The sequence below is a fragment of the Salvelinus fontinalis genome, chromosome 36, assembly GCF_029448725.1.
Source record: "Salvelinus fontinalis isolate EN_2023a chromosome 36, ASM2944872v1, whole genome shotgun sequence".
Lineage (NCBI taxonomy): Eukaryota > Metazoa > Chordata > Actinopteri > Salmoniformes > Salmonidae > Salvelinus > Salvelinus fontinalis.
Genome location: NC_074700.1, coordinates 21,108,297 through 21,233,228, shown reverse-complemented (window position 1 = coordinate 21,233,228; position 124,932 = coordinate 21,108,297). Strand labels below are relative to the sequence as shown.

The window sequence follows — 124,932 nt, the reverse complement described above, 5'->3', positions numbered from 1 at the left end:
GATATTTGACCTGGCAAAATGGTTTATTTTAGTTGGCGTCACGCATGTCTTTGGAGCTAGTCTTTGACGTACAACTATGTGAGGAAATACATTTAGATATTTGACTATTATTTAAGCGGTGGTTTCGCTCATTATATACACTGCTTTAATTTCAAGTCAAATTTAATAAATATCCCATAAGGGCATTTTTTTTTTCAATTACAATTTCCATTTACCTTATGTCAATTTTATTAAGGAGGTTCTTTACACTTTACAGGCAAATGTGGGTGTGTACTTCGACGGGCGGGAGTAACTGGTTTCATTCTACAACATTCATCTCAGTCATCCCCTCTACATGTACGACCACGTGCCAACCGATGAAAGACTCTTCCCTGTCTTCAGCCCTGACTTCTTCCGTCCTGCATTCAACCCGCCAACCACGCCATGATTGTTAGAACCCACACTGCAGCAAGCCACTTATGTGGATGATGACACTCATTGCCAGTTCAAGCCTTTTGGGGCAGAGTTCTGGTCAGCATCACTTGACTAGTTTTTGTTAAATGTCTTATCCAGTTTTAAAAAGGAATAATTATTGTTCCTATTGTTTGTCTGTAAAAGTTTCACAAAATAAAAGCTTTTTTTTTATTTTTTATTTGCCTCCAGCTCCTTATTCTTGCATGTAGAAAACGCACGTCTGTCCCCTCATCTAACAGGATTGTATATTACTATTGTGTCATCGCCTTATTTTCATTTCACGTGGGATGAGTCTGAATCCATGACTAGCTTTTCAAACTTTGCTTCCCTGTCCTTAATGTCTACCTTTCTCATGTCATTGGAGGCGATCTGAAGGGACCTTGGATCCTCTAATGGAGTTGAGACCTGGGAAAGAGCTCAATTGCATCCTCTGCTTCCATTGGATGAGAACGTCAGAGGTCCCTCCCCTCTGACCTCCACCACTGGATTTTAAAAAGGAGAGGTGACTCAGGCTATGCACTCGAGATCCTATTTCAGTCCAAGTCAAACTGGGCAGTATCGACTACTGTAGACTCTTGCCAGTCTTCAAAAATAATTGGTTATCCATTCAGAATTTTGCAGATAATGTTTCTTAGTTGCAGCCCACGTCTCCACATTTCTGTGTGCACTTGCACACCATGTCATGGATGTGTAAGCATTGGTGGAACAGAATTTCCACTGAAATCATTACTGGGAGTGTGCAGTGCATACTTCATGAGAAAGGAGATATTTATTGGGATGCAGTCCGTCTGTGAATCCCAAACCTCTCTATCAACTCACACGCAGGGCCCTCTATTTGCATATGCTGCTGATGAAACTGAGGGTGGCTTCCAGTGACAAGGTGATCAATAAACCCTTCAACTTTGGGATATACTTGTGACTAGAATTAGTTGATTAATGTTCCATATTAAAATAGAAAAAGCGTGACATTCAAACAAATTCAGTTTTTTACAAGCTCTAAGTAAAATATTATTTTGGGAAGTATTTCATTCAATTATGTGCACCTCTCCATTTTGTGTTAAAGGGCTATTCTGCCACTTTCAGCCTTCATCTCCAGCACCAAAACAGCAAGTTTCTATGGTTACGATTATTTATCATAGTCCAAAATGTGTGCACAGCAGTGTTCTAGTGTTCTATAGCACTGTTGGCTACCTATTTTTTGAAATCTCAGTGCAGCTCAAGCAACTTCTCCAACTGTCAACATATTCAGAGGATTAGACTCATACCGGAGCCGCATTGGTTGAGAATTGTGGGGAGGTGCTTCCTCCATGGATGGTGTTCTGAGCGTGTCACAATGAGACACCGGACTCTCGTGTCTATGGACTATGATTTACTCAACTCCTGCTTCCTCTACCGGCTCCTTTCAAAAAAGGACAAAGGTAATCAAGGAGAGGTGGTGAAAGGGATTGTGGGAGAAAATGCATTTGTATTAGGCAACTTGCCTACACTCACGTCATCAGGCTTTTACAGGGGTAGATACCAAAATGTGTAAAGTGATAAAACAAATGAAGTTGTGCAATACATTTGATAAAATTGTAAATAGTATTTTAAGACGTGTGCATGTTTTTCTCTTCCGACAAAAGAAAATCTGATTCAAGGGGGTGTGGCAGATTTCTGTGTTTGGTTTTCACCAGGCATTATGGGACTCATGTCGCTCAAAAGGTTATACTTTTGACTCGTCTCTCAATTTTGGACTGTTTCATTCCGGAACATATTTCCCTGGATCCAGTACCTCTTGTGGCATGAAAAGTACTTTTAACTGTAATGTAAAAATTCAAACAAACGCAATCAGCGTTTGGCAAATTCAAGTTCACTCCTCCGTAATTCTTCTGGTTGCCCCCTTCAAAACGTAATGTGAAAATGTGCCTGATAATTGATTCGTGCTGGGCCAGACGGGATTTATGATTTGTCAACATAGACCAACGCGTGGCCATTTCTGTGATGAGTGAGAGAAACGCGCCTGTGTCACACAGAACAAAAATTTGATTTAAAAAGAGAAGACTAATCTGTCTATAGGCTATCAACTTCCAAATAGGGCTGTTGAGCGAACAGCGTTTTACCAAGTAAAACTCAATACTATTTTGGTATGTCAGTGACACTGGAATGCTTTTTTAGGACTACAATTTCCTCCTCATATTGTACAATGTGCCTCCACACACCTGCAGTAAGTCCAGGCTATTGATGGATTGAAGACGAGGTCATTTTTATTGATCTCAGATTCTCAGTTTGTCAGTTATGGTAGAAAAAATACAAGATTGTTATATTGTTTATGCATCGAATAGCTTTGATGTGTACTCTCATCTGTGTGAGTGTGACTGAGTTGGGCATCTGGGGCTTGGCGCTAGCAATTGATTTGTGATGGTTTGGTGATAAAACCTACAGCTTGCATTCCACCGATGGGGTGGTCATTGACTAGCTTTATTATTGCAATTCTTAATCGATAATAAATATTGAATGTTTGAGGAAATAAGTCTCTCTCACTTAATAAAGCATTTTCCACGACAGTGTCAAAGTAGCCTGTCATTTTGATAATTTGTGAGCTATTAAAATATATTCTGCTAAAGTCTTTAGTCATCTAAAATGATATAGAATTGCATGAAATGCGTCTAAAAAGGCCACCTTTTTCCTGAACTCTAGGCTACAAAAAATGTTCCCCATGTGTGCAATTTCTACCTACGCCTCTACTGATCTATGCCGGTATGCAAAAGTGATGATAATGCATGCAATGCTTTATTATAAAGGAGATTTTTTTTCATGGAATCTGGTACTGCAGAGCACCCCTGGTCACCCCCTTCTCTGGCCCACTTTTTGTTCCAGCACCTCCCAATTCACAAATTAAGCACTGACTAACAGTCAAGCATGGTGGTGGTAGTGTGATGTTTTGGGGATGCTTTTCTGCCTCAGGACCTGGACGTCTTACCTTAATAGAAGGAACCATGAATTCTGCTCTGGGTCAGAGAATTCTACAGGAGAATGTCAGGCTGGGTCATACAGCAAGACAATGATCCAAAATACACAATCAAGTCAGTGAAAATGGTTAAAAAGCAACAAATTTGAAGTTTGGGGATGGCCTAGTCAAAATCCAGACCTAATCCCAATAGAGGAGATGTGGCATTACTTGAAATGAGGAGTTCATGCTTGAAAACTCACAAATGTCGCTGAGTTAAAGCAGTTCTGCATGCAATAGTGGCCTAAAATTCCTCCACAGTGAGAACCTGATCAACATCTACAGGAAGCATTTGGTTGCAGATTTTGCAGCTGAAGGTGGCACAACCAGTTATTGAGTGTAATGGGGCAATAACTTTTTCACACATTGGAATTGGGTGTTGCACAACTTTGTTAATTAAATAAATTAAATAATTATATTTTGAAAAGTTATTTGTAAACTCTTTGATCTAATATTAGGTTTTGGTTGGAGATCTGATAACATTCAGTATCACAAATATGCAAAAATAGAGAATCTGATATGGGCCTTATACTTTTTCAGGTAGGGAGCATTACCATAGGTGAGGGAGCACCTACAGTAATGTTTAGGCTCCATGTGTTCCCAATGCCCAAGTTTTATTCAACATACGGTATATGAAGCCGCTCTCTCTCCTGTTTGTGTTCTATTCCATAAACCTCCTCAGGTTTATAAATAGCTGCTATAACCCCACTCTCTCCCTCTCTTCCTGTTCTTCTCTCCTCCCCCACACTCTAGCACTTAGCAGCGCTGCTGGAAGCACTGCTGCACTGTTTGTCCTGTCTTCATCCCCCCCTTCTCTCTCACCTTCCTTTTTGTCTCTCAATCTCTCTCTTTCTGTCTATTGATCCCTCTCGCTTTCTCCCCCTTTCTCTCTTTCTATCTCTCACACACATACTCATCTGAGCTCTACCCATAGAGCGGATCTCTGCTTTCCCATGACAATCGCATAGCCGATTTCCCCAAACACACACACAGTCTGTTCCTCACTGCTCTGTGCAGCCCACGTATGCATGCTGTCAAGTGTGTGGGTCTCTCCCCATAGACACACTATAAACAATACTTCTGCTTGCTGTGGGTCCCTCTCCATCCACTAAGTAGGGATATGTTGTGCCCTTGAGCTAGTTAGCTTTGCCATAGATATTGATGATGGTAACCATACGTTGCGTATGTGTACCCACCCTTTATGTTACTGATAACATAAACTGGGATTACCGTTACGATATGGGACTTCAGATGATAGTACTAAGTGGTTTGAGAAAGGAGCGCATCTGTGATACACCAAGCATGTCTCTAGCCCTTAGTCAATTGTAAGAAAATTTGTATTTTGACTATTAATGAGTGCACATTGGAAAAGTTCATACTGTTTAAATACAAATTGGATTTGGCCTTTACTGCTTTTTTCCATAGAAACTCATTGAATAACACATTCATAGATGGCAAAAAAGACTGTAATAAATAAAGGTGTCTGTCTGTCCTATATCTGAGAGCTGTAATAACATTTATCAGGGGAAATATATTTTTTAGACCCATGTTTCGTAATGTTGATTTTGGCACATTTGGCCCCCTATTCACTTTTTGCCATTTTTACAGCTCAGTACTGGGTTACCTTCAGACAACTCCCCAGAACTTTGGGTGTGTAGAGCAGAACAAACAACACCTTAGTGCTCATGAGTGTTTACCCTTCAATATCTTTTTAATTTTAATTTTATTGGTAACATATTAGATTGGAGCTGCAAAAGTTCGGTCTGGATAGTTGGCTTTGTGAGAAGACCTTTCTAAATGAGGAACTGCCGCGAAGCTTGTGGATGTCTACAGCCCGGTACTGTGTTACCTTCAGATGACTCTCCTGAAGCTTGTGTGCGTCATAGAGCAGAAAAACTGACTCTGTTGTGTTTGTGAGTCTCCCCTTTCGATTTTGTGACACTTTTCTTGTCCGTACCCTCTCGTGTAAACAAAACAAGGCCGCTTTCACAAGCCCCACGTTGTGGAATAAGCACAAACTTTATATTGGCAGACAGGGGGGATTGAGGCATTAGAAGAAGACTAAAAGGATTCATCAAACGAATTTGTTGTTTCATCATAGTGGTCTCTGACTCTTAGGTCAGACTCGCTCAGGTGGAACAAACTGAAACGTGTGCCTTTTTTAAATTCTGAATTGAATGTGATTGAGAAAACAGAAAAGTGTCAATGTATTTTTTTAACAAACATACTTTATAAATGTTAAAGTAATCCAAGAAGTGATCATCCAGCTTTTCAGAAAGTATCTGTAATCTGACTGACCAGTTAAACCAGGAGGGAGACCCCTGGAGTGGGACCGACCAGTTAAACCAGGATGGAGACCACTGGAGTGGGACCGACCAGTTAAACCAGGAGGTTAACCCCTAGAGAGGGACCGACCAGTTAAACCAGGAGGGAGACCCCTAGAGAGGGACCGTAATGGATCCATGACCCTTAGAGAGGGCCCGCAATGCAACCACAACCCCTAGAGAGGGACCACAATGGAATTGTGACCCCTAAAGAAAGACCACAATGGAACCACAACCCCTACAGAGGGACTGCAATGGAATAGTGACTCCTAGAGAGGGACCGCAATGGAATCATGAGTCTAGAGAGTGACAGCAATAGAGAGAGGCAACATTGGCATCTCAACCCCTAGAAAAGGACCGCAACGGAACCATAACCTAGGAGAGGGGCCGCATTGGAGGCAAGTGTGTATTCCCGTGTGTGAGCGTGTGCAGGGTTAGGCAGGTTACTTCTAAATGTAATCTGTTACAGTTACTAGTTACCTGTCCAAAATTGTAATCAGTAATCTAACTTTTGCATTACCCAAACTCAGTAATGTCATTTAATTACTTTCAGTTAGAAGAATACAAAAAGGATCCATCAAACGTATTTGGTGTGTCTTCGGGGAGTTCCCGGGCGCCGAGCGAGATGGCTGCCTCGCTTCGCGTTCCTTGGAAAATATGCAGTATTCTGTTTTTTTATGTGTTATTTCTTACATTGGTACCCCATGTGATCTTAGATGTCATTACATACAGTCGGGAGGAACTACTGAATATACGATTAACGTCAACTAACCACCGTTCCTACCAGGAATATGACTTACCCGAAACGGATCCAGTGTTTTGCCTTCCACCCAATACAATGGACCTGATCCCAGCCGGCGAAGCTACTCGACGCCGTAAAAGGGGAAAACGTAGCGGTCTCCTGGTCAGGCTTCGGAGACGGGCACATCGCGCTCCACTCCCTAGCATACTACTCGCCAATGTCCAGTCTCTTGACAATAAGGTCGATGAAATTCGAGCACGGGTAACTTTCCAGAGAGACATCAGGGATTGCAACGTGCTCTGCTTCACGGAAACATGGCTAACTCAAAAGACGCTAACGGAGTCGGTGCAGCCAGCTGGTTTCTTCACGCATCGCGCAGACAGAAACAAACATCTTTCTGGTAAGAAGAGGGGCGGGGGGGTATGCCTCATGATTAACGAGACGTGGTGTGACCATCATAACAACACTCAGGAACTCAAGTCATTCTGTTCACCTGATCTAGAACTCCTCACAATCAAATGTCGACCGCATTATCTACCAAGGGAATTCTCTTCGGTCATAATCACAGCCGTATATATTCCCCCCCAAGCAGACACATCGATGGCCCTGAACGAACTCTATCTGACTCTCTGTAAACTGGAAACCACACACCCTGAGGCTGCATTCATCGTAGCTGGGGATTTTAACAAGGCTAATCTAAAAACAAAACTCCCTAAATTCTATCAGCACATCGATTGTCCTACCAGGGCTGGCAAAACTCTGGACCATTGTTATACTAACTTCCGCGAAGCATATAAGGCCCTCCCCCGCCCTCCTTTCGGAAAAGCTGACCACGACTCCATTTTGTTGATTCCAGCCTACAAACAGAAATTAAAACTACAAGCTCCCGCGCTCAGGTCTGTTCAACGCTGGTCCGACCAATCTGATTCCACGCTTCAAGACTGCTTCGATCACGCGGATTGGAATATGTTCCGCACCGCGTCCAACAACAACATTGAAGAATATGCTGATTCGGTGAGCGAGTTCATTAGGAAGTGCATTGACGATGTCGTACCCACAGCAACGATTAAAACATTCCCAAACCAGAAACCGTGGATTGACGGCAGCATTCGCGTGAAACTGAAAGCGCGAACCACTGCTTTTAACCAGGGCAAGGTGACCGGAAACATGACCGAATACACACAGTGTAGCTATTCTCTCCGCAAGGCTATCAAACAGGCTAAGTCCCAGTACAGAGACAAAATTGAATCGCAATTCAACAGCTCAGACACAAGAGGTATGTGGCAGGGTCTACAGTCTATCACGGATTACAAAAAGAAAACCAGCCCCGTCGCGGACCAGGATGTCTTGCTCCCAGACAGGCTAAATACCTTTTTTGCCCGCTTTGAGGACAATACAGTGCCACTGACACGGCCCGCTACCAAAACCTGCGGGCTCTCCTTCACTGCAGCCGAGGTGAGTAAAACATTTAAACGTGTTAACCCTCGCAAGGCTGCAGGCCCAGACGGCATTCCCAGCCGCGTCCTCAGAGCATGCGCAGACCAGCTGGCTGGTGTGTTTACGGACATATTCAATCAATCCTTATCCCAGTCTGCTGTTCCCACATGCTTCAAGAGGGCCACCATTGTTCCTGTTCCCAAGAAAGCTAAGGTAACTGAGCTAAACGACTACCGCCCCGTAGCACTCACTTCCGTCATCATGAAGTGCTTTGAGAGACTAGTCAAGGACCATATCACCTCCACCCTACCGGACACCCTAGACCCACTCCAATTTGCTTACCGACCCAATAGGTCCACAGACGACGCAATCGCAACCACACTGCACACTGCCCTAACCCATCTGGACAAGAGGAATACCTATGTGAGAATGCTGTTCATCGACTACAGCTCAGCATTTAACACCATAGTACCCTCCAAACTCGTCATCAAGCTCGAGACCCTGGGTCTCGACCCCGCCCTGTGCAACTGGGTCCTGGACTTCCTGACGGGCCGCCCCCAGGTGGTGAGGGTAGGTAACAACATCTCCACCCCGCTGATCCTCAACACTGGGGCCCCACAAGGGTGCGTTCTGAGCCCTCTCCTGTACTCCCTGTTCACCCACGACTGCGTGGCCATGCACGCCTCCAACTCAATCATCAAGTTTGCGGACGACACTACAGTGGTAGGCTTGATTACCAACAACGACGAGACGGCCTACAGGGAGGAGGTGAGGGGCCTCGGAGTGTGGTGTCAGGAAAATAACCTCACACTCAACGTCAACAAAACAAAGGAGATGATTGTGGACTTCAGGAAACAGCAGAGGGAGCACCCCCCTATCCACATCGACGGGTCAGTAGTGGAGAAGGTGGAAAGTTTTAAGTTCCTCGGTGTACACATCACGGACAAACTGAATTGGTCCACCCACACAGACAGCGTTGTGAAGAAGGCGCAGCAGCGCCTCTTCAACCTCAGGAGGCTGAAGAAATTCGGCTTGTCACTAAAAGCACTCACAAACTTTTACAGATGCACAATCGAGAGCATCCTGTCGGGCTGTATCACCGCCTGGTACGGCAACTGCTCCGCACACAACCGTAAGGCTCTCCAGAGGGTAGTGAGGTCGGCAGAACACATCACCCGGGGCAAACTACCTGCCCTCCAGGACACCTACACCACCCGATGTCACAGGAAGGCCATAAAGATCAAGGACAACAACCACCCAAGCCACTGCCTGTTCACCCCGCTATCATCCAGAAGGCGAGGTCAGTACAGGTGCATCCAAGCAGGGACCGAGAGACTGAAAAACAGCTTCTATCTCAAGGCCATCAGACTGTTAAACAGCCACCACTAACATTTAGCGGCCGCTGCCAACATACTGACTCAACTCCAGCCACTTTAAAAATGGGAATTGATGGAAATTATGTAAAAATGTACCACCAGCCACTTTAAACAATGCCACCTAATATAATGTTTACATACCCTACATTACACATCTCTTATGTATATGTATATACTGTACTCTATATCATCTACTGCATCTTGCCATCTTATGTAATACATGGACCACTAGCCACTTTAAACTATGTCACTTTATGTTTACATACCCTACAGTACTCATCTCATAGGTATATACCGTACTCTATACCATGTACTGCACCATTGCCTATGCCGTTCTGTACCATCACTCATTCATATATCTCTATGTACATATTCTTTATCCCTTTACACTTGCGTGTATAAGGTAGTAGTTGCGGAATTGTTAGGTTAGATTACTTGTTGTTATTACTGCATTGTCGGAACTAGAAGCACAAGCATTTCGCTACACTCGCATTAACATCTGCTAACCATGTGTATGTGACTAATAAAATTTGATTTGATTTGATTTGATTTTCATAGTGGTCTCTGACTTGTGTACAGACTTTCTCAGGTGGAACAAACTTAAATGTGTGCCTTTCTTCAATTCTGAATTGAATGCCATTGAGAAAACAGAAAGGTGTCTGAATGTATTTTTTCACAAACATCCTTTCTGAATTTTTATTTGATGACTGGCTTGCTAGCTAACATTTAACCTGTTTAGTTAACTTTAGCTAGCTATGACAATCGGTTTGTTTTGCTAGTAACATTACTTTATGGATTGGGATTATAGTACATTTTTTAGCTAGCTAGATAATGTTAATGTTACATGTCTAAACAAAATACCCCAAGTTCAAGCTGCTGTTAGCTAACTAACGTTAGCTGAGGTTAGATGACTGGCTTGCTAGCTAACATTAACTTACGTGTATGACGTATGTGTAATGTTAGTGATGTTTTCTCAGAATGCCATTTCTAGCAAACTAACTAACATTGGACCTATTTGGTTAACTTTAGCTAGCTATGACAATCGGTTTGTATTGCTAGTAAGAGCTGGCTGTTAGCTAGCTATGACAATCGGTTTGTATTGCTTGTAAGAGCTGGCTGTTAGCTAGCTATGAAAATCGGTTTGTATTGCTAGTAAGAGCTGGCTGTTAGCTAGCTATGACAATCGGTTTGTATTGCTAGTAAGAGCTGACTGTTAGCTAGCTATGACAATCGGTTTGTATTGCTAGTAAGAGCTGGCTGTTAGCTAGCTATGACAATCGGTTTGTATTGCTAGTAAGAGCTGGCTGTTAGCTAGCTATGACAATCGGTTTGTATTGCTAGTAAGAGCTGGCTGTTAGCTAGCTATGAAAATGGGTTTGTATTGCTAGTAAGAGCTGGCTGTTAGCTAGCTATGACAATCGGTTTGTATTGCTAGTAAGAGCTGGCTGTTAGCTAGCCGGCTGACGTTAGATGGGTATCATGTGTATGAATTGTGTGTAGTGATATCTCAGAATGCCATTTTCGCATCTATTGTATAATAATGCTAAAATATTTGTATCTGGAATGTGTCTTTCAGCATCAGTAGAACTCGCCTGACTCTCCTCCACCAGTCATACAAGGAGAATGTTCTAATGCCTCCCATCAAAAAGAGAGCTGGCCCAAGCAAGCAAAGGCAGCAGCGCAGTCATCAACCACATGCACCATTTCTTCACCAACTACGGAGTTGGGGAAACATGTGTGGTACTGAATTGTGATAACTGGCAATAACAAGAACAAGTTTGTGCTCTGGTATTGTGCCTGGTGAACCATGCACAAGCTCCACCAGTCTGGACCTTCACCTCCCGATCACAGGCCACAACAAGTTTGCCCCTGACTGGTGCTTCGGCCTCATCAAGCAGCGCTTCAGAAAGACCAGAGTGAAGGACAGCACTGTGATAGGGGTCAACATCTCACAGTTGGTTGGACTGGAGGATGGTACGGTGCTCGTGGAAAGTTATGGCTGGCAACAACACCTGAATCCTTACTTCATGCCGCTGCCACAGATCAAGCAGTACCAGCACTTCAGGTGAAAATAATTTGCAATGCATTGTATGAGGTTATTCTTATCTAAACTTGGAGGTGAATTAATGTTGTGCAGGGTTGTAATGTCTTCCGATTTATTTTTGGTTGTTCCGTGTTTAACAGCTTCGATGCTCTGGAGGCTGCTGTTGTTGTTGCCAAGGAGCGTTTGGACTGTTGGGACCAGGTTTCAGCTGCTGCGCAACGCAGACATCCTCCTCCCATAGATGGTATGCCTGTACAAGCACCACCTGGACTGGACACGGCTAGACAAACATATCTTTTTGAGAAGATCAGGGAGTTTTGCGACGAGGAGGCTATGGACATCACATGCTGTGCACCAAAGTCAAGGGCAGGACAGAAACAGGCACTCCAAATATAGATTCCCTTGTTAATGTGTGGTTTGTGTAACAGGGTTTTATTGGTGATTCCCCTTGCCACTTTATTGTTAAGCCAATGGGTTTTTGGTGTTAGTTTTGTCTTGCCTTCACCTACTCAACATGGCATCTTATTGGCTGGTTTGCGTAGCTTGCTTACGAGGGAGGATGTTTCAGTTAGAATCGTCCCAGTGAACAAGCACCAAACCAGCGGTAAGTTGTTGGTTGCAAAGCACTGTACATCAAAAGTGATTTTTATACTCCCAAGTGATGATTTAAATGTACAATTTATATACATTTGTTTGTAAATGTTATTCGAACATCACACATAAGATGCAGTGTTTTTTGGAGAATATTTGTTGTGCATTTTGGTTGTAAAGAATTCCCGCCAGTACTAGCTAGCAACTTACTGTGTCTGGTGGGAGGGGTTCATATATTTTGTACAGTGCGTGAGTGCAGAGTTGGATGGTGAGCCGTGCATTGCATGACGTGCAATTTTGTGCTGTTCCTACCAGAATAAATCTCCATGACTGGTGCTACACGTTGGAATTCGTGTCGAGGATTGATTGTACACAACGCAAGAAGAGTACTGTTACATTTGGAAGGACCAGTCATCAGCACTATCTGCAGTGCCTCTATTCAAATGACTCTCTCCTAACACACACGCCATACGTTGCTGCTACTATAATTTTTATATCCTGCTGCTCAGCCACTTTACCCCTGATTGTATGCATATAACTACCTCGTCTATCACTATCGTTATTGATATTGTTTGTGTACATACTGTATATTATTTTATTTATAGTGACACTATCTATTTCTGATATTGCTACTATGCAAGTATACATTTTTTTGGGCTGTACCGTTTACACCTTTTGTAGAGACCCATCCACTTACCAAAACTTAGCAAAATATTGATGTATAGAAGGTACTTTAAGGTACTACTTAAGTATTTTTGGGGGTATCTGTACTTTACTAATTATATTTGTGGATCTTTTACTTTTACTTCACTACATTCCTAAATCAAATAATGTACTTTTTACTCCATACATTTTCCCTGACATCCAAAAGTACTCGTTACATTTTAACAGGAAAATTGTCCAATTCTCACACTTATCCAATTCTCACATTTCCTGTATCATCCCTACTGCATTTGATCTGGCAGACTCACTAAACACAAATGCTTCGTTTGTAAATTATTTCTGAGTGTTGGAGTGTGCCCCTGGCTATCCGTCAATTAAATTGTTTTAATAAAATTGGACCGTCAGGTTTAATATAAGGAATTTGAAATGAAATGATTTATACATTTTACTTTTGATACTTAAGTATTTTTAAAACCAAATACTTTTAGACTTTTACTCAAGTAGAATTTCACTGGGTGACTTTTACTTTTAATTCAGTCATTTTCTACTGAGGTATCTTTAAAAGGTAAAAATATGTTGTTCTGCCCCTGAACAAGGCAGGTAACCCACTGTTCCTAGGCCATCATTGAAAATAAGAATTTGTTCTTAACTGACTTGCCTAGTTAAATAAAGGTAAAATAAAAAAAAATACAAATAACATTTCCTCAAGTATGACACTTTAATACTTATTCCACCACTGGATGAGGTTGGGAGTTATAGCATTTTTTTCACATGAAGTGTGTCTGAGTAAGAGTCATTTAATATTTATAAAATATTTTTATCTGGACACTTTCTGTTTAGCTAATGTGATTAGCATGATGTTGTAAGTAAAAATAACATTTCCCAGGACATGGACATATCTGATATGGACAGAAAGATTCAAATCTTGTTAATCTAACTGCACTGTCCAATTTACAGTAGCTATTACAGTGAAATAATACCATGCTATTGTTTGAGGAGAGTGCACAATTATGAACTTGAAAATGTATGAATAAACCAACTAGGCACATTTGGGCAGTCTTGATATAAAATGTTGAATAGATATGCAATAGTTTATTGGATCAACCTAAAACATTGAACATACACTGCTACCATCTAGTGGCCAAAGTATAAATTGCGCCTGGGCTAGAATAATTCATTATGGCCTTTCTCCAATTAGATTAAGGTTAGGGAAAAGGTTAGGGTAAGCACAAATGCTCTCCTATCCTGCTACAAAAGGCACTTGTATTGAAGTGGCTTATTTCTAGGGAGTCCCGTCGTGGAACATTGAAATCAAGGCCGGTGGATTGCACTAAACAAAGAATAGACACAAGATGTCCAAAGGACGTCAGCGGAGGTCCCATTAGTGGGAAGCTGCCATCACCAAGTAAAAAACAAGAGGAGGGTCTGGGAGGACTCCCTCTCATTTTTTATTTTATTTCCAAATGCTCACTGAGCCAATTTATTAAGTACTTTGAGAGTCACTTACAGGAACTGGCATGTGCTTAATGTAAAGCAGCTGTTGATATTCATCTCCTCCCCTTTTTAAAGAGAGAATCTATATGATTTTGATAAATGCAAATAGCCATTGGCCATTTTCCCCATAGCGATTGAACTTAAGCTCACGAGTGTGTTAACGATACATTGTTTCTATATCTGCCGATGAACTCACATGCGTTTCCCAAAACTCCACATAGGGAGAACTTTCAATAAGTGTGTTGTTAGAGCATGTGTCGATACTAATAGGATCAAAAGAAAAGCAGCACTGCTCTTGGATCAGTCTCAGTTCAAATCTAACATTTACATTAGATACTGACGACAGATCAGCCCCTAGAAATAAATTATCTCCTAAATTAAATATCTGGCACATCATTGAGCACATCAGGAAATTGAGACACAATTTGACAGTAGCCTACAATTAGCAAAATATAACTAAATTGATTGAACATTATGATTCCATTATGATTGAAATATATAGGCCTGTGTAGCCTACTGTATTTATATTTCAATGCAGTCATCTCGGTTTTCATTTGAAGCATACCCTTTGCTTGTTTGTAACAATTTCAAAGACAGCTTTGTTTTGTAGTCAACTTCGTTCTGAAGTTATCGGCAGTCACAGAGAGACGGATAAACATCTTGATTCTATGTTTGGCAGAGATCATTTTGTTAATTTAAGGTATTTTTTCTCCAATGTAATCAGTTACTTTCCAACACTGTGCATGTCTGCCCTGTTAATGCGAGGACATGAAATCGCAACACGCCATCACATCAGTTGAACTCTTAGGCAATTTGCAGCAAATTTTATTAGTGCAGAAAAACACAGTACAGGGGTGTACAGTACAGGGGTGTTTCATGTGCATTCTCACTGCAAACACCATCTCTATATAATATATTTATATATACTATACCTCCCAAACCCCTGGTAGTTTGAAACGCCAAAACACAGAATGGGGAATATTAGCAACAAAACAACAACAGACAATGTATCTCATCACATGCGACCTCAAGTTGAAATACTCAAAATAAACAAAACAAAAGGGTATAGGTACCGTAGGTAGGTAGGTAGTTATAAACATAAATAAACCAACAGACAGAACTTAAACATCATCAATAAATAACACATCAATAATATATTCATTAAATCATTAAATATAGGCAATATAATGTTTTTATTGATCCTAACCACAAACAGAGAGTTTGCTTGGGGGAGTAAATCTAAAATGACACCCTATTCCCTACATAGTGCACTTCTTTTGACCATACTATTCCCTTGATAGTGCACTATTTTATTTTACCATATTATTCCCTAGACAGTGGACTACTTTAAACATACTATTCCCTAAATAGTACACTATGTACTGAAATGCACTGTCTAGGGAACGGGGTGTCATTTAATACGCAGATTCCTTGAAATGATTGGTGCGTTCTCTGTTTGTGAGGTCTTTTTACTAAACTGGGTTAGTCTACTATTGCTTTAAGTCACTACAGAGTACACCGACAATAAGGATATATAGGCAACTAGAACATGTGACTTACAGTCATATAGGGGTTGGATGAACAGTCTTCGGTGAGATAAGTATGTATGGGTCTAATGTTAAATCCAAGTTGTATTTTTGTGTATATCCAAAAATCCATGTTACTAGCAAACTTCTACTGCTACCTCCTTAGTATATCGTAAGTAAACTATGTCCAAGCCAGAACAGCCCATAGGGCAGGAGCCTATCTCCTGTTTCTGTAGTGTGAGGCAGCTTAATGTACAAGTACACCCTCTAAACAGGACACTAGTTGTGCTGTACAGTAATATATTGGCCAAGCATACTTAAAACTATTCTAGGTTGACAGGAGGTTGGTTGCCCCTTAATTGGGGAATGACTGCAGCGTAATTTGTGGAACGGTATCAAATACATCAAACACATGGTTTCCAGCAATTATTATGAGCCGTCCTCCACTCAGCAGCCTCCTGTGGCTAGTATGGATATTGGGACACACATTGTTTATGGGATGTGCTATTTTGCTATAAGGGTCTATAGTCTATAGCTCTTGTCAATAATTAGGTCACTAGGGGTTTGGAGGAGAGCAGAATTGTTTACTTAAAGAGATTCTCCGGTACTGTTGTATACTTTTTAGTCAGTCTTTCTGAAAGTAGCGCTCACGAGCCAAAAGTGGTCCCCTAAAATGGTGTAGTATGTCACATATGTGCAGTTATGTGCACCGCATCATTGCTCTTTCTCTCGTTCTGTGAATTGCTAGAGGGCTGGCCCACTTGGCGGAAAATGTAGAGAAAATGGCGCAGCACAGCTTCCAAAAAAATAGTCACTTTCAAACTAGGGATTTTGTGGCTAATTAAGGTAAAACAGTAATTCTGCTCATAGATGATGCATGTATAAACTACACATTGACACATCCAGCCCAAAGCGGGAGGTAAAACAAAAAAAACACTTAGTAGTTGCCAAAGTTCCGGAGCATGTCTTTAAGACATCTCAGACCCACTCTATATACCCTATCTAGAATCCATCATTAATTCCATTCAGAAACACAATCACCAAGACAGGCTTTCATCACATCATCCATTTAGTCACAGTAGCACTATGTTCTTGAAAATCCTACAATATTTGGTTGCCTTTAGGGGGAGAAGTGGAAAAGGGTCCGGTTAACAAAAGAACTAAGATGACTACAGCCCAGGTTTTAAATGGGGCCATCTCTGATTGAATACAACTAACTAACTAGCTCTGGGCCCGTAGTTATCAAGCGGCTCAGAGTCGGAGTGCTGATCTAGGATCAGGTCCTCTCCATGTCCATACAGATCAGATTCATTATGATCCAAAAGGCCAAGCTGATCCCAGATATGTATTCCTGTTCTGAGTGAGCTCCGACTGACAAGGGGCTCTTAGAAAAAGTCTTAAGTAAAAAATCCATATGTAAGAAATAGTCCAAGATTAGAGTAAATGAGAAAAGGCTTAGGAGGGAGAGGGGGGGTGGGCGGAATGATATTGCTTGTGCTAGTTTTGTCTTAATCTGCTCCGTCCTTGAAATAGAAAAGAGGTTACATTCCAATAATACTACTATGAATTAGTAGGGAGATTAAAGCGTAAGGAGTACAGAGGTTTGGGCGTTCAGGAGCAGTCCTGTGTGCTACATACGAGGGGAGGGGATGGAAGGTGGGAGTGGGTTTAATCATTGTCCAAACAGGCAGAATGATTAGTTCTATGCGTAGGAAATATGTCTGTGTGTGTGCATGTGTGTGTGTTTGTTTGTGCAGACTTTTTCACTGTCAAGTGCAGTAGACATGTTGTCAGTTTTTTGCGATTGTGTGCTCCGGTTTGGGCGTATAATTGCTATTTTTATATATGGGTGCTGTGTGACTGTGTTGTGGGGGCGTTAGTTTGCAACTCTTTTTCCTCTCGTCCTCATTCCTTTCTCTCTTTCTCTCTCTCTCTTTCTCTCTCTCTCTCTCTATCTCTCTCTCGCTCTCTCTTGAGCTTTTCCTTCAAGTCTGTCTTTCTCTGTCTCATGTCCTTATGTCATCCTTATATATCTCTCTCTCTTTCTGTCTCCTTCCATCTCTCACACTCTCTCTGCCAGTCTGTCTGTCTCTGTGTAAACTGAGGGTTTTTAGATCAGGTCATGTTTCGGTGCTGGCACCTGGTCCAGAGATGTTTATTTAAGTGTTTATGTTGAGGACCAGAGGGTCTCAGGTTACAGCAGAAGGAACACTACACCACTGCTAGGCTGACCCACAAGAATACAACATTCAGCTACAACCAGTTGACCAAGACCTTTCCAAAAATATTTCCCTAAAAGCTCTTCTGCAGGGGCAGACTGCCCCAGGTATTTCGAACACACCGGATAGTTATCTGTCAGTCGGTTAACTTTATACTCTCTTTCCTGGAGGGTTATCTGACCATCTCTTGATTGATATTGATATTGTTTTTGATGACCCAATGAAAGCATCAGTAACTGGATGTTGGATGGAAAAAGGCTCCTATGTACTCTGTATGTACTCTGTGGAGATTCTAATGGTTACTTCAGTACAACTGAGTGTTCTGTCCGTCTGTCAATCGATCACAGCGCGTCCTCTCATGAGGTCAGAGCCACTGAGTCGAGCGATCGGATGTCTGGCCTACATCGGAAAAAGAATGGAAAAGAAAGGAAGAGAGATACAGAGCCCTTTAAAACGAACTAATTACAGCTGTCTAAAACATGAGCTAGTAACTCTGCCTTTCTTATTGAGGGTACCACAAAAACACACACACACACACACGCACGCACGCACGCACGCACGCACGCACGCACGCACACACACACACAGAGAGAGAGAGAGATGTTAAATGAATGAAAGAGAGCTGGAAATATAGTATGTGTTATTTTATATGTTGTGTTTGGCAGCCAGTTGTGTTTGTTCTGTCAGAGGACTTTGTTCTCTGTTTTCAAGGGAACAGTTTTCCACTCTCTTGGGGGTTGGGGGGCATGGGGATGTGCGTCTGTGCAGTGGGAGTGAGGGGACGGGGTGCGTTTGGGAGGGAGGATGCAGGGGGATTCATCAGGATATCTGCAAAGGTGGTGGTGACTGGGGTTATTGGTCAAGCCAGATTATAAATTCTGTTTTAACATATTATCTCCTTCCCTCTCCTCTCTTCCCCTCTCCTCTCTTCCCCTCTCCTCTCCTTCCTTCTCCTCTCTTCCCCTCTCCTCTCCTCTCTTCCCCTCTCCTCTCCTTCCATCTCCTTTCTTCTCCTCTCCTTCCCTCTCCTCTCTTCTCCTCTCCTTCCATCTCCTTTCTTCTCCTCCCTTCCCCTCTCCTCTCTTCTCCTGTCCTCTCTTCCCCTCTGCTCTCCTCTCCTCTCCTTCCCTCTCCTTTCTTGTCCTCTCCTCCCCTCTCCCTCTCTCACAGTGGAGATATCGGTTGGTTTTATAATTTGCGATGACACAATTCCTGCTTGCCTCTCTCCTCCCTTCCTCTCCCCCTCTTCCTTAATTTCTCCACCCTCACACCACCCGTCTTCTTCAATCACTATTTTTCTGTTCTGCAGAAAGTTTTTCTTTTTTTTTCTTTCTTTTTTTTCTTTCTTTCTTCTCCTTCTGTCACTACTTCTTGTTCTTCTTGAAGCGTCTGAACTGGTTCTGGATGGCGAGCGCTGCTTTCTCCGTCTCTGGCGCTTCCAAGTCGATGTCCACTTCCTCTTCCTCCTCCCCAGTCGCTGGGGCCTTGGAGTCAACCGCCTTCTCTGGAGTGGACAAATCAAAAAGGCATTGATTTTTAAAGGGGATAGGTAACAAATACGTGTTACCACACACACTAGCGTCGTTCCCACACCCATGTTCATCTTTACCAGGTTTGGCCTGGCCATGAAGGACAGGACAGCGGGTAAGAGTTTGGGGAGACTTAGTGTTTTAGTGTCTCTCCATCGGGCTGCTATAGGTCACAGACCTCGGTTCAAACACTATTTGAAATCTGTCAAATACTTATAAGTGTTTGCTTTAGCCTGCCTGGAGTGGCAGTTGGGAAGGGTGTGGAATTGTATGATTATTCTGTCAGTTCCATTTGGCCAGGCAAACTATAAAGTATAGAACAGCCAAACTATTCAACATTATTTGGTCTGGTAGCTTCAGCACTACTTTGACAGAGGTGACAGAGGTGCAGAGGAGAGAGGGAGAGAGGGAGAGAGGGAGGATGTAATGACTGTTCTAACAGTCCAAAGTGTATGGAGTGACGATGTACTGTCGAGACTTCTAGAAAACTCATCAAATATATATTTAGTGTCTTGGAAATGGAGAATACAAACAAATAATTAACGAGGGGCCAAATATGGAGGTGGAGATTTAGCTTATGCATTCAGCCCCAACAAGTTATCACAGGTTGCGTCCCAAATGACACAATTTTACCTTTTAGTGCACTACTTTGTCCAGGACCGATAGGGCACAGGGTGCCATTTGGGACACAGCCCAGTGAATCCAGACAAAATTTGAAACATTGGGCCAAATATGGAGACGTATTTTATGCATTCACCTGAAAAAAGTAATCCCAGGATTAGGCGAATGTGGCCTTCAGCCGGCTAACAATGGCCATAGGAGGCAAAACCTACACTGAAAGGCTGGCATGTCGGTGCTACACTTACAGATGAGAGAGAGAGAATGACAGACGAGGAGAAAGAGACAGAGACCAAGTTTATAGAGTATGCAGTCTAAATACACATAATGTGAGACAGACCTTTGTTGTCCGACGCAGGCGCCTGGCTGCTGTTGGGGTTCCCAGTGGATCTGAGCTGCAGAGAAGAGAAAGAAGAGTTGTCAACTACAACAGAATTCTTCAACTAACACACAGTATCACAGTATCACCAGTATCGACTACATAAGCAGTATCACTACATAACCAGTATCACAGTATCACCAGTATCGACTACATAACCAGTATCACTACATAACCAGTATCACAGTATCACCAGTATCGACTACATAAGCAGTATCACTACATAACCAGTATCACTACATAACCAGTATCACAGTATCACAAGTATCACTACATAACCAGTATCACTACATAACCAGTATCACAGTATCACCAGTATCGACTACATAACCAGTATCACTACATAACCAGTATCACTACATAACCAGTATCACTACATAACAAGTATCACTACATAACCAGTATCACAGTATCACCAGTATCGACTACATAACCAGTATCACTACATAACAAGTATCACTACATAACCAGTATCACAGTATCACAAGTATCGACTACATAACCAGTATCACAGTATCACAAGTATCGACTACATAACCAGTATCACTACATAACCAGTATCGACTACATAACCAGTATCACTACATAACCAGTATCGACTACATAACCAGTATTGACTACATAACCAGTATCACTACATAACCAGTATCGCTACATAACCAGTATCACTACATAACCAGTATCACTACAAAACCAGTATCACTACATAACCAGTATCACTACATAACCAGTATCGACTACATAACAAGTATCGACTACATAACCAGTATCGACTACATAACCAGTATCACTACATAGCCAGTATTGACTACATAACCAGTATTGACTACATAACCAGTATCGCTACATAACCAGTATCGCTACATAACCAGTATTGACTACATAACCAGTATTGACTACATAACCAGTATCACTACATAACCAGTATTGACTACATAACCAGTATCGCTACATAACCAGTATCACTACATAACCAGTATTGACTACATAACCAGTATCACTACATAACCAGTATTGACTACATAACCAGTATCACTACATAACCAGTATCGCTACATAACCAGTATCGCTACATAACCAGTATCGACTACATAACCAGTATCGCTACATAACCAGTATCGCTACATAACCAGTATCACTACATAACCAGTATCGACTACATAACCAGTATCGACTACATAACCAGTATCGCTACATAACCAGTATCGACTACATAACCAGTATCGACTACATAACCAGTATCGCTACATAACCAGTATCGCTACATAACCAGTATCGCTACATAACCAGTATCACTACATAACCACACACACACACACATTATTGCCTAATTACCTCAGGAACCTCAAGTGAACTGCACTTTCTTTCAATAAACTTTGTATCCTTCATTTACTCAAGTGTTTCCATTCTTATGGCAGTTATTTGTACATTACCTATATAGTTGCTAGTATTAACTGACTGAATACAAGAGACATGTACGAGGACAGACAATCCTCTTGGAGTGGGTAACAGGAGTGTCTGTGAGAGTGACATCCTCTTGGAGTGGGTAACAGGAGTGTTTGTGAGAATGACATCCTCTTGGAGTGAGTAACAAGAGTGTCTGTGAGAGTGACATCCTCTTGGAGTGGGTAACATGAGTGTCTGTGAGAGTGACATCCTCTTGGAGTGAGTAACAGGAGTGTCTGTGAGAGTGACATCCTCTTGGAGTGGGTAACAGGAGTGTCTGTGAGAGTGACATCCTCTTGGAGTGAGTAACAAGAGTGTCTGTGAGAGTGACATCCTCTTGGAGTGGGTAACAGGAGTGTCTGTGAGAATGACATCCTCTTGGAGTGGGTAACAGGAGTGTCTGTGAGAGTGACATCCTCTTGGAGTGGGTAACAGGAGTGTTTGTGAGAATGACATCCTTTTTGGAGTGGGTAACAGGAGTGTCTGTGAGAGTGACATCCTCTTGGAGTGGGTAACAGGAGTGTCTGTGAGAGTGACATCCTCTTGGAGTGGGTAACAGGAGTGTCTGTGAGAGTAACATCCTCTTGGAGTGGGTAACAGGAGTGTTTGTGAGAATGATATCCTCTTGGAGTGGGTAACAGGAGTGTCTGTGAGAGTGACAACTTCTTGGAGTGAGTAACAGGAGTGTCTGTGAGAGTGACATCCTCTTGGAGTGGGTAACAGGAGTGTTTGTGAGAATGACATCCTTTTGGAGTGGGTAACAGGAGTGTCTGTGAGAGTGACATCCTCTTGGAGTGGGTAACAGGAGTGTCTGTGAGAGTGACATCCTCTTGGAGTGGGTAACAGGAGTGTCTGTGAGAGTGACATCCTCTTGGAGTGGGTAACAGGAGTGTCTGTGAGAGTGACATCCTCTTGGAGTGGGTAACAGGAGTGTCTGTGAGAGTGACATCCTCTTGGAGTGGGTAACAGAAGTGTCTGTGAGAGTGACATCCTCTTGGAGTGGGTAACAGGAGTGTCTGTGAGAGTGACATCCTCTTGGAGCTGGTAACAGAAGTGTCTGTGAGAGTGACATCCTCTTGGAGTGGGTAACAGAAGTGTCTGTGAGAGTGACATCCTCTTGGAGTGGGTAACAGAAGTGTCTGTGAGAGTGACATCCCCAGAGACACAACGGGACCAGAGAACATAGATGGTTTAACAGTTCAAGAGAATGTGTTGTTTTTTCTCTTCTTTTCCCTTTAATCTCTTTAGTGTGTGTGTGTGTGTGTGTGTGTGTGTGTGTGTGTGTGTGTGTGTGTGTGTGTGTGTGTGTGTGTGTGTGTGTGTGTGTGTGTGTGTGTGTGTGTGCGCGTGTGTGCGTGTGCGCATGCGTGTGTGGTTTACACGAGGCCCTTTCCCTCACCCCTCCCTGTGTGTGACAAGTGACCTAATTTTATGATCTCTCTTTCTCATCTCCCCTCTCTTTCATTTCCCATTTCACTCTCATTATCTCTCTCTTTCCCTCTCTCTCTCTCATCTCCCGCTAGCTCTCTCTCATCTCCCTCTCTCTTTCTGTCTTCTTCTGTTTTAAGGTCTCCTTATTAGAAGTACTGTGCTTATGTGCATACGTCTCGGGCAGGGAGAACGACAGAGAGAGAGATAAGGTGGAGAGGGTGGATACAGAGAGATAGCGCATCTGCTGTGTGTGTGTGTGTATTGTGTCCCTGCGTAACCCCAACATCCTCATTACGCCTTGTGATGCAGGCACGAAATGGATCGTGCATAAAACAATCTCCAGCTAAGCGTGAGGTGCAAACATGAGGCCTGCCACTCCGGCCTTAGTGATGAAATAAAATAATAGTTAGTGTGAGACACCTTAGAGATCTTACAAACTCATGTAAATGACTAAGACTGAGTGTGTGTATCATTGAGAGAGAGAGAGAGAGAGAGAGAGAGAGAGAGAGAGAGAGAGATGGAGAGAGATGGAGAGAGAGAGAGATGGAGAGAGATGGAGAGAGAGAGAGAGAGAGAGAGATGGAGAGAGATGGAGAGAGAGATAGATGGAGAGAGATGGAGAGAGAGATAGATGGAGAGAGAGAGATGGAGAGAGAGAGAGATGGAGAGAGAGAGAGATAGATGGAGAGAGATGGAGAGAGAGAGAGATGGAGGGAGAGAGAGAGATGTGGCAGAATACCTGACCACTGGGCCTCCCGGGTGGCGCAGTGGTCTAGAGCACTGCATCGCAGTGCTAACTGCGCCACCAGAGTCTCTGGGTTCGCCCCCAGGCTCTGTCGCAGCCGGCCGCGACCGGGAGGTCCGTGGGGCGACGCACAATTGGGCTAGCGTCGTCCGGGTAAGGGAGGGTTTGGCCGGTAGGGATTTCCTTGTCTCATCGCGCTCCAGCGACTCCTGTGGCGGGCTGGGCGCAGTGCGTGCTAACCAAGGGGGCCAGGTGCACGGTGTTTCCTCCGACACATTGGTGCGGCTGGCTTCCGGGTTGGAGGCGCGCTGTGTTAAAGAAGCAGTGCGGCTTGGTTGGGTTGTGCTTCGGAGGACGCATGACTTTCGACCTTCGTCTCTCCCGAGCCCGTACGGGAGTTGTAGCGATGAGACAAGATAGTAATTACTAGCGATTGGATACCACGAAAATTGGGGAGAAAAGGGATAAAAATAAAAAATAAAAAGAATACCTGACCACTGTGACTGACCCAAACTTAAGGAAAGCTTTGACTATGTACAGACTCAGTGAGCATAGCCTTGCTATTGAGAAAGGCCGCCGTAGGCAGACATGGCTCTCAAGAGAAGACAGGCTATGTGCACACTGCCCACAAAATGAGGTGGAAACCGAGCTGCACTTCCTAACCTCCTGCCCAATGTATGACCATATTAGAGACACATATTTCCCTCAGATCACACAGATCCACAAAGAATTCGAAAACAAATCCAATTTTGATAAACTCCCATATCTACTGGGTGAAATTCCACAGTGTGCCATCACAGCAGCAAGATTTGTGACCTGTTGCCACAAGAAAAGGGCAACCAGTGAAAAACAAACACCATTGTAAATACAACCCATATTTATGCTTACTTATTTTAACTTGTGTGCTTTAACCATTTGTACATTGTTACAACACTGTATATATTTAATATGACACTCGTAATGTCTTTATTGTTTTGAAACTTCTGTATGTGTAATGTTTACTGTTAATTAGTTTTGTTTGTTTCACTTTTGTGTATTGTCTACCTCATTTGCTTTGGCAATGTTAACACATGTTTCCCATGCCAATAAAGCCCCTTGAATTGAATTGAATTGAATTGAGATGGAGAGAGAGAGAGAGAGAGAGAGAGATGGAGAAAGAGAGAGAGATGGGGAGAAAGAGGGATGGATGGATGGAGAGAGGGATGGAGAGAGATGGAGAAATAGATGGGGGAGGCAGAGAGAGAGAGAGAATGTAAGCGTTGGTTAGAAAGAGAGTACGAGCGGACATACAGAGGCTTTCAGACGTCATTAAATCGGCCTTTCACTAAAAAAGCACAGCTCTCATCAAAAACATCACTGCTCTATTCCTGTACTCGCCTCTCACTGACTCTCCCAATCACTGTCAGCGCTGCGGCGGATGAGAAAGGGAAGGAGGGAGGGAAGAAGGGTGGCGGTAATAGCAAGTGTGAAAGAAACACAGGATGCTTAGCTGAAGAGTGAAAAGCACCCTTGGCTTTGGAACGCATATCTGCAACAATGCCATAATGTTATATCATCTGTCCGTCTGTGCTATAGGTCTTAAGCTGACAGGCATTATCTAGTATGAATATAAATGATGTTGAAATAGATACTGGTGTAGATTTGGACCAGTATAACAGAGTATGACAATCTGGTCTGTTAGTGTCACTAATCTATAGCTTTATGTTCAATATCCTCCATCTATTATCTATCGTTCTCTTCTTTGTTGTCATTCCCCCCTTCATCCCTCTCTGACTGACTGACAGACACACACACACACACACACACACACACACACACACACACACACACACACACACACACACACACACACACACACACACACACACACACACACACACACACACACACACACACACACACACACACACTGCCTGGAGGCAATGGTTGTCTCTCTATGCTGTGTTGTTCCTCTCACACTCTCAGAGGAGACAAAAACTGACACACAAAGCAGGAGAGGAGAGGGGCTTGAGTGAGAAAGAGAGGAGGGAGAGAGAAGAAAAGCAGGCATCTGGGTTGCAGAGAGGTGGGATTGAATGATGAGAGAGAGAGAGAGAGAGAGAGAGAGAGAGAGAGAGCGAGAGAGAGAGAGTAAGGTTGAAGAGTGAAAAGAGAGAACTCACACGATAAACACATTCCCACTGTGAATAGACCTCCGTTTTACCTCTTCTCCTCCCACTCTTCCTCTTACCCCCCCACTCTCTCTCTCTTACACACACACAAACCCTCTCTCTGCTACATTCTCATCTTTACATGGATGGCTGGCTAACACTCAAGTGAGGACGGCACACTCTCTCCCTCCCTGCTTGTCAAGGATTTCTTACTTATGTGTAGCTGCTAACGCCGTAACCCATGAATATATAGACATGAAGCAAAGAGAGAGAAAGCCAAAAAGAGGAGAGGGAAGGGAAAGGAAAGGTGAAATGAAGGAGGGAGAGAGGGGTGCGAGACAGATTTCCTGGGAGCTGCTGTAGGTGTTGGAGAAAGAAAACGAGAGACAGAGTGAGAGGGAGAGAGAGAATGGAGGAAGGAGGGAGGGAGACAGCAGGTGAATGAAAACGGAATATTCCTACTTATCGAGACATACGGTTGTGAAAATGGAGTCGAGGGATAAACAGACATAGCTTAATATACACATGGCCAACATGCTTTAGCCGGACAAGCTTTCTATTCTAGGAAAATACCATGTCTTTTCATCAAGGTTTCATCAGTCTTCTACTGTATGTTATAAAGCCTTTTCTCTTTCAGTCCCTTACTTCTCACTGTTCCACACTGACACATGTCTGCATCCAAAATAGCACCCTATTCGCTCTTTAGCGCGCTACTTTTGATCAGGGGACTAGTGCACTTAATAGGGAATATGGTTCCATTTAGGATGCACCCTGGTTGCCACTTGATACTGTAAAGATGATTTTCAAAAAAGTACTCCTCAGTGAAATCACTGATGGCATTCTGTGTTCGGTTATCTGTTTGTATGGCCATTCGGCTCAGCTCTACACTGAATTCATAATCTAGCCGGCTGTTCATGGGTATGTAAACTGTACTCCACCAGCTGTCTGTCTGTCACTCGTCCAGACTGCATACTGGACTGCTGTATGTTATCCTCACTGCTCCCAACTGCACTTAGCCAGATGGACACACACGAGCACAAGCACGCAAAAACGTGTATCCACCAAGCTGTTTTCTCACTGCTGAAAATGTCATTCTGAGGGACTCCAGTCCTCGCTTTTATTTTCCATCCTGAACCACTCTGACCGTCTCTATATGAACCACCGACAACTTGGATGGAAAATTACTGAGGATAATAGCGGACAATATTGCCATTCCTATTTGCCATATCTTCAAATCAAAATCAGATCAAATCAAATTTTATTGGTCACATGCTTGTTTTCCTAGCTCCAACAGTGCAGTAGCATCTAACAATTCACAACAATCCACACAAATCCAAAAGTAAAAGAATGAAATTAAGAAATATATAAATATTAGGATGAGCAATGTCGGAGAGGCATTGACTAAAATACAGTAGAATAGATTACAGTGTATACATATGAGATGAGTAAAGCAGTGCGTAAACATTATTAAAGTGACTAGTGTTCCGTTATTAAAGTGGGCAGTGATTCCATGTCTATGTAAATAAGGCAGCAGCCTCTAAGGTTCAGGGTTGAGTAGCCGGGTGGTAACCGGCTAGTGATGGCTGTTTAACGGTCTGATGGCCTTGAGATAGAAGCTGTTTTTTAGTCTCTCTGTCCCAGGTTTGATGCACCTGTTCTGACATCACCTTCTGGATGATAGCGGGGTGAACAGGCCGTCGCTCGAGTGGTTTATGTCCTTGATGATCTTTTTGGCCTTCCTGTGACATCGGATGATGTAGGTGTTCTGGAGGGCAGGCAGTGTGCCCACAGTGATGCATTGGGTGGACCACACCCACACTCTGGAGAGCCCTGCGGATGCGGGCAGTGCAGTTGCCGTACCAGGTGGTGATAAAGCCCGACAGGATGCTCTCAATTGTGCATCTGTAATAGTTTGAGAGGGTCTTAGGGGCCAAGCCGAATTTCTTCAGCCTCCTGAGGTTAAAGAGGTGCTGTTCCTTCTTCACCACACTGTCTGTGTGGTGGTCCAATTCAGATTGTCAGTGATGTGTACCCCGAGGAACATGAAGCTTTCTGTCATCTCCACTGTGGTCCCGTCGATGTGGATTAGAGGCATGGCCGATTAATTAGGGCCGATTTCAAGTTTTCATAACAATCGTAATCAGCCTTTTTGGATCCCGATTACGGCCGATTACATTGCAATCCACGAGGAGACTGCGTGGCAGGCTGACCACCTGTTATGCGAGTGCAGCATCAAAAGGACCTTGTGGCTGCAAGGAGCCACGGTAAGTTGCTAGCTAGCATTAAACTTATCTTATAACAAACTATCAATCTTAACATAATCACTAGTTAACTACACATGGTTGATGATATTACTAGGTTAAATAGCTTGTTCTGCATTGCATATAATCAATACGGTGCCTGTTAATTTATCATCGATTCACAGCCTTCGACTTGATGATTTAACAGAAGCTCATTCGCGAAAAAAGCACAATCATTGCAATGTACCTAACTGTACCTTGATCATCCATCAATGCCTTTCTTAAAATCAATACACAAGAATATATTTTTTAAACCTGCATATGTAGTTAAAAGAAATTCATGTTAGCAGGCAATAATAACTAGGAAATTGTGTCACTTCTCTTGCGTTCAGTGCAAGCAGAGTCAGGGTATATGCAGCAGTTTCTTTGCGAACTGTTGAAAGGCCATTTATTCCTAACACAGACCGTAATTAATTTGCCAGAATTTTACATAATTATGACATAACATTGAAGGTTGTGCAATGTAACAGTAATATTTAGACTTAGGGTTGCCACCCGTTCGATAAAATACGGAACCGTTCCGTATTTCACTGAAAGAATAAACGTTTTGTTTTCGAAATGATAGTTTCCGGATTTGACCATATTAATGACCAAAGGCTCATATTTCTGTGTGTTTATTATATTATAATTAAGTATATGATTTGATATTTGATAGAGCAGTCTGACTTAGCGGTGGTAGGCAGCAGCAGGCTCGTAAGCGTTCATTCAAATAGCAGCTCTTTAGCAATGCTGGGATGCACAGCTCTGTTTATGACTTCAAGCCTATCAACTCCCGAGATAAGGCTGGCAATACTAAAGTGCCTATAAGAACATCCAATAGTCAAAGGTATATGAAATACAAATGATTTAGAGAGAAATAGTTCTATAATTCCTATAATAATTACAACCTAAAACTTCTTAGCTGGGAATTTTGAAGACTCATGTTAAAAGGAAGCACCAGCTTTCATATTTTCTCATGTTGTCACGTTCCTGACCTATTTCTGTTAGTTTGTTGTATGTGTTAGTTGGTCAGGACGTGAGTTTGGGTGGGCATTCTATGTTTTCTGTTTCTATGTTGGTTTAAGGGTTGCCTGGTATGGCTCTTAATTAGAGGCAGGTGTTTGGCGTTTTCCTCTAATTGAGAGTCATATTTAGGTAGGTTGTTTCACAGTGTTCGTTGTGGGTGGTTGTCTCCTGTGTCAGTGTTTGTCGCACCATACGGGACTGTTCGGTTTGTTTTGTACATCGTCATTTTGTGTTGTCTATTTTTCCCTGTTTGTGTGTTCTTCGCGTTATTTGTAAGTTCGTATTGTTCAGGTCTGTCTATGTTGAACGTAAGTAGCTTGTGTGTGCACTTTCGTTTGTAGCTTCACGGTTGTTTGTTGTTTGTATAAGTGTTTCGTTTCATGTTCATCTTCAAAATAAAGAAGATGTATTTTGCACACGCTGCGCCTTGGTCCACTGTCTATCCAGAAGACAATCGTGACAGAATTCCCCACCAACCATGGATCAAGCAGCGTGAGCGGAACCAACAACAGCGGCAAAGTAACCAGGACTCATGGACATGGGAGGAAATATTGGACGGAAAGGGACCCTGGGCTCAACCAGGAGAATATCGCCGCCCTAAAGCTGAGCTGGAGGCAGCAAAAGAAGAGAGGCGGCGATATGAGGAGGCAGCACGGAAACAAGGCTGGAAGCCCGTAAGTCAAACCCAAAAATTTCTTGGGGGGGGGGGCTCTCGGGTAGTTTAGTTGGGTCAGTCGGGAGACGTGAGCCAACTCCTCCTGTTTACCGTAAGGAGCCGGTGAGGGCGGATTTGGAGGAGAGTGAGGCAGAGACAGTAAAGGAGTTAATGGAGAAATTGGAGGAGAGAGTTATGAGGGATGTACTGGTTTGGTGCTTTAGGCACGGCATTCGTCCGACTGAACGTGTTGGTGAGTTAATGTCAACGGGAACAGCTCTCCATACTCGTCCTGAGGTGCGTGCTAGCCGTCTGGTTAAGACAGTGCCTACAGCACGCACAAAGCCTCCTGTGCGTCTCCAGAGTCCTGTACGTCCTGTTACTGCTCCTCGCACTAGCCCTGTGGTGTGTGTTCCCAGCCCAGTACCACCAGTGTTGACACCACGCACCAGGCTTCCAGTGCGTCTCCAGAGCCCTGTTCCTCCTTCACGCACTCTCCCTGTGGTGCGTGTCTCCAGCCCAGTGCCTCCAGTTCCGGCACCACGCACTAAGCCACCTGTGCGTCTCCAGAGCCCTGTACACACTGTTCCTTCTCCCCGTACTCGTCCTGATGTGCGTGCACTCAGCCCGGTGCCACCAGTGCCGGTACCACGCACCAGGCATATAGTACGCTTTGAGAGTCCAGTGTGCCCTGTCCCTGCTCCCCGCACTAGGCTTGAAGTGCGTGTCTCCAGTCCGGTGCCTCCAGTTCCGGCACCACGCACCAGGCCTACAGTGCGTCTCAACCGGCCAGAGTCTGCCGTCTGCCCAACGGCGCCTGAACTGTCCGTCTGCCAAGCGCCGCATGAACTGCCCGTCTGCCATGAGCCTACAGAGCCTTCCGCCAGACAGGAGCAGCCAAAGCCTTCCGCCAGACAGGATCAGTCTGAGCCATCCGTCTCCGCAGCGCCATCTGAGCCATCCGTCTCCTCAGCGCCATCTGAGCCATCCGTCTCCCCAGCGCCATCTGAGCCATCCGTCTCCCCAGCGCAGTCTGAGCCATCCGTCTGTCCCGAGCCATTAGAGCCGCCCGTCTGTCCCGAGCCGTCAGAGCCGTTAGTCAGTCAGGAGCCGCTAGAGCCATTCGTCAGTCAGGATCTGCCAGGGCCGCCAACCAGACAGGATCTGCCAGAGCGGCCAACCAGACAGGATCTGCCAGAGCCGCCAACCAGACAGGATCCGCCAGAGCCGTCAGTGAGCCATGAGCGTCCAGAGCCGTCAGCCAGCCATGAGCGTCCAGAGCCGTCAGCCAGCCATGAGCGTCCAGAGCCGTCAGCCAGCCATGAGCGTCCAGAGCCGTCAGCCAGCCATGAGCGTCCAGAGCCGTCAGCCAGTCATGAGCTGTCCCTCAGCCCAGAGCGGCTATTTATCCAGAACTGCCCCTCAGTCCAGAGCTGTCTCTCTGTCCGGAGCTGCCTTTCAGTCCGGAGTTGCCCCTCTATCCTGAGCTACCTCTCTATCCTGAGCTACCTCTCTATCCTGAGCTATCCCTCTGTCCTGAGCTATCCCTCTGTCCTGAGCTATTCCTCTATCCCGGTGCTGCCCCTTGTCTCGATGTTACCCAAAAGATTAAGTGGGTGTAATATGAGGGTGGTCATTTGTAGGGGGAGATGTAAGCTGGGATTGACTATGGTGGGGTGGGGACCTCGCCCTGAGCCTGAGCCACCACCGTGGTCAGATGTCCACCCAGACCCTCCCCTAGACTTTGTGCTGGTGCGCCCGGAGTTCGCACCTTAAGGGGGGGTTATGTCATGTTCCTGACCTATTTCTGTTAGTTTGTTGTATGTGTTAGTTGGTCAGGACGTGAGTTTGGGTGGGCATTCTATGTTTTCTGTTTCTATGTTGGTTTAAGGGTTGCCTGGTATGGCTCTTAATTAGAGGCAGGTGTTTGGCGTTTTCCTCTAATTGAGAGTCATATTTAGGTAGGTTGTTTCACAGTGTTCGTTGTGGGTGGTTGTCTCCTGTGTCAGTGTTTGTCGCACCATACGGGACTGTTCGGTTTGTTTTGTACATCGTCATTTTGTGTAGTCTATTTTTCCCTGTTCGTGTGTTCTTCGCGTTATTTGTAAGTTCGTATTGTTCAGGTCTGTCTATGTTGAACGTAAGTAGCTTGTGTGTGCACTTTCGTTTGTAGCTTCACGGTTGTTTGTTGTTTTATATAAGTATTTCGTTTCATGTTCATCTTCAAAATAAAGAAGATGTATTTTGCACACGCTGCGCCTTGGTCCACTGTCTATCCAGAAGACAATCGTGACACATGTTCTGAGCAAGGAACTTAAACGTTAGCTTTTTTACATGGCACATATTGAACTTTTACTTTCTTCTCCAACACTGTGTTTTTGCATTATTTAAACCAAATTGAACATGTTTCATTATTTATTTGAGACTAAATAAATTTTGTTTATGTATTATATAAAGTTAAAATTTAAGTGTTTATTGTTAATTCAGTATTGTTATAATTGTCATTTACTACAAATCGGTATCGGCTTTTTTTTTGGTCTTCCAATAATCGGTATTGGCGTTAACAAAATCATAATCGGTCGACCTCTAATGTGGATAGGAGCGTCTTCAATCTAAGCCTACTAGAAAGCGTATGCCCTCAGGCCTGGAGGGAAGCAAAAGTAATTCCGCTACCCAAGAATAGTAAATTCCCCTTTACTGGCTCAAATAGCCGACTAATCAGACTGTTACCAACCCTTAGTAAACTTTTGGGAAAAATTGTGTTTGAGCAGATACAATGCTATTTTACTGTAAACAAATTGACAAAAAGTTTCATCAGGCTTATAGGAAAGGACATTCAACAAGCACAGTACTTACACAATTGACTGATGATAGGTTGAGAGAAATTGATGATAAAAAGATAGTGGGAGCTATTTTGTTAGACTTCAGTGCGGCTAGTCTGATGATGGAAAAACGTATGTGTTACTGCTTTATTGTGGATAAAAAGCTACCTGTTCTTTAATGGAAGCCTCCTCAACATAATCCAGGTAGAATCAGGAATTCCCCAGGGCAGCTGCCTAGGCCCCTTACTTTTTTCAATCTTTACTAATGACATGCTGCTGGCCTTGAGTAAAGCCATCGTGTCTATGTATGCGGATGACTCAACACTATACACTTTAGCTACTACAACGTGTAAAATAAGGCAACACTTAACAAAGAGCTGCAGGTAGTTTCAGAATGGGTGGCAAGGAATAAGTTAGTCCTGTATATTTCAAAAACTAAAAGCATTGTATTTGGGACAAATCATTAATTAAACCATAATTAAACCTCAACTAAATCTGGTACTAAATCATGTGGAAATTGCGCAAGTTGAGATGACTAAACTGCTTGGAGTAACCCTGGATTGTAAACTGTCATGGTCAAAACATGTTGATACAACAGTAGCTAAAATTGGGAGAAGTCTGTCCATAATAAAGCGCTGCTCTGCCTTTGGAACAACACTATGAACAATGCAGGTCCTACAGTCTCTAGTTTTGTCTCACCTGGACTACAGTTCAGTGGTGTGTTCAGGTGCCACAAAGAGAAACCTCGGAAAATGACAATTGGCTCAGAACAGGGAAGCACAACTGGCCCTTAAATGTCCATGTAGAGCTAACATGAATAATGTACACGTCAATCTATCATGGCTCAAAGTGGAAGAGAGATTGACTTCATAACCACTTGTTTTTGTAAGAAGTGTTGACATACTGAATCCACCGACCTGTCTGATTCAACTACTAGCACACAGCTCGGACACCCATGTGTAACGGATGTGAAATGGCTAGCTAGTTAGCGGGTACGCGCTAGTAGCATTTCAATCAGTTACGTCACTTGCTCTGAGACTTAAGTAGTGTTGCCCCTTGCTTTGCAAGGGCCTCGGCCTTTGTGGAGCGATGGGTAACGACCGTGCTTCGTGGGCAACCGTTGTTGATGTGTGCAGAGGGTCCCTGGTTCGCGCCCGGGTCGGGGCGAGGGGACGGTTTAAAGTTATACTGTGAGATTGATGCTGTTGACCCGGATCACTGGTTGCTGCGGAAAAGGAGGAGGTTGAAAGGGGGGTGAGTGTAACGGATGTGAAATGGCTAGCTAGTTAGCGGGTACGCGCTAGTAGCATTTCAATCAGTTACGTCACTTGCTCTGAGACTTAAGTAGTGTTGCCCCTTGCTTTGCAAGGGCCGTGGCTTTTGTGGAGCGATGGGTAACGCTGCTTCGTGGGTGACTGTTGTCGATGTGTGCAGAGGGTCCCTGGTTCGCGCCCGGGTCGGGGCGAGGGGACGGTTTAAAGTTATACTGTTACACATGCATACCACAGAAGACAAGCCACCAAAGGTCTATTCACAATCCACAAGTCAATAACAGACTATGGGAGGTGCACAGTACTATTTAGAGTCATGGCTACATGGAACTCTATTCAACATCAGATAACTGATGTAAGCAGTAGAATCAGATAAAGAAAACAGATAAAAATACACCTTATGGAACAGCGGGGACTATGAAGAGACACACACAGGCATAGACATACATACAGATGATAAGACACACTGTACACACACGTACACATGGATGTTGTATTGTAAATATGTGATCGTGGTGTAGTGGCCTAAGGGAGCACACTGCATGTATTGAGTAAAGTGTTATGAAATGTCATATTTTAAATTGTTTGTAACTGCCTTGATGTTGCTGGACCCCGGAAGAGTAGCCTTGGCAGCAGCTAATGGGGATCCTTAATAAAAAACAAATACTTCATAGACCAGTTAGTCAACACTCAGTTTCTTATGTTTTAATAGGTCTAGCTCTCCATACTTAAAAAATGAAGCAATCAGAGGACAAACTGCATTGCTTTGCATAATGTAATTCAATATTCAGATATAGAGCACGTTAAGGACGGCCACTCTGATACACTCTCCTCTGCTACTTAATTTTTTTACTTTAAAAATAAACACAAAATAAAGTCCTTTATTTTTTCTCTAATCACAACTTGCCTCTCTCTCTGTCTCTCTCTCTCTCTCTCTCCTTACCCCCCTCTCCTCCCTCCCTCCCTCCCCTCTCTCGCTCCAGGCGTCAAGATCTGACGATGACTTTCAACCAACGCTCGCTACCTCGCTCTCCAACCAGAAATATCGGCCTTTAATGTAAACTATTTCCAGTTAATGGTTTTATGTAAGTACTGTACGTAGGTGGATGGAAGGGAGTCTATTGGGTAACGTACTTCAAAAATACACTGACACCTGGGAGATGGAGGATTATGCCTGCGTCCCAAATGGCCCATAGGACTATGCTCAGGAGAGAGAGACACGCGAGAACAAGACAAGCAAGACAAGCGAGAGAAAGATTTTGTAACCTTACTCTGTGTTCAGCTATGTGTTACAGTAGTATGGCCATTTGGCTCAGCTCTATACTGAATTCATAATCTAGCCGGCTGTTCATGGGTATGTAAACTGTACTCCACCAGCTGTCTGTCTATCACTCCTCCAGACTGCATACTGGACTGCTGTATGTTATCCTCACTGCTCCCAACTGCACTTAGCCAGATGGACACATACACATACACATACACATACGCACACACACACACACACACACACACACACACACACACACACACACACACACACACACACACACACACACACACACACACACACACACACACACACACACACACACACACACACAGGAATTAAAGCACGCAAAAATGTAGAAACACACACACTGTTCTACAGTATAGGCCTACTGTATTCACCAAGCTGTTTTCTCACTGCTGAACATGTCATTTTGAGGGACTCCAGTCCTCGCTTTTATTTTCCATCCTGAACCACTCTGACTGTCTCTATACGAACCTCCTCATAGACCAGTTAGTCAACACTCGGTTTCTTCTGTTTTAAAAGGTCTTGGCTTCCCCCTTTCTCTTCATACTCTCCAGCATTGAAGCGGTAGTAGAACAAACTGTTCGTCATTGCCTTGCATCATGTAATTCAATATTCAGATATGGATCATGTTAAGGACTGCCACTGATACCCTCTCCTGTACTTTCTTTCTGAAGATGTAAAATCATACAAATCAAGTTCTTTCCTTGTTGATCTCTAATGACAATTTGACATTTTCTCTCTCTCAATCTGATACTGCCATGTCATCACCTGATCATCTCTCTCTCTTTCTCTCTCTCAATCTGATACTGCCATGCCATCACCTGATCATCTCTCTCTCTCTTTCTCTAAATCTGATACTGCCATGCCATCACCTAATCATCTCTCTCTCTTTCTCTCTCTCAATCTGATACTGCCATGTCATCACCTGATCATCTCTCTCTCTTTCTCTCAATCTGATACTGCCATGCCATCACCTGATCATCTCTCTCTCTTTCTCTCAATCTGATACTGTCATGTCATCACCTGATCAACTATCTCTCTTTCTATCTCTCTCTCTTCCCTCTCTATTTCTCTATCTCTATCTATCTCCCCACCTCTCCCTCTTTCTCTCTCTACCCCCCCTCCCTATTTCTCTCCCCCTCTCTCTCTCTCACACACTCTCTATCTATCTCCCCTCTCTTTCTCTCTCTCTCACACCCTCTCTGTCTCTCTCTCTCCCTATCCCTCTCACTATCTCTATATAGCTCCCTCTCTCTCTATTTCTCTATCTCAGTCTCTTTCTCTCACTCTCTATCTCTACCCCCCTCTCTATCTACCTCCCATCTCTCTCTTTCTCTCTTTCTCGCTCTCCTTCTCCAGACGTCAAGATCTGACGATGACTTTCAACCAACGCTCGCTACCTCGCTCTCCAACGAGAAACATTGGCCTTTAATGTAAACTATTTCCAGTTAATGGTTTTATGTAAGTACTGTAAGTAGGTGGATGGAAGGGAGTCTATTGGGTAACGTACTTCAAAAATACACTGACACCTGGGAGATGGAGGATTATGTATACGTCCTAAATGGCACCCTATTCCCTATGAAGTGCACTACTTTGACCAGCACCCACAAGGCTATGGTCAGAAGTAGTGCACTATGTAAGGAATAGGGTGCGATTTGGTATGAGCCCATGATGTCTGATGACTGGTGATGCGGTTTGAAACGGTGAAGTGGAGAGACAGAGGGGGAGAGAGAGAGGAGAGAAGAGGAAAGGGGGCAAGTTAGAGAGGGAGTAGGGGGAGATGGAGGGGAGAGAGAGAAAGATTGGGAGAGAAGGAGAGAGAGGGGGAAATGGAGAGAGAGAGAGATTTGAAGAGAAACAGACGAGGGTTCTTAAAGAGGAGGAGCGTAGGAAAGAGGAGAGAGGGGAGGGAGTGACAAAGGGGGAGAACAAGAAAACATGACAAGTTTGACTTTAGACATTTAACTGCCTTTTATGGATAATTTTTTTCATTTTCATAATTTTCACAGCATCTGGTGGTCTTTAATCCAACCACAAATACCACTCTACATCTCTAAGAGAAACAGCACAGCTAAAGATATATTGGAGGGGATAAAGAATAGCCCCAAAGCATACGCAACCTGTTATACAAACTGCAAACTGGCTCTAACCAGAATAGAAACTGAGCAAGAGGACAAGTACATTAGAGTGTCTAGTTTGAGAAAGAGATGCCTCACAAGTCCTCAACTGGCAGCTTCATTAAATAGTACCCGCAAAACACCAGTCTCAACGTCAACAGTGAAGAGGGGACTCCGGGATGCTGGGAGCACACCAGGGCCTCCCACTCCTATTTCTATTCTGGTTACAGCCAGTTTGCGCTGTTCTGTGAAGGGAGTAGTACACAGCTTTGTATGAGATCTTCAGTTTCTTGGCAATTTCTCGCATGGAATAGCCTTAATTTCTCAGAACAAGAATAGACTGACGAGTTTCAGAAGAAAGTGCTTTGTTTCTGGCCATTTTGATCCTGTAATCAAACCCACAAATGCTGATGCTCCAGATACTCAACAATTTTAAATTTTAAATTTCACCTTTATTTAACCAGATAGGCTAGTTGAGAGCAAGTTCTCATTTACAACTGCGACCTGGCCAAGATAAAGCAAAGCAGTGCGACACAAACAACAACACAGAGTTACACACGGAATAAACAAGCATACAGTCAATAACACAATAGAAAAAAAGGAAAGTCTATATACAGTGTGTGCAAATGGCGTGAGGAGGTAGGCAATAAATAGACCATAGTAGCGAAGTAATTACAATTTAGCAGATTAACACTGGAGTGATAAATGAGCAGATGATTATGTGCAAGTAGAGATACTGGTGTGCAAAAGAGCAGAAAATTTAATAAAAACAATATGGGGATGAGGTAGGTAGATTGGGTGGGCTAATTACAGATGGACTATGCATAGCTGCAGCGATCGGTTAGCTGCTCAGATAGCTGATGTTTAAAGTTAGTGAGGGAAATATAAGTCTCCATCTTCAGTGATTTTTGCAATTCGTTCCAGTCACTGGCAGCAGAGAACTGGGAGGAAAGGCGGCCAAAGTAGGTGTTGGCTTTGGGGATGACCAGTGAGATATACCTGCTGGAGCGCGTGCTACGGGTGGGTGTTATTATCGTGACCAGTGAGCTGAGATATGGCGGAACTTTACCTACCATACACTTATAGATGACCTGGAGCCAGTAGGTCTGGCGACGAATATGTAGTGAGGGCCAGCCGACTAGAGCATACAGATCGCAGTGGTGTGTGGTATAAGGGGCTTTGGTAACAAAACGGATGGCAGTGTGATAGACTGCATCCAGTTTGCTGAGTAGAGTATTAGAAGCTATTTTGTAGATGACTTCGCCAAAGTTGAGGATCGGTAGGATAGTCAGTTTTACTAGGGTAAGTTTGGCGGCGTGAGTGAAGGAGGCTTTGTTGCGAAATAGAAAGCCGATTCTAGATTTGATTTTGGATTGGAGAGGTTTAATATGAGTCTGGAAGGAGAGTTTACAGTCTAGTCAGACACCTAGGTATTTGTAGTTGTCCACATTTTCTTGGTCAGAACCGTCCAGGGTAGTGATGCTAGTCGGGCGGGCGGGTGCGGGCAGCGAACGGTTGAAAAGCACGCATTTGGTTTTACTAGCGTTTAAGAGCAGTTGGAGGCCACGGAAGGAGTGTTGTATGGCATTGAATCTCATTTGGAGGTTAGTTAACACAGTGTCCAAAGAAGGGCCAGATGTATACAGAATGGTGTCGTCTGCGTAGAGGTGGATCAGGGAATCACCCGCAGCAAGAGCAACATCATTGATATATACAGAGAAAAGAGTCAGCCCGAGAATTGAACCCTGTGGTACCCCCATAGAGACTGCCAGAGGTCCGGACAACAGGCCCTCTGATTTGACACACTGAACTCGAACTGAGAAGTAGTTGGTGAACCAGGCGAGGCAGTCATTTAAGAAACCAAGGCTATTGAGTCTGCCGATAAGAATACGGTGATTGACAGAGTCGAAAGCCTTGGCCAGGTCGATGAAGAGGGCTGCACAGTACTGTCTTTTATCAATGGCGGTTATGATATTGTTTAGTACCTTGAGCGTGGCTGAGGTGCACCTGTGACCAGCTTGGAAACCGGATTGCACAGCGGAGAAGATACGGTGGGATCCGAAATGGTCAGTGATCTGTTAGTTAACTTGGCTTTCAAAGACTTTAGAGACGCAGGGCAGGATGGAAATAGGTCTATAACAGTTTGGGTCTAGAGTGTCACCCCCTTTGAAGAGGGGGATGACCGCGGCAGCTTTCCAATCCTTAGGGATCTCGGACGATACGAAAGAGACTGTTAATAGGGGTTGCAACAATGGCGGCGGATAGTTTTAGAAAGAGAGGGTCCAGATTGTCTAGCCCAGCTGATTTGTACGAGTCCAGGTTTTTCAGCTCATTCCGAACATCTGCTATCCGTATTTGGGTGAAGGAGAAGCTGGGGAGGCTCGGGCAAGTAGTTGCGGGGGGGGGGGGGGGGGGGGGGTTTGGGGTGTTAGCCAGGAGGAAAGCATGGCCAGCCGTAGAGGATATGCTTATTGAAATTTCCGATTATCATGGATTTTTCGGTGGTGACCGTGTTACCTAGCCTCAGAGCAGTGGGCTCTGGGAGGAGGTGCTCTTGTTCTCCATGGAGTTATCCAACTAGTCTGAAAGGCCAGTTTTATTGCTTCTTTAATCTGAACAACAGTTTTCAGCTGTGCTAACATAATTGCAAAAGGGTTTTCTAATGATCAATTAGCCTTTTAAAATGATCAACTTGGATGTTGATAATGGGCCTCTGTACGCCTATGTAGATATTCCATTAAAAATCTGCGGTTTTCAGCTACAATAGCCATTTACAACATTAACAATGTCTACACTGTATTTGTGATCAATTTTATGTTATTTTAATGGAAGAAAATGTTAGTTTTTTCAAAAACAAGGACATTTCTAAGTGACCCCAAACGTTTGGATAGTAGTGTATAAGCCTACAGGAAGGCTTAAAACGGGAGAGGAGAGAGAAAGAGGAACTACCCTCCTCAGCAGAAAAATGTCTTTATTTAAAGACAGAAATAAAGGGATTATCTCCCTGTCGGAGGAGAGGGGGGAAAGGAGGAGTAGGAGAGGAGGGGACCGAGTGAAAAGCCAATAATATTCTAACATCCCAGTCAAGAAGAGGAGAGATAGAGTCAGGAAGGCAGAGATAATGGGGGATAGGTTGAGAGATGGAGGGGGGATTGGCACTTTTTCACTTTTTGCCTCAGTGGCTGGAGGATTGGCCTCGCGCTGCAATTAAGACCTGCTAATTAGCCCCACATGACTAAAATAGAACGTGTTTAGTGAGGAGGAAACCTGCTAACTGTTAATTGCAAGCATGTGTGCGTGTGTAGGCTGCCTGCAGGCACTTGCGACAGTTGCGCAAATGTAATTTCTTAAATCTATCTGTGCTACAGCCTAGTCTATATAATGTTATATTTTATGAATAAATAATCAGTCACAAATTCCAACGCGTCTGAACTTGACAAGAGAGGCGACAAGTACAAAATGGAAAGAAAGACTTCAAAACAAGCAGCTGTGTCAATTCTGGCGCCAAACATGACTTACATAAGGCAACTCGTTTCATTGCACGCTACTCAACTCTTGTCTTCAGAGGCTTGCAAATGCGCCGCGCATATTGGCGCTCCCGGATATGTGCGCACGAGTTTTAATACCCTGGCTGTACAGTATGTTCTCGCGCTGTTGCTAAGGGGAATATTGTGTGGTTTTACTAAAGAGATGAAGAATAGCAGGAACACCATCAAACATGTCAACCTTGGGTGGAAAGTAGATTTTGAAAAAAGATAAAGCCGACAGGGGGGTCGCGAAACGGAGGCAAATAGAAGAGCCATCTGTCCACTCTACTTATCCAACACAACCACAAGAGCACCAAGTGGTACCGAGTAAGTTAGCCAACAGACTGCAGTGCAGGGCCCGTACTCACAAAGTGACTCGGAGTAGGAGTGCTGATCTAGGTTCAGATCCCTCCCCCTGTCCATATACACAGAACAAAATATAAAAAGAACATTGAAATGTCTGGGTCCCATGTTTCATGACCTGAAATTTAACATCCAATACATTTTCCATACACACAAAAAGCTTATTTCTCTCAAATGCTCTGCACAAATTTGTTTACATCCCTGTTTGTGAGCATTTCTCTGTTGCCAAGATAATCCTTCCACCTGACAGGTGGGCCATTTCAAGAAGCTGATTAAACAGCATGATCATTACACAGGTGCTCCTTGGGCTGGGACAAAAGGCTACTCTAAAATGTGCAGTTTGTGCACAACACAATGCCACAGATGTGTTTGGAGGGAACATGGAATTGGAATATCCACCAGAGCTGTTGCCAGAGCATTGAATGTTAATTTCTCTACCATAAGCCACCTCCAATGTAATTTTTGAGAATTTGTCAGTACATCCAACTGGTCTCACAACCGCAAGCCACATGTATGGCCTTGTGTGGGCGAGCGGTTTGCTGATGTCTATGTTGTGCGCCATAGTGGCGGGGGGTTATGGTATGGGCAGGTATAAACTACAGACAATGAACACAGTTGCGTTTTATCGGTGGCAAATTGAATGCACAAAAATACCGTGACGAGATCCTTAGGCCCATTTTGAGGCCCATTTTTTTTTTTAAAGGTATCTGTGACCAGCAGATGCATATCTCAGTCATGTGAAATCCATAGATTAGGGCCTAATTAATTTATTTCAAGTGACTGATTTCCTTATATGAACTGTAACTCAGTAAAATCAAGGACATTGTTGCATGATGCATTTATATTTTTGTTCAGTATAATATTATTCATTATAATCGAAACGGCAAAACCGATTAATAGTGTCACTAATAAGTATTGTGATTATTGCTCTTAATAAGTTGTAGGCAAATGTTGAAAGATATGAATAATTGTAGTTCAAGAACATTTCCAACCTGAATTACATGGCGGCAGGTAGCCTAGTGGTTAGAGTGTTGGACTAGTAACTGAAAGGTTGAAAGATCCCTGAGCTGACAAGGTAAAAATCTGTTGTTCTGCCCCTGAACAAGGCAGTTAACCCACTTTCCTATACTGTCATTGTAAATAAGAATTTGTTCTTAACTGACTTGCCTCGTTAAATAAAGGTTAAAAAATATCTCTAATACGTGAACATATAGTATATGATCCTATATAAACCATTGACTAAAAGTGAAAAAAAACAGATTCACCAAGAACCAACACGTACTTGGCATAGAACTATAATATGTGGATATGTCCCAAATGGTATTCCCTATTTAGTTCACTACTTTCGACTAGGGCCCATTGGTACCCTACTCCAGTCCTATGAGCCCTGGGAATAAGGTGCCACTTACGAGTCTGAAACATTATAAAGGATGTCCAATTTAGTCTCGATTACTGTAGGCCTAATAATAACATTTTGAATAGTCAAATGGCAAATTACATTTATGTGAAATGTCAATATCTTAATAAATGGATACCAGAGACAAAATGGGTATAGGCAAAACAGGTAGGCTAAACCATGAAGACTAAAGTTTATTTGATCAATTAGAAAAGAAATGGACGTGCTACATCATGGTTTAAGTCCATGATAGACCGCGTAGCCATATAGCCCAGATGGTTCGTAATAAAATCAACTCTATTCCAGAGAAACAGGTGTGTCTGACATCTGCGTGATAATTCACACCGGCGGCGGAAGAGACTTTTGCCACCCATCGCTGTGCTTGGACGGCTGTTCACAATGCCCATCGGCGATGCAGGCCTCGGTAGACTACAACCTAGAGCCGGTAACAGCCAGGTATTTGTGTGCGGACGTCCAGTGATTCTCGCCTCGCGCTCTCGGTACAGTGCCCGTGTGATTTGGGACCGGAGCCAACCGATAGTCACAAGAAGATGGAGACAGAGCTGCGCTCTGAAAACGAGACTTTTAAAAATGTTTTTACCGCACCTTGCATGCGTGCGGTGTGTCGTGGTGGTATCATCTTAAAGATACTCAGATAGACAGTTATGTGAGCAGGGTAAAAAACGAATACGTCCCCATGTTAAAGTGAATCAAAAACTGTCTATAATTTCCATCCAAGCATAGCCATGGGATTTACTGAATGGTGCGGATTATATAACAAATGGAGTTATATTATGCATTCTCATAGCGTATAGCCTTTAGCGCAATCAGTACAATAACGGTGGAATAATAATAATCACCTCATTAATATAGCCTAACAACAACTGCGGCTCCAACTGTTAGAAACAGAGATAGTTGATCCTGCACACCTACCTCGCTCATGATGAGTACGTGCAGTGGGGAGAGAGTTCTTCAAACAAGTGACTTCTTCACGTTTTTATAACCGGTTATACTGGCAATTTCAACGGTCTCTTTCCTTGGAAAAACACTTCAGTCGATCAAAGGTTTTAAAGAGAAACTAAACGGATGCGTCAAAGACAGAAGAGTCGGGGACGGGTGTAGAGTGGAGCAGCGCAACGTTTCATTGGGCTAAACGGTAAACTGACTCCGTCTCAAGCAGACAGTCTAGGATACAACAGCATGGATAGTGCAGTCAGAGCAAGCAGTGCGGTTTGTGCAACAGAGAACGTCAGAATCCTCGGTACCTCTCCCCACCCTCTCTTCTACTCTTTCTTGCTCGCCCACTCAAAGAGCGCTCTCACCCACTCACTGGAGACTTGCCCTTGTGCCAACTGAGCGGTGATGCGCTGACCCTTACTCCTGGACATGAATCTTTGAATAAATCACTTGGGAATAGATAAAGTAACATTTCTAACAAAACAATTAAAACGAGAGAAGCGTAATCAGATTTGAATGTAAAAATGACACAATTGAGACGAACTCATAAAATGCGTCATATTTGATGAATGGTGCATGCGCTATGAGAAGCATAGATCTCAAAATAGGCCGACATGAAATCATCAATCGTCGTATCATATATAATGACAGACAGTGATGTTATATAATATATTTTCTGTTCATCCTATATGTCAGGAAAATGTGTGGGTACGTGACCATGAGACCTACATTGTGCTATCGTTCCCCTTAGAGGAATGGGAACCACACATTTTCCTTACGATTTTTTAATTGTATCAGCCAGGAAAACAGACAGTGGCCCCCCTTTATCATAATCACATTCATACTCCCTCCAGTCACAGAATCACATTAATGATACCTGAGAATCTAGATGTGCCTGTTATACCCACTAGAGGACGATAGAGCTCCACCGTCTATTTTTACAGTCAAGGCGTGCAGGCCAAATGGCACCATATAGTGCTATAGACAGGAGCCCCATGAGCCCTGTTCAAAAGTAGTGCACTAATTAGGGAATATGGTGCCATCTTGGATGTCGCCCAAGTTGTCGAGAGGTGAAGGGTGGAGTGCCAATTTGCAAAAAATTGTCTTACTTACTTACTGACTTTATTGTCCCCATGGGGAAATCTTGTTGCAGTGTCATATACACATTTAAAGTGGCGTTTAAATACAAAACAATTGTCTCTAATGTCTCTAATGTACTGACTGCACTTGATGTCCTCCGGTACTCCAACACTGTTATAGGCCAGTATGACTAGACACTCTCATATGATAACATCATGTATCATGGCACACTGCACTATGATGGTTCAACAGTGTACAGTCACATGGACGTCGTAACCCTTTAGTGAAGGCATGGTGAAGTCCCATCAAGTTCTAATCTGGTGTGTTAATTAGGGGCTCAGCAGCAAAGCTGGCGAAACCCTGTCCTGTTTGTTGCCGTTCATTATTGTTATTCATGCAAGCTCATTGCTCCATAGTGGCCATATTGTTTCAGCTAGAGTTTTGGAAAATTGTGTTTTTGATGCTATATACCGAATTTGGTTCAGATCGGTGCAGCGGTCCAGTTGATTGATGTTATTAATATGTTCATTTTTCTGCCGTTACGGTGGGGGGGGAAAGCAAATTCCAGTGAGATGAAAAGGCCCAGGATTGTGCAATTTAGCAACATGGTAAAGTCCCAAGGGCCACACCCTCTCATGCAATATCATGCCAATTGGCCACATGGTGTCGCTTTAACAAGCAATAAAAAATGCAAACTTTGAAAGATCAGCCTCTGCACCCCGTTTGACATAGATTCATGAAATTCTGTCCATAGCTCCGTTTCCTCACATTGAGCAAATTTGCCTCAAGAACCCATAAAGTCCTCCCTGGTGGATTCTCCATCATTTTGAATGTTGTCAAAAACACTTCAAACGCTACAAGTTTCCAAAACTTGATATATGGCATCTATGGACCAAGGTCTGTTAACACACTATAACCCAGGCTAGTACATCAAACAACATGGCCGCAACGGACCAATAAACATTCACGTGGGCGTGGTTTGTCACATAAATGCATATAAATCAGCCACAGATATTTGTATTGTAACGAAACTTGGTACACATGTGAACATAGCTCAGCATTCATATTGACCACGAGGTGGCGCTATAACGGACATATTTTTATATCTCTTGATCTGTTTGACTCAAAGTGATGAAATTTGGCACACATGTTCAAGGATAGTCTAGCTAACCTGTAAAATATTGTTGTGTTTGTCCACATTGTGGTGCTGTTGGACAGGTAAAACCATTTATTCAAGCTCATTGCCTCATAGCGGCCATACTTTGTCAGCTAGAGTTTTGGAAAATGGTGATGCCATATACCAAATTCATAGATGCTATATACCAAATTTGGTCCCGATCGGTCCAGCGGTTCTGGAGAAGATGTTGAAAGTAGTCAACATCATTGAAAATGGTCCAAAATACATAAAAAGCAAACAATATTGCATGATCAGTTTGATTTTGACTTCTGATATTTGGCAAGCATGTTAAATAGTACAGAAGTAACTCGTACTAGGGCAATGTGTCCAACTTGTCCTAATGGTGGCACATTGGGCACACAGCTGAACCCCGGCAATGCTGCTTGCAGCTTTAATCTTATGTTGTAACCCTACATATAATTGAATGCATCTGAGAGTAGGACTGCTGATATAGGATCTGTTTTTATGTAACACACTTAATTCGGTCAGGGTCATGTGATGAGGTAGCCCCGCCTACGAATTCCAAAACTAGTGATGAACCCAGGTTCATATGATATGATACATATAATATCTATTATTCATTATGATCCAAAAGGAAGAACTGATCCTAGATCAGTGCTCTGACTCTGAAAGGTTTTGTGGATACGGGCCCTGGTTCCTCTCAAGGTTTCTTTCTTTCCTATGGAGTGTTCTGTCTTTTTCTTTACCTCTGTCCTCCTTCAATCCTTCTCAGGTACTGACTTTGAAATAAAAACCCTGTAAGAGAGCTTTAGAGAATGACACAGGACTCACAAAAAGAAATCGTCAAACCTTGTTTTTCTTTGCGTTTATTCATCTCTAATGTTTTTTTTTTTAATCTGTCCACAAACTCATATTATTAGTTACTACTATGTTAGGTACATTTTTCCCTCACTGCAATGGCAGTCATCTACACAAGAGCCCAAACCCAGCACTTCCCTCCACCTCTCCAACAGACAGTGGTATTGGACCAAATGGCACACTATAGTGTACTGCTTTGGACCAGAGCCCTATGGCCCTGGTCAAAAGCAGGGCATTTAATAGGGAATACGGTGCCATTTGGGACACAACCTATCACTATAGGATGCCCTCACACCCCCCCTGTAGTTTGTTTCTTTGAAAAACCAACTAAGAAATTAAGGGTCAACAATATACACTAACCGGACAGTTTATTAGGTACACCACCCCATTCACGAAAATGGATTGCTCCTAGACAGTGAATCATGTGGCAATGACTTGCTATATAAAGCAGGCAGACAGGCACCAAGGCATTCAGTTACTGTTTGATTGAATGTTAGAATGGGCAAAACGAGTGACCTAAGCAACTTTGAGTGTGGTATGATCGTCGTGCCAGATCCAGTATCTCAGAAACGGCTGCCGTCCTGGGCTTTTCAGGCATGACAGTGTCGAGGGTTTACTGAGAATGGTGCTACAAACAAAAAACATCCAGTCAGCGGCAGTTCTGTGGGCGAAAACAGCTCGTTGATGAGAAAGGTCGAAGGCGAACGGCAAGAATTGTGCAAACTAACAGGTGGGCCAAAAACAGACAAATAACGGCGCAGTACAACAGTGGTGTGCAGAACGACATCTCGGAATGCACAACTCGTTGATTCTTGTCACGGGATGGGCTACTGCAGCAGACGACCACCCAGGGTTCCACTCCTATCAGCTAAAAACAAGAAGAAGCGGCTCCAGTGATCACGCGATCACCAACTCTGGACAATTGAGGAGTGGAAAAAGATTGCCTGGAACATGACAGTGAGTTGAATTTGAGTGGCATGCGCAGTCCCCAGACCTCAACCCAACAGAACATATTTGGGATGAGAAGGAACAGGCTGTACCGCTGTCAAATCTGCAGCAACTGCGTGATGCCATCGTGTCAGCATTGACCAATCTCCTGTGGAACGTTTCCGACACCTTGTAGAATGACCCAAGAATTTAGTCTGTTCTGGAGGAAAAGGGGGGTCCGAACTGGTGCTAGATAGGTGTACCTAATAAACTGTCCGGTGAGTGTAGCTAGGCACCAATTAAAAGATTTCAAGCATGTTTCAGGGAGATTTTTCAGTGCAAAAAGCAATTGAGGAAATATTTAAGATTGCCTGTTGCCTGTCTGGGACATTCATATTATCACATTATATATAGTGCTCCAAATTGGCGCAGTGGTCTAAGACACTGCATCTCAGTGCTAGAGGCGTCACTACAGACCTTGGTTCGATCCAGACTGTATTACAACTGGCCGTGATTGGGAGTACCATAGGGCGACGCACAATTGGCCCAGCATCACTGGGGTAGGCCGTCATTGTAAAGAAGAATTTGTTCTTGAATGACTGGTTAAAGCATTTAAATAAAAATATGACATATTCTGTGGGTAATTTGAGAATACGATGTAGATTCGATTCCTTGGATCGAACATGTTTGTCAGTTTGAGGGCAAGTCAGTTACCTTTAGGTCACTTCTCCTTTCGTTGGCAGGGCATTTGATCTATCTGCCAATGGGAGGGAGGAGTGGGCGGGACTAGGGTTTCTGCTCTCTTTTTAAAAACACAACATCTCTAGTGCTATAATGTTCTGTACAACATTAAACAACACATGTTTTTCTGTTTTTCTTTCTTTCTTCTCCATAATAATGCCAAATCAATAATAATAATAATTATAAGAAGAAGACTCCATCTCATCATGTTACTCCATCTCATCAGGCATCAAATGTCAAACAAACGTACGGACATCACACAAACTGACAATACAAATCTAATAATAAAAGGCCTCAATACCAGATAGTACACATCATCACCTTCTAATGGTGCCACAGAGAGAGAGAGTGACAGGTTACAGAAGAGAGGAAGAGAGAGTGACAGGTTGTGAAAGAGTGGAAGAAAAGAAAGAGAGGTCACAGAAGGGAGGTAGAGAAGAGAGAGTGACAGGTTACAGAAGCGAGGAAGAAGAGAGAGAGTGACAGGTTACAGAAGCGAGGAAGAGAGAGTGACAGGTTACAGAAGAGAGGAAGAGAGAGAGAGAGAGTGACAGGTTACAGAAGCGAGGAAGAAGAGAGAGAGTGACAGGTTACAGAAGCGAGGAAGAAGAGAGAGAGTGACAGGTTACAGAAGCGAGGAAGAGAGAGTGACAGGTTACAGAAGCGAGGAAGAAGAGAGAGAGTGACAGGTTACAGAAGCGAGGAAGAAGATAGTGACAGGTTACAGGAGCGAGGAAGAAGAGAGAGAGTGACAGGTTACAGAAGCGAGGAAGAAGAGAAAGAGAGGTTACGAAGGGATTGAAAGGGGGAGCGACTGGACAGAACAAAATTGGAAGGTCACAAAGAGGATGAGAGAGAGAGAGAGAGAGAGAGAGATGTGGGCTAAGTGCTTTTGGTGAGCTTACAAAATACCAAATCCAGGAAGTGCTTGACACAGAAGGCACGGTGGCTTTGACACTACAGTCTACATCCAAATGGGCACTCTATTCCCTAAATAGTACACTACTTTCGATCAGGGTGCTTAGCACTCGTTTTGACCGGGGCTCAATGGTCCTGGTTAAAAGTAACAGACTATATAGAGAATAGGGTGCAGTTATGGATGTAGCCTGTCTTTAAGGAAACACCACTTAGAGAACTTCTAAACTCATATAAGGCGCTCTATTGAGGATAGAAGTAAAACACATAATGCACGGGAACCAAAAGTAAGGCTGCGGTTCCGATCCCAGGCTCTCGCCGTCAACCAATGGGCAAAGAGGGCGAGAAGGCAGGCTTATCCAATCAAATAGTTTAGTGATGTTTACAATCATAAGTAGGGATTCATTTTTTTTTATTATAAGATATTTGCATGTTCACTGTGTGCAGAACAGAGTGTGGTATGATGCTCTAAGACAATACCATGTGATACTAGAAATAGGTTCATATTTTGATATCAAATTATATTTTGTGATGTAAACTTGAATCTCATACAAGCACTTAATAATAACATGAGAATAAAGTTTTGATTGGATTATTGATTGATTGATTGATTGATTGATTGATTGATTGATTGATTGATCGGGGCGAGGGGATGGAAACGGCAGCTTTTTACTCCAACAGAATGTGACTCATTACATTTTCATAAGATATAGGTTTGGTCTATCGATAAAGTCAAAATAAAAATGACTACTTTGGGAAATTATAAACCTTGCACAGTGCTCTTTATAGACAGCAGGTTTGGGGTCAATTCCATTTAAATTCCAGTCAATTCAGGAAGTACACTGAAATTCCAATTCTCTTCAATGGGGAAAATTTGAAATTGGAATTGGGTTGACTTTCTGAATTGACTGGAATTGAGATGGAATTGACCCTAACCCTGATAGACAGACATTCCAACTAGTGTTTTCCTCACAACAACAAGCCTTATATTTATTATTATTACCTATATTCATAACCTTCTCTGTAAGCTTCTCTTCTTGAAATGAAAATAAACAAAGGCATTTTTTTCTTATTTTTTTCTTATCTTGTTGTCTTTACAAAAGCTACACACACATTCTACCGGAATGTATCTATGGATTTGTTAGTGTTTTTTAATGCTCACTCTTTTCTACTGTTCTTCTTCTTCTCTTAAAAAGAAATGAATCTAGTCATCTAAAAGACGGCGTACCCCAAGAGTACAACAGTTTCCTTTCTCAGCTTCAGTCCCCCGCTCTGTGAGGGAATTTACTATTTTCTCTCCTCCATTTTTCCTCCCCCTTGTTTTTTTTCTTTTTCTGGTAAAAGGAATGAAATGAAAGAGTGTGACACGGTCGTGGCGCCTTGGTCACCTGACCAGACGTGTCAGCTGATTGTGTTCGGGATGCAAAGTCCGTCTGTCTGTCGGTCCCGTGTCCCCCAAAACAGTCTTCTGTTTGTTCAGTGGTCAGTTGGTCACTACGACAACGTAAGAAATAAGCGTTATCCCACGTCGGACTCTGAACACGCTGGCATTTCTGCTGTAAACACTGACCTCTGACCTTTCACCTACATTTTCACTTCTTGACCTTTCACCTTGACCTCTTTTGATTCATATGTATATCTATTGTTTCATCATCATCAACTAAGTGCTTTATCTTTTTCTTTTCACAGAAGCCACAGAGAGATGCTATCGGTCTCTTGTAACGAGAGACAGATCCACACCACTTTGTATACCACTACAGCTTTCTATTCACAATACCCTAGAACCATTTTTTAAACATATATACTTTAGCTTTATACTGTATACTCAGATATCATTGTTCTATAAGAGCCCAGAAACACTGGTCTATACTGTAGATCTCCCTTGACGACATACCATACATAGACAGGCACTAAACTGAGGGGAAAACAGGAAATGACTAACTGCTCCTCTGTTCCCGTGGTGACCTCGGAACAGCCATCCGACCAATGAGAGGCAGTGATAACAGGGTCCAGGATCATCTTGTCCTTGATCATTGTCATGTCAATAGTTGTCTGTTAAAAAGTTGCTCCTGTTGTGTTTTTTGTTGTTGTTGCAGACAGCTGGAAAGCTTAGCTTGAGTTGACAGCTTGAATGGTTCCAGTTGAACCGCAGTTCCGAATCGGTGCTCTTGAACAGACCATAATATGACCTTGAAAGTGTCAAGAAGTGGTATCTTATTTAAACGGCAGTTGTGATGAAGTTTGGCTTATTTTGACACTTGTTCTGCTAAAGATTTCCTCCATTCACAGCAGTGGGTTGTATAACTAATCAACAACGTTACTCTTATAAGTATTATTATTCTCAAAACATTAAGTATAAGGTCTGATAAAATCCTTTTTGTGTTCTCTGGAATAGTAGAATGTCACAGTTTCCTTTTGCTCACATACTAATATTAAGACTCGCAGCAGCAAGAGGACAATCTCGATCAAATCATCACAATTAGCCCTCTTGGTAGGAGATGGAATGGAAAGCAGGAAACGCTGAAATATAGAAGAGAAGGCCTCAAAAGTCCTACACTGTACTGTGTGTTTGTACAAGGGGGGTTGTGGTTGGTTGAGAAATGGAGAGGACTGCACTGAACTCCCGGGATGTAAATATTAAAAGAAGAGAGATAAAAATGGAGGATGTTTAAAAGGGGTTCCTAAGTGTTCCTAAGGAGCTGTTGTTTACATGACCCTCTCCATGGACATGGTTCTCAGTCCGTGGCCCTTGAAAGTCAAGGGTCAGGGGTCGTGACCTTGACAATGACCTTGAACTATGTAAAAGTGATATGAACTAGACCTCCAACCTATGACCCCCAAACAACTTCCTTCCTGTCTAGTTGAACCGCTTTTTCCCTTCTCTCTGCAGGATGACATTGTTGTTGTTGTTTAGTCCCCCATCACTCCTTCCTCCCCTCTGGTTAGACGGTCAGAGCCGAGGGGAGGTGACATGGTTAGAGACATCCTCATCCCATGCTCTCTAGGAGAATCCCCAGGACTACTGCTCTCCCCTTCCAAATCCTCCTCTTCTTCTTCCTCGTCTTCCTCTTCTTCCTCCTCTTCCTCACCCAACTTCCTACTACCGTCGAGGCCACTCTGTGTGTTCCTGATTGTGGTGGAGGCCCGGTTAGAAGCCTGGGGGTGGTGGTGGTCGTAGCGACCCTCGAGGTCCCCTTCCTCTAGTGTGAGGCCGTTCTCCGTCCCCCTCTCCATCCTGGATGAGGCCCACTCCTCCAGGGGGGCCCGGTCTTCGGCCTCGCTCAGATACCTAGGATAGGACAGGATCAACTTTAGGAAGTGTTAACCATGTCATACACATCATAAGTAGAAGAGTCTACTTGCGGACTGTGTTTTTTCCTATGCAAAGATTATAAGTTGCTCTGGATAAGAGTGTCTACTAAAAGCATCTCTTACCTCCACAGGGCCAGGGGGTTGGGGTCGGCCCGGGGTTGGGGAGGCCTCTGGGGCCCGTGGTCACCCAGGGCGCTGGGGATGGGGGCCCTCCTCTTTCGCCTGGACTTGCTGGTGTGGTTGACCTGGAGGTGCATGGCCATGAGCTCGGCCGAGGAGGTGCGGAAGGGACAGAACAGGCACTGGTTGAGGGTATCCCCTGATCCTCCACCTCCTCCTGGTACTCCATCCTCCTCCAGACCTCCGAGCCCAGGGGAGGGGCGGCGGGAGAGGTCCAGGGGCTGGGACAACAACCCTCCTTCCTGGGAACCCCGAGGAGCTGACCCCCCTCCCTTCCGCTCCCTCCCATTAGCTGGCACCATACGGCTGGTGGTGAGCGGTTTTCGGCGGGACACTTTGGGCGCCTTTGGCGGGGTTGGGGTGGGGGTGGACGTTGGTGACTCCCCCGTCCACCCTCCCTCCATCCCTCCCTGGTACAAAGCCCCCATCACTCCGGACAGATACCGGTACTGGCTCTCCAGATCTGCCTCTCTCAGTCCCGCCATGGCCTTCGCGTGTTCCCTGTCTCTCTGCTCAGGGAGTCCCAGGATCCAGGGCTGGTGCTGATTGTGCCTGGAGGAAGGCGTCTCCGCCGGGCCTCTGGTGGCCGAGCTGTGGTTGAGGCTCTGGGGCCGGCGCTGCTTGGCCATCCCCTCCCTCCCCTCCCCCTGTGGAGCTCCCCCTCTGCCCAGGGAGGCGATGGTGAGGCCTGGGGAGGAGGCGGTGGATGAAGCGGCTCCCATGGTGTTCCTCTGTTCTCTGTGGTGCCTCTGGAGGTGGTACTTTAGAGAGCCTGACTGGGTGCCAGCGTAGTCACAGTGGGGACATTTATACGGTCTCTCCCCTGAAAGAGATACAAAAACAAGTTGTGGTTATCAGGGCAATGGTACAATGGAGGAATGTCAGTAGATGGGTAGTAACGTTTGTATAATTATAATTCTGCTCAAAAACCCACATTTAGAAAAGACCACTGAACTAAAGATGGAGCAGCCCATCTGGCATTTGCCCAAACTTCACTATGTCTGTTTCTTTCCACAGAGAAAGGAAAAACAACAGCGGACGTTGAAGCCCAGATCTCTGCTTTAGGGCACTATTTTTGGCTGCCGTTAAAAGGTGACACTAGTGTCAAATGCACGTTAGTTTGCAATTTCGTCATGTAAAAACTGATGCACTGGCATTTTCCAGCCCTAACGCCAGGTTTGACAATTTACCTGTCTTATGTCAGCACTCTTGCTCTCAGATGGGAGGAAATATTTTAGGCGTGTCCTTAAACACATGATCCAAAGTGCTAATTTCAGGCAGGGTTGGTAGAGATATTTTAAGCCCAACCAAAAGCTGGTTCTAGTGGTAACACAGTTGGTTATGTCCTGAATCTCGACAGCAGACAAACAGCCTATCGAGCTTTTGACTTTTGTTTTACCTTTATTTAACTAGGCAAGTCAGTTAAGAACAACATCTTATTTACAATGACTGCTTAAGAACAGTGGGATAACTGCCTTGTTCAGGGGCAGAACAGCAGATTTTTACATTGTCAGCTCAGGGATTTGATCTAGCAACCTTTCAGTTACTGGCCCAACACTTTAACCACTAGCCTACCTTCATCCCCCTTGGAACACTCCACAGAGCTGGGCTTTACGGAAAAGTGGCCAGAAAAAAGACCACTTAAAGACAAAAATAATCAAACACGTTTGGTGTTCGCCAAAAGGCATGTGGTAGACTCCCAAACATATGAAAGGTACTCTGGTCAGATGAGAATACAATTTAGAATTTTTGGCAATCAAGGAAAACGCTATGTCTGGCGCAAACCCAACACCTCTCATCACCCAGAGACGCCATCCCCACAGTGAAGCATGGTGGTGGCAGCATCATGCTGTGGGGATGTTTTTCATTGACAGGGACTGGGAAACTGGTCAGAATTGAAGGAACGATGGATGACGCTAAATACAGGGAAATTCTTAAGGGAATTCTGTTTCAGTCTTCCAGAGATTTGAGACTGGGACGGAGGTTCCCCTTCCAGCATGACAATGACCTGAAGCATACTACTAAAGCAACACTCGAGTGGTTTAAGGGGAAACATTTAAATGTCTTGGAATGGCCTCATTCTGGGCTTTGGGGTGGCCGGCAGCCTAGTGGTTAGAGTGTTGGACTAATAAACTGAAAGGTTGCAAGATTGAATCCTCGAGCTGACAAGGTCAAAATCTGTCTTTCTGCCCCTGAACAAGGCAGTTAACCCACTGTTCCTAGGCCGTCATTGAAAATAAGAATTTGTTCTTAACTGACTTGCCTAGTTGAATAAATAGAAAAATCCAATTGAGATTCTGTGGTATGACTTAAAGATTGCTGTACACCAGCAAAGCCCATCCAACTTGAAGGAGCTGGAGCAGTTTTACCTTGAAGAATGGGCAAAAATCCCAGTGGCTAGATGTGCCAAGTTTATAGAGACTTGCAGCTGTAATTTCTGCAAAAGGTGGCTCTACAATGTTTTGACTTTGGGGGGGTGAACAGTTATGCACGCTCAAGTTTTCAGTTTTTTGTATTATTTCTTGTTTGTTTCACAAGGAAAAATATTTTGCATCTTTAAAGTGGTAGGCATGTTGTGTAAATCAAATTATATATTGAAAATATATATCCACATTGAAGCCATGCAAATACTTAGAACAATGTGGACTGCAAACAGATTCAAAATAACATATTTAGCAAAGACGGGATAGGTCTACATTTTGCAATTTTGTCTGTAAGCTGTTTAACTAACTATAATGGACTAACATTGGAATTAGAGTTGATTCCAAGTCAATATGTAAAAGACCGTAAATACACAACTTGAAGCAACCACATATTCAGCCATGGAGCACTTTCTGATCGGCAAGGCCTCGACACACCCACAACTTGTTTTCTCATGAAAAGCACAACCGTTTCGCGGCAACACCAGCATCTGCGCCGATAATTGTGCTTTGTGAAAATAAAAAATATATTTCTTACACACCCCCGAACCTATAGAGCTACCGCCCAGCGCTTCGATTGACCATTGTATTAGGTTCATTAAAATAGTACCAATAGAGTACATGAGAGGAGACTATATGGATATTAAAGTATTAAATGAGGTTGTAGTTACACATTTCAAACAACAGATGGAGGTACTCCATCATAATCTAGAACTCTGACTGGCTTCAATTGTACTTAACTAGGTAAGTCAGTTTTGAACAAATTCTTATTTACAATGACGGCCTACCCCGGCGACACTGGGACAATTTTGCGCGCCCTGCTCTATCGGACTCCTGATCACAGCCAGATGTGATGCAGCCTGGATTCAACCCATGGACTGCAGTGACACCTCTTACACTGAGATGCAGTGTCTTAGACCGCTGCACCACTCGGGAGCCCCTACTAGAGTGACAAGGAGGACGTTCCATGTAATAATACCCCATCAGACTCAAATGGAAGTGTTGAAAGTAAATACTGCTAGTGGCAGTTTACTGAAGTATAATTATTTACCAAATGAATTTGAACAGACAGAGCAGAGGATTGTGTCTAAGAATCAGCAACTTTAATAGTAGGAATTTAATGAATGGTGTATGCAGTTAATTAGATGTTAAGTCCCCAATATAGGGTTAGGGTTAGTTAAGGTTAGTTGAAGTTTAGTGTGCTAGAGTAGATTGTATTGTTAGTTATTATTTATCTGAAATCCAAAAGGATGTCTAGCCCCTTACTTCTAAGCCATTTTGAGATCTCATTGAACAGGTGGAAGCGATATGGCGACATTTCCACACAGCCAATCAGAAAGTGAGATAAAGTTATTACCATAACGCTTATACTGTATCTTATCCAATCATCTCAGATCTACAGGAGTGCCTAGGCCCTTGGTTGGATAGATACGCATAAGCGTCCTAGGCCCTAGAGTGTAGGGTTTAGGGACTAGGGGTTGATTTGAGATCCAGCCATTGTTAGGTGAGTTGGGGGGGGGGGGGGGGGGGCTAGCGGCAGGCTCACCTGTGTGAACTCTCAGATGCACTTTAAGGTGATGGGAAGAGCGGAAAGCTTTACTGCAATAGGGGCAGTCTTTCACCCCCGTGCCTCGCACACGCTCCCTAGAGCTCACCGAAGAGCCTGACGAAGAGCCAGACAGACCATTCTCTCCTGGAGAGAGAGAGAGGGAGGGAGAGGATGGGGGGAGGGCGGGGAAGGGGGAGAGAGAGAGTGAGAGGACGGAACAGAGAAAGAGAGAGAGAGAGAGAAAGAGCAAGAGAAGAAGGGAGGGGGAAAGAGAGAGCAAGAGAGGGAAGAATGGAGGATAGATTGGGAGAGAGAGAGGAAGAAAAAGGGAGGGAGAGGAAGGGAGGGAGAATAAGAAAGACGGATCAGAGATTTGACAATGGAAGAAATTTAGCGAGTGATATTGAGAGCTAATTGAGTTGCTAGCATCTACACTCACCCACTCTTTCTACAAGATCTTTATTTGAGTCCTATTTTTCTCTAATGAAAATGTAAAACAAACGGAAGACATATTGGAGACGTTTTGTTGGGGTGAAGTCATGTCACCGTACCTTGGAACTGTGACATCACTGAGTGGAACCCTCCGACGACTGCTAGTTGATGCTGATGCTGAGATCCACTTTGAAGTTTGGACTCCTGTCTTCTTTCAGTACTACTTCCTCTCCCTCCTCCTCGTCCTTCCGCACCCCGGCTCCCCCCTCCATCCTCCTCTCCTCCCCCGGCGTGGCGCGGAGGGTGACCGTGGCTCTTCTGGGGCCGCTGGACGTGGACGCGGGCGTGCGCCACCACCTGCTGCAGGCTCCGGAACAGCTTCCCACAGTCGGGGCACTCCCATGGGGCTCCGGAGGATGGGGGCTCCTCCCGGGGATCCAGACCTCCAAGGTAGGCCCTGACCTGCTCAGATTCCCCCACCACAGTGCTCCTGGATGGGGCTCGGTGCTGCTGCTGCTGGGCCTGTTGAGCTGCTACCAGGCTACGAGCTACAAACTGCCACATGGCTATCTGGTCTCCTCCATCTGTTGTCTCTCTTCCTCCTCCTCCTCTTCCTCCTCCCCCGTTACCGTTCCCCATCTCCGCAACCTGAGCCACTGCCTGGAGTCGTTCCATGCAGCTGGCGCCGCCGTCGCTAGGCAACCCCAGGTAGCCTAAGATGGCAGATTTACTAGAGACTCCGGCGCCGTCCCGGTCGCCCCTTCCTCGCCCGCCTCTCCCCCCTCCACCACCACCACCTCCGCCCCCACCACGAGCCAGCAGGAGGCTGGAGTAGAGAGCGTTGAGGCCCTGGTTGGTGACTGAGCCTTTGGGCCCTCCTTGTTCAGCCCCGGCGCCAGGGGCCACCTGCCCCACCAGACCAGCCTTCAGGCCCAGCTTGTTGAGGTGCACCTGTAACAAAGTTTAAAAGTCACAACACATCTTCAATAGTTTGACACCTGCTATTACAGAATATGCTGACACACACACACACATACACACTAGGTCACACACCTTCATGTGGTTCTTGAGGAACCAGGGCTCCTTGAAGCCACGCCCGCACACCTGACACTTGTGGTCCAGAGAGTCCTTGTGCTTCCTCATGTGGCCCTTCAGGAACCAGGACTGGGTAAAGCGCTGGCCGCATGTCTCACAGCAAAAGGCAGGCAGAGGGGATACCCCTGGGGCCGGGGCTGTGGTTGGGGTGATAGTGGGGGTTGGCAGGGGGGCGTCTGGAATGGGGGTGGCGATGATGGTAGTGGTGGTTACAATAGGAGGGTGTCTGGGGGTGTAGGGGGGCAGGGTGGGGAGTTCCACAGGTGGGGAGAGGGACAGGGAGGACAGGGAGGGGTGGCAGTCCTGGAGGTGTGCGGCGAGGCGCTCTTCCTGGCTGGCCGAGAAGGGACACAGGGTGCACTTGTATGGGTTGTGGAGGATCCGGACGTGGCGAGACAGCTCAGAGGCTGTGCGGAATTTACCTTTGCAGGCATGGCAGCGAAACGCGGGCGCTGCGACAGCGGTAGCTTTTTCCAAGATGATGGGACCCACACCACCCAGGCCGCAGGAGGAGTAGGGGGAAGTGAGAGAGAGAGAGAGGGGCACCTCCTCGGTCAGCAGAGGGGTCAGCTGTGTGCAGTCATCCATCAGGAACTGCTGGAGGGTCTGGTGATCTATCTGCAGAGCCTCCTCTAGGGCTTCACCGTCCCTGTCCTCCCCTCTAAGGCCCTGCGTGAGAGATCCAGACAGCGGGGGGCTCTGGCGGGGGCTGTAGTGGTTCTGCCCGACATCCTTGTGGTTCTGGTGGGTCTTGAGATGTGGCTTGGACCCCGTCCCAATGATGCTACCGGACGCGGTACCGGTCCGGTACAGAGCTGAGGCGCGGCGGTCCCTGTCTAGACTATGAGCGCGGGCGTGCAGCGACAGGATACTCTGAAAGCGGAACTTCTTCCCACACACCAAGCAGGGGAACTTGAGCCCAGCCACACCCCCAGAAACACCCACCATTCCAGGAATCGATCCTGACAGACTCCCCCCGTCCTTATGGAAGAGCTGGAGGTCCAGCTCATCACTACAGGTAGCACCCTGCTGCCCGGAGGACAGAGCCAGCTCCAGGGCCCCGAACCCTGAGAGAGGGGCTGACGATGTCGGAGTGGATGGAGGAGAGCTCTCCAGAGAGGGGCTACACACCTCCCGAAGACCCCCCGGGAAGAGAGCAATGGCTGGGGTGGGGGACAGAGGGCCTGACAACCTCTCTTCATCCTCCTCTTCTTCATTGTGGTGATTGAGGGGGAAGGGGGAGAGGGGGGAGTAGGGGGTGGTGTCTGGGGTGTCGGAGGTCGGGGTGTGGGACAGGGCTGTGGGACTGAGGGGGACAGGCAGGTCGAGGAGGCTGTGTAAAGGGGAGAGTTGGGAGCAAGAGTGAAGGGAGGCCAGGGGACTGTGGTCCAGTGATGGTAGTGTAGGGGGTGACTGGGGCGGCTCACAGGACAGAGCCAATACACACTCAGGAGGAGAATCCATTCTCTGAGAGAGAGAGAGAGAGAGAGAGAGAGAGAGAGAGAGAGAGAGAGAGAGAGAGAGAGAGAGAGAGAGAGAGATGATCAGGTGATGACATGGCAGTATCAGATTGAGAGAGAGAAAAATGTCAAATTGTCATTAAAGATCAACAAGGAAAGGACTTGATTTGTATGATTTTAAATCTTCAGAAAGAAAGTACAGGAGAGGGTATCAGAGTGGCAGTCCTTAACACTATCTATATCTGGATATTTAAATGACATGATGCAAGGCAATGACGAACAGTTTGTTCTCATACTGCTTCATTGTTGGAGAGTATGGAGAGAGAATGAATGACATTTTATTTTCGTGTTAAATTGCTAGTTGGCAACCCATCCCTTTTGGGATTCATTTACACAGAAACCAACTTTACAATAATTCACTGTGATGATTCAGTGATAATTCTTCCGGTGTTCTGTACAGAACTCACCAGTAGTATGTGTGATGCTATGCCATGCTTCAGTGTCTTGGCAGAGGGGGCCTCCTTTAGTGCTCTGAGAAACACACACAGTCAATATGTTATCACATATGTTGAAAAAATATGTTAAAACACACATATTAAACATTATAACTCCTCCTGCTGCATATTCCATTATACCGAAAAATAACATAATGTTCATCCATGTGGTGTGTGTGTGTGTGTGTGTGTGTGTGTGTGTGTGTGTGTGTGTGTGTGTGTGTGTGTGTGTGTGTGTGTGTGTGTGTGTGCGCGTACATGCGTCAGTCTGTCTATCTCTCTTTTTTACAGGTGTGTGTGTGCTTAAATGTGTAACAGTTGGTCACCTGTTTGATGTTAACTTAACCATATGTTTGATGTCTGTGTATATGAATGGGGGTGTGTGTGTGTTTTCATTTCACGGCGTGTGTGTGTGAGCTAAGCGCACCACAGGACACGGACTGTCCCAAACAGGATGGGCGCGAGATGTGTTGACTTCCCCACACACCCTTCCTCTGTACTCATACAGTAGCAGCTTAACCTTTAAAAGTCTAAGCCTACTTTAACTAACATATGGAATTGTTTTAGGATGGTCATACCAATGATCATTTAGCAATTTGATTTAGAATTTTTGGACCCCTGTAAGTATTAAAACATATATTTTAATTTGAAACGTTATTTGATAAAATATTGAGTTTGACATTTACTACTATAGAAATGCACTGATGGCATAAATGGCAAAACAGACAGTCAAAAATAAATCATAAGGAATAAGGTTTTGAAGTGTATTTCCTATATCTAGGAGATAAAATAAAGCTCAGGAAATATTTTTGTTTTTTGGACACACATTCAACCCCTTTTTTCGGGGGATGGGCACAAAACGACCTCCATACTTCCATAATAAAAATAAAAACGGTACCGGTTACATTCAGACGAGTCCCGTGACACTGTGGGGGTCGTATAGAGAACACCATTGTGTTCGTGAGAGTCTCTTTCCATAGAGTGATCGTAAAACATTTAAATGTGTTAACCCTCGCAAGGCTGCCGGCCTCGCAAGGCTGCCGGTCCCTAGCCACGTCTAGGCTGGTGTGTTTACGGACATATTCAATCAATCCCTATCCCAGTCTGCTGTCCCCACATGCTTCAAGAGGGCCACCATTTTTCCTGTACCCAAGAAAGCTAAGGTAACTGAATTAAATGACTATCGCCCATTAGCACTCACTTCTGTCATCATGAAGTGCTTTGAGAGACTTGTCAAGGATCATATCACCTCCACCCCACCTGTTACCCTAGACCCACTTCAATTTGCATACTGCCCCAAAAGGTACACAGACGATACAATCGCCATCATACTGCACACTGCCCTATCCCATCTGAACAAGAGGAATACCTATGTAGAATGCTGTTCATTGACTACAGCTCAGCATTCAACAACATAGTACCCTCCAAACTCATCATTAAGCTTGAGATCCTGGGAGATCCTGTGCAACTGGGTCCTGGACTTCCTGACGGGCTGCCCCCAGGTGGTGAGGGTAGGTAACAACATCTCCACTCCGCTGATCCTCAACACTGGGTCCCACAAGGGTGCGTTCTGAGCCCTCTCCTGTACTCCCTGTTCACCCACGACTGCGTGGCCATACACGCCTCCAACTCAATCATCAAGTTTTCAGATGACACAACAGTGGTAGGCTTGATTACCAACAACGACAAGACGGCCTACAGGGAGGAGGTGAGGGCCCTCGGAGTGTGGTGTCAGGAAAATAACCTCTCACTTAATGTCAGCAAAACGAAAGAGATGATCGTGGACTCCAGGAAACAGCAAAGGGAGCACCCCCCATCCACATTGACGGGACAGCAGTGAAGAAGGTGTAAAGTTTTAAGTTCCTCAGTTTACATATCACCGACAAACTGAAATGGTCACGCATACAGACAGTGTGGTGAAGAAGGCGCAACAGTGGCTCTTCAACCTCAGGAATCTGAAAAAATGTGGCTTGTCACCGAAAACCCTCACTAACTTTTACAGATGCACAATTGAGAGCATCCTGTCGGGCTGTATCACCGCCTGATACGGCAACTGCACCGCCCACAACCGCAAGGCTCTCCAGAGGGTGGTGCGGTCTGCACAACACATCACCAGGGGCAAACTACCTGCCCTAGAGCATCCGATGTCACAGGAAGGCAAAAAGAACATCAAGGACAATAACCACCCGAGCCACTGCCTGTTCACCCCGCTTCCATCCAGTAGGCGAGGTCAGTACAGGTGCATCAAAACTGGGACAGAGAGATTGAAAAACAGCTTCTATCTCAAGGCCATCAGATTGTTAAACAGCCACCACTAGCACAGAGAGGCGGCTGCCTACCTACAGACTTTATATCATTGGCCACTTTATTAAATGGAACACTAGTCACTTTAATAATGCCACTTGAAGAATGTTTACATATCTCGCATTACTCATCTCATGTATATACTGTATACTGTATCCTTCACTATCTATTCTTTACTATCTATTGTATCTCAGCTGCTCTGTCACTGCTCATCCATATATTTTATACTTATATATTCTTATCCCATTCCTTTACTAGATTGTGTGTATTAGGATTTGTTGTGGAATTGTTAGATATTACCTGTTAGATACTGCTGCACTGTCGGATCTAGAAGCATAAGCATTTGTCCACCTTCAACCAGAGATGTGGAAGGCCGACAAAGACGGATGCGGTGGATTAAGATGCAGCCCACGCAAAAAAATTGACTGGTTTTTAATTTTTATTATGTTACTTAGATTGACGCACAGGTATTATTCAGTAATGAACACACACTCACACAGACACACACACACACACACATCTGAGCCTACAGAATCACAACCAACCACACACACAAATCTGAACACATACAACCACACAAATAACACAACCCACTGCATTTGAATGTTTACAAGAACAGACACCAATTATATGTCAGACATGTTTTCACCCGCAACTTTAGTAACGGATCAGAGAAGAAGCACTTGAAACACACGGTCGTATACAAGGTCATCACCATTATGGCTAAACAGTCTGTGTGTGTGTACGCTCTGTACGTCTGTGTGTTCATATATACTGTGTGAGTGTGTGTGTGTCAGCGGGCCAAGACCACAAAAAGCCAGTTGACATTTTAGCTCCGCCATAACAAACAGGGATATCACACCGTATCAATCATACTCTCTCTCTCTTCCTTCTCCCCCTTCTGTTCCCTCTCTCCTTCTTAATCCACCATTGTTGTTCCTTATTTTCCCCGTCTCTCTTTCTTTCTTTCTCCGTTTCCCTCCCTCATTGTGATTCCATTCTCCTCCCATCCCCCTCTCTTTCTCTCTCATTCTCTCTCTCGCTCCCTCCTCCTTCTATTATTCACTAATTTTCTTTCATTCTCTCACTCCCTCTGTCTTTCTGTCCTGCGGCGGAGCCAGTTGGCATGGTGCCAGGGAATGCTGATATCAGCTGGTAGATTGGGGCCTGCCAAAATGGCGAGGAGAGAAAGAAGGGAAGAGGTAGACAGTGAAAGAGAGAGATAGAGAGAGAGGAGGGAGTTAGAAGAGAAAGAGAGACAGAGAAAGATAATGAACCATAACTGAATTAAAAGATCAGATGGTGATTTGATGGCGATGTGATTTGTCCTTTTCAAATATGAAAAAAGAGTCATGTAGATAGTGAACTGGGGTTTTGTTGTAGGTGGCTATGCATTGTGGTGGTGTGGAGATAGATGGCGGACGGTGTGTCTGTGTGTGTGTTCGTATGGTCTGATGTGATGGCATTATCATATGAATGTCTGTTGAATTGTTCTGTTGAGGAATGAGGAATGTGTGCTTGATCGGATTGCAGATTATCCCAATGGAACCGTAATAACGCATACACTAACTGACTGATTACAAGAGTTGTGAAAGCTTAAAATTATACTCATGTTTTCCCTAGTATCAGGCAGACGCACACAATACAGCACAATATTTAAATCACTACTGTGAATGAACTCATTTTATTGTACAGCTTGACAAGTGTTTGGGCCATATACAGTACATGTATGCAAATATCAAAGATGTAATGTGCTCATATCACTACGACTGTGTAGGTACAGCGTGTTAACAACTCAGTATGTGTATTTGAAAGACTATATCTCAGTGCAGAAAGAATGTACAAATGTAACTATGTATAAAGTACACCTACTCATTCAAATGTTTCTCTTGAACCCTTGAATGAGTAGGTGTGTCCAAACTTTTGACTGGTACTGTATTTGTGGTTGTGAGCTGGACACCGCTCAGGCAAGTTCGTACATGGCCGTTACGATTCTTCATATGAGGGTGTGGATTCTAATGTATTTATAATATTGTCTAGAGGCTCATCATGTTTACTGAAGGCAGCTGAGAATCAGGATTTCTATGGATAGATGTTTGATAAAGGGGTTGTATGAGACTTCTGCATCTAGTTTCTTAATGGCCTTTGGGTACACGTTATAGTCAAAGTATGTCGGTGCGCGTGTGTGATAGAGTGTGTGTGTGTGTGCTGTATTGCATAAAGGCCCATGTGGAAGACTTTTGAGGGCCTGTATTCTTAAGTGGGTACGTTTTTGTACCTGCATTTGTAAGTGTGCGGGTGTCATTAAAGCTTACATGTGTCTTAGAATGAAGAGTTTGTGTGTGTGTACTGTAAGTACGTGTGTGAGGGACGATGTTTTTAAGGGTGTGTGTGATCGATCCTGTGTCTAAGTGTGTGTTAGTGTGAAAGAGTGTCTGTCTGAGGGCGTATGTGTTTAAGTGTGTATGTGTTAGTGAAAGTGTGTGTGTATGTATGTGTGTTCTCTCTGTGTGGTACAGTAACTCAGAGCCTGATGTGTTTTTTATCGCCGTGGTCACGCGGAAAAACTTCCCCACAGACGGGATTCATTTCCTGTATTTCACCTTTCCCTGAACCCCCTCTCTCCTTTTTACTCCCTCCCTCTAACTATCTGTATCGGACTCTTTCATTACCCTCCCTCCTTCTTTGTGATGGGGGGATATCTGACTTCTCTGACTCAGTCTTCTGATTCTTGCCCCTTGGCCTCCTCTTCACCTCCTCTTCTACTCCTCTTCACCTCCTCCCCTCTTCTCACTCGGTCTTTCCCCTTCCACTGGGTGGTGATCAGCAGGACACAACGTAGAAAAAGTTTTTTCAACCGAAAAAAGCTAACATTTATGTCTACTGGACAGGACCCTGTTCTTGCCTCTTCTCCTTTTCCTCTTTATAGTTGTCATCCAGATGAAGGGAAGTATGCAAAGGGACATACGATTATGCAGAAGTAACATGTAGACTGAGTATGAACTGGAAGTGTAATGCTGTAAGCAGATGTTAGTGTGCATTAAAAACCTCAGATTCCTTAGCAGACATTCCATAGATGAGTCTCTCACTCAAGACTTCAAATGTGCAGATCACATCTCCATCAAGACATAACGCTTCATAAAACTATAGCAATTAGGCCAATCTAACCTCAAAAGTGTCCTTGTAACTTTTATGTGTTACAAGTGTTACATCTTCTGTAACATGAATGTGTGTGTCTTTCAGCTGAATCAACTGGTAGCTTGAGCCCCACTGGCCTGCTAGACCAGACAGATTCCATTACATCATGAATATTGACACTGTCTGGGAGACTGGGTGGTCAAGCAGCAAGCTGGCCTCTAGCTTATAGTAAGTTTATTTGTATTTATTTAACCTTTATTTAACAAGGCAAGTCAGTTAAGAACAAATTCTTATTTACAATGACGGCCTAACCCAGCCAAACCCTAACCCGGACAACTCTGGGCTAATTGTGCGCTGCCCTATGGGACTCCCAATCACGGCCGGTTGTGATACAGCCTGGAATCGAACCTGGTCTGTAGTGATGCCTCTAGCACTGAGATGCAGTGCCTTAAGACGCCTGTGCCACTCGGGAGCCCCTTGTAATTAATGTCCCCTATAACAGGGGAACATACACTGACTTAAAGATTGGATCCCAAAGGGTACCCTATTCCCTATTGCCACATAGGGTGCCATTTGGTACGCAAGCATATATTTCGCTCACCACACTTAGTCATCAGTTATGTGGTGCGTAGAGGCTACAGTTAAGATTAACTTAATTACAGTGTAATTACTAGTTACTTTCTCTCTCGGATGTGTTATCTCAGAACTTATGAAATTCTAACTCTAAGAGGTCTACTTGCACCATTACGGTTTCTTAGTATGCTACAAAAACATTTACAAGGTTTGAGAGCTGAAAATGTTGATGGAATATGCTACTCTAAACTTGGTGAAGGGCTAAGAATTATTGCTTGTAAGTGTTTTAAATGTCACTAAGGAAGCCAAGCAGGTGTTTGTCTATCTATCCCACAGACCCTTCATGACCCAATTAAATCAGTCACTTGATTGGGTCGCTCCAAGAGATAGATAGATAGAGAGATAGAGAGAGAGAGAGAGAGAGAGAGAGAGAGAGAGAGAGAGAGAGAGAGAGAGAGAGAGAGAGAGAGAGAGAGAGAGAGAGAGAGAGAGAGAGAGAGAGAGAGAGAGAGAGAGAGAGAGAGAGAGAGAGAGAGAGAGAGAGAGAGAGAGCATCTAGATGTTGCACCCCTAAAGTGCTGTTCTGAGGAGATGCACTGCATTAAATACATGCTCCGGGAACTCTGACGACTACTAAGTATCCTTTAAACCTCTCGCTTTGGGTTGGATGTGTCAAATGTGTAGTTCATACATGCATAATCTATGAGCAGAATTACAGTCTTCTCTCAATTAGTCACGAAATCCCTAGTTTGAAAGTGACAGTTTTTCTGGAAGCTGTCCCTCTATTTTTCCCCATATGGGCCAGACCTCTAGCAATTCAAGTTCTAGCCAATCAGCTTCAGCCCCTTGCCATTTGACTGATTGCTAGCACATACAGCAGAACGAGAGAGTAATGACATGGTGCACATATCTGCACATATCCCAGCTAGCAATGAGGAATCGGCCCTCTTCCGGGGGGCTGGAACTGATTGAATTGGGCCGGAATCGGGTGTTGGGCTCGGCCCGGAATCAAAATGAATGACTGCTCAGAATTGGCCCAAGTACATCGGGCCGTTTCCGTCTACCGGAATTCAGCCGACTTTGCCGGCATTTTACCAGAATCCCCCCAGAAGCAGCCCGATGCAAATATAAATAAATGTATAAAAAATTACCCGATTTAGTAATTTTAAATATTACTATTTTACATTTTATACATACAAATTATACCCATCCACCGAAAAAACATTTTGTGTCAGAGGAAACACCATACACCTGGTGAAGGTGTCAGCGTGCATGTGCCTGGCTCACCACAGGAGTCACTATAGCGCATGTGACAAGGATATCCCGGCCGGCCAAACCCTCCCCTAACTCGGACGACTCTGTGCCAATTGTGAGTCGCCTCATGGGTCTCCCGGTCGCGGCCGGCATGGGTCTCGAACCAGCATCTGTAGCAACGCAGTTTGCACTGCGATGCAGTGTCTTAGACTGCTGCGCAACTCACAAAGTTTTTAATGCTTATTAATTGACTTGTACAAAGTATCAAAATACTAAAATACTACACAGGACTCTTAAAGAATTTTGTTTAAATGTTAATTGTATTTTTTGATCATGGAAACAATGAGAAAATATGGAAAAATAAATAATGAAATGTTAATTATATAAAGCAGCCCGTGTAATCATCTGCCAGAGAGTAGCCCCAATCGGCCCGCGCCCAAAGTAATGCATTTGGGCCAGATAACTCACACCGGAATCGGCCCGAGCCCCAAGTAATATATACATTTGGGCCTGATAACTCTCACCGGAATCGGCCGGAGCCCCATGTAATACATTTGGGCCAGATAACTCACACCGGAATCGGCCTGAGCTCAATCTCCGCATCCTAGCCATAAGTAATACTGCCGAAGGCGGCCCAGACTCGGCCACATTACGTCGGCAGAGTCTGACTCTCAGCCGGAATCGGCCCAGATCCACTGTGCTAGCTAGCTGGGATGTAACGTAGTACAATATTTTCAGGTACCACTTTTGGCTCTGGAGTTACTTTCAGAACTACTGGCTGAAATGTATACAAACGTTCTGCAGAATCTCTTTAATGTATGCTTCAAGACGGTAAAAAGTCACCTTCCCATTGAATCCATTCCCCAATATTCTATCTAGATTTATAACAGCATCTAAAGATGACACTCGTTCCCTCAAACTGAAACTTCTCCAAAAAGTATAGAAATGTGAAAGGATAAAATACATTTTAGGTTGCAGAAGCATGTTTATAAATTCATCTACATAGTTTGATTGAGGGGGAAATCAAAAACTACAAGCTGAAAATGTCAAAATGGACAGGAAGGGAATGGGTTACAGTAGCCTGTTAGTCTACCTTATATCACAATACAATAGTTTCAGTGTGGAATACAACTATTGTAGGTAGGGTGAAAACGGGACATTGTTCTGTGGCTGTGGGATTTGAAACGGCTGCGACCGGAGTGTCTTGTGCTACTCCGGTCACCGCAGATGACACGTCTGCCTCTTATCTGGAGAGGAATTTCCTCCTCGCCCTGTATGATGATGTGCGTCAATAACGTGCAACCATTTTCAGTCGTTCTTTCCCCCTGCCTTCTCTCTCGCGGCCATCTCAATTAAAAAGCCACAATAATGAAATAAATAACTATCAATAAACAATGCGCGGGTGCACAGCCTAAATACGTAATGTCCCCCCCCCCCCCCAAAAAAAAAACGCGTCCCGTTCGCAGCTGGTCTCCAGACATTAAGCTTGTAAAATATGATTTTAAAATCCTCTTGAACATAGTAACGAGATTGTTTTAAATCTCAAAACCGTTGAGGAGTCACGGTCGTTGTCTATTCTCTGTTTGTCATGTAGCCTAACTATCTCTCCCCCATGCTTCATCCATTTTGTTCCTACATTTTCTATAACAAAAGATTGAAAGGGAGGAGATATAAGACATGAGTGTTGCGACGAGGGATCGGGGGACGAGAAAAGTGCCATCATGGATTTCATCTTGAATTTCGCTGCCAATCTCCCCCCTCCATCACCCTAAAACTAAATCAGACCTTCTCACATTTTGTCTAGCTCACGTACGGCAGGCTACAGAAAATAATCGCCTATCTTATATCAACTTGCGTTTTCAGAATGTGATACAATGTTGCACGCAACACACTTGCTACTTTCTTGCGAAATAACTAGTCCGAAGAAGGTGAAGGGTAGCCAATAGCTACAGTGAAGCTCGTACTCATGAGAGGTGAGGCTAGAACAAGTTTACCGGTTGTAATAGTATAGCCTACGAATCGTCCAAGTAAATATAGTAGTAGGCTAGTGGGAGGACGATATTTAAAAAAAACCGTTTGGTAGAGTTGGATAGGTGTAGCCTAGCCTGCACACATAGATGCTACCTACATTTGGTTAAACTGGTCATTTTAAAAATGTGCCGTACGCAATGTGTCTCCAACAAAATAATAAACCTGTCTTAATGTCTCTGAATGGAATGTACTCGCGTTGCAGCTTTGTAAATCACACTGGAACATGTAGTTAACCAAAAAATATGTCCGCGAAGATCAAAGGATCTCGAGCGTTAAGACGCGAATCAAATATATGCTGCTTGATCCTGATATGCAATTTATTTTTGGCAAAACTGCGTTTTTATGTTTTAATGTGAACCAAACTCGATGCGCATGCATGGTTGAATGCAATTGCCATTTAGAGTACGATTTCAATAGGCCTACTTAGAGCAATACATCAAATATAGAACTTAATCAAAGTTGTACAATTTATAGGCTTTAATAGGCTACACTTGTGCGTTCACTTTAAGTGGACTTTTAGTGCACTTCAAACATAATAAAGTAATTTACAGTGTAGGCGAACATGTTATCCGGCATTGCAAGTAGGACATTTTAGGCCCCAAGTTATAGCTCAAACTATTCCATCATGATATACCGTAGCTTGTAGGGCTATCGCATGCACAGTCGGCCACGCGCGCATATACAACACCGGCCTCATACATGACACAGTAAAGTGCCGAAGTGCAGCAACATACATGCAGCACACACACCACGCCACACAGAGTACAACACGCCAATCACTCTCAACAATCCACCCACTATACTAACGCATGGAAACTGCAAGGTGTAAACAAAATGCTAAGATAAAAATGGACGTAATACGCTTCAATCACAGCAACTAACGTTATAGAATGATTACCCGAATGCCCCCCCCCCCCAAAAAAAAAGTCGTCGCCACATATTTGTTGTTCATGAAGACAACAACATTCGCGATAAATACAACAATTTTTGAGAGGTTTTACTATAGTGCTACACAAACCGCAGCTCCATACCACCCTATATAAAAGTGCACATGTAAACGTGTGGATAGTATATATTGTAAATTAACTAGATATTTATAATGAAAGTAAGACTCTATGTACTTACGGGAAAGGCGGCGGGCGGATTAATGACACGACACGTCATGATTACGTTTCACTTGAATTAAATACATTACGAGTTGGGGGAAAAAATGGAAATCAGGGTTGTTGTATACAAGCATACGCCGTTTCCCCCCTCCCTTAGCTCACCCTCTTCTCCTCCCTTTCTCCCTCTCTCACATTTTTTCCAAAGATCCATTTATTGTGCAGTAGTGAGTGAGTGAGTGAGAGAATAAGATAGAGAAAGAGAGAGAGAGGGGAGCGATGAGAGAGGGAGGGAGAGTGATGTAGGTTGCAAATTTAATTATAATCTCACAGCACCATTTTAGAACATTGACACGCGGGCGACAGTTCAGCTGCAGCCCAAAATAACGACACATTATAGCACCACTATCAAGTGGTCTCTATTTCACAGCATATATATAAAAATAGCCTACATAAGTTTTGGGAAAAGTGTCTTATCGAAGTGCGTAAATGTTATAAAGTATGTGTTTGACGCGATGTATCCAAATGTTGTTTTGATAACCCACCCCGGAAGCGTGTGGTTTTAGAGTTACACAAGTTGAAAGAAGATTTGTATGGTTATCACTGTTTTATAACTGTTTTGGTTTACTCATTGTGTAAGTGACTAACAAGTGTCTTTCACTATGAATTGAAACAAAACTTTCCCACCCAAAAGTATGGCTATTACTAGTTTTCATCATCATTCCAATCGGAAGTTTTACGTTAAACTCGGAATTTCTCTGAATCATGCTTCTATTCTAAATCACACCGAAGCCCAACACGTGGGTAAAAGCAACTTCACCCCACGTGGGCTCGCGCTCCTGGAGGCGCAGGTGCATTGCCTTTAACAGGCCACTCCATCACAATGCACCTCTCTAAGAGCATACCTGCACGGGGAGGCCGGTAGGCAGCGACTTCACCATCTGTCTGAGATGTTTTAGTATCATGCCTATCAATAAAAGCAGGTACTGGGGTAAGTTCTCTGCTACTATGTATAACAGTGTAATAATACCTATATTTAAAAGACAGGAGTCAAGAGGAAGTTCAATGGTGAGGTTGAACTTTATCCCTCATCACCCCCTAAGCACACACACACGCACGCACACACACACGTGCACACACACGCATTCACACACACACGTGTACACACACGCGCTCACACATGCACACACAGGAGTATTTTCATTCGTATTTCATTCACCTGATGTCCCCTTTAGGTCTAGTGGCCTGCTACTGTAAATAGCCTCCTGACCATGTCATTTCTCCTGCTCTTATCACACAGCCCTCTTATTTTCTCACAAACCTATAGAATAGAATAGAAGATAATGGAATAGGATAGAATATTATTACTTATGTGTTCCAAGAGGGAACTTCAGTATATACATGAATGAAACCTGCTCTTGATTGTAAAATATTATATAAAAATGATTGACATTTATATTTTGGTCATTTAGCAGACGCTCTATCTAGAGCTACATACAGTAAGTGTATTCAACTAAGGTGTAGGTAAAACAACCAGATATCACAGTCATCGCAATGATCTATAATAGTAATACAAGTTATACATTTATATATATTTACTAGAGACGGTGCAGCTGTCTATGATAATCTACTATCATCTTGCCATCTATTGTGTTTGACTGTGATTGGCATATGTGCAGTACACATGTATTTGTTGTATGAATGGACGTGACTGTGTGTGTAGGTGTGTGTGTGTGTGCAGTCACGGCATATGTGTGTCTGTATTGTGTCTGTGTGATTGTGTGTCTATTTTGTATAGTCCTACGTGGGTGTGTGCGTTCACGGCACACACCCACGTATGTGTACATGTTTGTGTCTGCCACAATAGCATCACCCACCCCTGATGCTTTGATTTTGTGTGTGTGTGTGTGTGTGTATGTGTGTGTGTGTGTGTGTGTGTGTGTGTTTGTGTGTGTGTGTGAGATACTTTGATTGTTTTCTCCGCTGCAGAAGAAACACACCAATTAATATGCAGAGAGTGACTGAGACAAGACAAACAAAAAAATACAGGCGGGGAAGAGAGAGCGAAAGAGTGAGAGAGAGAGAATGGATGGAGGGGTGATGAAATGAGAGATGAGGGAAAGAAGGTAGGAGGAGAGAAAGAGAGAGAGATGAAGTTAGATAAGGAATGAGGGGTGGAGGGGAGGTCTGGATGGAGAGAATGAAATCTGATAGATGCTGAAGTGAAAAACAAGAATAAAAAAAGAGAGAAAGGAGGGAGAGGGATGGAGGATCAATATGTACATATTTAGAGGGGAGATGGAAGGAAATCAATTGCTAGGTGGGGGGAATTGACGTGCAGTATGGAGGAAGGCAGGGGTGAGAAAGGAGAAAGAGAGAGGGAACAAGGGATGAGAGAAGGAGTGCAGAGGTGGAGTGATATATGTGGCTGTGGCTGCTGTCCTTTTGTTGCAGTGGAAGGGTATTGATACTGTAATACACCCCCCCCCCCCCCCCCCCATCACAATGCTGCCGTGACAACGGGCAGAGTGACGCCCACCGGCATAATGCAGCCAGCCACAATACTGAGGGCACTGAGGCATCACACACACTGGCAACATGGGACAGAGAGACAGAAGGAGAGAGAGGAGAAAGAGGGATAGAGAGAAAAAGGGAGGGAGAGAGGGTGGGAAATGGAGGTGAAGAAAATAAGAATCAGATAGAGAGAGGGAGAAAGGGAGAGATGGAGACGAAAGATGGAGGGAGGGGGAGAAGGAAGGGATTGATGGAGAGACAGAGATGGCGGAGAAAGAGAGATGGAGAGATATATGAGAGAGAAGTGGTGATGGAGAGGAGAGAAAGAATGGAGGTATAGTGAGAAGGGAAGATGTTTGATTATTGGGTTAATGTCTGGATTTGTGTACCATGAACAGGTTGTGTGTGTCTGTGTGCACGTGTGTATTACAGTATGCAGCATACAGGTTTAAAGTATAGTGCTTTTTCCTATCTCAGAGCATTTTTTGGGTCGTTGGCCAGTCAGACTGTTACTGGCAGTGATGTTTATCAATGCTGACATGTCTTTTAGCATATACCGTATCTCTCTGGGCCTGCGTCCCAAATAGCATCCTAATCCCTATATAGTGCACTATTTTTGACCAGATCTCTATGGGCCCTGGTAAAATATAGTGCACTACATAGGGAAAAGTGTGCCTTTTCAGATGCAACCCAAGTGTTGATGGCATAAATCATGCATGCTGGTTTAAAAACGGTTCTGTCTGTTGGCAGTCTATAAATCAGTTTAACCACAGGAGATGACCAACGTTTCTGTCTCTCTCTCTCTCTCTCTTTTTACCCACACCATCTTGTTCTCTCACTCACCCTGTATGATCTATAGCTCCCTGCCCCCCCTTTCCTCCCTCCCCCCACCTCTCTCCCCCCTACTCCCCACTCCCCTTCTTAATATGATGTAAAAAGCTAATCGCATGCAAATGTCTGTTGTCCCGGTAACCAGGCCTGAAAAATCCCTTTGATGTTGCACCCGGATCATTCTCTCCACGTTCTCTTTGTTCAACTAGATTCTCTCTGCTTTGTCAACATCCCCCCTTTACCCCTCTGCCCCTCTCTCTTCCCCTCAGTCTCTCTCTCTCTCTCTGCCTCACACTCTCTCCCTCTGCCCCTTTCTCACGTACTCTCTCTCTCCCTCTCTCACCCCCTTCTCCCCCCCGCTCATTTCTGCCTTGCAAAAAGAAAAACTTATCTAACTCTCTCTCTACTTTCTTTCTGCCTGCCTATACCTCTATACCACCCTGGTTCTTTGTGTCTTCCCCTGTTCTCTCTGGGTTTCTATAAGCCCCCTCTCTATTCTCCCGTCTCCCTCATTTCCTTCTCCCTCGTGTCTCCCCTCTCTGTGCCTCTCTGTCTGCCCCTCGCCCTCTCTCCTTTCCCATCATACCCCTCTACTGTCTTCTGTCGCTCTCCTCCTCTCCTCTGTCGCTCCCCCCCCCTTTCGCTCAGACGCTCAGCCCCTTCCTGTTTCGCTCCACTTTCTCTCTCTCTCCCCCCCCTTTCTCCGTGGAGTATTTCACTCCCTCTGCATAGTTGTCTAGTCAGGTTTTGTTGATGGATTTGGTGTTTAACTGCTGCTGGTCTAGAGGGATAAAGTCACAGTAAATACACTTGTAAAAACATTTCTGCATTTTGTGCATTGATTGTTCAAGTACACAAACTGGAAACAGATATTATTACAGTAGTAACTATATGTAACAATGTTTAGCTACACTGCAAATACACTGTGCCTGCCTATTTTACTAAAATGTTAATACTGTACATTGGTTTATGTCACTTTGAATGCAAAGTATGACCCCCATGACAACATCTTCTGATTCCAAGCAATACAGGTATTTGAGTTGAATGGTTTCATTCCAGTTTTAATATAATAACACAGGTACAAATGGTGTAAGTACAATTGAAGTCCAATACCTGTAACCACATAGCATGCAAACATTGAACCACAAACAGAACAAGCATTTCCTTAAAAAATGTAAACATAAGTATATTTTGGGTTTAAAACTGCATATGTAAGATATGAATATACATATGTAATATATGAAAAAACATATATTTACACTACCGTTCAAAAGTTTGGGGTCACTTAGAAATGTCCTTGTTTTTGAAAGAAAAGGCCATTTTTTGTCCATTAAAATAACATCAAATTGATCAGAAATACAGTGTAGACATTGTTAATGTTGGAATTGGCTACTGTAGCTGGAAAAATAAAAATAAAAAATGGAATATCTACATAGGCGTACAGAGGCCCATTATCAGCAACCATCACTACTGTGTTCCAATGGCACATTGTGTTAGCTAATCCAAGTAGATCATTTTAAAAGGCTAATTGATCATTAGAAAACCCTTTTGCAATTATGTTAGCACAGCTGAAAACTCTTGTTCTGATTAACGAGTAATAAAACTGGCCTTCTTCAGACTAGTTGAGTATCTGGAACATCAGCATTTGTGCGTTCGATTACAGGCTCAAAATGGCTAGAAACAAATAACATCAGTCCATTCTTGTTCTGAGAAATGAAGGCTATTCCATGCAAGAAATTGCCAAGAAACTGAAGATCTTGTACAACGCTGTGCACTACTCCAGTCACAGAACAGCGCAAACTGTCTCTAACCAGAATAGAAAGAGGAGTGGGAGGCCCGGTGCACAACTGAGCAAGAGGACAAGTACATTAGAGTGTCTAGTTTGAGAAACAGATGCCTCACAAGTCTTCAACAGGCAGCTTCATTAAATAGTTCCCTGCAAAACACCAGTCTCAACATCAACATTGAAGAGGCAACTCTGGGATGCTGGCCTTCTAGGCAGAGTTCCCCTGTCCAGTATATATGTTATTTTGCCCATCTTAATCTTTTCTTTTTATTGGCCAGTCCGAGATATGGCTTTTTTTTCCCAACTCTGCCTAGAAGGCCAGCATCCCGGAGTCGCCTCTTCACTGTTGACGTTGAGACTGGTGTTTTGCGGGTACTATTCAATGAAGCTGCCTGTTGAAGACTTGTTAGGCGTCTGTTTCTCAAACTAGACACTCTAATGTACTTGTCCTCTTGCTCAGTTGTGCACCGGGGCTTCCCACTCCTCTTTCTATTCTGGTTAGAGACAGCTTGCGCTGTTCTGTGAAGGGAGTAGTACACAGCGTTGTACGAGATCTTCAGTTTCTTGGCAATTTCTCACATGGAATAGCCTTTATGTCTCAGACCAAGAATAGACTGACGAGTTTCAGAAGAAATTACTTTTTTTCTGGCCATTTTGAGCCTGTAATCAAATGCACAAATGCTGATGATCCAGATACACAGCTAGTCTAAAGAAGGCCAGTTGTATTGCTTCTTTAATCAGAACAACAGTTTTCATCTGTGCTAACATAATTGCAAAAGGGTTTTCTAATGAACAATTAGCCTTTTAAAATTATCAACTTGGATTAGCTAACACAATGTGCCATTGGAACACAGCAGTGATGGTTGCTGATAATGGGCCTCTGTACGCCTATGCAGATCTCCCATTAAAAATCAGCCGTTTCCAGCTACAATAGTCATTTACAACATTGACAATGTCTACACTGTATTTCTGATCAATTTGATGTGATTTTAAATGGACAAAAAATTTGCTTTTCTTTCAAAAACAAGGACATTTGAAAGTGACCCCAAACTTCTGAACAGCCGTGTACCTCTCCCAATATAATGTAGTATATATTCTGTAGTACATACCTCTCCCAATATAATGTAGTATATATTCTGTAGTACATACCTCTCCCAATATAATGTAGTATATATTCTGTAGTACATACCTCTCCCAATATAATGTAGTATATATTCTGTAGTACATACCTCTCCCAATATAATGTAGTATATATTCTGTAGTACATACCTCTCCCAATATAATGTAGTATATATTCTGTAGTACATACCTCTCCCAATATAATGTAGTGTATATTCTGTAGTACATACCTCTCCCAATATAATGTAGTGTATATTCTGTAGTACATACCTCTCCCAATATAATGTAGTATATATTTTGTAGCACCGGGTTAGTAGTATGGTATGAGTACTGCATAACTCCCAGTTAAACAAATTACTGTAGATATCGATTCAATGGGTTCAATATCCTTTTAAATTTGGATATGGTGAGTTCCTATGAGACCCATGAAACCAGACAATGAGAGAGACAGATAGCTAGCTGCTATCTGAGGATGTTAGGCAGACTAACCTCGCTACATGGCTGACAGGCTATCTAATAGCTTACTGCATATTGTACAATAACATGATTTAAATACAGTTGGGTCACAACTTTGACTAGCTTAGAATTACTTTTATACTTAATTATACATATATTTGTAAGTTATTGTAACTGAACCCATGTAACGGTTTTCCTCTTCTTCTGACGAGGAGTAAGATATATCGGACCAATGTGCAGCGTGGTAAGTGTCCATTTTAATATAAAAACTGAACACTACAAAAATACAAAATAACAAAGTGAATGAACAAATGAAAATCGAAACAGTCCCATATGGTGCAAACACAGACACAGGAAACAATCATTCACAAAACACAATAGAAAACAGGCTACCTAAATATGGCTCCCAATCAGAGACAACGACTGACACCTGCCTCTGATTGAGAACCATACTAGGCCAAACACATAGAAATATGACATAAGAAAAAAACATAGAAAAACAACATATAATGCCCACCCCAACTCACGCCCTGACCAAACTAAAATAAAGACATAAAAAAGGAACTAAGGTCAGAACGTGACAACACAACCCTCATTGTATTGTATTGAGTTAGAGGCATAGGCTAGTAGTGCATATTGCATTCAAAAATACACAATCTATAAATTCATGACAAAATAATAAGGCCCATAACCTACATCTCTATTTCGTGGAATACTTTCATTCATCGTGAATAACGTCATCATGGATGACATTTTTTGTCACTATTGTTTTGAACATTTGTTTTAGGACTAATGCCCGACTGAGTGTTCTACTCAATGCATTGTCAATTGCCGCTAATGAAGATTTCATCAAAAGTGCATCACAGTGGCTTTGAAACACAATGACATCTCAAAAGGAGGCACATAATAAATAGGAAAACCTTTTGTCATCATTGGGATGTTACCAGATTGGCTTTAGATGCAATATAACTTTAGCTAGCTAGCTAAGATTAAGGGGACAGCACCACATTTTAGCTTGCTAATGTTAGCATTGCTAGCAATTTTTTACAAACTTGCTATGTTAATGGCAACATTGTTGTCTCTCTAAAGTCAATTTGGCAACATCATCATGATGGCAAAGTTGTTTCCTACTAATCATTTGCCTACTTTAGCATTGGCATCGTATTTCCAAGCCATTATAGTGTAATTTAGATGAAACAGTCATTACCCCCCGTTCAGTATGACTGTGCATCAATCTACGTTGGGGATCAATATGGCTACGGCATCTGTAGAACATTGATAACAAAAGCAACGACGTGAGCAAGTGACGGAGGTGCAGACCGTGAATTAAAGCTACAAGCATATTATTCGGACAAACACATTACACATTTTACACACTATACCTAACCAACGTCATATTGCGTTAACTCGTGATCACAAACAAAACGTTTGTACACTTGAATACAAAAGTATAGCATATATAGAAGAGAAGGATAACAAAATCAATCAATCAAATAGTCATTGAAAAGACCCAACACTAACAAACCAGTTGAAGAAACATAGTTTGGTAGTCTCTCCTCACAGCCTTAACAGCTGATTTGATTCTAGGTGCTTGGATGAATAGTTTGGTTATTATACGATGTTTACATTATCTTTCCGTGTTATTATTTGGTCCAGGCTAGGCCTATGGATAGTAGAGCGCCATTCCTGTCGTTGGTTCATATATGTCACCTGGTTGGTCTATAGGCTACTGTACTGAGCTGTACGATGGCCACAGTGTCAGAACAGTACTCTACTGTCTATACCACAATAAGACTGTCTGCAGTGTGTGTGTTGGTGTGTGTGTGTGTGTGTGTTCCACACTCGGCATACTGTGTGTGTTCATGCATCCAGGGCCGCACATACTCATTTGCATAGATCCCAATCGCACCTAGCCTAGGCTATACCACGTATACGGCCACACAGACAGAATCTACACTACTAACATTCCAACCAATCTGCACTGTATAAACGGCATCATGAAAGGATATATTTTAATGAAGTCCAATAAAGCCACTATACGCTATAGTGCACACACACGCATGCACGCACGCACGCACGCACGCACGCACGCACGCACGCACACACACACACACACACACACACACACACACACACACACACACACACACACACTAGGCCATGGCTGGCAGTCAGTGGTTCAGACAGAGTGGTTTGGCCTAGCGGGGAGCCACAGAGGGAGGACAATGCTCCTTTTGTGTGGCTGGAGTGTCCACGGTATCAATGACTCTGCGAGCAACTGTGTCCGGCCGATCCAACATGGCCACCCACAGCAGGCTCTGTTGATGCTAGATCCTGGGTTAGTTAGAGCCGTAATGTCTCTTTGTTTGCTTTATGTTCAGTTTTACCCTTATGTAAATGTAAAATGTAAGTTGCTTTGGAGTCCGGAATCCAGTTTCTGGACAGAAAGGGATGAGAGTTAACAGAGAGAGGTTGAGAAAGGCTTGGATGTTAGATATTAGCCAGAAAGAGTTGTTCTGTGGCACATCGTGTGTGTATTCAGGTAGAGTAAGATTGAGTCATCTCAACACAGTCTTCTCTAGAAGAGACCACAGTACGTAGATTACAAGGTGGCTGGTGTGGAAGTTAAAAGGAGAGAGAGAGAGAGAGAGAGAGGGAGAGATAGAGAGAGAGAGAGAGAGAGAGAGAGAGAGAGAGAGAGAGGGGGGGGGGAAAGGGAGGGAGAGAGAGAGAGGGGAGGGGGAGAGGGGGAGGGAGAGAGAGAGAGAGGGACAGAGAAAGAGGGAGAGAGAGGGGGAGAGAGAGAGAGAGAGAGAGAGAGAGAGAGAGAGAGAGAGAGAGAGGGTTGACAGGGCAGAAGGAAAGGAAGAAAAAAGGAGATATAGAGGAACAGAAAGAGATGACAGTAGGTGTAAGATAAGATCACTCATGTTTGTCGCTGAGATCAAGATTACACTGCAGCGGAAGGAGACTGATGCTGTAGAGACAAACAGCAACCACAGCATTTAAAGCACAGTGTGAATGTGGTTGCGCGTGCATATGTGTGTGTATGTGTGTGTGTATGCCTGTGTGTGTGAGTGAGTGAGTGTGGGTATGAGTGTGTGTAACTCACCTGTGTGTGTCCCCTCCCAGATGCTGGGGATTCCCCCTCCTTCTGACTGCCAACAGAGGAGGAGTCTGAACAGCTACTGTGAACTACAGAGAGAGTGAGCGAAAGAGTGGGAGCGAGAGAGCGAATTAGTGAATGAGAAAGGGAGATAAAGAGGGATATGGAGAGAGAGACAGAGGGAGAGAGCAAGAGAGAGAGAAAGACCGAAAGGATGAGGGAGGGAGGGAGGGAGGGAGAGCAAGATAAAGAGAGAGAGAGGTGGTGGGGGAGGGTCAGTGGCCTACCAATAAAGTGTTTATAATGAAATTAAAATTGGATCACCGCAGAAAGACAGAGGACAATTCTATAAAGTGAAATACTACTATTCACAGGGAGATACAGTTGAAGTCGGAAGTTGGAGTCATTAAAACTAGTTTTTCAACCACTCCACAATTTTCTTGTTAACAAACTATAGTTTTGGCAAGTCGGTTAGGACATCAACTTTGTGCATGTCACAAGTAATTTTTACAACAATTGTTTACAGACTACAGACTATATTTTACAGATTATTTCACTTATAATTCACTGTATCACAATTCCAGTGGGTCAGAGATTTACAAACACTAAGTTGACTGTGCCTTTAAACAGCTTGGAAAATTCCTGTCACGACTTCCTACGAAGTCGGTCCCTCTCCTTGTTCGGGCAACGTTCGGCGGTCGACGTCACTGGTCTTCTAGCCATTGCCGATCCACCTTTAATTTTCCATTTGTTTTGTCTTGTCTTCCCACACACCTTCCATCAATTATATGTTGTGTATTTAACCCTCTGTTCCCCCCCATGTCCTTGTCCGGTTTTGTTTATTGTAAGTGCTTGTGCACGTTATGTCTGGTGTGCGTCGGGTTTTGTACCCATTTATTTATTGTTCTGTATCCGGTGGGTTTTTATTATTAAACTGCGCCGTTGGAAACACAGTTTTTGCTCTCCTGCGTCTGACTTCTCTGCCGCCAGTACGCACCCCTTACAATTCCAGAAAATTATGTCATGACTTTAGAAGCTTCTGATAGGCTAAATGACATAATTTGTCAATTGGTGTACCTGTGGATGTATTTCAAGGCCTACCTTCAAATTCAATGCCTCTTTGCTTGACATCATGGGAAAATTAAAATAAATCATCCAAGACCACCACAAGTCTGGTTCATCCTTGGGAGCAATTTCCAAATGCCTGAAGGTACCACGTTCATCTGTACTACCAATAGTACGCAAGTATAAACACCATGGGACCAAGCAGCTGTCATACCGCTCAGGAAAGAGACGCGTTCTGTCTCCTAGAGATTAATGTACTTTTGTGTGAAAAGTGCGAATCAATCCCAGAACAACAGCAAAAGACCTTGTGAAGATGCTGAAGGAAACGGGTACAAAAGTATCTATATCCACAGTAAAACGAGTCCTATATCGACATAACCTGAAAGACCGCTCAGCAAGGAATAAGCCACCGCTCTAAAACCGCCATAAAAAAGCCAGACCACGGTTTGCAACTGCACATGAGGACAAATATCGTACTTTTTGGAGAATTGTCCTCTGGTCTGATGAAACAAAAATAGAACTGTTTGGCCATAACGACCATCATTATGTTTGGAGGAAAAAGGGGGAGGCTTGCAAGCCGAAGGACACCATCCCAACCGTGAAGCACCGGGGTGGCAGCATCATGTTGTGGGGGTGCTTTGCTGCAGGAGGGACTGGTGCACTACACAAAATAGATGGCATCATGAGGTGGGGAATTATGTGGATATATTGAAGCAACATCTCAAGACATCAGGAAGTTAAAGCTTGGTCGCAAATGGGTCTTCCAAATGGACAATGACCCCAAGCATACTTCCAAAGTTGTGGCGAAATGGCTTAAGGACAACAAAGTCAAGGTATTAGAGTGGCCATCACAAAGCCCTGAGCTCAATCCTATAGAAGATTTGTGGGCAGAACTAAAAAAGTGTGTGTGAGGAAGGAGGCCTTCAAACCTGACTCAGTTACACCAGCTCTGTCAGGAGGAATGGGCCAAAATTCACCCAAATTATTGTGGGAAGCTTGTGGAAGGCTACCCGAAATGTTTGACCCAAGTTAAACAATTTAAAGGCAATGCTACCAAATACTAATTGAGGGTATGTAAACTTCTGACCCACTGGGAATGTGATGAGAGAGAGAGAGAGAGAGAGAGAGAGAGAGAGAGAGAGAGAGAGAGAGAGAGAGAGAGAGAGAGAGAGAGAGAGAGAGAGAGAGAGAGAGAGAGAGAGAGAGAGACTTATACATACAGTGGATGCATCTGTAAGAATGTGTAGTAGATGGTTGGAGTAAGATTGGTCAGATATAAGGCGTGAAAGGTTAGAGGTCAGGGGTCATATCTACAGTATGTTGTGAATGAGGGGTGAGAAGGGACAGGTGACTGTTCAGGTGTCATACCTGTGTTATGGATAGTGTGAGTGAGAGGGTAAAGGTCAGGGTTTAGAGGTCGTACCTGTGTTATAGATAGTGTCGTGACGTTGTATTGATTAATGCGACAACTGCTGTTCATCGAATAATTAACGGTTTATAATTACGTGATTAGATGAATCAGGTAATTATTAACTTATTAACCTGGGGTACCATGGGAAAGTTTGGTTTTATTGAGTTTCTATTTCCCAAATGAACTCAAAGAATATCAGAATATCGATTTTACAACAGTCGCTAGTCAATCAATTTCCTCTACAGTCTCATTCTGAACGTCGTATAATCCGGGAATCTGCACAAACCCGAGTCTCACCAAATAAATCCGTACCACACCAATTGAGTTGATTATTTATTTGCTAACAAGTTAAAATGATATAAGATACACATACATAAACACACAGTCTAGGCTATTGATTAGAACTTAGTATGATGAACAGGTCCCTAGCGGGCCAACACCATATGACACGTGTTAAACACAATGGCGATTTCAAAAGAGAGAGAGATAGAGTACGCGAGAGAATAACACAATTGGGTGCATTTGTCAGCTATAACCTTGTGCCAAACTACCGCTCTTATGGGTCAGAACATAACGATGAAATTACGCGTTGAAGGTCTCTGACGGGGGGGTCTCTGCGTGGACCGTGGTTCCGAATTCTCTGATGATGGGCCATCTTCGGTTACCTGGTGTAACTCTCTGTTTCTCCTCACAATGTCAGTGTCCTTTCTTTTAGTGGTGTGTTTCCTCGCCCTCGCTCTGAAAGGGGGTCTTCGGAGGAGGGTTAAGCAGCCGTGGGGATGGTTCCAGCGTGGGAAGGAAAACAGTGTAGACACACGATTCCTTGGAGAGTGGTGACCGGGTGGTCCTGCTTTATTCACCCCTGTTAGGTACGGCTACTTGTCCGTAACATAGGTTGTAAAAATGTTCCTTTGTCCTCCTCAACCTCGTGTTGCGTTTTGGTGACCACTCAGACCTTGGCTGCAGCTCAGGGTCACTTAGTCTAATATGTTAATTCTTAACTCACACGTTTTATACCCTCGGGTCAGAAATGGGTGTTTCCGCCTTTAGGGCAATTCTCTGGGTGTACCAAGTTACGAGGCAAGGTCTGGATTTTACTCAGTTCCAATTTAATCTTTACAAAAACATAATCTTTGATCTGGACATTTTCCACACAATGTACAATATGCAAACATCAGGCACATATTAGGAAAACTCTTAGTTACAATGTTTTCGTTATAACTTCGTCCTTTAACTTTTAATAATATAACGAAACAACATAAATTTTCATATTCCATCTATCGTCATTAACACCATTGTGGCTGACAAAACCTATTGTCCCAAAGTCCATTTATTGCATGTTAATGTTCTGAGGCCGGTTCTCAATAGTAAGAGGACAAAGGAATTTTGTCTGCTGCCTTAAGATTTACAATGGGGAGAGGTGTCATAAAACACCCCCACATCAATACCTCTCGATCTCTTTCCTTCTGGTGAGTGTCAGAGATCTCTCTGTAGGATTGTGGTCCACGGTAACCTGACACGAGCAGACCAGTCATGACAACAGTGTGACTGAGAGGGTAAAGCCAGGGTTTAGAGGTCGTACCTGTGTTGTGTATGGTGTGGGTCCAAAGGAGCTGAGTGATATTGTGTGTCCAGGCTGCCCTCTCCTCTCCACTCTGACACTGCATGGTCAGGCAGTCCCGGATAAGGATAGGATACAGAGAGAGAGAGAGAGAGAGAGAGAGAGAGAGAGAGAGAGAGAGAGAGAGAGAGAGAGACTTGTACATACAGTGGATGCATCTTTTTCTCATATAACTGCAGTTTTGAAGTTATGGATTTACTCTGTAATTTCTCTGTAGATGTCTTGTTTATTTGAGGACATACGTGTGTGTGAGCATGTATGTCATTGTGAATGTGTGCATATGTACGTGTGTCTGTACTGCATGTATGTGTGTGTGTGTTTGCATACAGCGTCCCTATGTCTGAGTCAGTGTCTGTTACCTTGGTGCTGTGTTTGAAGCTGTAGGTGGTGTGTCCCAGGCTCTTCTGCTTGGTCAATATGATGAGGGGTTGATAGAGGAACACACCCCGGTCTTCTTCCTCCTGGTCCCCCCACACACCTGACGCACCAGCTCTCCACGCTCCGCCACCGGGACCTAACAGACGCACACACATAGGCAAGCACACGCATGTAAGGAAACGCCCACACACACACACACACGTGTCATGTGAACACTACAACAACATACTGACTGTCAGATCATGACCTATAATTTACCACACTTACACACACAGACATACACAGTTCACCGTCCCCCAAACCGCTTCATGTTGTATTTTGACCTGTCCAGTGATGTTAGGGTCATGTAACATGAGCTGTGTGTCAAACCTCCTCCACCACTCAGTTCTTTAGCTAGCTACCTCTCAGAGAACTGTGTGTCAAACCTCCTCCACCACTCAGTTCTTTAGCTAGCTACCTCTCAGAGAGCTGTGTGTCAAACCTCCTCCACCACTCAGTTCTTTAGCTAGCTACCTCTCAGAGAGCTGTGTGTCAAACCTCCTCCACCACTCAGTTCTTTAGCTAGCTACCTCTCAGAGAGCTGTGTGTCAAACCTCCTCCAACACTCAGTTCTTTAGCTAGCTACCTCTCAGAGAGATGTGTGTCAAACCTCCTCCACCACTCAGTTCTTTAGCTAGCTACCTTTCAGAGAGCTGTGTGTCAAACCTCCTCCACCACTCAGTTATTTAGCTAGCTACCTCTCAGAGAACTGTGTGTCAAACCTCCTCCACCACTCAGTTCTTTAGCTAGCTACCTTTCAGAGAGCTGTGTCAAACCTCCTCCACCACTCAGTTCTTTAGCTAGCTACCTTTCAGAGAGCTGTGTGTCAAACCTCCTCCACCACTCAGTACTTTAGCTAGCTACCTCTCAGAGAACTGTGTGTCAAACCTCCTCCACCACTCAGTACTTTAGCTAGCTACCTCTCAGAGAACTGTGTGTCAAACCTCCTCCACCACTCAGTACTTTAGCTAGCTACCTTTCAGAGAACTGTGTGTCAAACCTCCTCCACCACTCAGTTCTTTAGCTAGCTACCTCTCAGAGAGCTGTGTGTCAAACCTCCTCCACAACTCAGTACTTTAGCTAGCTACCTCTCAGAGAACTGTGTGTCAAACCTCCTCCACCACTCAGTTCTTTAGCTAGCTACCTCTCAGAGAACTGTGTGTCAAACCTCCTCCACCACTCAGTTCTTTAGCTAGCTATCTCTCAGAGAACTGTGTGTCAAACCTCCTCCACCACTCAGTTCTTTAGCTAGCTACCTTTCAGAGAGCTGTGTGTCAAACCTCCTCCACCACTCAGTTCTTTAGCTAGCTACCTTTCAGAGAGCTGTGTGTCAAACCTCCTCCACCACTCAGTTCTTTAGCTAGCTACCTTTCAGAGAACTGTGTGTCAAACCTCCTCCACCACTCAGTTCTTTAGCTTGCTACCTTTCAGAGAACTGTGTGTCAAACCTCCTCCACCACTCAGTTCTTTAGCTTGCTACCTTTCAGAGAGCTGTGTGTCAAACCTCCTCCACCACTCAGTTCTTTAGCTAGCTACCTTTCAGAGAACTGTGTGTCAAACCTCCTCCACCACTCAGTTCTTTAGCTAGCTACCTTTCAGAGAGCTGTGTGTCAAACCTCCTCCACCACTCAGTTCTTTAGCTAGCTACCTTTCAGAGAGCTGTGTGTCAAACCTCCTCCACCACTCAGTACTTTAGCTAGCTACCTCTCAGAGAACTGTGTGTCAAACCTCCTCCACCACTCAGTACTTTAGCTAGCTACCTCTCAGAGAACTGTGTGTCAAACCTCCTCCACCACTCAGTTCTTTAGCTAGCTACCTCTCAGAGAACTGTGTGTCAAACCTCCTCCACCACTCAGTTCTTTAGCTAGCTACCTCTCAGAGAGCTGTGTGTCAAACCTCCTCCACCACTCAGTTCTTTAGCTAGCTACCTCTCAGAGAACTGTGTGTCAAACCTCCTCCACCACTCAGTTCTTTAGCAAGCTACCTCTCAGAGAGATGTGTGTCAAACCTCCTCCACCACTCAGTTCTTTAGCTAGCTACCTCTCAGAGAACTGTGTGTCAAACCTCCTCCACCACTCAGTTCTTTAGCTAGCTACCTCTCAGAGAGCCGTGTGTAAAACCTCCTCCACCACTCAGTTCTTTAGCTAGCTACCTCTCAGAGAGCCGTGTGTCAAACCTCCTCCACCACTCAGTTCTTTAGCTAGCTACCTCTCAGAGAGCCGTGTGTCAAACCTCCTCCACCACTCAGTTCTTTAGCTAGCTACCTCTCAGAGAACCGTGTGTCAAACCTCCTCCACCACTCAGTTCTTTAGCTAGCTACCTTTCAGAGAACCGTGTGTCAAACCTCCTCCACCACTCAGTTCTTTAGCTAGCTACCTCTCAGAGAGCCGTGTGTCAAACCTCCTCCACCACTCAGTTCTTTAGCTAGCTACCTCTCAGAGAGCCGTGTGTCAAACCTCCTCCACCACTCAGTTCTTTAGCTAGCTACCTCTCAGAGAGCCGTGTGTCAAACCTCCTCCACCACTCAGTTCTTTAGCTAGCTACCTCTCAGAGAGCCGTGTGTCAAACCTCCTCCACCACTCAGTTCTTTAGCTAGCTACCTCTCAGAGAGCCGTGTGTCAAACCTCCTCCACCACTCAGTTCTTTAGCTAGCTACCTCTCAGAGAGCCGTGTGCAAAACCTCCTCCACCACTCAGTTCTTTAGCTAGCTACCTCTCAGAGAGCCGTGTGTCAAACCTCCTCCACCACTCAGTTCTTTAGCTAGCTACCTCTCAGAGAGCCGTGTGTCAAACCTCCTCCACCACTCAGTTCTTTAGCTAGCTACCTCTCAGAGAGCCGTGTGTAAAACCTCCTCCACCACTCAGTTCTTTAGCTAGCTACCTCTCAGAGAGCCGTGTGTCAAACCTCCTCCACCACTCAGTTCTTTAGCTAGCTACCTCTCAGAGAACCGTGTGTAAAACCTCCTCCACCACTCAGTTCTTTAGCTAGCTACCTCTCAGAGAACTGTGTGTCAAACCTCCTCCACCACTCAGTTATTTAGCTAGCTACCTCTCAGAGAGCTGTGTGTCAAACCTCCTCCACCACTCAGTTCTTTAGCTAGATACCTCTCAGAGAGCTGTGTGTAAAACCTCCTCCACCACTCAGTTCTTTAGCTAGCTACCTCTCAGAGAGCTGTGTGTCAAACCTCCTCCACCACTCAGTTCTTTAGCTAGCTACCTCTCAGAGAGCTGTGTGTCAAACCTCCTCCACAACTCAGTTCTTTAGCTAGCTACCTCTCAGAGAGCTGTGTGTCAAACCTCCTCCACCACTCAGTTCTTTAGCTAGCTACCTCTCAGAGAGCTGTGTGTCAAACCTCCTCCACAACTCAGTTCTTTAGCTAGCTACCTCTAAGAGAGCCGTGTGTAAAACCTCCTCCACCACTCAGTTCTTTAGCTAGCTACCTCTCAGAGAGCTGTGTGTCAAACCTCCTCCACAACTCAGTTCTTTAGCTAGCTACCTCTCAGAGAGCCGTGTGTCAAACCTCCTCCACAACTCAGTTCTTTAGCTAGCTACCTCTCAGAGAGCTGTGTGTCAAACCTCCTCCACCACTCAGTTCTTTAGCTAGCTACCTCTCAGAGAGCTGTGTGTCAAACCTCCTCCACCACTCAGTTCTTTAGCTAGCTACCTCTCAGAGAGCTGTGTGTCAAACCTCCTCCACAACTCAGTTCTTTAGCTAGCTACCTCTCAGAGAGCTGTGTGTCAAACCTCCTCCACCACTCAGTTCTTTAGCTAGCTACCTCTCAGAGAGCCGTGTGTAAAACCTCCTCCACCACTCAGTTCTTTAGCTAGCTACCTCTCAGAGAGCTGTGTGTCAAACCTCCTCCACAACTCAGGTCTTTAGCTAGCTACCTCTCAGAGAACTGTGTGAGTGTCTAAATGTCTTCATGTGTGAGTGTGTGTTAGCATGCCTTCCTATGTTTATGCATGTGCGTGTGTGTATGTATGTGTGTGAGTGTTTGTGTGCACCCTATTCCCTATAGAGCACTACTGTTGACCAGAGCCCTATGATCAAAAGAAGGGCACTATATAGGGAATATGGTGCCATTTGAGACACACATAGTTTAGGGTTGAAACCTTGTCACTAGTCTGGGAGCGTTATACCAGTGTTGGGATTAATCTATTCCAAATGAAGTCTGGCATTCTCACCGGACACCCGGCGATGAGGTCGCTGGCCCGGAGGTCCTCACCGTGGCGCTGGGCGTGTCTGAGGACGGAGAGAAAGGATTCAGAGGCGTGGTTTAGCCCTCCCAGCTCCTCCAAAACATCACAGTACTGTTCCAGTCTGTGTAGGGGCCTGGAGACAGTGGGGGAAGAACAGGAGGGAGAGAGGAGGGGTGGCAGGGAGTCTGAGCTGGGGAGGGACAAGGAGGAGGAGAGGGGAAAGAGAAGAGAGGACTTCAGCCATCTACACTATGGTCATTATCATCAATCTCGTTTTTTTCTTCACATAACATTAAAAAAATGATCAACAAACAGAACAGACATAACAAACACAGTGCAATACTTGCAACTCCAGTCCATAAAAAAAAAACTACAAATACAAAGGAAAAATCCTATTAAATATACAGATTTGGCCAAGCCTCCCACCCAATCATCATCATCATCATCATCATCATTGTTATCACATCATCATTTTCATGATACAGTACTTTTAAACATCTTCTACTGTCACCCTGTGGTCATTTTAGATAACTACAGTGAACATTCTACCCTCAGATCTCTGCTAATACCATCTGTGTGATGTTCTCCTTTTCATGTTTACTCAGTTTAAAGCTGTGATCCGACATTGCCCTATGTATGTATCAGACTCGGTTATTATGATATATTGAAAGTCTGGTGATTGGTTTTAGTGTAATCCAACATTAATGAGTTATTTTAGGGTATACAATGCAGTGTTAATTGCCTTTACTATATGAAACAGCTCAAAATCCCAGCCATTATTATGAGCTTTCCTCCCCTCACCAGCCTCCACTGATGCTGTAATAATGTTTTTTGAATGGAACTTTTTCTTACCTTGAAGAAGTCTGCAGCCTAAGTGACCAACAAGGAGTCTACTTCTGGTTTGGTCTTTACTATATGTAGTGAGAGTACTGGAGAAACTCCTCTCTCTTTGTATGAGAGGGAGAAAGAGGGATAAAGAGTGAGCGAGAGCCAGAGAGAAAGAGGGGGAGTTAGAATAAAGTAGTCCATTTCTTCTTCTTCTACTTCTCGATGGCGCTGCCCATGCTAAAACAGCCCTCTATCCAACTCTATGTGACCCACTCACATGTTTACTGAAGAGGTCCTGTATCAGCAGACTCTGCAGTAGAGCTCCCTCCATGGCTGGGAGGAGGTACTGCGAGTGGAAGGCGCTGAAGCTGGCCAAGTTGTGGAAAAGGAGGTCTGCTTCCCCCCGGAGGGAGGACGGGGTGTCTGGACCCTCGAAGAGGGGCGGGTAGGTCTGATCCACACCCGTTAACACGGCCACGTACTGCCTCCCTGAACTCAGCATCCTACACCATAATAGATAGAGCTTGCTATAGGGAGCGGGGGGGGGGGGGGGGGGGTAGAGGATGAAGTGAGCGGATGAGGAGGGGTTGGGGAGGGAGAAAGGAAAATGGGGGGAATCAGAAAGAGAGGAGAAGTGTGAAAGACAGTTAGGGAGGGAAGGGGGAAGAGGAATAGAGAAAGAGATGGAGGGAGATAGAGGAAGGGAGGAGAGATTGGGGAAAGAGAGAAAGCGGGGGGAAGGAGTAAAGAGAGGGATCCCCCTGCACTCCTCCTCCTCCATCCCTCTCTCTCCAGTCTTCCCTCTGTGATACAACACAACACAGTACTACTATACTAGTGGTCCATTTCATCCCTCCACCTCCTCCCTCTCTCTCCAGTCTCTGTGATACAACACAACACAGTACTACTATACTAGTGGTCCATTTCATCCCTCCACTTCCTCCCTCTCTCTCCAGTCTCTGTGATACAACACAAAACAGTACTACTATACTAGTGGTCCATTTCATCCCTCCACTTCCTCCCTCTCTCTCCAGTCTCTGTGATACAACACAAAACAGTACTACTATACTAGTGGTCCATTTCATCCCTCCACTTCCTCCCTCTCTCTCCAGTCTCTATGATACAACACAACACAACACAGTACTACTATACTAGTGGTCCATTTCATCCCTCCACCTCCTCCCTCTCTCTCCAGTCTCTGTGATACAACACAACACAGTACTACTATACTAGTGGTCCACTTCATCCTGATCTTCCCTCCCTCTCTCCTACCTTTTCCAGTTTGTCCACCATGGCAGCCAATCGGCCGAGGGCTTCCAGGTCGCTGCCTCTGTGATTGGACACATGTACGAGGCGGTGGAGGGCGTTGTCCACACTATCATAGAGGTTAGAGGTCGCAGCCAAGGCAGCCCTGAGGGGCACAGGGTTCAAAGGTCATAAATTATATAATTATATAGGAGTGAATCCTAACTTCCACTTAAGTCAAATTTTCACTGCGTGGTCACATGACTAAGTTAATATTTTACTTAGTGTAAGTTAGGATTAATTGATTTAATGAAAGAGATAGAAGATTGATGTGTTATAATAGGAACCATTTTCAAATACATTTCTCATACGTTATATCCATGATAGGATCATCTATTTTAATTACATTTTCATTTGGACACACTGAAGGGGCAGGGTCATAGATATGTACTAGAGAGCTCATCAATCTTTGCAATGGCCACTTCTGTGACAGCATGGGAAGCGCCATTGAGGGAAAGTGTGCCTTCTATCCAACTCTATGGACAGGGTAGCTGGTGGTTCCTGCAGTCCGGGGATCTCTGTGCCAGTCCTAATGTGGTCAGCCCTGCCAGCCAGGCCCCGCCCTTCAGCTGCAGCTCAGTCAGCCGTTGGTCGACCAGGACGCTCGTCATCAGCTCTCTGTGTTTATCCACATTCAGGGGAACAGTCTGGAAAAGATACCAAAAAAATCATCTGGTAAACATTGTGTTGTTAAGCAAGATGGTTCACGCTCAGAAAGTATGTCACATTTACACAAAATGTATTCAACTTTTTTTCATAAGTTCACTCAAAAGTTGTTGTTTTTTCTTCTAAAATCCATTTGACGATAATTGTTGGTATTTCACCCCATAACACCTCATTGACTTGTGTGTTACCATGTTAAACCAGACAGAAGCAGTGATATAGTAAGACACATAGCATACAGTCTGGTAGTGGTGCTGTGTCCATAGACTGCAGTGCACCCTCCAACAGAGAGAGGGCGCTCTCACAACACTCAGTCAGACTCAACACTTTAAAAGCAAAAACAGGACTGGAGTAATTTAGTACAGTTAGTCAGGAGTTCAAATGGCACCCTATTCCCTATAGTGAACTGTTATTGACCAGAGCACTACTTTTGACCAGGGACACAACCTATAATAGTTCATACTTCACATGACATAAAACGGCTTGATGGTGAAAACGGGTCCATTGATACGGCTGATTTCATGTCTAAGGAAATTATGTTCTTTGCGATTTCAGGCTGTCTTTCTCATTCAAGTCACATGACTCGAGTAACATACAATGTTGAGTGTGTGTGTGTACGCTGTGCCGTGTGCGTGTGTGACTGTAAATCAATTTGAGATAAGTGTGAAAAAACAAAACATTCCTGTCTGTCTCGGTCTCTCATATTCCAAATGCCAATAGTGGCGTATTGATTGAGCTGCATATGGAATCTGAATTGATTTGAGAAAGAATAGGCTTTATGACTGTAAGTCTTAGCATTCAAAGAGCTAAACTTGACATTCTGAGTGCTAGAAACATGCTGGGAAGAGACTCTCTCTCTCTCTTCTCTCTCTCTCTCTTTCTCTCTCTCTCTTCTCTCTCTCTCCTCTCTCTCTCCTCTCTCTCTCCTCTCTCTCTCTCACCTCTCTCTCTCTCTCACCTCTCTCTCTCCTCTCTCTCTCGCTCTCTCTCTCTTTCTCTCCCATCTCTCTCTCTCTCCTCTCTCATCTCTCTCTCTCTCTCTCCCATCACTCTCTCCTCTCTGTCTCTCTCTACCCATCTCTCTCTCCCCTCTCTCTCTTTCTCTCTATCTCTCTCTCTCCCATCTCTCCCTCTCTCTGCCATCTCTCTCTCTCCTCTCTCTCTCTCTCTCTCTCTCTCTCTCTCTCTCTCTCTCTCTCTCTCTCTCTCTCTCTCTCTCCCTCTCTCGTCAGTCTCTGTTTCCCTGCCCCTCCCTCCATCCTTCGTTCCCTCCCTCCCTCCCTCACCAGTCTGAAAGCCAGTTAGAGTGGCAGTGTTTATAGTCGCCATCCATCTCCAGGGGCAGCTGCTGCCTGTCTATATACTGTTGAAGGACCCCTGTCCCTCGCACCGTTTGCACAGACACACACACGCACATGCACACACACATGCACACGCACACACACACTCACAAAGACAGAGAAAAAAGGGAATTACATTTAGTGTGACAAGCGATACAGTATGATAATTAAATTGAATTCAACTTTACTTTATATAGCCACCCAGGATAGTTCATCCACCTTTATATAGCCACCCAGGATAGTCCATTCACCTTTATATAGCCACCCAGGATAGTCCATTCACCTTTATATAGCCACCAAGGAGAGTCCATTCACCTTTATATAGCCACCCAGAATAGTCCAAACACCTTTATATAGCCACCCAGGAGAGTCCATAGACCTTTATATAGCCACCCAGGATAGTCCATTCACCTTTATATAGCCACCCAGGATAGTCCATTCACCTTTATATAGCCACCCAGGAGAGTCCATAGACCTTTATATAGCCACCCAGGATAGTCCATTCACCTTTATATAGCCACCCAGGATAGTCCATTCACCTTTATATAGCCACCCAGGAGAGTCCATAGACCTTTATATAGCCACCCAGGATAGTCCATTCACCTTTATATAGCCACCCAGGATAGTCCATTCACCTTTATATAGCAGCCCAGGATAGTCCATTCACCTTTATATAGCCACCCAGGATATCACACACACACACGCACGCACGCACACGCACGCACGCACAAACACACACAATCCACACACACACTCCACTTCCCTCATTAATCATCGGTATCACTCCATTTGACCTCTGACCCTGTTACTTTAATGGTAAATTATGTTTTTATAGAGCACACTATCCTTCATCCTCCTTTCAGATCGTCCCTTCAATGATAAATGTTGCTGTGTGTGTGTGTGATGTGATGTGTGTGTGTAGTCACTTCTACGCGTTCTATACTGTGGGGAGACCTCTACTGCTGCTCCTTCACCAGAATGAGGGCAGAGCCAAGACCTCCCGGTACTACAGCCTGGACCCCACACACACACACGCACGCACACACACACGCACACACACACGTGCACACACACACGTGCACGCACACACGTGCACGCACACACACACACACACACACACACACACACACACACACACACACACACACACACACACACACACAATGTAAACACATGATGATACGCATATCACCAAAACACACACGTTTAAACATTCTTCAACATTTTACTCCTTCTCACCCGGAACTGTTTCAGTGCAGCGGGGCAGAGAGTGGAGGGCGTAGACTGTCTGCTGTCCACTCTAAGACCTCTCTCTTCAATAGAAGGGCTGATGGAGAGAGAAAGATAGATGAGAGAGGAAGAGCGAGAGAGAGAGGGAGGAAGAGAGAGATGGAGAAAGAGAGATGAGAGAGGAAGAGAGAGAGGAAGAGAGAGTGAGGGAGAAAGAGAGAGAGAGAGGAAGAGAGAGGATGAGTGGATAAAGTGCATAAAGTGAAATATTTAACTTTCAGTTTCTGTCAAAAACCACTGTAAAACTAATCTGGGTACCAGCCTGTTTAGCTATCATTCCACTCCTTGTCATGGCTAACTGGGGGATGAGAACAGCCAGGGAATTCTGACAGAGTTTAGTCCTCACAGCACTACACACAGGAAAGCAAGGAAGGGCTTTTTTCATAACATGGGATAAAGAAGGTAGATTCCGGATAGGTTACATCTGCTGTGCTGCAGTTTATGGGGCTAAATCTTTGGCACATGACACACACTACATGTCATTCTCTTTTATCTAGGAGTACAAGGAGTGAAATGTTAGCTAAACAGAATAAAGTATCACAGAGTTTTTTACACTGCCAGTAGTGCTGTGAGTGTTACGCTATAAAAGGTCCCCCCAGACTAGACTGTAATATTGTACTGAGAGTTTGACATAGTGACAGGTGATTACAGGGTTACCCTGTGATATCAGGCTAAGACACGGCCCATCTCATCCTCACGGCAACCGTCCTCAGGGAGGTGCGTTTCAGTGACGACAACAGCTCGTCCCAGCCTGTCCACCGTACCTACGGACAGAGAGGGAGAGAGAGGGTGGCGGAAAAGAGAGAGAGACAGGAGAGCGGTGGAGGGTAATGGCATGAGTGGTTAAGGGAGAAGTATGGATGAAAGGAAAGTACCAGTAAAGGGATAAACTGATGGAATGATAGAAGTAAACGAGATGGATATAATAGACAAGTCACCTGACAACATCAGCTTTCCTGATCGGAGAAGCTCTTTGTCCAATTCCCTTAGGAGAGGAGGGGCTTTAGGTGATAAGCCATTCGATAAGGCAGGAGATGTCTCTGGCTCCGCCTCCTCTGTGGAGTGGCTAGATGAGGATGTGCCTGATTGGCTAGTTGTGTCAGGTGAGACTTCTGATTGGACAACCTGGTTTTCTGTATGTTGGTAAAAGGAAGTGTTTGAAGTGTTTTTCTTTTTTTTTACTGTTTTCTAAATTGTAGAATAACAGTGAAGACATCAAAACTATGGAAAACACATATGGATTCATGTGGTAACCAAAAAAGTGTTAAACCCTTTGCCTTGATGACATCTTTGCACACTCTTGGCAATCTCTCAACCAGCTTCACCTGGAATTTTTCCCCCACATACGCTGAGCACTTGTTGGCTGCTTTTCCTTCACTCTGCAGACCGACTCATCCCAAACCATCTCAATTTGGTTGAGGTCAGGGGATTATGGAGGCCAGGTCATCTGATGCAGCACTCCATCACTCTCCTTCTTGGTAAAATAGCCCTTACACAGCCTGGAGGTGTGTTGGGTCATTGTCCTGTTGAAAGACAAATGATAGTCCCACTAAGCCCAAACCAGATGGAATGGTGTATCGCTGCAGAATGCTATGGGAGCCATGCTGGTTAAGAGTGCCTTGAATTTTAAATAAATCACAGAGTGTCACCAGCAAAGAACCCCCACACCATCACACCTCCTCTATGCTGTACGGTGGTGTCGGGCTCACCTAGGGGTCATGATAAGGACTGTACAAATGTTTGATGTATTAGAATAATTGATTATGCTTATGTTATATTAATAGAAGGGGAGGGGTTATAAGACCCCTCCCTCCTTACATTTATAGGGTCCTAGACTACAGATTAACAATATACACTGCTCAAAAAAATAAAGGGAACACTTAAACAACACAATGTAACTTCAAGTCAAACTTCAAGTTTCACTTCTGTGAAATCAAACTGTCCACTTAGGAAGCAACACTGATTGACAATAAATTTCACATGCTGTTGTGCAAATGGAATAGACAAAAGGTGGAAATTATAGGCAATTAGCAAGACACCCCCCAAAACAGGAGTGATTCTGCAGGTGGTGACCACAGACCACTTCTCAGTTCCTATGTTTCCTGGCTGATGTTTTGGTCACTTTTGAATGCTTGCGGTGCTCTCACTCTAGTGGTAGCATGAGACGGAGTCTACAACCCACACAAGTGGCTCAGGTAGTGCAGTTCATCCAGGATGGCACATCAATGCGAACTGTGGCAAAAAGGTTTGCTGTGTCTGTCAGCGTAGTGTCCAGAGCATGCAGGCGCTACCAGGAGACAGGCCAGTACATCAGGAGATGTGGAGGAGGCCGTAGGAGGGCAACAACCCAGCAGCAGGACCGCTACCTCCGCCTTTGAGCAGGAGGAGCACTGCCAGAGCCCTGCAAAATGACCTCCAGCAGGCCACAAATGTGCATGTGTAGTGGAAACCATGTGGTTCATATATTTGATACCATTCCATTTATTCTGCTCCAGCTATTACCACACGCCCTTATTAACCATTACCACGCGCCCTTATTAACCATTACCACGCGCCCTTCTTAACCATTACCACGAGCCCTTATTAACCATTACCACGAGCCCTTATTAACCATTACCACAAGCTCTTATTAACCATTACCACGCGCCCTTATTAACCATTACCACGCGCCCTTATTAACCATTACCATGAGCCCTTATTAACCATTACCACGAGCCCTTATTAACCATTACCACAAGCCCTTATTAACCATTACCACGTGCCCTTATTAACCATTACCACGAGCCCTTATTAACCATTACCACGAGTCCTTATTAACCATTACCACGAGCCCTTATTAACCATTACCATGAGCCCTTATTAACCATTACCATGAGCCCTTATTAACCATTACCACGTGCCCTTATTAACCATTACCACGAGCCCTTATTAACCATTACCACGTGCCCTTATTAACCATTACCACGAGCCCTTATTAACCATTACCACGAGCCCTTATTAACCATTACCACGAGCCCTTATTAACCATTACCATGAGCCCTTATTAACCATTACCACGCGCCCTTATTAACCACTACCACGCGCCCTTATTAACCATTACCACGAGCCCTTATTAACCATTACCACGAGCCCTTATTAACCATTACCACGCGCCCTTATTAACCATTACCACGAGCCCTTATTAACCATTACCACGCGCCCTTATTAACCATTACCACGAGCCCTTATTAACCATTACCACAAGTCCTTATTAACCATTACCACGAGCCCTTATTAACCATTACCACGAGCCCTTATTAACCATTACCACGTGTAGCGTGGTTCGTTCTGCGTTGTGTAATTCTTAATTAGGACGCTGCCACAACTGATGGTCTGCTCGTTGAAATCTTTTTATTTGCCCTGCACACGAAGAGACAACACACACGTTACCCTTGGTGCAGCCACAGCTCTCCGGCACCTTGCTAGCCGAGGGTCAGGCAAAAGAGCGCCAAAAGGAATTAACAGGTGCTGCGTGCACACACTCGCTGCACAACAGCATATACAAGTAAAACTATACAGAACATAATTCTGACAAAATAAAAGACATACCTGCACACGAAGAGACAACACACACGTTACCCTTGGTGCAGTCACAGCTCTCCGGCACCTGCGCGAGCACATGGACACTCACTCAACCACTGTCACAAGTACTCAGAAGTTACAACAGATACCCCAGTCAGTGAGCTCTGTGAAACTTGTTAACATAAATTCCTACACTGTCCACACTATAACAAACGTATGGTTGCAAAACTGTACATTGTATAACCTTATGACGGTTTTATATTAAACAGTTTCGGAGCCAAGGACAACATACCTTGCTAGCCGAGGGTCAGGCAAAAGAGAACGATAAAATGGTATGGGAATACAGATAACCCGCAATGGGCCAAACCAAATAATACAAAACTTTTACAATCACTTGTATGTACAATATTGGTATGAAAAAGTGTTTGTACACCAAATAAAAACATTAGCTATGCAGCTGTAATTAAATAAAAAAAATACACTGAATTATTATTATTATTATCAGATTATTAACATCCCCTCTTGACCTGGCCTATTTGAATTGGTCCATGTGTGCAATTTGGTGCGTAATCTAGGGGAACAACATCACACTGCTACATTCACCCCCACTGTTTTACACTAGATTATAGGCCCAAAACAAAACACATTACCTCAAAGGTAACAAAGCAAAGAAAGAAAAAAAATTCACACCCACAGGGCGACAGAGTAACCCAGTGTAGTCCCTTAATTCTAGACCCACAAATGGTCGATCAGCTGAAAAGCTATCCCGCGAAGGATTAGGAAAAATAAGGGGTAGCTAATCCCTTATTCAACCGTACACGAAAAATGCCATATACATTTTATGCCGATGGACTACACACAAAGTTACATGAATTGTCAAATATATTAGACAAACCCACAAATCATTCTAAGACATGCTTAGATTCCTACATTCCTACAAAAGAAAAGGTAGGCAATATCCTACCGTCACTGAGAAACCAAGAACTGTTTCATTTCCTGTGTAGACATAGTTTGGATTAGCCTATCCACTGGCTTAATAAGTCTACCTAGTCTAGTCCGAACACCCTCACCCACAAACCTAGCAGGAATGTCACAGACAGCACTAACCCTGCTCAGAGGTCTAACCTCAGGATGGGGAGTACTACAGATCCGCATCTCCGGAGCCAGCACACTTTCAGTTACCGACTCAACACTAGTAGTGTCAGACGACTGATCAGAATCCTGGTAGATTGTCACAGACCACACTGACGAAGCATCTTCAACCAAGGTAACATCATCCACACTGAATGGAGTTTCGCAATCAGAACTCTTGTAGGCTTCGGGGATATCTCTCTGGTCCACTTCTGCTGAGCACACCTCACTTAAGGGGGCTTCATACGGTTGTTCCACCTCACTTCCATCAGCCGGGACTTCACCATCCTCTTGGAGTATCCTCCCAGAAGACTCAGGAAGGCCTGCTACCCAGTGGACAGTCCTGGCGTCACTCCCATCCATTTGGCTGGACTTTGCAGACATCTCAGAGATCACGTCACCACTCGATAGAGATCCGTGACCCTCAGGTTCCTCCCACGAAGGTAAAGGCAGAAAGTTGACTGGCATAATCAGGTTCCTATGCACAGTTTTGATGCGTCCAGTGGTAGGGTGTTGGATACGATATGTGTTCAGTGAGCTGTTCTTTGCAACCACTATGTACACCACACTCTCCCAGCGATCAGCCAATTTCTTCTTGCCCCTCTCCCCCTTGTTAGCAAGTAGAACTCTATCTCCCTTCTGCACCGAGTGACCCTTAGACCGTCTGTTGTAGACCTCTGCTTGTCTCTTTTGTTGCTTACTGGTATGCTGCTGGGCCAATGTCATGGCCTCTCTCAGATCCTCACCCAGAGACTGGACATATTTATCCACATCTACTGTGTCCCCATCCAACAGCACACTTTCAAACATAACATCTACCGGCAACCTAGGGGTGCGTCCGAACATCAAGAAGAAGGGTGGAAACCCAGTAGTCTCATGAACAGTGCAGTTATAGGAGAATGTCAATGTGTTCAACATCTGAGGCCATTTAGCCTTAGACCTAGCTGGCAGAGCTCTAATCATCCCACCCAGTGTGCGATTCAGACGTTCTGCTTGACCGTTACCCATGGGATGATAAGGTGTGGTGTGGGACTTTTCAACACCAGATAACTGAAGTAATTCTGCAATAAGTAAACTCTCAAAGTTAGCACCCCTGTCAGAATGGATGCAATCAGCGAACCCATAAATGCAGAAGAAGTTATTCCAGAGAACACGAGCAACAGTCTTAGCAGACTGGTTTGGACATGGATACGCACAGGCCAGCTTAGTAAAGTGATCAGTCACTACTAACACATCAATAGGCTTGTTGTTTCAATCTTCGGCAGTCCAGAAATCTCCGGCAGTCCAGAAATCAATCAATCAAATCAATACACTGAATTATTATTATTATTATCAGATTATTAACATCCCCTCTTGACCTGGCCTATTTGAATTGGTCCTTGTGTGCAATTTGGTGCGTAATCTAGGGGAACAACATCACACTGCGCCCTTCTTAACCATTACCACGAGCCCTTAATAACCATTACCACAAGCCCTTATTAACCATTACCATGCACCCTTAATAACCATTACCACGTGCCCTTATTAACCATTACCATGAGCCCTTATTAACCATTACCACGAGCACTTATTGACCATTACCACGCGCCCTTATTAACCATTACCACGAGCCCTTAATAACCATTACCACGAGCCCTTATTAACCATTACCACAAGCCCTTATTAACCATTACCACGAGCCCTTATTAACCATTACTACGCGCCCTTATTAACCATTACCACGAGCCCTTATTAACCATTTCTACGCGCCCATCTTAACCATTACCACGAGCCCTTATTAACCATTACTACGCGCCCTTATTAACCATTACCACGCGCCCTTATTAACCATTACCACGCACCCTTAATAACCATTACCACGCGCCCTTATTAACCATTACCACGCACCCTTAATAACCATTACCACGCGCCCTTATTAGCCATTACCACGAGCCCTTATTAACCATTACCACGAGCCCTTATTAACCATTACCATGAGCCCTTATTAACCATTACCACGCAACCTTAATAACCATTACCACGAGCCCTTCTTAACCATTACCACGCACCCTTAATAACCATTACCACGAGCCCTTCTTAACCATTATCACGCACCCTTAATAACCATTACCACGAGCCCTTATTAACCATCACCACGCACCCTTAATAACCATTATCACGAGCCCTTATTAACCATTACCGCGAGTCATTATTAACCATTACCACAAGTCATTATTAACCATTACCACGAGCCCTTATTAACCATTACCACGAGCCCTTCTTAACCATTACCACGAGCCCTTATTAACCATTACCACGAGCCCTTATTAACCATTACCATGAGCCCTTATTAACCATTACCACGAGCCCTTATTAACCATTACCACGAGCCCTTATTAACCATTACCACGAGCCCTTATTAACCATTACCATGAGCCCTTATTAACCATTACCACGAGCCCTTATTAACCATTACCACGCGCCCTTATTAACCATTACCACGAGCCCTTATTAACCATTACCACGCGCCCTTATTAACCATTACCATGAGCCCTTATTAACCATTACCACGCAACCTTAATAACCATTACCACGAGCCCTTCTTAACCATTACCACGCACCCTTAATAACCATTACCACGAGCCCTTCTTAACCATTATCACGCACCCTTAATAACCATTACCACGAGCCCTTATTAACCATCACCACGCACCCTTAATAACCATTATCACGAGCCCTTATTAACCATTACCGCGAGTCATTATTAACCATTACCACAAGTCATTATTAACCATTACCACGAGCCCTTATTAACCATTACCACGAGCCCTTCTTAACCATTACCACGAGCCCTTATTAACCATTACCACGAGCCCTTATTAACCATTACCATGAGCCCTTATTAACCATTACCACGAGCCCTTATTAACCATTACCACGAGCCCTTATTAACCATTACCACGAGCCGTTATTAACTATTACCACGATCCCTTATTAACCATTACCACGCGCCCTTATTAACCATTACCACGAGCCCTTATTAACCATTACCACGAGCCCTTATTAACCATTACCATGAGCCCTTATTAACCATTACCACGAGCCCTTATTAACCATTACCACGCGCCCTTATTAACCATTACCAAGAGCCCTTATTGACCATTACCACGAGCCCTTATTAACCATTACCATGAGCCCTTATTAACCATTACCACGCGCCCTTATTAACCATTACCACGAGCCCTTATTAACCATTACCACGAGCCCTTATTAACCATTACCATGAGCCCTTATTAACCATTACCACGAGCCCTTATTAACCATTACCACGCGCCCTTATTAACCATTACCACGAGCCCTTATTAACCATTACCACGAGCCCTTATTAACCATTACCATGAGCCCTTATTAACCATTACCACGAGCCCTTATTAACCATTACCACGAGACCTTATTAACCATTTCTACGCGCCCATCTTACCATTACCACGAGCCCTTATTAACCATTACTACGCGCCCTTATTCACCATTACCACGAGCCCTTATTAACCATTTCTACGCGCCCATCTTAACCATTACCACGAGCCCTTATTAACCATTACTACGCGCCCTTATTAACCATTACCACGCGCCCTTATTAACCATTACCACGCACCCTTAATAACCATTACCACGCGCCCTTATTAACCATTACCACGCACCCTTAATAACCATTACCACGCGCCCTTATTAACCATTACCACGAGCCCTTATTAACCATTACCACGAGCCCTTCTTAACCATTACCACGAGCCCTTATTAACCATTACCACGAGCCCTTCTTAACCATTACCATGCACCCTTAATAACCATTACCACGAGCCCTTATTAACCATCACCACGCACCCTTAATAACCATTACCACGAGCCCTTATTAACCATTACCACAAGTCCTTATTAACCATTACCACGAGCCCTTATTAACCATTACCACGAGCCCTTAATAACCATTACCACGAGCCCTTATTAACCATTACCACGAGCCCTTATTAACCATTACCACGAGCCCTTATTAACCATTACCACGAGCACTTATTAACCATTACCACGAGCCCTTAATAACCATTACCACGAGCCCTTAATAACCATTACCACGAGCCCTTATTAACCATTACCACGAGCCCTTATTAACCATTACCGTGAGCCCTTATTAACCATTACCATGAGCCCTTATTAACCATTACCACGAGCCCTTATTAACCATTACCACACGCCCTTATTAACCATTACCACAAGCCCTTATTAACCATTACCACGAGCCCATCTTAACCATTACCACGACCCCTTATTAACCATTACCACGAGCCCATCTTAACCATTACCACGAGCCCTTATTAACCATTACCACGACCCCTTATTAACCATTACCAGGAGCCCTTATTAACCATTACCACGAGCCCTTATTAACCATTACCACGAGCCCTTATTAACCATTACCACGAGCCCTTATTAACCATTACCACGAGCCCTTATTAACCATTACCACGAGCCCTTATTAACCATTACCACAAGCCCTTCTTAAGGTGCCACCAACCTCCTGTGGCACAGACATAAACAAATCTAAACACGTAAACATTGTACTCTATTTTTATTACAACTTTATATTTTGGGGATTTGACTATTGACTATTACTATTGATTACTATTCATATTGATATTTGTACTGCGCTGTTGAGGGGAGCTCACAAGTAAACATTTCACTGTACAGTTTATACCCTGCCGTATCCTGTGTGTGTGATGAATACACTTTTATTCAATTCGAAACATACAGTCTATACATGTTTATCCAGTCTATAAATGTTTATCCAGTCTATAAATGTTTATCCAGTCATTAAATGTTTATCCAGTCTATAAATGTTTATCCAGTCTATAAATGTTTATCCAGTCTATACATGTTTATCCAGTCTATAAATGTTTATCCAGTCTATAAATGTTTATCCTATTTATACATGTTTATCCAGTCTATACATGTTTATCCAGTATATAAATGTTTATCCAGTCTATAAATGTTTATCCAGTCTATAAATGTTTATCCTATTTATACATGTTTATCCAGTCTATACATGTTTATCCAGTATATAAATGTTTATCCAGTCTATACATGTTTATCCAGTCTATAAATGTTTATCCTATTTATACATGTTTATCCAGTCTATAAATGTTTATCCAGTATATAAATGTTTATCCAGTCTATAAATGTTTATCCAGTATATAAATGTTTATCCAGTCTATAAATGTTTATCCAGTCTATAAATGTTTATCCAGTCTATAAATGTTTATCCAGTATATAAATGTTTATCCAGTCTATAAATGTTTATCCAGTATATAAATGTTTATCCAGTCTATAAATGTTTATCCAGTATATAAATGTTTATCCAGTCTATAAATGTTTATCCAGTCTATAAATGTTTATCCTATTTATACATGTTTATCCAGTCTATACATGTTTATCCAGTATATACATGTTTATCCAGTCTATAAATGTTTATCCAGTCTATAAATGTTTATCCAGTCTATAAATGTTTATCCAGTCTATAAATGTTTATCCAGTCTATACATGTTTATCCAGTCTATAAATGTTTATCCAGTCTATAAATGTTTATCCTATTTATACATGTTTATCCAGTCTATACATGTTTATCCAGTCTATACATGTTTATCCAGTATATAATTGTTTATCCAGTCTATAAATGTTTATCCAGTATATAAATGTTTATCCAGTCTATACATGTTTATCCAGTCTATAAATGTTTATCCAGTCTATACATGTTTATCCAGTATATAATTGTTTATCCAGTCTATAAATGTTTATCCTATTTATACATGTTTATCCAGTCTATAAATGTTTATCCTATTTATACATGTTTATCCAGTCTATACATGTTTATCCAGTCTATACATGTTTATCCAGTATATAATTGTTTATCCAGTCTATAAATGTTTATCCAGTCTATAAATGTTTATCCAGTCTATACATGTTTATCCAGTCTATAAATGTTTATCCAGTCTATAAATGTTTATCCTATTTATACATGTTTATCCAGTCTATACATGTTTATCCAGTCTATACATGTTTATCCAGTATATAATTGTTTATCCAGTCTATAAATGTTTATCCAGTATATAAATGTTTATCCAGTCTATACATGTTTATCCAGTCTATAAATGTTTATCCAGTCTATACATGTTTATCCAGTATATAATTGTTTATCCAGTCTATAAATGTTTATCCTATTTATACATGTTTATCCAGTCTATAAATGTTTATCCTATTTATACATGTTTATCCAGTCTATACATGTTTATCCAGTCTATACATGTTTATCCAGTATATAATTGTTTATCCAGTCTATAAATGTTTATCCAGTATATAAATGTTTATCCAGTCTATACATGTTTATCCAGTCTATACATGTTTATCCTATTTATACATGTTTATCCAGTCTATAAATGTTTATCCAGTCTATAAATGTTTATCCAGTCTATACATGTTTATCCAGTCTATAAATGTTTATCCTATTTATACATGTTTATCCAGTCTATAAATGTTTATCCAGTCTATAAATGTTTATCCAGTCTATACATGTTTGTCCAGTCTATAAATGTTTATCCAGTCTATAAATGTTTATCCAGTCTATACATGTTTATCCAGTCTATAAATGTTTATCCTATTTATACATGTTTATCCAGTCTATAAATGTTTATCCAGTCTATAAATGTTTATCCAGTCTATACATGTTTATCCAGTCTATACATGTTTATACATGTTTATCCAGTCTATACATGTTTGTCCAGTCTATAAATGTTTATCCAGTCTATAAATGTTTATCCAGTATATAAATGTTTATCCAGTCTATACATGTTTGTCCAGTCTATAAATGTTTATCCAGTCTATAAATGTTTATCCAGTCTATAAATGTTTATCCAGTCTATATGTCACACCCTGGCCTTAGTTATCTTTGTTTTCATTATTATTTTAGTTAGGTCAGGGTGTGACATGGGGAAGTTTGTGTGTTTTTGTATTGTCTAGGGTGTTGTATGGTTTAGGGGGTTTAGTAGAGTAGATGGTTTAGTGTTCAGTGTAGGTGTCTAGGAAAGTCTATGGTTGCCTGAATTGGTTCTCAATCAGAGACAGCTGGTTATTGTTGTCTCTGATTGGGAGCCATATTTAAGGCAACCATAGGCTTTAGCTGTTTTGTGGGTAATTGTCTATGTGTAGTGTTTGTGTCAGCACTATCTGTTTATATATAGCTTCACGGTCGTCTGTTTGTTGTTTTGTTTCATTTTTCCTTCTTATAATAAAAAGAAGATGTATTTTTCACGCGCTGCGCCTTGGTCCTCTCTCTCTCCCTTTGACGATCGTGACTCTATACATGTTTATTCCAACAGTTTGCATACCGCCCCAACAGATCGACAGATGACGCAATTGCCATCGCACTGCACACTGCCCTGTCCCATCTGGACAAAAATAATACCTATGTAAGAATGCTATTCATTGATTACAGCTCAGCATTCAACAACATAGTACCCTCCAAGCTCATCATCAAGCTGGAGGCCCTGGGTCTCAACCCCTCCCTGTGCAACTGGGTCCTAGACATTCTGACGGGCCGCCCCCAGGTGGTGAAGGTAGGAAACAACATCTCCACTTCGCTGATCCTCAACACTGGGGCCCAACAAGTGTGTGTGCTCTCAGCCCTCTCCTGTACTCCCTGTTCACCCATGACTGCGTGGCCATCCACGCCTCCAACTCAATCATCAAGTGTGCAGACGACACTACAGTGGTAGGCTTGATCACCAACAATGACGAGACAGCCTACAGGGAAGAGGTGAGGACCCTCGGAGTGTGGTGTCAGGAAAACAACCTCACACTCAATGTCAACAAAACAAAGGAGATGATCGTGGACTTCAGGAAACAGCAGAGGGAGCACCCCCCTATCCACATCGACGAGACAGCAGTTTAGAAGCTGGAACGTTTTAAGTTCCTGGGTGTACACATCACGAACAAACTGAAATGATCCACCCACACAGACAGTGTGGTGAAGAAGGCGAAATAGCGCCTCTTCAACCTCAGGAGGCTGAAGAAATGTGGCTTGTCACCGAAAATCCTGACAAACCTTTACAGATGCACAATCGAGAGCATCCTGTCGGGCTGTATCACAGCCTGGTACGGCAACTGCACCGCCCTCAACCGCAAGGCTCTCCAGAGAGAGAGAGAGAGCGAGAGACACATTGAAAGGCTACAACTATGTCTGTGTCTGTCTCTATGTCTGTATGTTAAACAGCCGGCTTGTCCCGCTTACTCACACACACACACTGCCTGTTGCACGGTCTGGGGAGGTTCAAACAATTCCTGGAGTTCCAGTGGAGGCTGGACATATGTCCCAAATGGCATTTGGTACGCATCCTATGACCTCTGCAGATTGTGCTACCTCCCTCTCACACACTCTCAGCCACACATAGTATGAAAATGTATGCACATCTACACACACACACACACACACACACACACACACACACACACACACACACACACACACACACACACACACACACACACACACACACACACACACACACACACACACACACACACACACACACACACACACACACACACACACACACACACACACACACTGTAGGTCTGCCAAAGAGGTGGAGGGTGACAGAGAAGAGAGCACACAACAACACACTGTTTATTTTTCTACAGAACTGTTGGCATGGTAACCCACAACTTTTTTTTCTCTTCCTATCCATGTTTTCTCTTTTACCTCTCTCCTTTCATAATGTCCCCTCTTTTCTCCATACTCTCTTTTCCTCTCTCCTACTTTCTTTCTCAAAGTCATCTGACATTAATTATAGTGAGATCCCCCTCAGAAAAAAAAGCATATAGTGCAGAGGTTGAAAACATGTAGAGATTTTAGTTTAAAAAAAGACAAAGAAATAAAGACACAAAGAAAGAAAGGAGGGATGGTAAAATGTGTGTCTGGAAAAAGAAAAGGATGGCTGGGGAGAGAGGAGGTTTCTGGGAGATAAAGACAAAAGTGGAAAGGGGGACCATGGAGGGAGGGAGGGAAAGAAAAACAAACTATGAAAGAATATGGCTGAACATACAGAAAATGTTGGAAGTGGAGAGGACTAACAGTCCAATGAGAGGCAGAGAGAAAGAGAGAAAGAGAGAGGGTGAAGGAAGGTGAGATGAGAGAACGAGAAAGAGAGGCAGAAAAAAAGACAGAGGGAGACTTAACGCAAGAGAACAGAGATACAATGCACACACAAACTGTGTTACATACAATCCAAATACTACCAGTCCCAATCAAAATACCAATCCAAATACTACCAGTCCCAGTCCCAATCCAAATACTACCAGTCCCAATCAAAATACCAAATTAACCACTACCAGTCCCAATCAAAATACCAATCCAAATACTACCAGTCCCAATCAAAATACCAATCCAAATACTACCCGACCCAATCAAAATACCAATCAAAATACTACCAGTCCCAATCAAAATACCAATCAAAATACTACCAGTCCCAATCAAAATACCAATCAAAATACTACCAGTCCCAATCAAAATACCAACCCAAATACTACCAGTCCCAATCAAAATACTACCAGTCCCAATCAAAATACCAACCCAAATACTACCAGTCCCAATCCAAATACTACCAGTCCCAATGCAAATACTACCAGTCCCAATCCAAATACTACCGGTCCCAATGCAAATACTACCAGTCCCAATCCAAATACTACCGGTCCCAATGCAAATACTACTAGTCCCAATCCAAACACTACCAGTCCCAGCCAAATACTACCGGTCCAAATGCAAATACTACCAGTCCCAATCCAAATACTACCAGTCCCAATGCAAATACTACCAGTCCCAATCCAAATACTACCAGTCCCAATGCAAATACTACCAGTCCCAATCCAAATTCTACCGGTCCCAATGCAAATACTACCAGTCCCAATCCAAACACTACCAGTCCCAGCCAAATACTACCAGTCCCAATGCAAATACTACCAGTCCCAATGCAAATACTACCAGTCCCAATGCAAAAACTACCAGTCACAATCCAAATGATACTAGTCCCAATCCAAATAGTACTAGTCCCAATGCAAATACTACCAGTCCCAATGCAAATACTACCACTCCGAATGCAAATACTACCAGTCCCAATCAAAATACCAATCCAAATACTACCTGTCCCAATCAAAATAATACCAGTCCCAATCAAAATACTACCAGTCCCAGTCCCAATCCAAATACTACCAGTCCCAATCAAAACACCAATCCAAATACTACCAGTCCCAGTCAAAATACCAATCCAAATACTACCAGTCCCAATCAAAATAATACCAGTCCCAAACAAAATACCAATTGAAATATTACCAGTCCCAATCCAAATAATACCAGTCCCAATCAAAACACCAATCCAAATACTACCAGTCCCAGTCAAAATACAAATTGAAATACTACCAGTCCCAATCCAAATAATACAAGTCCCAATCAAAATACCAACCCAAATACTACCAGTCCCAATCCAAATACTACCAGTCCCAATCCAAATACTACCATTCCCAATCCAAATACTACCGGTCCCAATCCAAATACTACCATTCCCAATCCAAATACTACCAGTCCCAATGCAAATACTACCAGTCCCAATGCAAATACTACCAGTCCCAATCCAAACACTACCAGTCCCAGCCAAATACTACCAGTCCCAATGCAAATACTACCAGTCCCAATCCAAATACTACCGGTCCCAATGCAAATACTACCAGTCCCAATCCAAATACTACCGGTCCCAATGCAAATACTACTAGTCCCAATCCAAACACTACCAGTCCCATCCAAATACTACCGGTCCAAATGCAAATACTACCAGTCCCAATCCAAATACTACCAGTCCCAATGCAAATACTACCAGTCCCAATCCAAATACTACCAGTCCCAATGCAAATACTACCAGTCCCAATCCAAATACTACCGGTCCCAATGCAAATACTACCAGTCCCAATCCAAACACTACCAGTCCCAGCCAAATACTACCAGTCCCAATGCAAATACTACCAGTCCCAATGCAAATACTACCAGTCCCAATGCAAAAACTACCAGTCCCAATCCAAATGATACTAGTCCCAATCCAAATAGTACTAGTCCCAATGCAAATACTACCAGTCCCAATGCAAATACTACCACTCCGAATGCAAATACTACCAGTCCCAATCAAAATACCAATCCAAATACTACCTGTCCCAATCAAAATAATACCAGTCCCAATCAAAATACTACCAGTCCCAGTCCCAATCCAAATACTACCAGTCCCAATCAAAACACCAATCCAAATACCACCAGTCCCAGTCAAAATACCAATCCAAATACTACCAGTCCCAATCAAAATAATACCAGTCCCAAACAAAATACCAATTGAAATATTACCAGTCCCAATCCAAATAATACCAGTCCCAATCAAAACACCAATCCAAATACTACCAGTCCCAATCAAAATAATACCAGTCCCAAACAAAATACCAATTGAAATATTACCTGTCCCAATCAAAATAATACCAGTCCCAATCAAAATACTACCAGTCCCAGTCCCAATCCAAATACTACCAGTCCCAATCAAAACACCAATCCAAATACCACCAGTCCCAGTCAAAATACCAATCCAAATACTACCAGTCCCAATCAAAATAATACCAGTCCCAAACAAAATACCAATTGAAATATTACCAGTCCCAATCCAAATAATACCAGTCCCAATCAAAACACCAATCCAAATACTACCAGTCCCAGTCAAAATACCAATTGAAATACTACCAGTCCCAATCCAAATAATACCAGTCCCAATCAAAATACCAACCCAAATACTACCAGTCCCAATCCAAATACTACCAGTCCCAATCCAAATACTACCATTCCCAATCCAAATACTACCGGTCCCAATCCAAATACTACCAGTCCCAATCCAAATACTACCAGTCCCAATGCAAATACTACCAGTCCCAATGCAAATACTACCAGTCCCAATCCAAACACTACCAGTCCCAGCCAAATACTACCAGTCCCAATGCAAATACTACCAGTCCCAATGCAAATACTACCAGTCCCAATGCAAAAACTACCAGTCCCAATCCAAATGATACGAGTCCCAATCCAATTAGTACTAGTCCCAATGCAAATACTACCAGTCCCAATCCAAATACTACCAGTCCCAATGCAAATACTACCAGTCCCAATCCAAATACTACCAGTCCCAATCCAAACACTACCAGTCCCAATCCAAATACTACCAGTCCCAATGAAAATACTGCCAGTCCCAATTCAAATACTACCAGTCATAATTCAAATACTACCAGTCACAATTCAAATACTACCAGTCCCAATGCAAAAACTACCAGTCCCAATCCAAATACTACCAGTCCCAATCTAAACACTACCAGTCCCAATCCAAATACTACCAGTCCCAATGAAAATACTACCAGTCCCAATGAAAATACTACCAGTCCCAATCCAAATACTACCAGTCCCAATCTAAACACTACCAGTCCCAATCCAAATACTACCAGTCCCAATGAAAATACTACCAGTCCCAATGAAAATACTACCAGTCCCAATCCAAATACTACCAGTCCCAATCCAAATCCTACCAGTCCCAATGAAAATACTACCAGTCCCAATGAAAATACTACCAGTCCCAATGAAAATACTACCAGTCCCAATTGAAATACTACCAGTCCCAAATGAAATACTACCAGTCCCAATGAAAATACTACCAGTCCCAATGAAAATACTACCAGTCCCAATTCAAATACTACTTGTCCAAATTCAAATACTACCACTACCAGTGTGTGTGTGTGTGTGTATGTTTGTGTGTGTGTGTGTGTGTGTGTGCGTGGTGTGCGTGCGTGTGTGCGTGTGTGTGTGCGCGTGTGTGTGTACTCGGTATTGATTATTCTGGAGGCCTCTGCAAGGCAGGGGTATGTCATTCTTCTCTCATACTTCCTGTCTTTCTCTCCTGCATGCAGCACACAGCCCTGGAACGGAAGACCGATGATTGGCGGAGAAAGAGAAAAGAGCGAGAGAGGAGGGGAGACAAAATAGTACAGAGGTAAAGGCAGGGATGAGAGAGAGAGAGAAAGGGAGGGAGGGAAGGGAGAAGGAGAGGGAGAAGGAGAGGGAGAGAGAAGGAAGAGGCTAAACTACTGGGATGGGAAACAGTAGTGATAGAAACCAGATGTAGAGAGGGGAGAGAGAAAGGGGGGGAAGGAGTCTATAAGATACTGATTTGCTCTCTTGAATCCCCCTATTTAAAACAAATACTCTGTCTTCCTCCTCATTTTCCCTCTCTTCCTCATCCTCCTCCTCTCTTCCCTCTCCTCAACCTCCTCTTCCTCCTCCTCTGCTCTACCTCCTCCTCTTCCTCCCCCACTTCCTCCTCACCCCCTTCCTCCTCCATTTATCCTCCTCTTCCCTCTCCATCTACCCTCTATCTACCCTCCTCCTCCTCTGCCACCTCCACCAGCTCCCCCTCCTCAACCTCTTCATCTTCCCCCTCCTCCTCCTACTCTCCTCCTCTTCCTCCTCCATCTACCCTCCTCCTCCCCCTCTTCCCTCTACCTCCTCCTCTTCCTCCACCACCTCTCCTCCTCAACCTCGTCTTCCTCCCAGTCCTCTGCCTCCTCTTCCTCCCAGTCCTCTGCCCCATCTCCTCCTCCTCCTTTCCCCAGTCCTCTGCCTACTCTCCTCCTCCTCTTCTTCCTCCGTGTGTGCGTGCGTGCGTGCGTGCGTGCGTGCGTGTGTGTGTGTGTGTGTGCGTGCGTGGCAGGTTGACATTTATTGTCTTGTCCTGGAGGCAGAACTGGGCAATTTATCCTTAGATAGGCCAGCAACAAAATCAAAATTTGCTTCTTTTTTTTTTTAAATGTATGAAAACAAAATTTAAATTTTTGGTCTTTATTTAAGGTTACGCATCAGGGTTTACACACACCGTCTCTCATCCCCCTCTCCATCTCTCATCCCCTTCTCCATCTCTCATCCCCTTCTCTGTCTCTCATCCCCCTCTCCATCTTTCATCCCCCTCCCCCTCTCCATCTCTCATCTCCCTCTCCATCTCTCATCCCCCTCTCCATCTTTCATCCCCCTCCCCCTCTCCATCTCTCATCTCCCTCTCCATCTCTCCGTCTCTCATCCCCCTCTCTGTCTCTCAACCCCCCTCTCTGTCTCTCATCCCCCTAACCCTCTCCCATCCCCTTCTCGGTCTCTCATCCCTCCCTCCATCTCTTATCCCCCTCCACCTCTCCATCGCTCATCCCCCTCTCAATCTCTTATCCTCCTCTCTTCCCCCTCTCTGTCTCTCATCCTCCTCCCCCGCTCCATCTCTCATCCCCCCCTCCATCTCTCATCCCCCTCTAAGTCTCTCATCCCCCTCCACCTCTCCACCTCTCCATCGCTCATCCCCCTCTCCATCTCTCATCCCCCTCTCGAGTCTCTCATCCCCCCTCTCCATCTCTCACCCCCCTCTATGTCACTCATCCCCCTCTCTGTCACTCATCCCCCTCTCCGTCTCTCATCCCCCTCGCCGTCTCTCATCCCCCTCTCCGTCTCTCATCCCCTTCTCCGTCTCTCATCCCCTATCTCCATCTCTCCCTCCCTCGAAGTCTCTCATCCCCCTCTCTTCCCCCTCTCCATCTCGTACCCCCCTCTCCATCTTTCCTACCCCTCTCTGTCTCTCATCCCTCTCCATCTCTCATCCCCCTCTCCATCTCTTTGTCTCTCATCTCCCTCCTCATCTCTCTGTCTCTCATCCCCCTCTCCGTCTCTCATTCAACCTCTCCATCTCTCAACCCCCCTCTCGGTCTCACATCCTCCCTCCTCCTCGTCTCCATCTCTCATCCCCCTCTCGGTCTCTCATCCCCCTCTCGGTCTCTCATCCCCCTCTCGTCTCTCAATCAACCTCTCTGTCTCTCAACCCCTCTCTGTCTCTCAACCCCCCTCTCCATCTCTCATCTCCCTCTCGATCTCTCACCCCCTCTCCATCTCTCATCCCCCTCTTGGTCTCTCCTCCCCCACTCTGTCTCTCATCCCTCTCCATCTCTCATCCCCCTCTCCGTCTCTCATCCCCCTCTCCATCTCTCAACTCCCCTTCTCCGTTTCTCATCCCCCTCTCCATCTCTCAACCCCCCTCTCCAACTCTCATCCCCCTCCATCTGTCTGTCTCTCATCCCCCTCTCCGTCTCTCATCCCCCTCTCCATCTCTCACCCCCCTCTCTGTCTCTCATCCCCTTCCCCCTCTCCATCTCTCATCCCCCCCTCTCCTACACCTCTCATCTCTCATCCCCTTCTCTGTCTCTCATCCACTTCCCCCTCGCCATCTCTCATCCCCCTCTCGGTCTCTCAGCCCCCTCTCCATCGCTCATCCCCCTCCATCTCTCATCCCCCTCTCTGTCTCTCATCCCCCTCTCTGTCTCTCATCCCCCTCTCCGTCTCTCATCCCCCTCTCCGTCTCTCATCCCCCTCTCCGTCTCTTTTCTGCCTCTCTGTCTCTCATCCCCCTCTCCATCTCTCATCCCTCTCTCCATCTCTCATCTCCCTCTCTGTCTCTCATCCCCCTCTCCATCTCTCATCCCCCTCTCTGTCTCTCATCCCCCTCTCTGTCTCTCATCCCCCTCTTTGTCTCTCATCCCCCTCTTTGTCTCTCATCCCCCTCTCCATCTCTCATCCCCCTCTCGGTCTCTTATCCCCCTTTCTGTCTCTCATCCCCCTCTCTGTCGCTCATCCCCCTCTCTGTCTCTCATCCCCCTCTCCATCTCTCATCCCCCTCTCCATCTCTCATCCCCCTCTCCATCTCTCATACCCTTCCTGCATGATTTCCAAGCTCCTCCACAACAGGAGAAACAGTAAAAAGCACTAATTCTGCCCATCTCTCTTTTTCTCTGTCTCTGTCTGTCTCGCTCTCTGTCCATCTCTCTCTCTCTCTGTCCAACTCTCTCTCTCTGTCTCTCTCGCTGTCTGTCTACCCCCTCTCTCAATTCAATTATCTCGCTCTCTCTCTGTCTCCCACTATCTCCTTCTCTGTCTGTCAAAACTAGTGGTAACAATCCAAGTCTGGGTCAGAGAAGAACAGTAGTGTAATTGTTACAGAGCGGTCTTGGCGACTGTTCCCTTGCTAACAGCTTCCCCATGATGCAGTCCTTAAATAGACATAGTGATGAAAACATGGAGAAGACTATTCATATCATGACCATTTAGTCCTGATGTTAGCATGCAGCTTCAGCTTCATACCAATGCATGCGCAATAGGCTACACACGGAGATAGAAAGCAAAAATCCCAATTCGTAAACCTAAATGAATATTGTATATTTGCTGAACATGCTATCCAAAGAGGAGGATGCATGCATTAAAATCAATGTGATAGACTAGTTTACTGTTAGGGGGGAGCAAATACTTGCAAAGGCTAAACAGTGACCTATAAACAAGCCTACAATGTTCAATTTGAAAAGTCGTGATTATACTGAAATGATATAGGCTTAGGGCAATAACAAGAATATAGCCTATAGTCTAAAGGCCTATGCCTACATTTGTATGTTGTAATAATAGGCTTTATGCTATATAACTTGCTTTATTATTTTGTAAAACTGCATTATTACCATCATAAGTTGTTTCAGTTAGCCAAGAAGCACGCCAGGCAGGGAACTCGTTCAGCCTGTTGCTGCATACCTAGGCTACAGTCCACAGAAGGGGCTTACCATATTGACTGTTTGAGCTGCCTACATTGTAGCCCGCTCCCTGCAACCATCCACCGCTATAGAGAGACTTTCTCGACGCTAGGATAGTTCCCCCTTTTCAATTGCTCGTTAAATGCGAAGAAGTCCCTTAACATGCTGGTGTTTGTTTCACAACAAGCGATAGAAAACTATTATGATTATCTTCGAACGATCCCCCTCCCTGTCGTTGGTCTCTCTCCACCTCTACCGCTATTTCCCTGGTCCGGCTCTGCAAGGCAAGCCGTAGCCTACAAATAGTTGTTATCCCCTCCCAGTCTCCTAATGCTAGGCGCACACCCCTACCTCTCTCCCTCCACATTCTCCCGCATCACACACGAGAGCTACAGACTTTCAACCGCTGGCGCTCCAATCAAACACATTTTATTTCCATCCAATGTTATACCATGATTAGCGCATTTGATATATGCCCATTAAATCAACCTACCTTTTCTTGGTTTATAGGCATATAGCCTAGGCATTCCACGCACACTTTAAAACGTTACTTATCTTAAATAATGTCCCTGTAAATGCCAATGGATCCAAAAGGTAACCTCTAAAATTGATCATTTAGCTATTTGATTTTGAATTTTTGGAGCCCTGTAGGTATCCCCCAAAAATAACATATTTGCTAAAATATTGAACATTACTGCATCTATAGCCATAGAAACGCATTGAATAACACATTCATAAATGTCAAAACAGACAGTCAAAAAATAAATCGTAAGAAATAAGATTTTGAAGTGTCTGCCCTATATCTATAAGCAAGCTCAGGAATTACTATTATTCTTTTTTGACAAATATTTAACCCCTTTTGGGGGGAGGCACAAAACTACTTCCACTCGTTTTTTCTAACCGACTTACATTCAGATAGTGACACTTTTGGGGGTCATAGAACAAAACGGAGAACACCATCTTGTTCCTGAGATTCTCCCCTTTCCAAAGTGGGGTCTCAGTTTGTAGCCCAAACGGTTCGGATGCTACAGACAGAAGTTGGCACATGGGTGGTACAGACTTCAGCCAGTGCTGAGGCTTGTGGGGGTTGTCGAGCAAAATGGAGAACACTATCTTCGCGAGAGACTCTTCTTTCAATATTAGTTTTGCAGGCCAACCCGTTCGGATGTTACAGACTTTGACGTGAGAAGACTGATTTTTGAGATTTCTCCTGGTCTGACAAACAGGCAACAACTCTGTGGCTATACCACTTTCCACTACAGATGCAGAAGGCTGGCATAGGCGGATGCGGTAGATTGAGAAACAGCAAGATTTAACAGACAGATTTTGAGGGGGATTTTTTTATTATGTTAATTAATTTGATGCACCGGCGCATCAATCAGCTCCTGGCAGCGAGTTTTGAACTTTTACTGTTGAAAATTAAATTACACACATTAAAGCAGGGTTCCCTAACTGGCGGCCCGCGGGTGGTTTTATTTGGCCACCAACTTTTCTGAGCAAATGTTAGACATAAAAGATGATAAAAAAAATGTAAGCAAGGCTTGAAATTATTATGTTTTAGTCAAACATGACTACTGTTTGGGCTTCTTGTGGTCAATTTGCAGTCTAGAAATTATTTGTAATTATTTCCCCGCCCCCCGACCATCCGTTCAAAAATAAAAATCAGTCGCTAGTTGATGATCCCAACACTAAAGGGTAAAATTGTATTTTTTTAGACACAACTGCAAACTTCAAGGACATGCACGTGTATGTGTTCTTCTTTCACAGAGAATCATGTTGTCCTTACAGCCCTACCGCTTATTCCTTACACAAAATTCTGCTCATATCTACACTGTATATATATGCCAGGAGAACGCTACCTACCTGAATGAATAGTGCCAACTGTAAAGTTTGGTGTAGGAATAATATTGTTCTGGGGCTGTTTTTCATGGTGTGGGCTACGCCCCTTAGTTCCAGTGAATGGAAATCTTTGTGGCAACAGTTTGGGCATGTTTCAGCATGACAATGGCCCCGTGCACAAATCGAGGTCCATACAGAAATGGTTTGTTGAGATCAGTGTGGAAGAACTTGACTGGCCTACAAAGAGCCCTGACCTCAACCCCATCGGACACATTTGGGATGAATTGGAACGCTGACTGTGGGCTTAATCGCCCAACATCAGTGCCCGACCTCACTAATGCTTTTGTGGCTGAATGGAAGCAAGTCCCCGCAGCAATGTTCCAACATGGTGGAAAGCCTTCCCAGAAGAGTGGAGGTTGTTATAGCAACAAAGGGGACCAACTCCATTTTAATGCCCATGATTTTGGAATGAGATGTTCGACGTGCAGGTGTCCACATACTTGGTCATGTTGTGCATCTATAATTGATTTAATACAAAAAATGAATTGGTTAAAAAACAAGTCTTATCTGAATAATCTTTAATAATCTGCAGTCCACATTGTCACACCAATAGGCCTACCTCTTCCTAAACCATCAAAACTAATTTAAATGTTTTATTTTTAAAGCTTATATTTCATAGCAAGTTTATTACATACAAAATGATGAATGAGTGGGAATATAATTGCAACAATGTTATGTAGGTCTACTGATTTGCCCCATTTCTCACCCACAGCCACCTTTTTCCAATGTAACAGCGACCTCCTGTGGTCAGCAATGATAAGGACATAATGTACAGCACACATGTTCTAGGGGAAATAGTATGTACCACAGATCAATTAAATGTACTTCAGAGACATTATGAAAAAGAAACAAACATGACAAAAGTTGTTTTGTATAGTTTTCAGTTGCTTTTCACCGGCAAAATAATACACATTTCAACATAGTAAAACATATGAGCAATACAGTCAATATAATAATGACAAGCAATTGAAAAGTGTACACGTATCATTATACACTGCTCAAAAAAATAAATGGAACACTTAAACAACGCAATGCAACTCCAAGTCAATCACACTTCTGTGAAATCAAACTGTCCACTTAAGAAGCAACACTGATTGACAATAAATTCCACATGCTGTTGTGCATAGGCCTTGTGGTGCTCATGTGAATTTTCTTTATTTTGTCTTCAGACCTGCTTAAGACAGTTTTTGTGTTTAATAGTTCAAGCAGCCCAGCTCAGAGTCATGGAGACCAAGCTGACCACCAGTGAGAGCCTGATGAAGAGCATGACGAGAGAGAATGAAGGTGAAGGTGAATGAAGGTGAATGAATTTACATTTGTATTCTGTCTGGATTGGTAAAGTAACTATGGTGTGAAGTGAGATCATCGCTAAGATCAACAAGGAATAGTTTGTCTGTTTTTGGTCTTAATATTAGTTTAAATTCCTGTTTTCCAGTACAGGAGAGGAAGCTTCAAGTATTGTCATTTAGAGTCAACGCCACTGAGTTCAGAGTGGAGCAACAGCAAATCCTGCTGGACGAACTGAGGAGACAGAATGGTAGATAATGCTAAATAGCCAATAATTACAATGTGGTTAGCAAAGTGATTTAGCCGAAACTACGGGAAAACAGTGTGTGAAATCGTAAACATGCCCTGTTCTTTGTTGTAAAGTTGTAATGTACTGTTTCTCATAGACGGACCAAAGATTGCTTTTACGGCAGCACTAGGAGGAGATGGCCATATACCGCCCTCTGAGAGAGAGACCAACTTGGCATTCAGCAATGTCTTCACAAACGTTGGCGGTGCCTACAACCCTGGATCAGGTAAAGAGTTGGAAGACACGATGGAAGAACTATGAGAGTGGATTTGTCCCAAAAATCTCTCCTTCCGCCTGAAGTGTCCACTCGTTCACTAGTCCCCACAAAGTTAAAAGGGTGAATGACCAATCTAAAAGGCTCACCTCAGTAGCAAAGTAGTAGTTCTTATTGCACAGATTCATGCACAGAACAATGTATGTTTCTTGTTTTAGTTGCTACTGATCTGATCTCACCTCTGATAAGGGTGTCTTCAATGTATTTACAAGATTATAGTAGTATAGTATATATCTCTTCCTGCTACTTCTCTACAGGTGTCTTCAGTGTATTTACAAGATTATAGTGTTATAGTATATCTCTCCCTGCTACTTCTCTACAGGTATCTTCAATGTATTTATAAGATTATAGTACTGAACTCTCCCTGCTACTCCTCTTCAGGTGTCTTCAATGTATTTATAGTATTATAGTACTGATCTCTCCCTGCTACTCCTCTTCAGGTGTCTTCAATGTATTTATAGTATTATAGTACTGATCTCTCCCTGCTACTCCTCTAGAGGTGTCTTCAATGTATTTATAGTAATATAGTACTGATCTCTCCCTGCTACTCCTCTTCAGGTGTCTTCAATGTATTTATAGTATTATAGTACTGATCTCTCCCTGCTACTCCTCTAGAGGTGTCTTCAAGGTATTTATAGTATTATAGTACTGTTCTCTCCCTGCTACTCCTCCTCGGGTGTCTTCAATGTATTTATAGTATTATAGTACTGATCTCTCCCTGCTACTCCTCTAGAGGTGTCTTCAATCTATTTATAGTATTATAGTACTGATCTCTCCCTGCTACTCCTCTTCGGGTGTCTTCAATGTATTTATAGTATTATAGTACTGATATCTCCCTGCTACTCCTCTTCAGGTGTCTTCAATGTGCCAGTGAAAGGAGTTTACTACTTCAGCTTCTCATCATTTGCCTACACCCAGCACAGTGTCTGTGTAAGTCTGTTTAAGAATAATGTGCGCATGTTGTCTGCGTGTGATCATCATTCAGAGCATGATAGATCTGATAGTTCTGGTAATGGAGGGACACTACATCTAGAACAGGGAGACCATGTCTACATGACTCTTCATGCTCATTCACACATATTTGCAGACTACCAAAACCGCAGCACATTCAGGGGCTTCCTGCTTTTTAGAACATAAGGACAAATCCCATGAAAACAAAAATGGAATGTGTTTAAAATGGCACACTATTCCATATATAGTGCACTACTCTTGACCAGGACCCTCTGGGAAAAAGTAGTGCTCTATATTGGGAATGGGGTACCATTTGGGATTTAGCCATGCTGTATGTCAGCACATTTCCATGGGTAAAATACAATGCTCAAATTAGTAGAACTAAAAACAAATGATGACTAATTTTGTCTGAAAATAACTATTCTGCAATAAGAGTTTGTTTGTGAAAGTAGTGTGATATAAAAAAAAGAATTTGACTCTGTCCAAACTTTTTCTGAGGAATGCTCTGTAATGTTTTAAAGGAACTGATTAAAGGAAAATCAACACATTTGAGAGATTGTAAATGATTCCAGAGTTAGCATATGAATGTTGTGTGACCTAAAATATGGAATTTAACTCAAAACGTGATGGAATAAATTGGAGATATTGTCAAATCAAATGTGTTCGTATGTAATACTGTACACTTCCTATGATACTGGACTTTTGACTAATCTTACAAACTAACATAGGCCTTAAAAATGTATAGATTAAGATTACGATTAGATTCCCACTGGTTGAATCAACTTTGTTTCCACTTCCTGTCAATGAAATGACGTTGAACCAACGTTGAGTTGACGTCCGTGTCCAGTGGATCGCTCCCTTGTCTTGATTTATTAGCATCTGTTCATGTTTACCAGAAAATAATAATTCTGCACCATCTGGGTCATTTCTTCTATAATCTACAGAGAGCAACGTGTAGCTCCTGGTGGCTGCTGGGTTCCTATTAGTGTGTCAAGGCCATAATTATATGAAATTTTATTTCAGAGAGCAAAGATCCTTTGTTTTTAGGTCCCTCTGTAGCGTTTCCTTGTAATGGTTGTTAAACTGATTGCTGGGAAGATTATGCCCCTGACATAAAGGAGATAGGTATTAAGTCCCTACCATAAAGTTGGAGAAGTTATACATTGGCACAGAGAACAATATACTGTGTGTACTGTAACATCAACTATTGATCTGTGGACTGATTAGCTATCAAGTCTACTATAAAGTAGAAGACTATAAACCGGTGTACACTATAAATAGGCATAAACAGAGCTCAGTATCTTTACTGTAACGGCAACTATTGATCTGTGTACTCATCCTGCTTCATACAGAGAACTACCACAAAGGTAAGTAAGATTTGTATATATGATTGGACAATGCTTCTGCTGCAGGTGCAACGTGCCTTATTTATTACAGAGGGATGTTTCAGCTGTGGCTGACAGACGTTAAACAGGCATTCTGCAGTTGCTACATACATTTTTGGACTTATACATCTTTCATTTTTTACATTTAACCTTTATTGAACTAGGCAAGTCAGTTAAGAACAAATTCTTATTTACAATGATTGGCCTACCCCGGACGATGCTGCGCCAATTGTGCGCCGCCCTATGGGACTCCCAAACACGGTGACTGGGTTTTCCTCTGACACCGCCTAGTATATAGGTCCTGGATGTCAGGAAGCTTGGCCCCAGTGATATAATGGGCCGTACGCACTACCCTCTGTAGCTTCTTACGGTCAACTGCCGAGCAGTTGCCATACCAAGCAGTGATGCAACCGGTCAGGATGTCTGTGGTGACACCTCTAGCACTGAGATGCAGTGCCTTAGACCACTGCGCCACTCAGGAGACCTAAATTAATGAATGAATGATTAATAAATTAATGATATGTGTTCATTGATTCTTGGAGAATAGAACTGATAAATGCATCATGAGCGTAGTCCAACTGTCGTACCCCTTCAGAACTCAAAATATTGTTTAACTCCAATGTTTGTAAACAAAGTAAATGTAAACAAACACTGTAGAGCCTCAAAATATGGTTAAAACTATATTTTGATATCATGGATGGTCAGTCCATGCATCGAAAGCTCTGTCTATGAATTTGAGCCTGGTGGCATCTGTCAGGCCACTCTACCATAAATGCCTGATTGGTGGAGTCCATTTTAGAATAAGGCTGTAACAACAAAATGTGGAAAAGTCAGGTGGTCTGAACACAAATGCACTGTATATATCACGGTGTTAAACGGCCTCCCGGGTGACGCAGTGGTCTAGGGCACTGCATCGCAGTGCTAGCTGCGCCACCAGAGTCTCTGGGTTCGCGCCCAGGCTCTGTCGCAGCCGGCCGCAACCGGGAGGTCCGTGGGGCAACGCGCAATTGGCATAGCGTCGTCCGGGTTAGGGAGGGTTTGGCCGGTAGGGATATCCTTGTCTCAGTATGTAAAATGTAATGAAAATGTAAAAAAAAAAATGTAATAAAATGTATGCACTCTACTGTAAGTCGCTCTGGGTAAGAGCGTCTGCTAAAATGACAAAAAATGTATGCACTCTACTGTAAGTCTCTCTGGATAAGAGCGTCTGCTAAATGACTAAAAATGTAAATGTAAAAAAAATGTAAGGCATATGAACAAACAGGTTATAGAGTAAACAATGCAATTATCCCAGCACATAGGTTGTAATATGGCTGTTTTGGGGGGGCTTGGCTTCCCTAGTGATTCTACCCACGCACCGCTACTGATTGTATAATTTCAAATCCAAAATGCTTGAGTACAGAGCCAAAACAACAACAAACATTGTCACTGTCCCAATACTTTTGGACCTCACTGTATGGTTTCCTGAATTAGAGCAGATGGTGGTAACAAATGGCATAGGCCTAGTGTCTGTATTTACTTTTTTTAAAAGCACACATTTTGCCTCGTGGCACCGTGACACGCACGCGGTTAAGTTCTGGCCACGGTAGGAAATAAATGTGACCACACTCAGCGAATCATCCTAAAACAGGGGTGTCAAACATACAGCCCGCGGGCCGGATCCGGGGGTGGTTTGAGTCTACCTCAGTTACCTCGTACCCCTGCTCATCAACTCTGTACTGGTACCCTGTGTATATAGCCGAGTTATCTTCACTCATTATTATTACTTGTTATTACTTTTCTATTATTTCTCTATTTTCTTTCTCTCTGCGTTGTTGGGAAGGGCTGTAAGTCCAACAACCTCTCCCTCAATGTGAACAAGACAAAGAGCTGATCGTGGACTATAGGAAAGGAGGGCCGAACAGGCCCCCATTAACATCGACGGGGTTGTAATGGAGCGGGTTGAGAGTTTCAAGTGTCCACATCACCAAGTGTCCATATCATGGTCCAAACACACCAATACAGTCATGAAGAGGGCACGACAACACCTTTTCCCCCTCAGGAGACTGAAAAGATTTGGAATGGCTCCCCAGATCCTCAAAAAGTTCTGCAGCTGCACCATTGTGAGCATCCTGTCCGGTTGCATGAAGTGGTCACTGGACAGCTGCTTCTCACTGTTTATATTCTATGCATAGTCACTTTACAAACTACCTCGACTAACCTGTACCCCTGCATTTTGACTCGGTGCCGATACCCCCCTGCAATAGCCTTGTTATTGTTATCTAAATTTATTGTGTTACATTTTTTATATATTTTTTTACTTAAGTTTATTTAGTAAATATTTTCTTAACTCTATTTCTTGAACTGAGTTGTTGGTTAAGGGCGTGTAAGTAAGCGTTTCACGGTAAGGTCTACACCTGTTGTATTCGACACACATGACAAATAAAATTTGATTCGAAGTAAGCATTTTACTGTTAGTTTACACCTGTTGTTCATGAAGCTTCTGACATATACAATTTGAAAAAACAAACTCAATATACTCAACATAATAAAATTATTCAAACCAAATCAAAACTGTTTAGAAATGTTGATAGACCTGTATTCATACAGT

General features: G+C 43.8%; 3 protein-coding genes across 9 annotated transcripts; 1 reads left to right on the top strand and 2 right to left on the bottom strand.

The window, feature by feature from the left end:
* Window positions 1–14,919: 14,919 nt before the first annotated feature.
* Window positions 14,920–44,398, bottom strand: pcp4l1 (Purkinje cell protein 4 like 1). The gene is made up of 3 exons (XM_055901498.1): window positions 43,837–44,398; window positions 20,343–20,397; window positions 14,920–19,359 (listed from the first exon to the last, which is right to left on the bottom strand). Exons 1-3 carry the CDS (start codon window positions 43,843–43,845, stop codon window positions 19,220–19,222), a joined length of 204 nt encoding a protein of 67 aa, XP_055757473.1. The 5' UTR covers window positions 43,846–44,398; the 3' UTR covers window positions 14,920–19,219.
* A 2,530-nt stretch (window positions 44,399–46,928) lies between these two features.
* Window positions 46,929–116,587, bottom strand: LOC129835674 (zinc finger protein 219-like). Of its 7 annotated transcripts, none has more exons than XM_055901395.1 (18): window positions 116,288–116,586; window positions 98,405–98,462; window positions 95,755–96,339; window positions 95,474–95,580; window positions 94,766–94,853; window positions 91,870–92,170; window positions 91,491–91,629; window positions 90,243–90,745; window positions 89,376–89,580; window positions 85,133–85,287; window positions 84,735–84,813; window positions 80,683–80,765; window positions 60,435–60,498; window positions 58,466–59,974; window positions 57,532–58,363; window positions 56,978–57,124; window positions 52,955–53,834; window positions 46,929–52,808 (listed from the first exon to the last, which is right to left on the bottom strand). In XM_055901395.1, the coding sequence occupies exons 14-18, from the start codon at window positions 59,969–59,971 to the stop codon at window positions 52,430–52,432; spliced, it is 3,744 nt and encodes a 1,247-aa protein (XP_055757370.1). In that variant the 5' UTR covers window positions 59,972–59,974; window positions 60,435–60,498; window positions 80,683–80,765; window positions 84,735–84,813; window positions 85,133–85,287; window positions 89,376–89,580; window positions 90,243–90,745; window positions 91,491–91,629; window positions 91,870–92,170; window positions 94,766–94,853; window positions 95,474–95,580; window positions 95,755–96,339; window positions 98,405–98,462; window positions 116,288–116,586; the 3' UTR covers window positions 46,929–52,429. The 7 variants fall into 7 exon arrangements, with proteins under 7 accessions (XP_055757370.1, XP_055757369.1, XP_055757367.1 ...); XM_055901394.1 differs by lacking the exon at window positions 98,405–98,462 and having other exon boundaries at window positions 90,243–90,337; window positions 90,496–90,745; XM_055901392.1 differs by lacking the exon at window positions 98,405–98,462 and having other exon boundaries at window positions 95,755–95,949; window positions 96,142–96,339.
* A 2,700-nt stretch (window positions 116,588–119,287) lies between these two features.
* LOC129835722 (complement C1q tumor necrosis factor-related protein 3-like) lies at window positions 119,288–121,593 on the top strand. The gene is made up of 4 exons (XM_055901493.1): window positions 119,288–119,440; window positions 119,592–119,693; window positions 119,830–119,958; window positions 120,860–121,593. The coding sequence occupies exons 1-4, from the start codon at window positions 119,380–119,382 to the stop codon at window positions 121,141–121,143; spliced, it is 576 nt and encodes a 191-aa protein (XP_055757468.1). The 5' UTR covers window positions 119,288–119,379; the 3' UTR covers window positions 121,144–121,593.
* Window positions 121,594–124,932: the final 3,339 nt, after the last annotated feature.

Excerpts from the sequence above, each read along its gene's own strand:
- LOC129835722 (XM_055901493.1), top strand. The coding sequence starts at position 119,380 with ATGGAGACCAAGCTGACCACCAGTGAGAGCCTGATGAAGAGCATGACG. Across the intron at positions 119,694-119,829 it reads CGAACTGAGGAGACAGAATG|ACGGACCAAAGATTGCTTTT; the intron begins GTAGATAATGCT and ends TGTTTCTCATAG. Across the intron at positions 119,959-120,859 it reads TGCCTACAACCCTGGATCAG|GTGTCTTCAATGTGCCAGTG; the intron begins GTAAAGAGTTGG and ends ACTCCTCTTCAG.
- LOC129835674 (XM_055901395.1), bottom strand. The coding sequence starts at position 59,971 with ATGGATTCTCCTCCTGAGTGTGTATTGGCTCTGTCCTGTGAGCCGCCC. Across the intron at positions 58,364-58,465 it reads TCCTCAAGAACCACATGAAG|GTGCACCTCAACAAGCTGGG; the intron begins GTGTGTGACCTA and ends ACTTTGTTACAG. Across the intron at positions 52,809-52,954 it reads AACCCCCTGGCCCTGTGGAG|GTATCTGAGCGAGGCCGAAG; the intron begins GTAAGAGATGCT and ends GTCCTATCCTAG.
- pcp4l1 (XM_055901498.1), bottom strand. Across the intron at positions 19,360-20,342 it reads GCCTGCGTCGGACAACAAAG|AGAAGGCGGTTGACTCCAAG; the intron begins GTCTGTCTCACA and ends TGTCCACTCCAG.